Genomic DNA, 117,004 nt, shown 5'->3' with positions numbered 1-117,004 from the left:
ATTACCAGCTGAAAAACAAAAACTTAGATGCAGCAAAGATTTTATTTGGTCCCCTATGGACCATGGTATGGTTAACGGGTTTAAGACACTTGATTAAGTCCTTCTGTGAAGTTTGGTGTTGATGGTGAGTGTTGGGGTTCAGTGACAGATTTGTGCTTCTGATTCAAAGATTCTTTAACCGCTGTTTTATTTTACAGACAAATGAGATATTTTAAAGCTCTGTTAGTCAATGTTTTTTTTTTTTATGTGAACAATAATTCAAATATCTAATGTGAGGGGGGTACAAATAATCACCCAACTTTTTAAGTTCATGCAGCTTTTTAGCCAATTTTTGCTGACTGCTCACTGTGGTTCAGTTTCGCTTGTTTATTTAAACTTTCTGATGTTATTTACACTTTCATTATATTATGTTATATTTTTATTATCAGTCTTATGTTTTAAAAATACAATTATACCAAAATCATTTGATCCTGTTGTGGTGAGGTGTGCCAACCACCATCTACTGTTCAAAATACACTGACTATGGATACGTACATCAAAAAACAGAACCATCCCTTTGAGCTAAACACATAATTAGTGAAAACTACTTGTAAACTTTCCACAGACAGCCTTTAACCACCATCCCTCTATGGTGCTGAATCTAAAATGCTTCCTCACATTATGTCTTAGACAAACAAGATTATACAGAAGCTCATTTCTGCCAATAAAATAAAATAATAAGATGAAAACTCAGCCTTGAGTCAAAGTCAAAGTCAAAATGATGAGATAAAATACAAAAATGATGACAGAAAGTCAAATTGAACTCATTTTAACACACACTTGTTACACACCGGACCTTTAAGGGGCTCTTCTCAAACTTTAAACAGAGGTAGCTTTAGCACAAAGCTACATTGGTGGGTTTAAGGTCAGCGTATGCGTCATATGATGTCGTTTGTCTGACCAGGTCTGAAGGCAAAAGTGTTTATAGCTTTTCCAAATGCCACACTAGGCTGTCATAGGGGCAAAGATGTGATCGGAAATCGTACAAATGGGAATAACAATACACATTTTTTGGATGTATGTAGATAAAAGTGACTTTAGTTATGATAGGAATCCAAAAAGTTCAAACCTTGCTGACTTTAGTTGCTCTCTGACAATGAAAACATGGAGGTGATTGTGTTTCAGACAATGTGTGACAATCTGATAAGCATGCCATTAGTCTTTAGGCTCTGGATATTTTCAGATGTAGGAAAAGGCTGAATATTAAGAGATTGCTTGGTTGGTGATTATTTGTCATTTTGAACCATGACCTGAAGATGTAATGGTGATATTTTACACTGAATTAATGTATTCATGCATTCCCAAAGGGGATATAAAAATCATTCCCTCCATCTATTTCACACTTCTGAACAGAAACAGGTGTTGCTTGTTCCCAGTACTGGGCAAGGTACTCTGTGTGACTATTTCTCAAAACAGTTCCAAAATTAGAGCGGGAAAGGGGTTAAATATAGTTCATGTCATTTTATTTTGGATTTGATGACTCTGTTAAAGAGCACTTTTACTTCTGGGTTGTTAGAGTGGTGTACAGTTGCCCTGGCTGCTGAATACGACCTGAGAAGCAGTAGCTCTGCACATTAGAGCAGTAACAGGAGAACAGATAACTATCTAGATGACGCTACATGTGGAATGAGTGTTCTTGTATCGAGGTTTGGATTTTCAACATTTTGTATCCATTCCAAAACTGCTGCTTTTTTTTCCATTCTTCGCCTCGGGTTAATCATTAGTAAATACCTCAATTTGGTTGCAGAAAATGTCATAAAGAGTGAAACAGGTGGTTTAAAAGACAGCTGGCAAAATGAACCGTTGCTGACCTTTTAAACAGTGTAGTCACATGGTCAAAAGATGATCATCAGTTAATCCTCCCCAATTACTCTGATATGCCCCTTGGGTGCCAAAGGCAGCACGTACAGAGTAGATTCTGCTGCCGCACGCATTTTTTTGGACACAAGCAACTGAGGAAGCACGTGTCCAACAGTGAGAAGTTTCAAACAAGAGTCTGTGCAGGAGCGAGGGGCAAAAAAGCTGAGGGGTGGAGGGTGAAAGGAGGGACAGGGGGTCCTCACTGGCATATATCCCCTTCCCAGAGGCACTTTGCAGAGTGTTGGCCTGCAGCAATGCTGAAGCCATCTGTGGGTTCTCTCAGCAGAGGCCACGTAAAACAAGACGTGCTGTGGTTTGACCTTTCACAGTCCTAACTATAATATTATCATAAGATGAACGATCAGATTGCACTTTTCCCTGCGGTGGGATTCAATGTCCATATGAAAAGGCGATGAGTGAAATACTTGTGTGGCTATATGTTTTCCTGTTTTAGTGTGGTGAAATCATAGTCAGTGTTTCTGTAAAGACAAAACAGGATTTTCTCCAATTAAATGCCTTGTTGAGGTACCACCACCTACTTTTACATCAGACCTATTGGAAATGATTAAGAAATTATATGAATGATTAAAAAAATTGTATGCTTCTTAGCTTTTCTACCTTCTGCCAGTCCGAGTCTAATTCAGGGTATTTCCCCACAGGAAACCTCAAGCAACAGCGTAACCACAATGCTGGTGTAACAGACTAATGTATTTAGGAAGTGGCACCGCTACAAGTTAGCGCAGTGTCAGGGATTTGCTCAACTTTGTGGTTGAAATTACAGTGCAAATCTCTGAAGCATTTAATGCGCCCAGGGATAATATACAACTATCTGTCAATACTAAAGGCCGAGCAGCTGGCACTAATTGAGGGAAAAGAATTATGGTTAGTAGCTGGCACAGTGTACATCTCTGGCTTGGGGCAATACCCATTCCAATGGTGCCACAATGAGGCTTATGGGTAGTAAGATACTCTGGCTTTTGGACAGAAATCAAGTCAGGGAGTTAGATGTCACGCTGCAGGTCGAAGGCTGCTGTTGTTAATCCAGGAAAATGCAAACAATGCGAGAAATCAATTTACAAAACCAAAGCATTAAATATAGAATTAAAACAGTTGTAAAGAGTTTTACTGTGAAACTTTGCAAATATCAGGTAATTATGTGTCCTTTTTTTGGTTTCGTGTGGCCAGCCATTCTTGGTACTACACAAACATTTTGCTGCACATCATTGTTGATTTTTACTGACTGTCATGAGGCTGAAAGAAGAGTTATTTGTTTACTTGACAAATGGCATCAATTTACCATATTTGCACCACCTGTGTGTGACCAAAGCAGTCTTTTCTCAACATCTGCAACATCATTTCTGTCAAATTTGAGACATGCAAAACTCAGAGGGTAAAAGAAAAGCTTTAAGAGCTCTGTGGAAAGGTTTGGTTATTTCAATGCCATCACACTAAATTTACTCTAAGTATCAAACGTTAAAGTACTCATTGTGCAGTATAATGTTCCCTGTCAGTGTTTCACTATGATATACGATGTTTTTGGATTATTATTGCTGCAGTAATGTTTATGTTGCATTTTACTGCCGTAGTTGTTTAAGGTTGAGCTCATTTTAACGACTTTTATATACTGTCGGTTAGTTTAATCTACAGCAATGCATCATATTCTATAAGATCATCATATCCTGTGAGAACCACGTATCTCTAAAGAGTTCTCTTGAGCTCAGAAAAACAGCCTTTCAGCTTTGTGACGATGCATTTTCCAGCTAATCCAAGAGGATTTTATGATTATTTATTTATTGTAAGAAGTAGGAGAATTTTCTCAGCTCTTATAGGAACACTTGAGTTTATCACAAACATTCGCAAATCACTAAATCAGGTGCAGACTGGCCCGTACACAGGTTGTAGGATTGCACTGGGAAACAGAAAATATTCATTTTAATGAATTGCTTGGAGCAATTAGCCAATTATGAACAATTCATTTTAAAACTGAACAGACAGAAGGTATTTTTTAAAACATGGTGCCCCTACATGAACACAATATTATATGTTTAACTGGGGATACTTGCCCTGGTTGTCACTATCATTTTAATATAGGAGTGATAATTATTATTACAATGTACATTATTGTCACAATGGTACGTGAGTGATAGTAACATGATAATAGCAGTGTTTACCCTGTGTATATGTATTGTTTATTTTTCAATTGTTATTGCTACTTTTCTGTCTATGTCTTTGTTCTCTATGTTAATTCTGAAAAGAATCACCAAATTTGGAGATACATGGATTTTACTGGAGAGGAAGTTTATGAAAAATTCTGAAAAGTAACTAATATACCTGAATAAACAATTGCTGATGAATTAAAGTTGTCAGACAGATGCAGTGGAGTAAAAAAGTAGTGTTTGCCTCTGAGATGAGCTTACATATTTATAAGGTTCACAAAATGAGTCACATGCTTTATCAAAGAAAAAATAAATTTATTTTTATGTTTTGTTTGTATCTTACATTGAGAATAATCATCTGCATTACAATGAGACAGCTGTTCCACAGATATTGCACTGCTGTGATTCATTAAGGAGTCCTACAGCTCTAAGGGCCTCAGCAGAGCTGCAGCTTCCTGATCTGTGGAAGGGATGTCAGATAGGTGCTGGAGAAATGGCCGTCCATGGATGCAGGTATGACTTCCCTCACCAAACTGCTGCTCCATCCGGTGAAGGGTTTCCTCCACATCTTCCCTGGATAAATTTGAAGGCAACTGACGGGCAAGTCGCACCGCTTCACCCTGAGAGGGAAAAATCAGATTTATATTTAATTTAACAAAACAAACAAAAATCTACAGAATGCCATGCTTTAATTTCAATTCCTAGCATCTCTCACTTGTAGGTAGTTTGTGACTTTAAGTGGCCGGCACTCTTGCACGGTCCTAGCTTTTCTGTGAAGAACTGCAGTCAGGATCTCCCTGAGGTCCTCCACACCGAGGAAAGGCACGCAGTCTGCCATTGCTGTCACTTCCAGATGTCTCTCGGCTGACGGGAGGCCTGGCCAAAACAAGCAGAAAACAAGGATTAATATACTCCAGACGCTACTACTATCTCCAGGAAAGAATAATAAATAAATATTGTGGTTTACGGCTGGACTCATGACCAAGTCAAACAAGCGAAGGGCCAAATGGAGTGTTAAATGACTAATAGAAGCCCCAGCAGACTGGAAGGAAGTTGTCTTGTAGGGTGGAAGAATGATAGCTTCTCATTTCATGAGGAAATACTGCAAATCATGCACAATTTATATTTCTGATGAACCTGGAGAAGTAGAGACAGTTATAAAATTTCTTAAAAATGTATGTGGTGGTTGTGTTACCTGTGCAAGACTGCAAAGTCCAGTACATTTATAAAATATAACAAATGTCCTTATTGTAATAAAATCATATTCTTTTTTACATTTTATAATAGTATCTGCCGAATCACATTATACACAAGAAAATAAACAACTCACATTTTAAAATAATCCTAACGAAAGCAGAAGATATTCAGCAGAGATTGTGCAATGAAAACATCTTATATACGCCGCTACCTTCAGTCGCACGCACACCCACCGAGGCTGGCAGTGCCAAATGAAAATTCCTGGAATTTCTTAAAGGGCAACCATTCTCATCACCTGCACACTGGGGTACAAACCCACTGTGAGACCACTCTGTCGGGCAGAGAGCCAATGTCAACTGAGGTGAACTATTCCAGCAACAAAAACAACCAACACTCACAGGACACTGAATACTTTGAAAGCGAACGGAGGAATAATGTCACAATGATGATGAAGAAGCTGGCAGAAAAAAAAAAGTTTAATTGTGGGAGTCATTTTTACATTATGTTTATTTTACATTATGTTGACTTTATTTTTTTATGGTAAAACCACGAGCAAGTTAAACTACACTGATATATACTGTAATTGTCAATCTGTCAGTCTAGACTTATCAATATTAGCTATATATAACCACAGTCTCTTTGATCTCCCTAAAAGAAAATACACTTTATGAGAAAAGGTCATTTTTTTATACACAAAACACATTTTTGGATAAATTATTTGTATATCTTTAGTTTGCAGGAACCAAATTATTGGTTAATATGATTAATGTGTTAATTGTCAAATATGGGCTTATTTCAAAGATAACTTTACTTCTTGTACGTGTGTGAATAAAGGTGCTGTGTTCATTTACATATACTGTATTATTAAGTTGTCATAACATGTTGAAGTTATTATTAAACTTTTCATGATCCATCATGAAAGAAAAAACAATATATATTATATATATATAATATAGATATATTCTAATATATCAGTTCTCTTATGATTTACAGCTTCTCTATTTTATCATTCATTGTTTTTCATGACAAATTTGTTGAAGGAAGGAGAATATTTTGTCTTATCCACAACTAATCCGATACAAAGAAACTCCATCAGAAATAATTGCCTGTAATCCAGTTACTCGGGACTGTAAGTTTGACATTTCTGGTGAACTATGACATTAATGATGGCAAATGGCACCAACATTCGTTAAATAAAACTAAACAATCCATGAGACCTTTAAACAGCGTGACTCACAAAATAAGAAAGCTTCTTTTCTGATTGATTGGGTGTGTTGTAGACTTCTGTTGTAGTATTGTTCCTAACTGTTAGTAGTATTTTGTGATCAGGTTCAGAAGGAAAGTGCCAAATGGTTGGCAAATTTCATATATATATATATATATATATATATATATATAGATATAATCATATTAGACTGCCTCGTACAACAATGTTACGAAATCTTATTGACAATGTACCTGGAGTGAGTTGGATTTTAAACCCATTTGCCACAAGCCTGGGATCAGAGAAGAAGGCCCCTCCGTTTAGCTCAGGTCTTTGTTTCTCCATGTTGCACAAAGCCTCAGTATATTCAGCTCCCCCTAGACTTCTATAAAAGAGAGACAAGGAGGACGTTTAACATACAACAGTAGTGTATTTTCAGACATTACATAAGCATATGTATGTAAAGAAATTGGATGAGTGTGCAGTTTTCCACAAGGAAAACAACTGTCAGGGTTCACATTCTGCTGGTGAGAAGTGAGTGATACGTTACCCATCTGTTAACTGTATAGGGTTCTGCAGACTCACTGCTGGAAGTATATTATTCTCTAGAAGTCTCTTAAACAGCAAGGCTTCCTCCACTCGAAATGGGTTTAACAACATGAGCCTCTGACCACATAAAATGACCCAGGCGCTCTGAGAGGCCAGCCGGTTTACAAGACGGAGGCCCCGTGGCACTGCGCTGCTCTGGGATGAAAGGCGCTGAAGCTGCAGCCGAAGGGCAGCCACGCTGCAGGGGAGGGGCTGCGTGGGCTTCGGTGCAGGGCTCCTACTCTTCTTTTGGGGCTGTGCAGAGAAGAGCTCGTTCAGCAGCTTCTGGTTGGACAGCGGGGCCTTGCGTTTCTGGCCCTGTGCGTGGCCCCTTGGCGTGCTTATGCTCGTCTCTCTGGGGCCTTCAGCAGAGGCCAACTTGGTCCTTTGGTCGTGGTGTTCCAGGTGTTTTTTTGCCTTCTCCTCATACCTGCAGAGTTCAACCAAGTCTTTTAGACTTATAACAACAGTGATAATGCTCTGTTATCTGTTCCATCAAGTTGCCATCCCAGCATGCACTGATTTGGTGATTTGTAGGACAAGAAGGCTAAATTAAAGGGGCACTCCAACAGTTTCACACCTGAAGTTCAGTTTACTCGTCACGTTGATCGGTAAAGTTGATCCAATACCACATCATTTATTTTATATATATATATATATTTAACCCAGGATAGTGAAGTCATGACCCCCCCTCCTCTGACTCTGACAAAGGGTTCAATCTCAGCCAAGCCAACACGTACCGGATCGGTACTATCTTGTTAACACTATATCTAAAATGCGACGCCACAGCTTTTGGGCATGATGCCACTAGTTTTATTTTATTTGGCGGCAGCACTTTTACAGCACTTGTTTCCACCCAGAAGGGATGCGTGGTATGTATTCAAGATCTTCTTACACTTCTACACTCATAGTAGCCACTGAAAACTGTGAAACAACAGTATTATGTAACCTGTTGATAACTTCCATGTATGTTTTATTTCTTCTGTGTAGCACAGCTGCTAAGCTGCCATCTGTTGTTGTCTACTAAAAACACATAACGGTGTGATCTAAAATAAGAATTAAGATACTGAGCGCCACCTTATTCCCACTGTACATGCAGAGAACATGTTGAGAGTTTGATATATATATAGGGTGCTTTCCTCAGCAAAACAGTTATTTGCCGACTCATGTTTCCATAGATCTTCATGTGTTAAGCATTAGGGCTTACACTTCAGCACCCCATTATTCAAATAACCTGCTTCGTGAACTTGTGTAAGTGCAATTCCTAGAAGTGGTGTGCCACTTAACAGTGGCAGTGAAAGGAGCCAAGTCCTTGCCACATCTTATTTCATGTTTAAGACAGGCAGGATTCTAAACAGATGTCTTTTTCCATACACTCTTCCATACCTTATATAAGGCCCTGAGTACTGCTGATACACATTTTCCAACTTTGCAATTACTTTAAATTGGTATGCAGTAATCTAACATAATTGGGTTGAAGTGCCTTCAGCGCAGTATAATGGTGTTATTCCATGCTACTACCGGAGTAGCTCAGTGGAAGGAGATCAGTAGGTAGCACAGTTTGTACTTTCTATTACTGACGTGTCCATGTGCATCTGGATCATTTTAGAAGTTACTAATGACTGTGTGACAAGATAATTGGATTTGATACAATGAAACTGACCGAAAAAGTTAAGAGTTTCTCGTGGCCTGAGCATTGTGCTGTGGTACCTGAAGTTAGCACCATTTTATAAATGTTTTCTGCTCATCAGATATTAGACTTGAGTCAAAAGTAAATACACATCTTGAATGTGGCGAGTGATGCTCTATTTTTTTTTTCAATTGTTTGTTTGTTTTTCAAATGGCTGTCTTACATTCATTAATGTAAATCCTTTGACTCTGAGGGAACAGGGGTCACAACACAAACACTCATTACCTCCATGTGTTCTGCGCCAAGTCTGTTCTTGACTAGCCAACTATGTGTCACTGCTCATGCCACTTGTGGAGTAAGTGTAGGTGAGATTTTAAATGGACAAAGAGACTTGTGTGAACAGACAGAAACATTTAGAAAATAAATTCATGTTCGGATTTCTAATTAAAAATTAAAGGGAAGTATTGAGTTCATATTGGGTAATGTCTCTTAAATCTTGTCCTAGTGTCACTATAAATGCCAATGTTTAGGGACTGTTGGAAGTATTGGAAATAAGAGATCTCAGTGGGGTTTAATGTTGAATAAGTGTCAAGTGAGACGTGAGTTCTGTGGATAGATGGCATACTTTTTTTAAATACAGGACATTTCGCCATTAGTGATACCTGTTGTACTGCGGGAAAAGTAATCAACCCAAGTCCCTATTAGACACAGTTGTCTGGAAATTAGAAACACAGCTCATATCAACAAAATTTCCAGACTAGGCTTTTTTCACATGCGAATGACAGGTCAGACTTTCCCCCCTCTCTCTGCCTTGCAAATAACAAGAAATGGAAACAACTGCTTGGAAAGGTGAAGGTCTGGAAACTCACTTCTTACGGTCTTCCTCCCTCAGATTTTTCCACCTCTCGTGAACGGTGACGCTGATATCCTGCAGGCTGGCTGTGGGTTTCTCCCTGAGGACCTCCGCTCTGACCTCCTTCTCGAACAGGGCGGCAGGAGACAGCGGTGCCCTCATGGCGCGGTTGCTGATCAGGTCGAAGGCCGTCAGAGCGGCCCTCTTCTCCGTTATGGCGTTGAACATCTTTTTGTTTGAGCTGCTCGGACTCTTGATCTCAACTGAGTCAGACTGGTTGCTCTTTGAGGGTTGATGGATTTTGACGGGCTGCAGGGGTTCTCGTGATACGGGGTCGGTCAACGCTGTCCCGCGGCTCCAGTCCTCCGCTGATAACTGGTCTGGGTTTGTGTCTGCACCTGACACGGCATTGTCCTCGAGTCTCTCAGGAGACTTGCTTGCTGAACTTGTTTCTGCTGTCTGAGTGCAGCTCTGATCATCATAGAGAGAAAAGTTACACTCAAGGCCGCCTGGGATCTGGTTGACAATCCAGTCCTCTGCTATAGAGGATGAAGAGCTGTTGTTTGAGGTCGGGTCTAGTAATGCACCGGTGCTTATTGCTGTGTCACCATGTTTCTGTGCCTCTTTGAGGAAGTTACCATTGTAGTTGGTGAGACTGTCATCCCTCTCTAGACTTTGTTCTTTTTCCGGTGGTGAAGCATCAGTCTGCAAAGGACTAGACGTGGGACGAGACGAGGGAGATGTCTCATGGCCAAGCTCCTTCTCAGCTGGAGGGTCACCACTAGCTCGATAGCCATAGAGGGACACCAGAAATGCTTCTACTGCGGTCAGCACAGCCTCCTAAATTTCAGACAGAGCGCAGATTGTAAAAAAAAAAAAAACCTCTTACGCAGAATTTAATTTTCGCTCACATCTGGAAGGCTAGGGTTTTGGTTTATTCCTCCAATGTAGAGCATGGCTGAACATACACTACATATTCAACTGATTGTGACAATAACAACAATTTCATAGCTACCTTGTCATGAAGAAGAATCTGTGTCTTGTCCGGCGTCAGATTGACGTCGACTGAAGAGGGTGAAACTGTAACTTTAAGCATGAGGATGGGATAGCGGTTTCGGGATGGCTCATCCGGATACTGAGCAGTGTAGTGTTGACGCAACAACTGATGATCAATCCCACAAACCACCCAGGATAAAGTTTGCATGTAAACATGAAATAATAGAACGTTAATAGTTATTATTATTCATTGTATAAACTCTGATGTATTCAGTTATTCAAACTGACCTTACCTTCAAAATGTCTTTGTGGTGGACCGGCCGGTTGTTGACAAATATAAAGGTTTTGTCCGGGTTAGATGAGCTTGTAGAAGAGAAATCTGCACCAGGCTTTGGGAAAAAGCCCTCTAAAACAATCTGAATAAAATAAAAAATAATGATAATATTAATCATCCAACACAAGATAAGCACAAAGTAGGTGTCATACATTAACTTGCCGGAAAAAATACCATCAGAAAAATATCCCACTACACAACAATGGTTGTACTAAAGAGAAGAATTTGGCTGGGAGGCTTCTGAAACGAGACATTCATGCTTTTGCAAACATTTTTAAATTGACATGGTCAGCAGCTGGCTGGCGCAGGGGCGTAACAGTGTAACGACTAGCTTTGAAACATGGACATTACATAAACGCTACCATCATTACATTTTAAATTAGGATGGCACAGTTGATGCATTCCACTGACAGCACAGCTGCACAGCTGGGAAGGAAGCCATTAATTCTGCTTGTGCACAAGCAAACAAGCACCGGTCACAGCATACCGTGCATACACTGCCACAGCATAATGAGGAGTAAAGTTTACTCCACTCTTTTCATTAACTGCTCTACATTTTTGTCTAAATATCAAACTTCTTTTCACTGTAAAGTTGCAAACAATCATGAAAGACTTTGTTCAAAGAGTTCTCAACATGCAGGCTCCACTGTGAACATGCCCAACCAGCCAGTGTTATTAAATTGTGCATCATACATGATGACCTTTCCCCTAGAATCACGCCAGAGGCAGTTCTCATGAGCTAAAATTGATGACTCAACATATTGCACTTCATTATGAATGTGAGCTTGTAAGAAATTATGGAAAGCTATTAATGTTCTACAGATTGCAAGCGGAATAGCTATGCTTTTTTTCCACATGGCCTAGGGCTCATTATTAGCAGCAACGCACGCCAATGAAGTTAATAAATGAACTGCTGTTTCAGGTAGGGGCACATATGCTTCTCTCTATTTCTGCTCATTAGGGTCACTTTATGAGAGCACGAATGGCACCTCTGGCCCCAAAGGGCCGCAGCTATTTGTAGTCATGCTGCCAAAAACGAGTGTCACATTTTGTTCTGCAGAGGAATAGCTCGTACAACGCTCCCCGAGCGAGGCCCCGGTGAAATTGTCAACCTGGTTCCCTTGATCACTAAGCTTTGGTCTTGGGGACAAAGAGGAGAAAAGTTCTCTTTCATTGCTACAGGGAGTCAGAGGAAAAGGTGAAAGGTCGTTCTCATAACTGGGCACCAAAGTGCAGCAGCAAAATAACAACAACAAAGAGAAAAATGAGAGAGAAACGGGGTGAAAAGGGCTGCTCCATATCTGTCGGACTAGATTAGTTGGGAGCCTTGCAGCAGGTAAGAGCCACATGACACCTACCGTGACCAAGCAGAAAGTTACCGCTCGACAGTAATTCAATTACGATCAGCACAGCAAAGCTTAGCTAACAAAAAAAGCACTCACTCTTCATCAGGAAAGAACTCAAGAGAAAAGGGCAAGAGAGTAGTTGGCCAGCCACCAACTGACCACATTTGCTGGCTTCAGACCAGCCGTTCATGATGAGGTTATTAGCTCACGGTCGAGTATAACGTGCATGCTCTCATTTGCTCTGCAAAAAGTATCCATCTTAACTAGGCATTTAATGTAATATTGACAGTTCAAATTAGACTGTTATTTATTCTAAGTTATTCCAAACTTGCTTCTGAGTTCTTTCCTTTTCTATTATTACGTTTTTAGCACTAGCGTCATACAACAAACATTCCTGAAACAAGAACAGTTTTTACTATTATTTCAACCACACGTCACAAGATTTGATTTGATTTTTGCCTAAAAACAAGAGACTAAATGCCATTTTAAGACACACTTGTTGATGGACAATGAGCTTTATTATGAGGGCAAGTATGTGTCTTATGAAGCTGCCATAATGGCTCCACAATGAAGGGCAAAGGGGCATGGGAGCCACAGTATGAGAGCAAAGAGTGCAAGGTGTGTGCACGAGGTGGGAGGGTAGGCGCATAGCGTGGCTGTGCCAGCTCAGCCGTGCTATGTGCCTCTGACGCTCATCCATCAAAGAGCAATGCAATCCATGCAGTCGCTTCACATTCATCACTTGTTACAATGTTCAAAGGTGACTTTGGCAAGCTGAGCAATGATCCATGTGAAACAATAAAAAGAACGGTTGACCATGAAACCAGAAACCTATAAACGTGAGCCCTACATACTGTGATATTATACAACGTAGCTGGTTCATACAGCGTCATACAGAGTCATATTCAAGCACTTTTAAGGTACTTAAAGCGAACTTGAAGCCTTTATCATCAATGTGAATGTCTTGAATTTCCTTCGGGATAAATAAAGTACCTATCTATCTATCTATCTATCTATCTATCTATCTATCTATCTATCTATCTAATGAAACTGCAAAAAATAAAGTTTACAGAATTCAACATATCACTTTGTTTATTTTACCATGTGTTCATATTAGCTCTGATTGTCTGTTTTCCAGAGTAAGGGATCAACAGATGACTTTGGGCTATGAATGATAAGTGAACACACCAGGAGACAACATACACATAAAAACGATGAGATTGTTTCATTTCAACTATTAAAAGATTTTTGGTTTACATGAGTGATTGTGGAGATAAAACACAGAAGATTTTGTTGAAAATCAAGCTTTTTTCAAGGAGTTTACTCCAATTCAAGCATATTACTAACCTCGAAAACATTTAAAATTAAGCATTTTCTAAACCTTCAAGGCTTTGTACGAACCCTGTGAAAATGTTACATGATTTATTCACTAAAGCATAGACATGCATTTGTGCCAGCGGTAATTAATGGGTATTAAAACCTGAAGAAAACTGCGACAAACAAACAGAGGTGTCTAAAAGTCATGATTTTATAGAATTGCTCCATTTCTCTCTCATCTCTGCATTTTTCCCCTTAACTAACCTCTGGTTGCTCTTGGTGATGGAGGCAAGGGAGCAGGTTGGCAACGGCACTGAGCCCCAGCGTAGCAATGAGGGCACTTCTGTGATCGGCCACCTTGGCCTTCTGCCAAACCACCACCTGCAACAATATGACACCAGTCAACTTCCATGAGTCCACATCAGGCAAATCACACTGCATAAACACCTGTCAAGATAGCAACTGGGCCACGAAGGCGCCAATGTATCTGGAGTTCATACATTTTGTTTCCGTCAAGAGATTCAGACAGAGAGAGTTTTAATGTTCAAAACAGCTATAATTGTCTATGTCAAACTATAGGGCAGAGAACATAAAAGATACAGAAGAGTAGTTGGTGTGAAAATAAAAAATAACAGTAAAAAACGCTCTCTTAAATCAACAAGAACTGTAATGCTAAAGGCATTATTTCAAGTTCAAGCCTAGGATGCTACATGCAACAACTACGTATATAATATATTGCTGTGAAAGTAGTCTGAAAATAATATTAAATCTGAGCAACTCTGCATTTACAACACTGGCTATTAGTTTTTATTATGTTTTTGTCAACAAATTATGGTACATTTAAAGGACATTTAGCAACTTAAATCATGCTTATTTTCCTCATAATTAATTTAAATCATTTTTAGGATTATGTCAGATCAGAAAATATTTTGACACCTGCTTGTAGTTTGTGTCCACCAGTGAATATATATCTCCCGGGTGTTGATTTCTAAAAGCATGCACTCCGTTGCAGGGCATGTCTCAGCTATTAAATACGTAATTTGGAACATGTAAACGGATCACTCCTGTAAACAGTTCTTGAAGAAGCTGTGAAACACGACACAGGGCGAATAGCAGAGTTGGAGATAAAGGATAGGGGCAACTGAGTGCTGATTGTACAAAATGGGTTCACTACCCTCCCCTGACAACCTCAATTTCTATGAAAGTTATATGGTGGTCGTGTGGCCCCTCCGTGACCCACACCACCTATACACTCCTGTGTACAAACTGGCTGCAGCCTGAAACTGAATCTGGGGTTAAGTCCGCAGCTGTGTTCAGCAACTTACTCAGGCGTCATAATCAGCCAAATCAGAGTTCACAGTCAGCCATATTTGTGTTTGGGGCACCTGACAGTTAGCTGTGGTGGGAAAGGGCATAAGGGATGGAAATGTCTAATTGCTAAATAATTCCACTGCTGATTAATCTAATGTTATGTAATGGAACAATCCAAAATAACTGGCTTTTTTTTTTTTTTTATTGTGCACACCAGAAGTACGCAACCCTGTACAGCCCAGGGGACAGGTGATAAAATGTAAGAAAACTGGTCTAAAACCACAATTATTGTTATACTGAGTGTTTTATTCATACCAAAAACATGCAACCTCAATATAACTGTGAAGATAATTAATTGATTTTTAAGTAGATAAATGATGGGGAATCTTTTTTTAAAGTTGAGTCCATAAAATTGGACATTGTGGAATATGATGCATTGCTTTGGTATGTGTGTTGGTTATATTTAGTTGAGCTTCTATTGTCAAATACCTCACCCAACAATAAAGCAGTTATTTGACTGTTTCCATTTGCTAATGGGCATTAACACTCCTCGAGAGCAGTTTACGCATGTCCTTGCAGACGCTCTAAATGCAAACTGTCAAAACTGTTAAAAGAGTCACATTTTTTAACGATGGAAGGGAAAATAGTGACTATAATTACTAATAATTACCACTAATTATTTATTTGTGGAGTGAAGGTGACGGGTTGTAATGATACACAAGCATGACTGCAGACACGTGAAAGTGCTCTGCCACAAGTCAGACAATATATTTGTTTGTAGACAATATATTTTAGATTTAGTGTAATCTACTGTACACACTCTTTTTTTTCCCCTTCATTTTTCTAAAAGATGCTCGCTGAATCACAGTGTTTTCTTCACAGTATTTGTGTTTTTCCTCCAAATAGAGCTCTGTGTCCTTCTTTCTGCCAGACATTCACAGCTTACAGTGTTACTGCAGCAGGTACGCAGCCCTCTCCATCCCTTTACATTTATATAATATCATTACATGTTGATACACACTTCAATGTCACTGCAGCAATTAGCCCCCTTTATACATTATCCTAGAGGTTAACATACTTTATCCTTAAGTGCCCATAATAAATACTAGTGCAGAAATAATAAGTGGATTGATAAATCAGTCGATTTCTAACAACAATTTACAATTAATTAAGTCTTTAATCACATAAAAGTGCTAAACATTCTCTACTTCCAGCTTCTCCACTGTGAGGATTTGCTGCTTTCCTCCGTTTTATATCATCGTTACTTTAATATTTGGGTTTTGGAATATGAGTCGGACGGCTGTTTGTAGATGTCAGGTTGGGCTCTGGGACACAGGGATGGGGAACGATGACTAGAAACAATAATCAACAGACTGGACTAATCAGAAATGAAAGTAATTGTTAGTTGCAGCCATGAGAGTAAGAGTGTTGAAATCTTTAAAAGTGAATTCAAAACCTACCTCTTCAGCCTGACTATGAACTAAGAATGGTTGAGGAGACATTATTTACCTTATTTTATTCACTTATTTTATTTTATCAATTGTATTTGTTTTTATTTAGTTTTTTCTTCTTAAATCAGTTTTATCTAGTTTCTACTATAGCTTTTATTAAACACCACATATTTCCATTACTGTTAAATCATTTATTTTGTATTTATTGTTATGTTATTTTTAGGTTTGTATTGTATTTTTAAATGATCTTATCTAGTTTTTATTACTCTCTATTACAGTTCACACTCATTAAAATAAATGTTAAATTATAACTGTGTTCAGGTAAGGTTGTATGTCAGAGTTTAAAAGCTACATCAAATGTTTTTTAATTAGATTAAAAGTCTGATGAATGCCCACCTTCACAATTAGCTATTTTTAGTTCTGTGCATCCAAAAGCAACTCCATTAAAGTGACTAATGTGTGGATTTAAAGCTATTTCTTTCTTAAACACATGCACACTAATTAAAACAGTCCTCCAACTTCTGATTTATCCTCAGTAGCTACAGATACATTCTGTTGTATGCATGTGACATGTTTTTTAAAAAAAGTTAATGGACAGATTCACTAACCTGCACAGAAGCCTCCTTCTATCAGGTCAGTCAGTCTGTCCTTGCTTGGCTCGATAAAAGATTTAGTCTGTGTGTTTCTAAAAGTGCTTCTGCAAGCCAAAATGAATATTTTCCATCACACGTAACGATTTCATAACTCACTGAGTCACATTAGCACTGACAACAAAACAACAGGAGGCTGGAGACAATTACTGTCTTCAAGGAGGTGTTTGATTAATTATTTATCTGACAACCTCCTGAATATCCTTCTGTAACTTTCTGTTTAAGGCCTTTCTTATGTTTGACAGAAAATACTCTCTACTGTCAAACAAGGCTGTGCACACTTCATAGCCGTAAACTCAGGAGACGATACACTTTTACAATATTTCACAATATTAAATTAGTGAATTTAAACAGGTAAACTGGATGGATTAGTATGGCAGAGTGGGATTATCTAGACCTTCTGTATGTTTCCCTCCTTCCATTTGTCTTGTTGTTATTAATGTTTTTTCATTACTGATTGAATGGCTCCGTATAAGTGTTAAACTGAGTTGTATGTTCAGTAAAATTTTAAAACAAAAAAAGCAGTGCATTAAATGTCCAAATGTCTTGTTGTTTGTTATGCAACACTAATCTCTCTATGCAGACTATTTCATCTATATTTCATTTTCCTCCTCGTACTTGTCGTTGTCTTTATACATTATTCTGCTCTTGGAGGCAATTCTTTTAGAGAAAGTGCTATTAAAATAACATGTATTATTAGTAGTCACAGCAGTACCTCCTGATGTAGTAGGAGTAGTATTAAAATGTTGAGGACCAATAAATTCAAGTGTTCACTTTTCCCTTCTAAGATCTAAATCAAGTTCCTATGTGTGTATCCACTACTCTTACATAGTATGTAATCGTGCATGAGATCTCAGTGCTTTTGTTCATGTCAAATATTGTCAATTAGGGCTGCCACACATATAACACTATTCCACAGTTACATGGCATTTCAACAAAAGCTGAAGGTGATTTTGAGTCAGTGATGTAGGGACAGTCATTTGAAGGCTAATGAGGACACCTAGTGGCTGCTGTGTGCGGAGGATTTCATACTGCATGAGCTGGGATTTAAGTCACTTTCAATGGCTGTACCATTAAAACCTCAATGTTTTCCCACGAGTTCGGATCAGTTATAGGGAGGGTAAAAGTCATCAGGATTGTTTTTCTTTACCAAGTTAAATCTAAAAAGAGAAGAGGAGTTACTGACCTTATTGTGAATGAGCGTGAGCCTCAGGTCAGGTTTTATAATTGCGTAGGCCATCAGCAGGTCCTGCACTTTCTTTAGTTCCTCCTTGCACTTCTTGATAGAGGAATAGTACTGACGTCTCACTGGAAGATTCTTGAAAAGTTTCAGCACGCTCACTGTTGTGCCTGTCAAACACAAGGAGCAAAAGTGTTTGATGTAAAATGTACAAGGACTCAGGAAGACTAATAAACTAAAGGCTAAAGAGTACTAAAGAACAACAATGGTGGAAATATAGCACACATGAACATAGCAGCAGACAATATAGGTAATTTATACTGAAAAACAAGAGCAAAAAAGATAAAACAAACAAAGAGACAATCATGTAAACAGATGAGGAGCAAGGTAAGAGACATTAAAAAAGGGCAGAGATACAAATTAAAACCATTTTCTAGCCCCTCTATTCATTTTTTCCATAGATTTAAAGTAGTTGGCAAAGTTACATCCTTTCCACCTACAAGTATGTATGTAGTATTTACCCCAAATAATCACGAGATTAACAGTATGTGAAATGTTTGCATCCAAGTTGTCCATAAAATAAACTCATCAAGAATTTTTACTAAATCCCTTTAAAGACATGTTATTATTAGTTTATGTTTCAGGCCCAATTCTCTTACTGCCTTTTGGGATGTGACTCATTAAGCATGCATTGCATCTCTTTTCCCCTCATGACTACATTTTTTCCATTGAGCATCATATGTCTTTCAACTGTTTTTCCATTATATTAATCAACAGTATAATCCAATCCTGGAATAAATTAGTAACTTCATGTTCATAGAGCAGGAGATAATGTGACTGCTGGTGGAGCCAAACATTATGTAATGATCCAAACATGGCAATACATTTCCAGGTCAGCAGTATAAAACCTATAAACAGAGAGCCTGTTTACACCTGGCATTAAATTACCACTTGTGATAAGATCTCACTCCCACTCTATATGCAAATAAACATGCACATCATTCCCGTTTGCAAAGACGAAATATGTTTTTAACTGGTAGCAACAGTAGTAGCCAACACACCGGGACAAACAGAAAAGGGTTTTTTTTACACAGAAAGAAATAACTTAATGTATAAAGTCTGCCGAATTTATTAAAAAGGCCCAAATAATTAAGAACATTCATCAAAGTTTATAACATTGCTCCTGTTTCCATAGAAACCGTGCTGCTTATCTCAGCAGGTAAGAGAGGCCACATCATTTGAATTAAATTTAACCAAACAGACAGCGTGTTTCTGTTGAGGAGGAGTAGGCCTTCAATGTGTCCCAGGATGCATTAGCGCTCACGCCACAATGCATCTTGGTAGTTGTTTACACTTGTATTTAGAGCTACCCACTTGTGATGTTAGTACCAAGTGTAAACAAGCTCAGAGTGTTTGCAATGTCTTCTTGGTGCCTTACCTTGACCTAAGTGAGACGGCTTCTGAGAAACAATCGCCCCCGTGGCGTTAAGCGTGTACTGGGTGCTGATGTCATCCTCCTCTGTCTTGGTGATGACAGCCACCTAAAGGCAAACAGCACAACAAGACATCAGGTTGCCAACTATCCCAGTATATATATATAAATCAAACATCCTTGCTATGTAAAATATAAAAAATGTATGTATGAGTCATTGTTTTCTTTTTCATGAGCTGTGTTATCAGTTCAGTGCACGTATACAACTTATAGATCCACTTTTATAGCTTATTAACCAACAGTTTATAAATACTTCTCACCTCGGCGACGGCGCAGACGGAGCCCAGTGCCTCTCCCCGGAAGCCGTACGTCTCCAGACGCTCCAGGTCCTCGTGGCAACAGATCTTGGAGGTGAAATGTCTCACGGCCATCACGGAAGCATCTTCGGCTCGGATTCCACAGCCGTTGTCACGCACCTCTATCCGGTCCAAACCGTAGTTCTCCTGCAATGTGACATTCAATTACATACTGTGGACAGGAGCTGGAATCTAAACTAGTACTGTGAGTTGTGAAAGTTTAAATAGTGATTAAAGCACAGTTTTACCTGCATAAAAAATATAGTTTTTCTCTATGAATATCTTTAGAGCAATGTGTTGTTCATTTTACTAACTGCGTTACCCAGTACAACAACTTCTGCACAACTTCTTGTTACACTCTCGGTCAGTTTCAGTAAATCACTTGAAGCTTTGTATCATTACAATGTGGGTGGTATATGCAAAAGAACAATGTTTACTCTCCCTCTGTGTTGCGTGCACCCACTGATCCCTGCTCATTTGCCTCTCTTGATCCGACTGTCTGTGGAGGTGGGCAAATGAGAAGGGATCAGTGGGTGCACGCAACACAGAGGGAAGCTGAACATTGTTTATTTGCATATACTACCCATATTGTAATGGTACAAAGCTGATAACATCAAAGTTTCCCTTTACCAATAGTTATAATGTCCTGAGACGCACAAAAATAAGTGTATGCACCTTTCTGACTAAAGCCAACTAATGTTATCCATATTATTTTTAGCTGTATTTAAATAAACAAAGCAACAGATTAGTCCACTTATCATTCATCGTCATAATCAATCATATCTCTCGGACGCTGTACCAGTTTAATGTCAATGCTTGAAGCCCCAGCGTCCAGGGAATTCTCCATCAGTTCTTTCACAACGTTCACCACAGACGTGATGACCTGGGAGCTGGACAGCAGCCGCACCGTATCTGGAGGCAGCTGCTTCATGATTTAAGATACCTGTTGAGGAAAAAGTCTGGTTTTCAATTATGGCTGCAGGATATGGTAAAAAAAAATATCATATTGCGATTACTTTGACAGATATGATTCGTGATTAGTGTGGGAATTAACATTTTAGATTTTTTTTCTGATAAAACTATTAAATTATTGACCTTTTTGGAGGTCTGTACCAAACAAATATGTTTTCTGGAAATCCCTAGAGCAAGATTAGTAGGCCAGAGCATCTCTTCAGCACCACAGTAGTTTCATTTTCTCACACATTTTACTTTTATCATATAAAACTGCAGCTTCTATTATTATAAATGTCTTTATTATTACATAAGTGTGTCCTCAACAGCTTGTACAGAGGTGAGCTACATTACAAATACAGTTCAATGTCCATCTGCATTAACCCATTTGCGTCCAAATACTATATTTCATATGATAAGGAAAAATGCCATAACATTTGTTCTGGTTGGTCTAACGTCTTGAAACATGGTACCAGCATACTTTGGCAAATTATCTTACAGCACAACTTTGAATTTTTTAGATAACATAAAAAAATCACACTTTTATTAATGGTCAAAGTCGTAACTCTTAAACCTCAGATCTTATCTTTTTTAGAAATAAGAGCTTCCAGTTAACATGACGCATACAAACCAGTGTTAAGATTGTAAATGCAGCCCATTAAAGATTATTGATTATCAATTCACAACTGCAGTTAGTAAGAATAATGGTGTATTGTCTCCATAATGCAACCTGATTAAACCCCCACCTGTTTAGGTTATAGTAGATTTGCAGCCAGGTGTCAGCTCTCAGGACACAGTTTATTCAGAAACAACTTCACATAATAGAGAAACCTCATGTCAAAGCGAACACCTGAATAAAATAGTAAAAAAAAAAAAAAGGTGTTTTACAGTAAGTTACATTTACAAATGGGAGCTAACGCGTTAGCAGTTAGCTCCCAATAAAACCCCTAATTCCGTGTAAATTTACGCGCCGACGTTACAAACTCTCATTAATCTGAATATTAATGTTAATAAATACTCCAATAAGGTAGTTAAATACTGACTTTAACGGGTCCTTTTTGACAGCGGCTCCCAGTTAATCGCTCATAAACAACAGACACGAGTCTCACGGCGGAAACGAGCGGATTCCCGCCCCCTTTGCTACGCGTTGATTGGCTGGAAGTGACGTGAGGGCGGGGTCAGGAATAAAGCGCGGGGAAAACATCCACCCTGAGTTTCACCTGACAGGCACAACCGTTTTAACATGCTAGTTTAAAAACCCAGGCGTTTTGCCATAATTGTTAAACACAATAAACTAAAACTAAACTTAAACCACATGTAACGTAAATCTTAATACAACCACCTGTCGCGTAGAGCTTTTTTGAAGGCGCTACACGCAGCCTGACAAGTCAACAAGAGCGGATTAATTCCCCGCAAGGTGTTCGGCTTCTAACCACGTCTACTTCCGGTCGGCTCAGTCTACGACGTGCTGTCTGCGCTTGTGAGCCGCACACATCAACAAGGGGAGATAAAAAACATTTCTCTCCATAGCAGTTCGTTCCCTGAAATACCTCCACTGCTCGCTGCTACCTGTAAGTTCCCACCGCTGGGCTGTGTGTGTGTGCTCTCGCGTTGCTTATTGTTTACGTAACTAACGCGGACCAACTTGGTATCAGACTAGTGGACCAGGTTATGTGCTGGAAAACGAGGACATGTCCAAGTCGGGTGGTTTTTGGGGGGGGTGGTCTCATGTTTACACACCTACTTTTGCAAGACAGGACAGACATTAAAGAATAGATAACATCTGTTTACGTGAAGTCGCTAAGGAGTGCACTCAGTTTTAATTGCATGGTGTTGTTTATGTGAAACATGCAGTTTGCAAAAGTAATCAGCAAATAGACTAAGCCAGTAAACAGGTTTTATTTTGATTTGATTTTCAGTCAGATCTTGCGTAAAGGATTCTTTGTGGTTGTGTCATTCGTCCCTGTCGTTGCAGACACTCGCTTTGTAACAGTAATGGGTGTTATCAGACTCAATATATCTATCACTGCATGTGTAAACCTTGAATCTCTGTGTGTCGACTGAAAATGAGCTCCAGTATCCCAAATATATTGTGACTGTGGACTGTGCTTGTGTACTGTTGCACTGAGCCTTTCTGCTTTAAAGTCCTGGTGTGTGTATATATACTTTTTTTTTAAAGAAACAATTATAATTGTGTAGAGAATATAATGAACTGATGAATGTTGGCATGCACCAGGTATTGTTGAAACATGCTGAAGGAAGTAATTATTGCCCTTAAAGACTGCAACTTAAACCCTTTTCTTTAATCCAGTCTGGCACTTGAATGTGTGCCAGAGGGCAAAGTTCAATAAGATTGCACAAGGTGGTTTTTTTTTTTTTTTGTTGTTGTTGTTGAGGAGCAACGTGTTACATTGCTGCTTCTTTAAATAAAAAGTATACCAGATAGTAAGAATTGTAAATAACTTCTGGAGTCTTCTGCAGAGCGTAGCGTGTTTGCAGAGTAGATTTGACATGTTTATGGCTTCTTAAAGTGTTTCAGGATTCACAGTTCGCTTTTTATCATGTCAAAGTCCAGTTAATGGACATTGACACGACCATTGATCCGACTGTAGACGTTCCTGAGAAATGCCGGGGATGGTTTCAGAATAATAACAAAGACCATGGGAAAACTGGTAAAGATGCATTTAAATAAAATAGATTTTATCAAATAGATCAATGCTGAAAGTGTAGTTGTTTTTTAAATAATGAGGGACGTGTTGAGAGGAAAGAAAGGTGGAGAAATACAACTGTTGCACACAAGTGTTTATTGTATAGTGAATATATATATATATATATATGTGTGTATATATTTTCTGTTCACAGACCAGAATGAATGTGGGTGTGGCACACAGTGAGGTGAACCCAAATACTCGGGTCATGAACAGTCGAGGGATCTGGCTGACCTATGCACTTGGTGTTGGAATACTTCACATTGTGCTCTTGAGCATACCCTTCTTCAGCGTGCCAGTGGTGTGGACTCTAACTAATGTCATACACAACTTTGTAAGTTACATTTCGCACACTGTCACCGCGGCTCACCGGGCCAAACCAACAAAACTAGGCCGTTCACATCACTGCTAAAATCACTCTCGCGGAGCAGTTACTCATTTTGATTTAAGGGTGTTTTAGATGAACACTTAAGAGTGCCGCAAAGTTAGTTGTAGCCTCACAGGCCAAATGAATCTTGCATGCATGTGTAGCCAAACAGCCCCGGTGTCTGTTACCTTCTGCCTTGTGTGTGTGCTTGTTGAAGATTATGCTCTATTTTTGGGGAGGCTGTTCTAGCGTCTGTCGGCCTGAAAGCGTGACCCATTATGATCATTTCTCCTCCACACAAGGTCTGCAGGCAAAAAACTGACCTTTCATTGTTACACGGGCTGACCTCAAATCAAGAAACAAAGTCGACGTGTGTGTGTGTGACATCATCAAGTAGTGCGAGCCCGAAGCGGTTAACAGGGATTGTGTATCACAGCCAATACGGAAAGGCTATTAACAGTAACCGCTAAGGTCAACTATAGCCGATTGTTTTCCACACAATACAACAGCAGTGTGCTGATTATGGCCTTGGCCGTATGTCAGCGTTTTAGTTTTATGACTCTTGCCTCTGTAATGCAGGTTTTCCATTTAAAGCCGAATTCCTGTGTTTTGACATAGAGCCGTGTAATTGGAAACGAGTGTCATTCCCAAGATAGCAAGCGTAGCAATAAATCCTCATCGTCCCGTCCTTTTTTTTTCTTTTTTTCTTTTGGGCTTCTTGAATGTGTATTTGTGAAGCACCAGGCTGGAGTTGTTTCTGTTGGGATTCTTCTGTCTCTACTCGTTATGCCTTTACTGGACCTCAGTGTGTAACATTTAGGAGTATAATATTCATAGGTATGTTTCCATTAGTGTATAATTACCTGAATATAGGAATTGTTATGGTTTCTCTACGTTAGAAGGAGCTGTTTTTATCCATGTAGCCCACCATGTTGAACAGACAAACCAAGCACTGGCTGTAGACAGGGGCCTTGTACATTAGTAGTTTCCAGATTCCAGGGAATGCGACCCATGTAGATATAAACAGCTCCTTCTAAGGTAACGAAGCCATAACAATTCCTTTATTCAGGCAATTACACACTAACGAAAACATACCTATGAATGTTATATTCCATTTCTGCCAACAGATCTTTTTAAATGTTACACACTGGACCTTTAAACTCTGATATATAAGAACATTATTTAAAATCGACAGTGTTTTATGAATTGTGACACTATGTGTTTGGAGAAAACAAGATAAAAAGAGATGGGCCACTCCATTTTATCTGTCTGCTATGCTATTACCGCACTACCGGCTGTGTTTTTGTCCCTACAGGGAATGTATGTCTTTATGCATGCAGTGAAAGGCACACCTTTTGAGACCCCCGACCAAGGAAAAGCCAGACTTCTTACGCATTGGGAACAGCTTGACTACGGCGTGCAGTTCACTTCATCTAGAAAGTTTTTCACCATCTCCCCAATCATTCTGTATGTATTAGATATCATATGGTCTTTAGACTTTATAATTTAGATATACATAAAGAACAGTACTACTTTATATGGTTGTTAATATGTTGCGTTATCTCTTACTGCATATTCCTTGTGTTAGATTTTTTGATTTTATGGTTTATTTTTTTAATGAACCCGTCTGTTTTGCTCCACAGATACTTCCTGGCAAGTTTCTACACAAAGTATGACACGACACACTTCGTCATAAACACTGCCTCACTTTTGAGCGTCCTGATCCCCAAGCTGCCACAACTACACGGAGTCAGACTTTTTGGCATCAACAAGTATTAAGTTATCGTAAATGCTGTGCCTCATAGCAACAGAAGTTGATTCCTGTGTAGTCTTTACCGCCGATGTGTGTACTAAGTCGTACAGTATGTGTAAACGTCACTGTCGTCGTTTAGGTATCAGGTTTAAGATGAAATGTTAAAAAACAAACGGGAGTAGGTTTGTAGATGACAGGATGCCATATGCATTACTAACTTATGTGAATATTTAATAATGTATTTTTGGCCTGCGTAGACCTGGGCTGGCCCAGGCATCAGCGAGGCTTTTGGTTGAGTTTATTGTTTTTTTTCTGTCTTTGCTCTCAGTTCACATGGCAACACAAATTGTCAGTATGAGTCTGTTTCTAACAACAAAAGATGTCCCAAATGTATTTTTCAAAGATGTTTACTTCCTAAGGGTAGGAGCCTGTGGCTCGTTGTTTATTGGTACACTCTCATTTTGTAATGGGTGTCAAACTTATTCATGCTGAGTGACGAATGGAATCATATTCCTTATTTGCATGATTTCCTTGGTATGTGAATCATTTCTCATTTGTAACTCAATCAAAGTAGGGCAGGCTTTTTTCATTGTACAGTTTTTTTGTGAATGTTATGTCCTGTATGTTAAAGTAAAAAGTCCTGTATGTAGAAATGAGACAAATTATTGTTGTCTGGTTAAGTGTTTACTGAGGGAGGTCTACAGTGTCCGTGTGATAAACTTACATTCATGTAGCTGCTCTCTTTAGATTATGACTTTTTGCTCTCAATGCAGCTAGTCCTGCTTTGTTTGGCCATAGCTCATAGTACTCTTGAGAGTTCTTGTTCTTAATCTTATTAAAATGTTTGTGCCCTCACACTGCTCTGTCTCTCATTGCATGGTGCACTGCATGCTTATGGGATTTTGAGAATGTAATGAGACTTTTGGCTATTTTCCAAAAAGGAAATGTCAGTTCATTTGAGGAGTTACGGATGAATACAGAACTTTTTTTTTTTTCCCCTTTGATGTGAGCTGTTCATAAACTTTGGTATGGACAGTAGAAAGATAAACTTTTGACCTGAGAAGTAATCCTAGTTTATCAGGAAAGGCATTAACACCGACCTAACCTGGGTTCACAGTAAAATAGCTTTAATGATGGAGTATTATAACAGATTACACATAAATAACATTTATCTGAACCTAATTTATGTACTAAATAGTTTGAAAACAAATGACAAGTTGCTGGATTCTGTCAGATTCCATATAAAAGATCAAATCTTTAAGAAAACAAGGTCACACAATATCACTTAAGTCAATTGCAGAGGCTGTTCTGGACCTGGATTTCCAATCCACTGCAAATAAGGAAATCATGATATGTTGAACTTAAAGATCCCCTCCTCACATGTATTAAAACATGCAAACAATCTTGGAATAATAATGTGTGTCTGATATGTTTTTCTTCCTGCAAAACAGTTGAATTCCCACATTAAAATCCTTAAAAAGGCATCTACTCTGTTAACCTCATTAAAAATAATAATAATATCCATAATCTATGTTTTTTGCAGAAAAGAATTTGCAGATTTTGCTCATTTCTTTAGTTTTCCTGCTGGACACAAGATGTTTCCTGCTTCACTGTAAAGTCCATTCTCAGTGCACTGGTGGATCACACTGTATAAGTTTCATACTGGATCAGATTGACTTTCAAACTATTTGTGATGTCAAAAATAATACTTGTAGGCTCCGCCCCTTACAATCAGATCTTCAACTTTGTGCACTTTACAGCAGATGAATGTGAAAACATCCTTCTAGTGTCAAACTCTGTACATACATTATTAAATTATTTTTAAAAAATGATTTTTGACATCAACAAACACCACTGTATTTCTTAAGGTATGTTTAATATCCCCTGCAGGTTAATGCGACAAAACAATGTAAATATAACATTTTAGCTGGTAGGTTAATTGCTGTATTTTTACATTTTATTTAAAACATAAATGCTTCTTCCTATATCACAAATTATTATTTAATTTTTATTGTGCTAATGTTGTACCTTAAGTCTGGCTTCAGTGTCACTGACTTTCTCTTTAATGCCTGTAAGTCACAGTTTTAAGGTCACAGTCAAAAAACCTCAGTCTAAAGGAAAGTCAGCACTATAGTGGGAACCTAATTATTGGTTTTCATATACAAATACGCTCTCAATACAACACCACATGATTAAAAACTTTATTTAAAATAAATGCAAAAGTAAAACAGTGGATTGTTCCTGTGATAACATGAATTCAAAGAGTTTTCCAGCTGATGAATTAAAATACATTCGTTTATCTACTTTCCCTTTTTAACGTGCCCGTCCAAACTGTTAAGATCCTCACACTGCTTGCCCAAGACTCCTTTATAAACCTCAAAGCGATGGTTCAAATCTTTCTGCGAGTGGATTTTATATTTGGTCCCGAAGGCCCCGTCAGCAGAGGCGCTCCCATAGAAGACGCGACCTATCCGGGAGTGCACCAGCGCCATGGCACACATGACACAAGGTTCTCGGGTCACATAAAGGTCATACCCAGTGCATATGTACGGCTGAGAGCTGGCCTCTGCACCAGGAATCTTCTGAACAGGGTCTGAGGTTAGTGAAGTAAAGCTGCATGCTGGGTATCTGTCATAGGTGTAACATCCACCGCCCTGGCTCCGAGCCACAAGGTCAACGCAGACCATGACTGCGTGATGAAGGGGGTGATCGCCTCTGCAGTCATGGCCCACTGCAACGATCCTCTCCATCGCTGGGTCGACCATCACGGCCCCCACCGCCTCCATTCCCAACTCGTTCGCTGCTCTGGCAGCAGTCAAAGCAGAGGTCATGTACACGTGCATCCTGGCTTTCTGAGGCGCGCTGAAGAGTTCTCCTCTCAGGGCGACGGTCACCTGTTTGTCCTCGTGAAAGGAGGTCGGCCAGTGTTTGCTCGCCTGCTCAAACTGGGGTCGGGTCAATGGGGGACGGGCAGGGACCTTAACCACAAAAGGCTCACCCAATCCGTCTGATTTAACTCCATCTGAGGGGAGCAGAGAGTCGATGCTGACCACCTTCATGGCTGGCGCGTCACTGACCAGGCACACAAGGACTTCCAGAGGGTGAGGGCTGCCCTTCTCCTTGACCGCCCGCACCCTCTTCACATGCTGAAGGTCATTCAGCGGGTAGAGGCTGTTCAGCTCGCGGACCAGTCGAGATGTCTCCTTCTTGTTGACAATGGGTGCAGCATACGCCTCTACCAGCCCGACGTCTTGTGACTGCTCATCTGACAGTACAGGATAAGCAACCCAGGAGTCGGTGTCGCACTCCGATCCCTTCCAGCGTTTGGTCTGTGGCTCCATTGTTTTGGTGTTCTCCTGTGAAATAGGATTTCACACCAAAGTGAAACAAAGTCAGTGTACTTTCAGGACAGGACACAAGATGAAACAACACTTCAGACTGGTTGACAGAACAAAACCGCTTCAGCCAAGAAACAACACCACTGCATAACTTAAAAGAGTGAACTTATAATAAATCATATACTCTGGTTAATGAGTGACACACTGGATGTGCCATTTCATTCATTTTCAGTGTGGTGATGTTTGTCTGTGTTATTATTCAGCCATAAAATACAGTGCACTTAGTTATGTGTTATTCTTAATTTGTACAATTGGAAGTAACATCATTTTGTATCCATGCCAACTGAATCATGCTGATTTGAATTATATTTGCTTGCTTAGTGTGGAACTTTTTTAATATATAACCCTTAAAGATCCTCTCCAGACATGTATTAAGACATCATTAATATAGTCTGCTTGGAACAATAATGAGTGTCTGAAGTTTTCTCTGCAAAAAGGAAGTATAACTTTCACTTCACCTCATTAAAAATTCCAGAAACTATGAATATGCTAATTTAGTTCAGTTTTATGCCACAGGCATTTCAGTACTGCACTACTACACTTGTATATCAGTCAAGCCCTTATCAGTAGTCAAGTTAATCAATAAAGTAAATAATGCACACACAAACACAGCCAATAATGATTTTACATCTATTTTATGTATGCAGTGCTGAAACAAGAAGTTGATGAATCAACAAAAAATAATTCCAGGTTTAAGAGCTGAATAATTATTACATTCATCAACTAAAAATACCAAACATTTGGTGGTCACAGCTTCAGAGTTGCACATACACGCTTCGCTTTCTGATAATAAATTGAATGTTTGAAGACATTTAAAGACAGCATTTCTTCTGTTGTTATTTGATCCAAAGATATGTGCTACAGAGGTCCCATAATCCCTCATAATATTTAAAAAAAAATGAATCCATGATTTAAACAATTTCTAGTTGCAACCGTCAGATAGAAGTGGTCCATTACAGACATGTGAAACATAATTAATAAAGCAGCTTGGGAGGAGATTCCCAGTGGCAAAGACAGCCTGTAGTACGTCTCTTCATTTCCTCCCCAGTATAAGCTTCGTCTTCATAACTTTGGGCACATGTCTTATGGTCAGTGACACTCTGGTGCCTCGGGTCAGCGTCTCTCCTGGCAGGGCCCCGGCGGCCGACAGGTTCACCACCTTGTCCGTCAGCGTGTCCTGGGCGTGGGGCCGGATGCCGTGCAGGAGCCTCTGGTACATTTCGTCCTGCAGGATCAGAAGACTGCGCGGCTTCACCAGCAGGGAGAAGAGGAAGCGGTTCTCCTCTGTCTGCGGTGCGTCGTCCTCCAGGCTGCTGATGGGCCTGTAGAAGTCAAGGAGGGTGTGAGAGCCCAGGCTGATGGTGGTGACTGTAGGGTGGTACAGAGGGCCGTCTTCGTGAGGCATAATCCCCTCTCCTGGTTTGTACTCATTCACCAACACATGATTGGCAGTTCTCCCACTGAATGCACCCAGAGAGGATATTTTCTCGCAGTACGTCTGGAGCCAGTCGGGAATCTTTTCTGCCAGCATGCCTTTGGGATGCGGTAACCCTCCCCAGTTCTGCAGCCTTCTGCCTGACAGCTGAGTCCATTTAGTTTTTGGAGACCTGTTCACCTGCAGTTGAAGGTAGGACTCCTCGTCTTCAGATATGAAATCTGGGATGTAATACACCGTCGGTGGGGCATCGTTTACAACAAACTGCTTCAACTCCTCCAAAATACAAGCTGGATGCTCCATGCCTCCTTCAGAAAAGTCAACATGAGATGCTTGTTAAAACCTATGTTGATGTTGTGTGTTGATAGCATAAGCAACTTTTTTTTTTTTTTTTTTTTTTAAGCTTCCTCAAACCCTTTTACATACAGTCTACGCGTCAAACAGGTTATACTGTCCATTAAAAGTTCACTGACAGCTCTGAAACTGGTTCCTTCGTCTGACTGCAGCAGAAAAATCCCACAGCGTAAAGAGCACATGGAAGTGGACGTAACGGTGCCTTTATGGTTGTGGTAATTCGGAGCTTCGAAACGTCTCATCCAAACTACCATCGCCTGTTGATGCCGACACAAACAATAAAGATGCCAGTAAGTCACGTATTATCTCTATATAACACTGGACGTTTTTAATCACACACACACACACATACACAGCAACTCTGCCTTTCTCAACAATAACAAGCGTTATTCCTCTGCTGTTGTACAGTTTTGGCACAATTACGACATTGTTGGCACCCCTGAAGGCAGCACAGCTCCGCTACGCGCAAACGGCTACTTTAACATTCTGACCCAGCGCCATGTTTGTTTGTTTGTAACGCAACCGACACAACCGACACGGCGCCGCTATCAACAATAGTTTAACAATTAAGTGGCACAAAATGATCTTTACCTCTTTTAAAATTTAAAACGTAGAAGAGAATACCGTTAAAACACCCAGTTAACCGCTCGACTCCATGGTTTCCTGCTTGTGCAGCAGACTAACATGTCCCCCCACCCCCTAAAAGAAAACGTAATTTTGTGGACCCACATTTTTATTTTCTAAACGATTTTTTTCCAACTTATTTGCTTTTTAAAATTAAACGTTTGACAGGTATACTGTTAAGTGGATAGCATACGTTTTTCCTAATGTCTTTTAGGTACTTCATCTAATGTGACATATTTCCCGCTGCACGGGATTATTTACATGTGACACAGCGACACGGACACTCAATGGACTGGAGGTCATATTCGTCTTTACTTGGGCTCATTTAGCGAGTTTAAAATGAAATGGGAACTGAGTTGAGGTCGCCTTCAGTTAACAGACTGTTTAAACTCAAAGTATGTTTCCTACAAAAGTAAGAAATGTGCACAGGCTGTTAAAGTTTAGGCACACGGTGTCTCCTTCCGCTGGGAAAGCTTCGTGCTCCAGACTGGTTTTGGGCATCGAGACGAGCTGTGATGAAACTGGAGCTGCTGTGCTGGACGAGACAGGTGAAATCCTGGGAGAGGCTCTACATTCACAGAAAGAAGTACATCTGAGGTGGGTGTCAGAGCTGTTTCAGTACAGTGGCTGTAAGGCTTTTTTGTTCTGACTTAAAGTTCCTCTCTCTGTCTCTTTATTGCTGCAGGACCGGTGGCATCATCCCCACAGTGGCTCAACAGCTCCACAGGGAAAACATACAGCGTGTGGTCCAGGAGGCTTTGGAGAGGAGCAACGTGGAGCCGAGGCAGCTCTCGGCGGTGGCCACCACTGTGAAGCCGGGCTTGGGTTTGAGTTTGGGCATCGGCCTTGAGTTCAGTCAGAGGTTTGTGAGGCAGCACCACAAGCCCTTCATCCCCATCCACCACATGGAGGCCCACGCCCTGACCGTCAGGATGCTCCAGCCTGTCCCCTTCCCCTTCCTCGTCCTGCTCGTCTCTGGTGGTCACTCTCTCCTCGCTGTGGCTCGAGGAGTCGACGACTTCATGCTTTTGGGTCACACTCTGGATGAAGCTCCGGGGGATACACTGGATAAAGTAAGATCTTACCGCTCAGATGTGGCTGTTGTTGATTATAAACACAGTGTAATCATGTTCTTTCTTTTGGTTTTTTTGTGGATTCGCAGGTGGCCAGACGTCTGTCCCTCATAAAACACCCGCAGTGCTCCACACTGAGCGGAGGACAAGCTGTAGAGCTGCTGGCGAAGGATGGCGACAGGACGAGGTTCCCTTTCAGGACACCGATGGGACAAACGTATGACTGCTGCTTTTCTTTTGCTGGCATACGAAATCAAGTTACAACGACGATAATTAAAAAAGAGGTAGAGGAAGGTATGTGATCAGATTCTTCGACCTTTTTTCTACAGCATACAGATTTTATTAGTTTTATTCAATATACTTCTTGTTCCTCCGGTATTGTTAAAGTCTTTCTGTTAGATTCGTTAAGAGTTTTCCCTCCGTCTGTAGGTGTAGAACAGGGCACACTGTTATCATGTGTGAATGACATTGCAGCAGCTACACAGCACACGGTTGCCTCTCATCTTGCGAAGCGCACACATCGTGCCGTCATGTTCTGTAAGGCAAACGGCCTGCTGCCCTCAGACAATCCCACCTTGGTGAGTGCTTGTTTGTGTTTTATTGAATTCAGGACAATAAGTGCTTGCATGTAACTGCAGTGCCAGTTCCCGGCGCTGCAGTTATCGGTTGCTCACTGGAGAAAATGGGATTTTAACCATCTCAACTTCTTCCCTTTTCCTTAATTATAAGGTTGATTATTTAAACATTGACACTGTTACTGGCCTCAGATCTTATTATACTATACTATTCTTACATTAACATCTTCTTCCATCAGAAATACTGACAACTAACTCCTTTTTTGTGCTGTTCCATCCAGCGTCATCGACTGAATAAATAATTCAGAGTGCTTTTTAAAGGATAGGCTTAATGATATTAGAGTAACGTTTGCTAAAAACTACAGTGCCCTGCTGAGTTAAAGAAATTAAAGAGCCTTTTTTGACCATGCACATTGTTATATATAACACACAAAGTAAAATTATTGTTATTTGAAATTTGATTTTGTTATTCTATTACATATCTGTATATACATATATTTTACAGATGCTTTGTTTCCCCTGCCAGTAAAGTCCCACTGAATTGAATTGAATTGAATATTTAAGACCCATTTTTAATAAAAAGGGGTGTACACAATGTTGGTTTTGGAAATAACACCAGCCTGATCCTTTGACTCAGAGAACATTGTGAATATGGATTTAAAGATCTTCTCCTTGTCTTCAGGTGCTGTCTGGAGGAGTTGCAAGCAATCAGTATATACGCAAGGCTTTGACCATTATCACTGAGGCGACAGGACTACACCTGCTCTGTCCTCCGGCAAAATTCTGCACTGACAACGGAGTGATGATTGCATGGTGCGTATACTGACTCAGTAAAGGTTTGACGGTGAATGCAAATCAGATGATGTGCATTTATATATTTTTTTGCTTTTCAACCAGGAACGGCGTCGAGCGGCTGAGAGAAGGGAAAGGGATCCTGCCTCCAAACGTGGACGTCATCTATGAGCCAAAGTAAGTCAACACTGTAATAATTTTCTCAGCGCAGAGTGAATTCTTGTTTGATTTCTTTGTGCTGCTGCTTAAAATACATAAATGTTGTATTTCAGGGCACCGCTGGGAGTCGATATGACAGCTGAGGTGAAGGCAGCAGCCATCAAAGTGCCGTCAGTGAAGATAAAGATCCCCAACTGACCAAAGAAAGAGTTTTCCCCATGTTTAAATATATACTGTGTATATCTGCTATCAATGTATACACATATTAAACAGCTATTTATTAATAAAAGTGTTTTTTATACATCTCAGTTTTCTAAAATATCCTCTAAAAAAAAAAAATATCTGAAAATTAAAAATCCAAACAATTTAATTTTTTTTTATTTTTTGTGTTTGTAAAGAATGAGCTGAATATAGCTGCTTCATAAATTATAGGTGTCTGACAATTCTACAAAGGTTTGTTCTTCTGGTAAATTATCAGTCTTTGCTTCATGATAAGTTCTTAAATAATACAATTTTAAATTTAACCACATTGATGTGGAATAACGTGTAATATTTGAACATCTTTAGGGTTGAATCAACAACCTGAGGGTCATAAACAGCACGGAAGTGTTGCATTCCTATTTGACTGTATGTGTTACACAGCAAGCTGGTTTTTGTCACCTCAACGCTAATTTGAACCTATTTCCAAGAAGGAAACAAGTGTTTACTGGAGGACTCAATTTATTGCGCTTTATCTGCACATTAGAACAGACAAACATGACCTGCAGCTTCTTGCTGGAGTAAAAAATGGGACTGAACTTGAGTTGAAAACTTACTGAAGGTTATACAGCTTTTGATTTATCAAGTACACTTCATTAAATTCTGTCCAACGCCTGTACAGGGAGCGTAATCTATTGCTCATTGAGGTACACACAGAATTGGCTTAGCACTACCCTCTAGTGGTTGGTTTAGGTTTGTGCAGCTAAAGAGTGAGTACAAGTACAAATTTGAGGTACTTTAGTATTTCTATTTTTATGCAACTTTATACTTTATTCCACTACATTTGTTTGGTAGAATATGATGCATGGCTGGAGATCAGAGTACTTTAATTTATGATAGTCAATCTTTTCTGATAATTATAGATGGGTGGGTTTCAGAGGTGGGGGCCTGGGGTGGAACTGGCTATTTACCTAAACTTTATGTATTTATCTTTTGTTCTAAAACGTGTTACTGACCGAGATAACCATGTTTCTCATATTGTAATGTACATAGAATAATGGAATCGTACATTTTTAATTTGTTTGTTTTGATATCGGCATTATATATGAGCCATCAGTCGCTCTACTTTCTACATATCGGCAACAGAAATTGAAAAGTCGAACACTCCTGATAATACTTACATACTTTTTCTTAAGTAAGGTTTTGAATGCAGAACCTTTACAATGTGGTATTAGTACTTTTACTTAAGTAAAGGATCTGAATACTTTCACCACTGCACCTCAACACCCAGTGGACAAGAGTTCCTTTTATCAATGAAAATACAGAGAAAACAAACAAATGACATGTGACATTCAGTAGTTTTCCACACACACACACACACTATGGTTTATTTATTGTGTTACTGAATTCAACAACTGTTCAACTGGATACAATGATAATCATTAGTTTGACCACATAAAGATGTACAAAAGAACTTGTAAACATATCTGAAAAACAACAACACGCATCCATGTGCATTTTATCATCAATTATATTCAAACTTCTCCACAGAGAACAGACACATTTGGACATCCTAACTGAGGAAGAAAAGATGAGTCTTCGCAGTCACTTTCTTTAATTTAAATCTGACTCTATCTGTGAATCTGGTGTGATATTGCAGATTAGAGGGCAGGAAATTCACAGGGAGGCGGGACAATTAAAGCTCATTTTTCTTGTGTCTGTGGTTAAACTGGTTTTCTAAAATCTCACATGACAGTCATGTTACAGTTTCACTGATCCCACAACACTGTGCAATCTTGTGGGTTCTGCAAACTGAATCAATGTTCACAGACAGAAATAAAACATTTAAAATGCTCAGATTTAGTGGTATTTGCACAAAAGTCAAAGTTTTCACAGGTGTCGGAGATGTTCTTAAATTCATAGTTGAATTAAGAGGCTAGTTCGCCGGGTTGGAAAGATTTTGGGGACCTGTGTGTAACATTTAGGAGGATCTATTGGCAGAAACTGAATAAAATATTCATAAGTATGTTTTCATTAGTGTAAAATCACCCAAAAATAAGAATACATTTGTTTTTGTTACCTTAGAATTAGTTATTTTAATCTATAGGGGGAGCAGGTCTTTTTCTACGGAGTCCGTAGCCCAGAATAGACAAACCAAACCTTGGCTCTAGATAGGGCCATTCACGAGTTTTAAAGGTTGAGGCAAGGGGGTCGCAATCTGCAACTACACACACACTAGATGCCACTAAATCCTTCACACTGGTCCTTTAAAGGGAAAATCCGCCCTGACAATGTGGTATCTCATTGTGATATTCACTGCTTAGCAATAAAGACGGCAGGTTTTGGAGTCACTCAAAGATCCAAAACTTCTCTTTTTATTCGTGCCATTGAACTCATGCTGAAGAATTATACAGGGCAAAATCAACCACAGAAGAGGAACAGATACTCTTTTCTTACTTCTACAGTAGCGCAGGGGGTTTCAAAAGGCATTCTGGGAAACAGTAGGAAACCGCTAACTGAAGTAGAAGTGATGAGGCATGTTGAAGTAAAGTTGGTACAAAGCTAAAAAGGTAAAGTTTCATCACAAAATAAAACCCAGACTAAACTGAAAATCCTAATTTAACGTCTAACCGTGTGAGAACTCAGACAGTGGAGTTTTCCTTTTATGTATTCATGTTTTCTCTAATTGATCAAAGCACATAAAATGTAAAAAAAAAGAGCCACTACTTCTACCTCTAGAGCTCATCGTGTTCATAAATATTGTACTCCTTCGCGCTGATATGTCCGTCTTTGTCCTGGTCATTCTTGCGGAATATATCAGCCATGATCTTCTCATAGAAAGCTTCGTCACGTGGCTTCCCACCTTTTTCATACTCCAGTTTCAAGTATTCTTTTACCTGAAAATAAAGGCACAATTCATTATTTAATTATTTACTCGTGGTTTATTTGATAGGGACAGAAACAGTAAACACAAACAGGCTGAAAAGGGCTATCCAAAGAATTTATCATAGTGTTTGTTGGTTGAAGCTGCTCTGGTGGATCTGCGGCAGCTCTGCAGTCTCATTAATATTTGCAGAGAGTCTATTAAAACTTTTAAAGACAAGCTTTACATACTGAGCATCAATACAATTTGCAAAGCTTAAGATCTTGTATTTAACTAAAACGCAGAAATGATGGTACCTCATTTGCTTTTTGTCCAAGAGGCCAGATTGTAAAGACACTATGGATTAATTACAGACTGAGAAAGAAAATCATTGAATTTCCAAACACCAAGGCACAATCAAATGTCAAACAAAACACACTACACAGAATTAATAACATACATATATTGTACTTTTACGACACTTACATAATAAGCCATTGTTGTGCTCTACAAACTACGTGTCACATTGGTAATAAATAAATGGTATTGATAGCAGGTCATTCACTTCTTTCAAAGTGCTATCAACAATACAGATAACGTCATGACTAAGAACATTCTTTACATTTACGTTAATAAGTTAAATTGTAATCTCTAAAAACTGGTTTGCCTCATGGTCTGTATTATTTCTATTGTCCTTTACTGCTGTAAAGTTGCAAAGATATGCAGTTAATAAATGAAAGCTAAAGTGATTTATAGCCCGACGGCTTTATTGTACGATCAATGGATGTTTATGATGTGAGATAAAGCGGACACAAAGGGAACAAACTCACAAGCCTGTATCTGCCCCAAGGCCCCCGAACTCTAAGTATTAGCTGGGCAGTACAGAAATGCATTAATATTTGGGGAAATACACTACCTTACTTACTTTCCAAGACTTAAATGGTAAGATCGATACAACTCTCAGGGCTCTTTAGCTTCGCCTTCACATAAAGACTGGAAGCAGGGAGAAACAGCAAGTGTGGTTCTTTCCAAAGTTATAAAATATATATATATATATATTATATACATATAGATGTGTTTGACTTCCTAAATGAATGTGTTTAATCATACCGTGGCCTTTATTATCCTTGCAGGGACTGCACTGTAACTGTACACACTGCACAGGTACAGTAAGAGGTGTTAAATGAGGGCCTAGCAGCTCATTTATCCAACCATGGTTATTACCTCGGGACTTTTTCGGTTACGTTTGGGATAATAACCAGCTTGTAAATGATATTTACCTCATCCTTTGTGAGACTTTTGTCTTCATTCTGATCTATCTTTCTGAAAGCCTCCATGCTGCGTGGTCCCCTGGACACAGAGTAAACCTCCACCTCAAAGACCACCGTGGCATTGGGTGGCACTGGATCTATTTAATTAGGGAGAAATAACAACATATGAAGATTTGAAAAGACCACAAGCAATACAGTGCTGCAGGAGTGAGTCCTAAAACTGGAAATGAGCATTTTAAGCACTTCTGGTTCAAGTTAGATGCCTGAAATAAGTACTAAAGAGATTTTCGTGCTTTGTTCTACGTCATAAATACATCAATAAATACCCCACCTTTAAATTCTGAAGCTTTTATGTGTCTTTAAAAAAGGCGGTTGCTAACAAGTGGCTAATGAGACTACAGAGGTTGCGGGGGCCATCAAACATCTGCCCACCGAACACTTAAAGTTTGTGACGTGACCACAGAGTAGTTTGTAACTTTTCACTTCTGCCAATCACATTTACGCTACACAAATCAAAAGTGGTGTTCAACAATCCAAAAACTAAAGGGTAAAATCCTGCCGGCAAGGAACCAGAGCGATGCTAACCTCCGGTTCGGCCTACAAACACACGTCATCCCTGCAGCTCCTATTGTAAGGCAATAATACAATGAATCAAGATTTTAAAAGATCACAAGCTATTACAAAACCATAATCATGACTCTGTCTTTTATTAGGTGGCACTGTGAAGGAAGGATGCAAGTTGCATTTCAAGGAAAATATTGAGTTTATCTGTCGCAGTGATTCAGATACATTTTCAGACTTTGTGATGAATTGATCAAAACAGCTTCTACCTACATAAATAAATGAATCATAGGATAACAGAGTACCCATTTAAGTACCCATTTAAGAGGCATTAATCCAGCAAGAAAAGGAAAACTAATGCAACATGCAATTTAAGTTGTTAATTTTAAGTGTGTTAAAAGAACAGGAAAGATCAAGAACACAGAGGCTCCATTGTAGTTTTCACTCAGCAGCTCTCAGCTTCACATTTATTACATGTTACATGTAATTGTATCACAAACTGGTCCAGGGACAACAAAAACATGCACTCAGCAAAAGAGTGCCGGGCTACAGGCAGCACCACCATCAGATCATAACACTGTGACCACCAACATGAAGAGGTTTACAGGAAACAGTAGTTCAAGGTAAAAAGATGAATCAGCTGTTAGTTTTTGAAATGAAGCAGAGACCTTTAAACCTTTGTGCATGCTTACAGTACATGCCATGGGGAGGGGGATGAGTAGCAAACACTGCGAGGGATGTGATGCCTTTTCAATTAAAGCGCTGTAAAAGAAGACAAGACAGCGTGAACGCAGCTCTTCCACCAGATACAACAATATAGTCATCAGTTTAAAAGACTGTATAAGTTGGACTGATTGTTTTTTAACATATTCGTACAACTGCTGCACATTTTCATTGATTTTGTAAGTTCCACGTGGCTAAAAATAAGTAAATATATTTTTATAATATAATACCTACGATTGCGACACTGTTTTTAAAATGTATGTATTTAAAACAAACACAGGAGTAAGGTTGGGTCAATGATGCAAAGAAATGTTAACCAGTCCAGTAAACAGTTGTGTAATGTCTTCTGGGGGTGTGGAGGAGCTTTATAAAGTCTAAAAAATAACCTTATCTCGGCTCGGAGACAACAACAGTCTGTTCCATTTACTTACCTTTGCCTTTCTCTCCAAAGGCCAGCGAAGAGGGAACGGTTATTTTTCGTTTCTCTCCAGGACACATATCTTCCATCCCTATGTCGAGGCCCTTGATGACTTGTCCGACGCCCAGCACAAACCACTGAGGGTGCCCAGCTTTGTCCGACCGACTAAAACAGAAACAGTACACACAACAAGCCTGTCAATCAACTGTCAGGACTGCGGGGGTTCCTGTGTCTATGTTACTCTTTCAACCAGAAAGCCAGTTGTTAAAACTGTTTATGTCGGTCAATAAAGATGTAGCCTCATGTTATGAGTTTAATTATGACATCTGATCATTCATGGGCCATTCCACTGAATTACATGCATAAATATGCATGGAAACTTTTGTTTGATACATCATATTATTTAGCAAAGTGTCCTGTACTTTGTTCTAATTGCAATTTGAAGCCACATCATGGGAAACCTTAATAAAAACTACCTAGAATACTGAACTCTAACACTACACTTCAGCATGAAATGTGAATGACCAATAAAAAAAAATATATATATATATATATATTTTAATTACACATAACATTTGGCTTCCCCACCCCACCCTAATAATTTTCGTACAGTCCCTAAACACACCATTGATCCAGGTGAGGGCAGCTGAAGTTGGTCTAAAACCTGGATTTACTATACAATTCCCAATATTTAGCGTCCCTCCCTATTTAATAACAATCGTTATGGATGTCCCATTGGAATAAAAGAGCTGTGCAATGTTGCAACACACATAAAAAAATGAGATGTTACACAGCATGTAACCTGAAACCTCTTATGATCACTTCACAGTGATAATAATAGAGTAATACAGTGTCTTGCAGAAGTGCATGTAGACTTCCAAAGCATCAAACTGGCTTGTAAAGATAAAATCCATCAAATGCAGCTAAGTTCTTTAACCATGAGCCACCAACCTGCAGTAGAACTGAGATCCATCTTTGGCGAGGAACCCATCGTAGTGGACGTTCATCAGATCTCCTCTTTTGCTCTTTGGGCTGCACTCCTCGGGTCTGAACAGAACTTCAATCTTCACCTCGCCGTCCAGCTCGTCTGCTGCCGCCCGGACCGACCATGAACTGAGCTGAGCGGACACAAAGAGGCACAGTGTGCAGCTCACTAACCTCCACATCATGCCGCTGTGTATTCGTGGCAACTTCTGAACTCAGCGGAGGACGTGGAGAACTGCCTGCTGCTGACTTTTTGAAGGAGGGTTTGCTGCCCTGAGTTTGGACTGTCAGGGATTTCTGCTTCCTGGTGCGTTCAAATACCCCTTCTTGAACTATGAGTGACTCCAGCCCTGGCTCTGGTCCTCTTAACCCTCTCTCATTGGCCTGGAGAAGGTTGCTGGAGGCGGTGGGTAAACGCTGCCTGACAGACTGAACTAAGGGCTGTAATAACCCTGGCGCTTCAATTTCATTCCAGTGGTGGAATGTAACTAAGTACATTTACTCAGTTACTACAAGTTTGGGGTCCTGGTACTTTATTTGAGTACTTTAATCTCATACCTTCTTTATACTTACACTCCATTTACTCACCTACATTTATTTAAAAACTTTCATTACTTTACAAATTAAGATTTTTGCTCATAAAACCCGAAAAAGTACAAGTACAGCTGAAAGTATTAGTTTATTAATCAAGTAGTTGATTTACGGGAAATTAGCAATGAACACTTTAACTTGTAACAGAGTATTTCTACAGTGTGGTATTAGTACTTTTACTCAAGCATGATGCAATAATCTGAATACTTATAGATATCTAACAAAAGATGCATGAAAATGACAAATAATAAACAGTAAGTTGTATATAGCTGGTTTTAGTAGTTCCAGGATTGGAATCAGTGATAATACTTTAAATTACAGCTCAGTTGAATCAAGTTTATTCCATTTTATTTTATGTATGTATCGTATATATATATAATTCCTTTTTTATCTAAGTGTCTGTCATTGTATCGTACAGTATTTAATTGTATTTTGCTTATTCTTTTCAATGTTTTTACAATGTGGTATTAGTACTTTTACTTAAGTAACATTTTAAGTAACCTCCTGTTCCTGGTTGTGTGGCTTGTCTTGTTTTCTGTGCAGGTACTTTAAGAGGTTCGTGGCAGAGGGTCGTCAGGCCTGTGTGCCATGCTCCTTTAAAAACCCTCTGGGAGCTCGTACTCTCTCTCTCTCCTCCCTGAGACAACTAACTGGTTTTTGGGTTTGATGGTTTGATTGTGTTGGTGCATCTTATTACAACACAGCACTCACTTACACCACTGATCCTACTGATTTCACACACTACTGTTAGTTTAGTTTAAGGTTTTTTTCCCCTTAATAAATCATTTGTTAATTGGCTTTGTTGTGTGCGTCTTCCTCCTTTTTGTCAAGGTTTGTTACAAGTGGGGGCTCGCCTGGGATCAAATTTGGTTTGTTTGTGGCCATTATTTGGTACCCTGATTGATGTAGGGTATTTGTTTGCAAGTGCATTGGTTTTGGCTGAGGCGTGTGTTAAATTTGGCACATTCTTTGTTTGGGAGATGCATTTTTGGATAAGATTTGGTTGATTTGATTGTTGTGTCAGTCAGGGGGAGTTTTGTCCTGCATTCAGCAGGTGTTGCCATGAGTAGGCAGTTAGGAGCTATTAGAAGTGATTGTTTGGTCCTCTAGTGTGGTATGATTTGGCTTCTGTGGAGTTTTCCTTGTTCAGGTATTAGCAACACGGTCCATTTGGGCTTGTTGGGTTTGTAAAACAGGTTGGTAGTGATGCTAAAGTACGTGTTAAGATTTTGAGGGACACAGGAGCTGTCAACTCCTATACTTTGGAGTCTATTTTGCCGTTCTCTGAGAAGACTGATAGTGGGGATAAAACCCTTATGCGAGGGATGGGGTTGAACGTGTTGCCTGTCCCAGTGCATGGGATGAGTCTGGATTGTGAATTGGTGCAAGGTACCTGTTGCTGTGAGACCGGCATTACCTGTAGAGCGTTTCTTTCCCTTAATAAATAGTTTGTTAATTGGCTTTGTTGTTTGCATCTCTTTCCTCTTTGTCACGGCCGTATGGCCCGATTTGTGACAAATGCAAGACAATATCTTTACAGTGTGGTATTAGTACTTTTACTTAAGTAACATTTTATTTTTGGAACTTTTTATTTAAACATTTGAATCATTTTACATAACATTCTTTAAGTAACATCTTCAATGCAGGCCAGTATCTTTACAGTGTGGTATTAGTACTTTTACTTAAGTAACGTTATAAATGCAAGATAATATCTTTACAGTGTGGTATTAGTACTTTTACTTAAGTAAGGGACCTGAATACTTCCTCAAACACACTGGGCAATGTGACGTTTATAAACAGATGCTAGAAACGTCTGTGCCACCGGTTCAATCATCCTATACAGTTCAAGAAAAACCCATAACACGAGTTGACAGACACAAAGACACTCCAATCACTGCGCCGACAGCGTCACAAATGATCTCTGGAGGCGGACTTCGCCTCATTTCCACCAATAGGAGCGGCGGAGGCGTGAACTGCGCCTGTATTTATTTCAGGACGCCGGTGTCCGTGAGTCATCGCCTCTCAGACAGTCAACGTGGTTGGAGACGAGCCGTAACAACCCTCCTGCTGCTGCTGCTACCGGATCTATTTCGCACTACGACTTTTCTCTCCAACTGCCTGACAGGATTGAGATGTTACATTTTAGGTTTTCCACAGTGCTCAAGGAGTTGTTAGAAGCCACCCTCAAGCGTCCCTTGTCCGGCTCTAGACAGAAAACCTGGTTGCCGACCCGCCACTGCTGCTTCGGCACCGCCTCCCTTGATGCCCGAGCTCAACTGAAGGTCCTCCATGCCGCTGCGCACCGCCCGGCGTTGCGCACCGCGCCCTTCGCCGCTCCGTTCCGCTCCTACTGCGCGAAAACCGAAGGCGCAGTGGAGCTGGACGAACAACTGAAGAAAGATGGGGACAGCAGTGAGGCTGACAGCGACAAGTAGGTTTCCAGCACTTTTTTTTTTTTTCTTGCGGAAATAAACGGATGTGTGATGGTAGAGAGGCGTTTATGGCGAGTCATGACGCATACGTTAAAGGCGCAAGCGGATGTTCGCCAACCGGCCACAAACGTTGCGTTACAACCGCATTAAATATCGCTCACTTACATATTACCCTTTTGTTTTACATTTAAGATACAGCTATTCTGCTTTTAGAGTAAATAAACCCAGTTATCTGTGACTGTAACGGCCTGTTAACGGCAGCCATCAAACCATGTGTTCACACCGGGAGCAGCCTCCGGTGGCCTTGTGCCAAGCAGCTTTATAAATACGCCGCTTTTAAAATACCGACGCGGCAACTTAACCCGAAGTTAATTAGGATTTTTATTTGGCCTCGACCGGCTTGTGTTTAACGTTAGGTTGTCTGTGCCTGTGGAGATAACACGCAGCGTGGTGCGGCAGTTTGTGAAAGTGAAACAGCAGTGGAGGATAAAAACCTCCATATTTAAGATTTATTTTTTATTAAATTTACACTGTAGATGCAGACAATATGAGAAAGAACTGGCTCTAAACTCAGATTAAAACTATGACCTATAAAATGTCATATACTGGGACCAAACCTTTAATGATATTTGATTTTAATTAGTTTTTGGTTGGTAATAATAATGTAGTAACTGGAGATCAGTCTGTATGGCTTCCAGTGGTTTCTACTGTGACCTCCCACTCTAGTTCGGTCAGTATCTGCTACTGGTGGCATGTTTCCATATAGTTTTCCTAGTAAATTGCAAGCAAACTATTTGTCCATATCTACACTAATTATTATCCTAAAGAGACACTGCCACCTCTGTATGGTGCTGTGGACAAGAAGTCACCTACATGACTGCTCCATGTTTAAGATTGGACTATTTCAGTCACAGATGCATTTGTTAATACAGAGAAACACACGTATAAGAGGTTGAAGATAAACAAATGCACCTTTCAGAATATATATATACAAGACCTTTACCCGATTGGAAGTGATGATTCATCTCAGTCAAGGTCAAGCTGAAGGTGTTGGACATTGATTTAGAAATTTAAGTTAAAGGTTATGATGGTATTTGCAAAGCTGTACAGCTTGAAATACATTACATTAAACACATTTGTAGCACAAAGTCTACTACTGATTTTCAAGCCAGCCATCCATATAATTAAGTTATTATTACCGTACAGTAGACTGGCACCGCGCTTTATTCAGATTTATAGCAGAACTTCAGATCCAGCTCTGTTTAGTTTGCATTTTCAAATGATCCCATTGTTCAGTATTATGTCGTGCATGAAACTCTACAAGCGCTTTTTGGATTTAAATGATCCATATCTGCCATTTCACATCTCAAGTGGTATTACTTGCAGCCAGCTGGCTGTCTCTACACCGACTGCAGTCCATGTGTTCCCTTTTGAAGCCAAGCAGTTTTTATGAGCCTGCTCAGTGTAGCCAAAATGACTGGGATGTTTCGTGACCTAGAAATGAAGATACACGAGTACGCACACAAGTATGGGGCGTTGCCGTCGCTGAGATATGTATCGACGGTTTGCCGATGTAAATTCTCCTGAGTCTGCTCCGGAGTCCTCCCTGGGCCAGTAGCTTTCCAGTCTCTTATAACCCCTTTTTCCTCTGAAGGAACTTAATGAAACGTGACTTAACGTGTCGTTTTTGTTACAAGGTCTATCTTTTTGTTCCCACTGCTCTCCCCGTGCTTCCAAGTTCCTGGAAACTAAATTTCCACACTTCCCAAGAGGTGATACCAAGTTCCAGGTATTGCAAACTGTAACTTCCTACTACATCTGTTTTGACCAGGACAGTTTTAAATTAAAAGCAATGAGGAGTTGTTAGACAAACTAAGAAGCCCATGCCATCATTAGTATTTAGGGAGCTCAAAGAGTGAGCTGAATACCACTAAAAAGCAGAGGAAACATAAACAAAAGTTCCTAGAAAGGTTATAGGCGAAGCCCCAGGTTACAGGTTTGTTATTCTCTCGCAGCAGAAAATGGCTACGTAGGAATGCAGCTCCTGTCTTATCCTGCCGTGTAGCTGACGACATGTCACAGGGCCCCTGAATCATTGCATCGCCTGTGAGCGTCCGAATGTGTGTGCACATGCTCAGGATAACCCCAGTCCTTTGGAAACTTACTGTTGAGTCCTGTGATTCATATTTTATGGGTCAGCTGCACAAAAAGAGGCGTTGATGCACGTGATGTCGCGTTGACCACATCGCCGATGATGACTCACAAGATAGACCTGGGCAGGAAATGTGGTTTGTGACTGGCAATGAGAAAACAATCTCATCTCTACTCTGATAGCTTTATTTTGAAATTGAGCAAAATGCTTCCAGGTTTTTTTTGACACAGCAGGGTTTAGTTAAAGCTAGTAGTGAATTAAAGTGGAGCTGTTGCCCTGATATAACTGACAGGAAAATATTGATTGCTTTTACCTCCCAGACAAGGCCTCACAGACATGTTGTGCTGTAGGAGCATCACTGGCACACAGCCATCCACTGAGAGCAATTTATGGGATCAGTTACAGCTTCAGTGGGTGGAGGTAGATGGGATTAAGACGTCAAAAACTGACAAATGACTGTTGTGATACACATGACAGAAACAGAAAGTGAGAAACAGACTTGTTTTAAGCTCCAACATGCTGCATAGTGAAACTAAGCCTGGTGTTAAGTCACTAATGTGACACCGATAAGGATTTCCCCACACTCTCAGGCCAGATCATTGAATGTCACAGCCAGCTTTTTGTAGCATACGGTCTCCTTTTCACATCTTTTAACTATTGTAATCTTAGATTTTCTTGTGCCATGGATGGGAAATACGGTTATTTATGGTCTGATGCGTCACAAAAAATGACCTTTTAAGCACTTTTTAACTGAAAAGCCAGTGGAAGCGTGTTAAGATAGCCGGACATGTGAGATGAATTAAACAATAAATGTGCCGCATGACTAATAAAATACTGGCAATTAATCCTGCGCTGTAATCCCACAGATCCGTAGTTCCTACAGGGGTAAAAAAGAGATTTTAAAACAGCTCCGTCTTTATCTCGTATCCAGGAAGCTCTCAAAGTGTTCTGCTTACACCAATGAGCAGTCATCCAGCAGCAAATGGACTGAGAGCCATCTGGCTGTGCAAAAGTACAAATGTAGAGAAACAAGGTGTTTTTAGGTTGTATTCACACCTGAGCTGCTCGTGCAGTTTAAACAAACTGATGCGTTTGCTCATTCAGTTCATTTCACGTCTGCTGGTGTCAACTGAATATATCAAACAGACCGACCACAAAATGATGTGACCACTTGTTAATTCAGCCATCTGCTCCACTGGCCCGTCTGTCAGTATTTATGACAGATAAGTTCAGTTGCAGTTGGATAAAAGTGCTGGAACTCAAAGCCACAGCGACTCGTAGGAGCCAAAACTCGTATATTTAGCCTGTTCAGCCTCAGGTTATTGGCACATGGGGTGTGGTTTTAACTTGTTTACCTTTATGTTATGTTACAGTTTGAGTCTTTTTCTTTAATAAACTGTGTAAATCGCATTAATATGGATTTCTGTGTTGAACGTGTCACAAGAGCCTACTTTGCCTCTCAGCAGCTTTTTTTCATCGATAGTAGTCACTACGACACTTTTTTAGTTCCGCTCTCAATCCCGAATTTTGATATTTGATGTTAGCAATACTGATACTGCCGAATTATAAACAAATTACATCCCCCTGAACGTTGGCCTTACAAACATTACAAGCTGCTGTGTTGCTTTTTCTGTGTTTCGAGACTAAAATATCTCTGAACCAAGCACACGTTGAGTTAGCCAGTTGTTACCAGCTTACTCAGTCACACTCAATTCTCTCATGTTTCCTTCTGGAAATCTCTGTAGAACAGTTTAATTACTAATTAATTAATTTCTGCTAGAACATTTTGACTTTTGGCTCAAAATTGAATTATTACATCATTCATAAAACCACCAGACCATGGAATCTGGATCAGAGTCCCTAATCCGATACGTGAATCAGGTCGATACAGATACTGGACTAGATCTATCCCAACCATACTTTGAAGAGAAACTATTAAAACATATCGTTCTTACTTTTGATCTTTATTACAGATACTGTAACCTCGTCAAGTATTGTCATTATGTTTACGGTGTATTTATTCTTATTGACAAAGCTTTCATGGGATCATTGAGAACAATGTTTCTTGCTCTGTAGTCATTTATCTAGAGATAAAAAGCAGTAACACGATCCTTAAAGTGCCTCAGGGGACCTGCAGGAGACAGATTATAAAAAGAATATTCATAAATCGATGTAGTTGTGGTTGTTGCCGCAATATCCTGGCTGTTAGCCCATAGTATGAGTCAATCTGCAGAAACACTGGATCTCCCATCATGCAACTAACAGCAGCTTTTCTGTTAGACCTTCCTATGAAAATTGTGGCCATGTCTTTTGAAAACCACACCCCCACTATTTGTAACTTTTTTTTTAGGGGTTGTTTTTATATAAAAAATATGTAGTCTCCAAGCTAAGATACCACTGACGTCATGAACAAAGCTCCTCCAGAGCCTCAGAAGAACACTGTACGACTGTTTTCATAGGAGTTAAGACGCCTCGAAAAAGTTCATCAAGTGCCCCTTTATTTGGCCAAATACTTCCCACTTTGTCCTCGTGTTTTCTGCAGTCGCTGTACAAAGTGCTGTATGTTTGACAGCAGAACATGAACACTCTTCCCCTGCTACAGAAAGTGTGCTTGTGCTTAATGAGCTTTTCACAACCCTGAATAATTTCTGTCTAACTTCAACCTCAAACATTTTTTCATTTTAAGTATGGTAGCACAGGTAGTTTAATGGATGCTTAATTCAACTAATTTAATCCAACTCAGTCGTAAGCATGTCACTGTAGGGTGTATCATCCCGGCACAGCGCACCTGCACACTGGTTTGCTGGGTGCTTTGTGACTGCCGTTCACCTATTGACTGCTGGATGGAAGGGCTGTTGAAGTGGCAGATGTCAGGTCAATAACACTCCCTTTGAATTAGACATGCCTGACGGACAACATTTTAGTCGATCTCGGTTTGTTTGCACATTGTTCAAACGTGGTTACCTTGGCTGTATGTGGAGTGTTTACTCCGTGGAGAGAAGAGAATGTGCCAAAAAAGAGGAGAGATGAAGGGCTGCATGATCTTTAGAAATAAGGTATTGGTTCTTATCTGAAGGGAGTTACTGCTTGTTATCGAGAGAAAGAGACTTTGATTTGATTGGACAGTCTGAAAGGCGGGAAAGTTGGAAAAAAGTTGTCTGGCTTTGTTTGTTCAATGTCTACTAGTTACCCTCAACATGAGGTCACTACTGAAAATGCCCAATTTTCCATAAAGCTGCAGTTTTCCTGCTGCTTCTCCTTTTCACTGTGGCTTTAAAATTCGACCACAAGGGTGTGAAAATCCTGATTTAAAAAAAAAAAAAAAAAAAAGCTTCTATACTGAGCTGCGTTTGCTCCACTGCAGACCCCGCTGCTGTGTCATGACCAGCGTGTGAACAGGCGACAGTGTTGGCTTTATTAATCCAAGAGCCACAGAGGGCTGTGTCGGGCTAGAGACAAGAGAATTCCTGGAATTTAGGACTGGGTCTAACCCTGCTCCAGACACTACTGCCAAACCTACGAGTGAGCTGACGTGTAGTAGGGGGTGTTATCTTTACATAGTCATAATATTTCAGTACCTAACAGCATGCACTGATGGTGGTATTTGGTGTCAACTGTTTTTGAAGGATTTCTGAAAATGATCTGATGTTTTCTATACAATTCTGGATACTATTTCTATCCTTTTTTTTTATTGAAGGCCATTGCTTTAGAACTGTGTTTCCCGACATACTGTGTGGAGAGCAAGTGAACCACGTAGTGACATAAACAAATGAATAGAAGCAGTTTCTATTGGTTACCCTCACTGATGGTTTGTGAACAGGTGCTTTGGTTGAAGGAGAGATTTCTAGCTCTCTATCTCTGAGACATTTCAACATTTCTAGTTTAAGCATGCATCTGAGCACGAGCATGCAGTCCAAATAATGTCCAAACCACTTTGCCGCAGCAGATATGCGCTGACACTCCTCTCCTTGCCGGCGTTATGCAAAACACTACAGAACACCATGGAAATATTCAGCAGTGAAGTAAAGCTGTGAAACAGGCTGTGTTTTCTCTTTAGCCGTCATGCATACTGTATCCTGTTGACAGTTTGAATGTGGGACTGTCTGTATCACAGAGGTAAATGAGTTTGCTATTTGTAGCAACTTTACCCCATTTTCAAGTTCAGCTTCTCCTCCATAATCTTAATGCATAATGTTACCCATCAGGGATCACTGCCGTTCTCTAGTATTGTGCTTTCTGCATAATGAAGCCTTTGATCACTCTACTCTACAAACAGACACACACACCTCTGTGGCCAATGCTTCCACTTGGATTGCATATTTCCAGTGTGCGCCTTTCAAATCCCTCACTAATGTGTTAAGACTGCATCAACAGCTACAGATAAGCTCTGTTTGTTCTGGCAGGACAGGTGTGAATAGCCTTCAGTGCAGTCCTCAACCGTGCTGTCACTGCGCTCTATTTACTTCCATTTTTCTGCCTGTCCCATGTATTTAGCTCCAGGGTTGACAAGAATAAAGAGAGGGTTTTTTAGCAAAGTTTACTTTAAAGAGTACTTTAACGTGACTGTGTCTCATACATGTGTGTTTGTGTCTATCTACTACTTTCCACTGTAGGAGAAGAAATGCAGGCATTCTCCCGAGTTTGGAGGACTTGCTCTTCTACACAGTCGCAGAAGGTCAAGAGAAGATTCCTGCTCACAAATTTCTCACAGTAAGTCAGTAATGATAACATCAGGTTGTTTCTTCCACTTTTGATTGTTTTCTTTTTAAGTTGATCCTATCAAGAGGTGGTTCTAAATACTCTTTATTTCAGGCGCTTAAAGCCACTGGGCTTCGGACTGGAGATCCCAGACTGAAGGAATGCATGGAAACCCTCAAAGAAACTCTAAAGAACACAACAGATGGCGTTACACTGGACAGGCACCTCTTCAAGAAGTAAGGCTTGTCGTGTCATGTTTGTTTGGGTGTTTTATCTCCATCATATACACCCATGATAGTGGCTCTGTGAACTGTTTACTCTCTTCAGCCTTCAAACACCATTTTGATGACCATATTTTTTTAAAGGGCAAATTCAAACATACTTAATTGTTTAAATTTGCATTTTGGCAGCAGTTTTTGTGTGACTTTAATTCTATGCGTGAGATCCTTCTATATCCTTTTAAATATACTACACAGTTTGTTTTGAATTGGTTATGAAACAGTCTCAATTTAATACTGATGCCTCTATATGACCTACATGAACAAACACGACCATCAGTGAGAAGATTGTGTATTTCTGTGTAGTTATTAATGCCTGCCATTGGGTCACATTCCCATTGAAATCAGAAGAATAGGTGGCAGCTTTTGTCCACAATGATACTTCCTTATAGGGTGGATTTGGACCAAATCAGGCCGGGCGAAAAAAAAGTGACCTGCGGTGGAGAAGTTGAAAGACAATTTGCAAATTTTTAGGGAAACGCAACCGGGCGTTACTGCGGTGGCCAGTCCGGTAATCAGACTGGTCAAACTGCTTCACAGTCAGCCTGAAATATCACTGAAACAGACCAGATCATGGACCAAACTACGATACCCTCCCTGTTGTGTTTATTTCATACACCCACCTTCCACGTCTGTGTCTATGCTGCAAAATAGTGATACCAACAAGCCTCATTTGGTCTTTGTCTGTTTGGTTTTGTAGATTGGTAGCATCAGAATTATTGGTGACTTGCTAGAAATATTTCACGATTCAACTGTATGTTCAAAATTTCTAATACTGTAATGGTGTTAAGAGATAAGTGCTTTGAGTTGTAGTTGCTATAGTTCACTAACATGCTTTTGCTTTGTATCATACAGAAACCACCACTCTCAGTCTTAAAGGGAAATGTACTAGACAGGCTCAAAACATCACAACAGTTTATGTAATACTGGAGTGAGTCATAGTCGGGGGGGGGAGTAGCAACAGCCACTATAAATGGATGTCAGCGTAATTGCAAAATGCACTAAGATGTAGTTTTTGTAATAGCTAATAGATGTTTTCTCATAGAAAATTCTGGATTGCACTTATTAGGAAACCCGCAACTTCCGTCCTGTCTTAATATAAGTCAATAGATTTTTGTGTACAGGATGTTTAACTCATTATTAAGTTTCACTTCTACTTGTGTGTGCTTTGGTGGCAATCAGAAAAAAAATATTGTTGTATAAGTTACACATTAAGGCTTAAGGAGATATTTGTTTTGGAGTTTGTTGGTGTCACTCCATGGTGGTTGCCTCCCTCACCTTTTCTCAAATTAAACCTTTTTGTTTGCTCCACTAACCTTAAACTTGAGAACCGACACTTCTCTGAAACCCTCTGATAATGTCACATATACTACGTCGGTGTTGTTACTACAGTCTGTTGTTTGAAATTGATCATTCATCACTATATGGATTCATGTTGGATCACACTATATGGATGAAAAGCAGCTGATCAATATGTAACGATGAAGCTCCTTCATCAGCCACTTTTTATTAACATTCATAGAAGTTTGTCGGACATCAGGGTTGCAAACTTGGTTGACAAACTTTTCCTTCAATCGCATGCAGTCACAATATTTTAGCATGCTATTTGTGGTTTATTCATCAGGTGTGTCCAGAGCAACATTGTCCTGCTCACTCAGGCCTTCCGCAAGAAGTTCGTCATCCCAGACTTCCAGTCCTTCACCTCCCATATTGATGAGCTGTATGAGAGTGCCAAAAATCTCTCTGGAGGACAGGTGTGTCCTTAGATCCATGATTTTTTTTTCTTCCAGTGCATCGTCATAATGATTTAGCCCATACAGATTCATTACCATCAGTCTGTTCTAACACTCTAGTTTCTGTAAAATACTGGAGAGGAAAAAACCCACCCCAGAACACATTAAAAGAATTATACTGGTGTTTTTCAGCACACATTGGTGCAGGATTCTCTCTGGCAGCAGGTTTCTGTATGTCGTGTCACGTCATTTTAGGATCTAGCTACATAAATGCTCCGATATTTTAAAAGATAGAGCTGCAGAATCATGAATTCTGGGTACCTCCCACAGCGAAACTTAGCTGAAAAGCATCTGGTGACTTTGTGTGCAATGGAGGCGGCACATCGGTGGTCTACGCCCACCTGAGGCCAACAGAAGGGTTTGGAGTCACAGAAGAATGATCTCTTTTTAACTTGTCAAAGCAGGTGAAATTAGTAACCTTAATGATGGCTGTATTCCATTTAGGTGAGCTTGTCCCAGTGCTCTGGTATTCTACATGGCTTACTGCGACACTTAATGGAATGGAGCCATTGTTAATGTTATTGGTTTTCCTGCTTTGACAAGTCAAAATGTCTGCAATGAAAAGGGTCTATTGAGGGAGCATGAAGTTGACAAAATCAACATAAAGCTATGCATAGCACCTATTGTGTGATAAGCTATTGGTGAGTCTTAGACGCTACACAGCCCAAGACATGTGCATCATCCTTTCCCCCACATACATTAAACACTGAAGATTTAAAAAAATATGTTTTTATGTGTCAAAAATAACTGCTTAGTGTGCAGTGTGGACCTCCGCACAAGGTCCAAAGTGGAGAAGAAAAAGAATTGTGCAGGCCCAACACACGCACACACTGACTGGTGACAATGAATGAACAGTACTCACAGTAAATCCACACTCTCATTGTCTGTGGGAAGTGACTAATTCGCTTTACAAAGCATGCTGGGACACCTGGTGACGCAGACCAAGGTGGCAATGCGACGAGAGGACGTTAAAAAGTCACAAATATTCAAACGGCCGTCAATCGAGCTGTATGTACAACCAGGCGAGCCGTCTGTAAACTAATCAGCAGAGTATTTGGGCCTGCAACGATAGTGTGAAGGTACTGAAGGAAAGAAAAACATCTCTGGGGGGCGTAGAAAGGCATTCTGGAAAATGCGGGAAATAGCTTGCAGCAACAGTGAAAGTGGATAACGGCCAAAGTAAACAAACACTTTGTCCCAAAGTTAACTCCTGATTCCGAGGGTGGGTTTTTCCTCTCTGGTCCTCAGGTGAGGATTTGACCTCCTTGTCTTATTGTGTATTGTCAGCGGTGTTAACTTTCCATCGTAGCCTGAGCCTAGGCAGACGTCAGCGGTGTGTAAGGTGAACCGCTGCTGCGCCGACACTCTTTCAGCTGCCTTGCTTCTCTTTCAGGTTGCAGACTACATTCCTCAGCTCGCCAAGTTCAGCCCTGACCTGTGGGCCGTCTCTCTCTGCACAGTTGACGGACAGAGGTGAGACACAGCACATTACTTTTAATGCTTTAATGCTTTAATTTGTTTCTCAGTTAATATTATAAGGGCAGCTGTTCTCTGTGTGTGTGAGAGAGTCCAGCTTCCTGTCGGTTAAACAATTACTGGACGGCATCAAGTGAAGAATGATAACAAGCCACTTCTCTATTTAAATTCCAGTGTCAGGTGTTTATTAGTATTGGTGAACTGTTAAATAACCCCACCCCCACCCATGAGTGTGTAACACATGTTTAATCTGAACATGATGATTAAAGTCCTGGGGGTGGATAGAATAAAAGGAACTAATTAATAATGAAGTGTAATAAACTATTTGTGAACTTGCAGTGTTCACTATATGTTTCAAAGAAGTGTTGACTCCACTTTATGGCTGTATTTATTGCATTATAATGTACACTGTGTAGGCGATCCAAAGTGTGGCGTAATGATGTCAACAGGTGTTTTGATCAGCTTGTTCTCTGATAGGCCGCTGTAAAAGTCCAAGTGTGTGTATATTTGTTAAGATTGTGTAAGAGAGGAAGTCATAAAGATAACATGGCACTGAACAGATTGTGTGGTTCTGTTATTGCCACATGAAATTATTGTTTTCCCTGAGTGTTCAGGTTACAATAACAGAACCTGTTTCCCTCACGTATTGGTATCGATTATCATTTTGTTCTAGTTTTTCTCTGAATGTGTTGCTTCTAATCTCTGACATTGCAGCTGCTTTTTCCAGCTCTGATAACTTATCTTTTTTTTTTTTTTTTAGACACACAGTCGGAGACACAAAGGTCCCCTTCTGTCTGCAGTCCTGTGTCAAGCCTCTAAAGTATGCTGTTGCTGTTCATGACTACAGCACGGAGTATGTGCACAGTTTCATTGGGAAGGAGCCCAGTGGCCTGCGCTTTAATAAGCTCTTCCTGAATGACGATGGTGAGCCTTTTTTCTTTATTTCTTCCCTCACGTTCATGCAATATTCTTCTGCCTGTGGGTGTCTGATAAGCCCATCAGCCCATACACACCATGTTCCCTCCTCAAGATGTTGCAGTAGAGATCTGGTGCAAGCATGACAATGAAGAGTGTCCTGTGTGCAGTATGCATTATAATATATTCACATCCTCTGTGTGCAAACTGTAAGGGACAACCTACAATACCAGCCTCTGATTTAGTGCTTTAATGCTGTTTTTGTCTTGTAAACAATGGAGCATTTAGGTTAAAGGTAAATGCAAATCATAGAAAAACAAGTTTATGAAAGCTTTTAAAGGTTTTCCCCACTACATGTTTCACATATCTGCCATATCTCTGTAGATATTTCACTACATTCCCCCATGAACCCAAAGACACTAGGTGGGGCCGTCTGTTACTACCTACCCAGATAGTTATTTACCAGTGCTCGTCGACTGTCAAGCTTTAGCGTCCTGGGGAGAGAGTGAGAGCTGCGACTGAGCTGCCAAGTGAATGAGTCAGAGGCTGGCATCAGAGGATTTTAGTTTTTATTTTAACAGCGTTGTGAAAATAAACGCTGAGTTAAACTGAGCATGTGAGTGGCTACCAAACAACAGTGATGAAAGAAGTATTCAGATTCTTTTAAAGCAACATTAACACTGAAAGTATCAGTGTAGTCACTGTGCAGTAAAATGGTCCCTGTCAGTGTTTAAAGTTGAGCTCATTTAAACTACTTTGTATACTTTAGGGTAGTTTATTCTACAGCAATGCATCATATTCTATAAAATCATCATATGTTTGCAGCGTGGAGAACCACGTATCTCTAAAAAGTCCATAAGTTTTTATGAAAAACAGCCCAGTTCGCAGCTTAGTGACAACACGTTTTCCAGTGTGTAGGATTTAGTTGCATCTAGCAGTGTAGTTTCATATTGCAACTCAATTATTTCACCTTCCTCTCCAAGTGTGAGGGAGAGTCTACGATGGCCATGTAAAAACACTGACAGCCCTATCTAGTGTTTTAGTGATTATACACTAATGAAAATATTATATATAGATTCAATTTCTGCCAATAGATCCTCCTAAATGTTACACACTAGATCTTTTTTATAAAGTAAGAAAACCCAAGCCAACCTAACCCAAGGAACACTCTGCATCCTTCAGTTTATCAGATAAAATCACCAAATTTGGAGATAAATAGTTTTCACTGGACAGGAAGGGTATGAAAAATTGTAATCTGAAAAGAAGTAACTAAAACTGTCAGACAAATATAGTGGGACCAATACTTAAGTAAATATACTTTCACCCATGCCAAACATATGAATTATGCTGCAAAGGCCATTTCAATATGAAGATAAATCTCACATTAGTTACCGTAGTCACAGTTTAAGGAAATGCTTCAATCCTCAGTGGTACTTGTCGTCATATCCTGTGTTGGAAATGTTGCCTCTCGGCTGCCAGGATAGCCCCGTGTTTGTTGTGTAAGAGGATCACCAGTGAGGAAATGTAGGTGACGTAAGTTTAAATGAACTCCTTTAGACATCCGAGGGAGGAAGAGTTCCTCTCATCTGGTCGTTGAATTTGAGGAAGCTCACTTCACCCGGAGCAAGTTCTGAAAATGGAAAGCTATCTCCTGCTTCACCTCTCCTGTAGAAGTTACTGATTTCTTTAGATGAAAATAAATGTCTTTGGTTCAACAGTATTTGATTATTTTTGACTCAGTGCTGCGCAGACAACCATCCGCCCCCACACCTCCATTAAAAAAAAAGCCCTTTTGAAACATGATACTCCTGCCTGGCTTAAGTTATTTTACAAACCCCACCAGGATTTGCTTTGTAGTTACTGTATGTAGGTACAAAGTTAAGTTCAGTTCATAGAACATAGAGATACAATACGTTTCCACACAGACTCTTTCAGCCTGCCAAAATATACTCAGGAAAACAAAACTATACATTAAAGGCATTCTGCTTCTATTTTATTTATACTTATTTATCTTACTATTAACATTCTCTTTCTATTTTTATCTGTAGTATCTTGAGTCAGTGTGCGTTCTACCTGTATTAGATTGCCATTGTTTGATCTGTCTATATACAGAGCGCTAAGACGTCGAGATTGTGACTGAATGTTTACACTTTGATCCTCTGCATCAGGCCAACCGAGCTCTTGTTGTTTTGCAGATAAGCCTCACAACCCCATGGTGAACGCTGGCGCTATTGTGTGTACTTCACTGATAAAGGTAAAAGCAGTGTAACTTTTGTCTTTCTTCTATCTTCATGTTTGTTTTTATGTCCGGTCTGTGTCTCATTTCCACTGAAGCCTTAGCTAGAGAATACCTTATAAGGTGGGTATATCACTGAGCTGCTTTATCAAGCATATAAATTGAAGGTTAAAATAAATACTGGCAGCAGATAAGATTTGACTGTTTAACAATGACCTACGTTTGTTTGAACACAATCAGACCCAATCAAGAAGACTCCCAATAATGCAGTATTTTGCTGTTTTATCGCCTTTTTGTTATTCTCAGTAGATTATAAACTTCCGTGTGTGCTCAGATATTTACGACTCTTGACTCAGCTGGAATTGTTTCTAGGTCACTACCTGAGTCGGCCACTGCCGTGTGTCATGTTGTGGCGATTAAGACTTGCGCTAATCCTTCCTGAAGGCACTTAGGCGCCCTAGCACACACACTGTTACTGTCCCTGCTGAAAATAACCTGCTAGTCAAATGCAGGTGCGCAGAGAGAGAGACCAGCCACAGTCTGCTCATGAAGAGAGATAGGAAGTCCGATTGAAACCTCGCCCCCTCCATATCTCTTGGCACCAGAGTTTGGATTTGAATTCTAACTCAGGGTGAAGACAGATTGACAGCGAGTTGGCAGAAATACATCGCCCGTCATCCGTCAAGTCAAGCAAGCTGCAGCTCTCAGGTTCACTCATAACAGAGGAAAGAATAAACGTGGCTTAAATGCCAGGTTTGTCAGTAGGTTGTCACATTGGCAGTTTTATATTCTTAAGCTCATAACAGCTGCTAATGATCACTCTCAGGTTTAATGTTTAATTCTTTAACCCCACCAGCCTCTCTTCACATAATCAGTGCTGGCAGTGAATTATTAGCGCTCACACACATACGTACTCACATAAGAGCTGTCTGTAAAGACCTGCAGCTCTGTTGCTTCTTACATCTGCAAGACTGTATTGCAGTTTTCTTCTTGCTTTATTGAATTAGGGATTTTTTTCCTGTAACTTCTGGTATTTGTCTGTAACTTTTCCTGGAAATGACCTTAGGTTATGCCAAGCTTTTGTCCCAAGCTCTTAGACTTTGACCTGAATTGTATGACTAATGATGCGCGTCACCCTTGTGGCATTCTGATCGATGTTGTAAGAAATAATACGCGATCAAAGCTTGGAGGTGTGATTATTAGGTTTTTTTTTTTTACTTGAGAGGAAGCAATCCAAACAGAGTAATTAAACTATAGATGGTCCTAAAATAAAGCTCTATGTACGGTGCATGCTGAATCATGTGGCCTGTTTGATCATGATTTGATTTTGGAACTTTTGTACTTTTAAAGAAGTAGGCAACAACAGAGTGTTACACTTCTCAGGGTCTGGTACCTCCTGTGTTTTCAGTGTCCACATAAAATCACATACCCTTTTTTAAAATTGAGTTTTTTTTCACCTGTGCTTCTTGTGCATTACCATCCTGCAAATATAACCCTATTTAACTTCCGTATATTTTGCCTCATATTCTTGACCTGACGGTTTCTGTTGACAGGGAAATCACTCAGACACACACTGGCATTTATCTGATTTGTTCTGTCATTTTACCATGACAGAAAACTACCACAATGCACAAGCTTATGCAAGTAGATTTAAATAAGAGGAGCAGGTTTGGACTCTCTAAATCCCATATGTATAAATAGTGCCTTTTTACTGTGCATTTAAAACAAAGATGACACCACAGTTGACACAGTAAGCCATTAAACAGTGGTATGTGTTTGAAGTTGGTTACATTGAGTTAATTTTTAAGCAAAGCACTACTAATTACCTTTCTACAGTGCTGCTCGGCAACATTTATGCTTATGGGGCAATATTAATGAATAATCCATTATGCACTATGCAGGCGCCTAGACACAGTTTTCTATTTACATTTTTGGAACACATAAGAGAATATATTGGTAGCACTTTATTTAGGTAGTCTGCTTACAGATAGTTTAGAGTATTCCCCAACTGCTTATCAGCCGAGATTCAGCAACTATTGAATTAAACATCTACAGACAAATGATGACAAGTGATGTTTAAAGGCCAACTGTCACTTCTTTTTGTAATTTTATTACTGAGACATGTCGCTGTTTCTGTTACTGTCGTCACACAACTGCTCGACTTTAAAAACTCTAAAGGCACAAAATACTAAGTCCAGGATTTACAGTTTGTGACTTGCAGAGGAAGGAAGAATTTAGATTAAATTGTGTTAAATGGTAGAATAAACTAAGTCATCACAGAAAACGGGGAGCAAGTTGACTTTTTAAAAGAGTAGTTCAACATTTTGGGAAATGCACATTTGCTTTCTCTCGGAAAGTGAAAACAAGATTGTTATCAATCTCGAGTCGTGCCAGTGCGATAAAGATTCAAGATTTCAGTTAAAAAACCATAAGGAATTGTCAGGTGTCTCTCCAGTTTCCCCTCAGCTCTGTGTAGTATTTTAATGGTTTTTTTAGCTCATTGTTTAGATTTTTTTGGCAACGTTACTGTTGTGTTCACTGTCTCAGTAAGCCACAGTGGACTGCCGCCCAGCACCAAACAGCCCACAGATGAAAACAGCATCTAGCTGGTGAACATACTCACTGACGTCTCCACGAAGCAGCCCACGGTCACTGCGCTGTAGTTTGCCAAGAAATAGTTCCAACTCTCTCTAAAACCTCTAAAAATGATTGCTTTAACATTTCCATTTATGTACGGGTTACAGAAATGTAATACAGTGTGGTAATTAGTGAGCTTTAGTGTTTTTGAGCTAAGGAGAGCAGTTCTGTATGCACACATGTGATAAATATAGATCTTCTCATGGAAAGAAAATGCTGACTTTTTTCCTAAAATGTTAAACTAATTCTTAAACATTGCTGGCAGTGTGAGCAGATCTATACTGACATCATTCTGAATAATCTATTTCAGTAAATCTATATCTATAATACCACATAGTCCAGTGAGGTCCTTTTTTATATAATAGCTGTACTCCTTTGTTTGATTGATGTGCAGGTTACTCTTCCATCACACAGTAAACCTGTTAAACTGCCAGTCACACCCCAGAAATAATCACCTCACATTTGCAGACAATACTGTGTGTCCACATCCGCTCACCATTGTCATCAGTGTCTCAATGTGTTATTTTTTTTTCTATACTGAAGCACAAATGTGAACCTGTTGGTCAGGTTGCCCAGTTTGCTTTAACCTCGGTGGGGAAAGTATGGGATGGTTGCCGTGGCTGTTTGCCCCAAACTGTTGTTACATGGTGCTTGAAGGCTACATGTTGTTGCTGTTTTTGTATGTTGTTGCATATTTTCCAGACTTAGGAACTGTGGGAAATAATGACTGCTGCTGCAGGTCAAATGACGTTGGTAATTTTTTCTTCCTTTTCCATATCTATCTCCTCGCACTCTCCCAACCCCCCTGATCCCCCTCCCCCCCTTCTTTTTTCTCCTCCAATCAGCTCTGTAGAAACCCCATTTAGTGACTCTATAACACCTCCATCAGTGTCACCTATTTTTGCTTCTGCACAGTAAGGTGTAGAGATTTAAAATGTACATGAAGCATCAGCCTGTTTTTTAAATTTAAAGTTAAAAAAACATCTTTTCACACCATCCAAAATATGAATAATGTATAGTCTAATATAATGCTATAGCACTTTAAATGTGCATGCGTTTCCATGTTTCTTTTGCTGCGTTTTCTTTGTGGGGATGAGCAGCATCAATGAGCTTTATGACCTGATAAATAAATGTACACTGAGCTACAAGCTGTGGATTTTATTCCCAGAGGAAGACCATTCCTCCCTTATCTCCCTCTCCCCTCTGTTTTGGCTGACAGGCTCTTTGCACAGATGACACATGTTGACCTACAGTAGACACACATCCTCAAATGCATACGCACACACACACCTGCATTATGATAACCCATAATATAAACATTACCTCCATACACCCACATCTCTCTGCAGTTATACTTCATGTAGACTCACACACACAGTCAGGGCTGCTTCACATTGTGAAAAACTGTGCTTCTTTACCTTTTAGACTTAATATTTAATCCTTATTTGGAAATCAGTGAGATGTAAATGGTGAGACATGTTTCTGTTTAACTGGCTATGCTCTGGTAATGCACATGTCTACTAAATCTCCCTTTTCACTCAAAAAGACTTCCCTCTTTGTAACTTATCCGCAAGCCAATCTTATTAATATTTTTATCTACTTGTATAATTCTTGGCAAAGCTCATGTGATTTTTTTTTAATTATACATTTGTATTTGTAATGAATAAATCTATTCACATCTGCTAATTCTGTAGCATTATCATTTTTAGCATTATGTTTTATGATGCTGTGCTTGTCCTCTGCAACACCCCTCGCTGAAAGAACTGTACTAACTGCTTATTCTTTTGTTCTCTCCTCAGCAAGGTGCAGGCAACGCAGAAAAATTTGACTATGTAAGTATTGCAAGTCCGACCTGAGTCAGACATCGAAGTCAACAGTATTCAGAGTGTACTCATTACACAATGGGTTTTTGTGGATTCCTGTCTGTATTGTTGTTTTTTTGTTTTACAAAGTTTAGAAAGAGTGTAATAAAGTAATAAATGTGATTCTAAGTAAGTTTTGAGTATAAAGTGGATAAGTGACACAAGTATACTGAAAAAAACACTGGATTTTCAAGTATGCGGTTGATATACACTAGTTACTAGTTATATACTAGTGTCCCAGAATGCGCTATTCAAATAAAATTAAGTAGATGCTCACAGCTGCACATTAAAGCTTCTATAATCTATATTTCTTTAATATCCATGGAGAGATATCGCTTGCAGTGAACCTACAGAGAGCTCCCTTTGTAGCTTTATAATGACCTCTAGCTCATTGTTTAACTGTCAGGCTGCAACTTTACTGTTCTGGTTTATTGTCACCACCCTCATAGTGTTATCAGCTGCAGCAGGCAGCTGTTTTCAAAGAAAACGCTCTAAAGGCTCAGACACACCAAACCGACGTCAAAGAACTAGTGGCGACAGAAGTCGAATGTTGTCGCCTCACGTCACCTGTGTGTTCGCCAAAAGGTGACACTAGAACACGCCGCACTGACTACAGTGAACGGCCAAGAAGCATGTACTTTACGTGGTAATAACTATCCATACCAGCAGGTGGCGGTGGTCTGAATTCGTCATTTAAAAAATACCACTGGAAAACAAACAAAAGCAGCCCAATGGATGAAGGTTTTAATGGTTTCAGCAGCTGCTTCTAATAAAGAAATATGTGTATTTGAATAATCAGATGAGATGAAGTGAGAAAAATTAGACCATCCTTTCACGCATTCCTGAACGAAGTCGTTTGCTGCTTTGCTCGCTGATTCGCTTAAGCTTAACCGCCAATCAAAGGGATTTGTTTCAGCATCCACTGCTGATTCAACATGCTTAGTCGGTCAAAAAAGCCGCAGATGAGGGCTGACGAGGGCCAACAGTGTGCAACACACCGCTAAAAACTAAACTAAACACGCTCACTAATGACCGTGTGTCAGGGCCTTAAAAAAACAATTGTTCGCTACCTGTTCAGCATCGAACAGCAGACAGACACAGTTAGCGACTCACTAGTGAACGTAGTGGAGCTGCACTGATAGTATGAATCATAAAATGACTTTGATTTCTTGTATACTAACAGTAAATTTGGGATGATATGACAGTTAATGTATATGACGTACTGTTTACAGTTAGTATGTAGTCTGAAATTGGAACCATTGTGAATTTAGAAATTGAACCTCATACAATGAACTCAACACTGTTTTCCCTTCCAGGTCATGAACTTTCTGAAAAAGATGGCAGGAAACGAGTATGTGGGTTTCAGCAACGCCACGTAAGTCCATCTAAATCATGTTGTCAAAGTTTCTAGATCTCCTCTTTCACCACTCATAGCAGAAACGTACTCCATAGGGGTTCACCTTCAACCAGAAGTGCTAACAAAGCCTCTACCACACTATCTACTGGGTCATATAGATTACATATTCTTGCTTGAATACGAAGCACACTCATACCTTGTTCTTTAAAAGAAAGTCTTTAAAAAGTTGTTTTCCAGTCACTCTTTGTTAAATAAAACCAGGCTTTAATTACAGGCTTTAAGTGACTGTACATAGGAGAATGAAATATTGTTAATGAAGCTTGTATTGAAGCAAATTGGTCCACTTTGGACCTTTTATTACCCACAGCTGGAGGATCTGTTTTATTGATTAGGATGGGGATTGGACGTGGTATCTAAAGACTACTTGCATGATTCATGATGACACCACAGGCTAACAATGTTTCTGGAAAAAGACCCAAGCACTGGGGCTCACGTTGCAGCATCACCACATGATAGCATGAGAGCACTGGTTGTACTGTACACATGAGGGGGGGTGGGGTGACGAAATTCCAACACACAAGTGATAACACACATACACATACACACACACACACATACACACTCTCTCTCTCTCTCTTTCTCTCTCTCTCTCTCTGACACACAGTGTAAATATTTCCTTCCTCTGTGTAATGGGAGTGCTCTGCTCTTTGTGTGACAGATTCCAATCTGAGCGTGAGTCAGGCGACAGGAACTTTGCCATCGGCTACTACCTGAAAGAGAAAAAGGTTTGACATTGGATGAGTCATGGGGAACTGCTGACTTTATTATGTGTCTCTGTTAATGTTAAACTGCCCCACACAGCTGGAAAGTAACTGTGAGGATGAAGCTTAGACGTTTGTAAGAGGAGGAGCAAGTTACTGTTAAAGGGCCAATCAGAAAAAAACAGCATTTTTGTAATCCTCACTGGATTTATAATTTATTATAATTCCTAAGTCCCGCCCCCTTTTTGGTCTGTGCTCCAATAGCAGTTGAGGAAGCCTCAGTCAACTTTCTCCCTACTTAGATATGCTATGCACTGGGCTTGTTTAGGTCGCAAGCCGGCCCCTGGGGGGGAATATGGTGTGTAAAAAGGGGTGGGGCTTAGAAAGGGTTAGTTTACAGTGAACAAATCTATTTCTTTTCTTGAAATGCAGTAACATGAGAACATTTTAACTCTTTGTGTTTCTCTGCAGTGTTTCCCAGAGGGCACAGACATGACCTCTGTTCTGGACTTCTACTTTCAAGTGAGTGTAGCAGTTTTTGTTTTTCTTCCTGTATCAGTTTTCAACTCATCTGATGACAGAATATTGATTTCTACACTATTGATTTCATCCCTGAGTATCAGACATCCTGACCAGATCCAGTTTCTGCTCTTCTACCAATTTTTGCCACATATCCATTTCTTTCTGCTAATCTCCCTCTGATTTTCAGCATGTTTACGTCCCTGTATGCTTCAAATAGCTTCTACACCATGTACAGATGGGTGGTAAACTAAAGGAAAACCCAATATGAAGGGTGTTATTAAGGCGTTGATCCACCATGAGCCTTCAGAACAGCTCCAATACTCCTTATCATAGATCCGTAAAGTCTCTGAAACTCTACAGGAGGGATGAACACCATTCTTATTCTTCTTTTTATTGAGAGAATAGAGCAAATTTAAACAGTTTACATCTCAGTCTTACATTGGCAGTTTCATCATGTTTTTTTAAAGTAACTACAAATAGTAGAAATAACCTTGTATCACACAATACTTCTGTTCTCTTATCGCGCCATGACTCCATTCGGCAGGAGATGAAACAAGCGAGTGGAAGAAAACCGTGCTCGAGAAATGATACACATTCTGTTTTTGTGTCAACCTCCAGCTGTGCTCCATTGAGGTGACCTGCGAGAGCGCCAGCGTCATGGCAGCCACCCTGGCCAACGGCGGCATCTGCCCAATCACGGGTGAGCGCGTGCTGAGCCCCGAGGCGGTGAGGAACACATTGAGTCTGATGCACTCCTGCGGCATGTACGACTTCTCGGGACAGTTTGCTTTCCATGTAAGTAAAAGACTCCGATCATACGAGAGATCAATCTAGTTCTAGTCAACAACATGCACTGTAGCCACCCTCTTACAAGTAACCTCACTTGTGAATCAGAAAGTACACAGTCCCAACGACTACGGGGTTGCTGGCTTCATTCCAGATACAGGAATGACAGCTGCAAATTACTATAACTGCTGAATACAGAGAAGCCGTGCACAACACCTGTCATTAGTTTGAAATGAATCCATACAACATTCGAAGGACTTTATGCACACACTTAGCTAATTGTTGGTACAATTTGATCCTTGTCTTCTTGCTCTAATAAGTCTGTATAATACTGAAATAATTTTAAATATTGTTGAAAGATGTATCCACATTATAAAGCTGATGCAAGTCTTGATACGAGCATATAACTTTGCTGCTTGACTTGGAGGAGTAAGGATCGTTATTAGATCAACATTAGCCACAGGAGACATCCAAAATTTGCATCAATACTGGCCCACAGATGGTCGAGACAACTACATAATTAAGCATTTTAATAAGTATTCCTTATTTTATACACTATCCAACTTTATCATTCCTTCTCCATCCTAGGGGGAAAAAAATCAGCTAACAGAACACTACTGAATGATGCACATCAGAGAGGATTTAGACGTGGTTATACTCAGACTGAAAGATGATAATACTCTGTATACCTGCGTATAGCCAGCACTACACCACTGAGCATATATGCCTCAACACTATAAAGAGACAAACACCTAAGCTTCGGGATGGGATAGCTGTTACAGCACATCGTCTGCCTGAGCTGAGGTGTTTGTTATGATAGGACGTTTTAATGAGACACCTCTTAGTAAATGTAGAGAGAACGTGCAATGTGTGAAAATATCTTTTAGCATTTCAGTTTATCACGAAAAACCACTTTAGAAGTAGTCTAGTTTTTACAGCAACAAAGTGAAAGGCTCTTCTTTTGATCGTTCCTTTTTATTATATCCGTTATAGTTAATGTGGAGAAACAGTTTCCACATCTGAAGTGATGGAAAATAAAGCACTGCTAGAAAAATACTGACGTGTCCTTTTGCCTTCACTTTAACTGAATAATAAAAAAAAGAATGTAAATAATTCCTATTCCTACATTTTGTCACAGTGGACAAATCTGGTGAATTATTAAAGCCTGTCGACTTGTTCTTTGCTGACTTTCCGTTTTCAGCATTGTGTCGCTCCCATGCTGCTACTGTAGATACACACAGCTGGTCTTCTGTTATGTAACTGCTCTGTTGTCCCTGTTGTAGGTTGGTCTGCCAGCCAAATCTGGAGTAGCAGGGGGGATCCTGCTGGTTGTACCCAACGTGATGGGTATTATGTGCTGGTCACCTCCACTAGACAAGCTGGGCAACTCAGTCAGAGGAATACAGTTCTGCTTGGTACGTATTGTCCGGCACGCCTGCAGCGTGTACTTATACAAAGAATACAATTTAAAAAAGAGCTGTGTGTGACTGTATGCAGAGATGAGAAATGGCTTAGGATGAGGCGTTTTTGTACGCTAAAAGAGCGTTTTGGGCAGCTTGCATTTCAAATGACAGTCACTACACACACACACACACACACACACACACACACAGAGTCCAGGGCTGCATGATTATGGCCTAACTGATAATCACTATTATTTTGATCGATATTGAGATCATAATTATTCCACTATTTACAAAGCACTGGGGGTGGGGTGTGCGTAACATCTCGATCACCTGTTGTGGCTCGCTGTTAGTTTAGGGAGCGCTTGATTAGATATGCAGCAGAGTGTTCTACGAGCCTAGTACACATTTTAATTACGTTCATTTATCATGATTAATATTCGATTAATTGTGAAGCCCTCACCGATTTGGATCATTACTAGCAGTTTAACTAGTAATTAGTGGTTTATGCACTGCAACCCTGCTATAAAATCCCTCTGACAAAATCAACTGGGCCTGCTCAGCATTTATTTATACACCACAGAGCATGCAGTAGACCTGTGTGGAAGCATCTGCACTCCTTATGTTTCTCCACTCATTTATTTGGGGTTTTTCACCCGTTTTGTATAATCGTGTTACGAATCAAAAATCATATTTTTTTTCTTCAAGGAAATAATTGTTTTTGTGCACAAAGAATCACAAACAGAAAAGTACTACATGAAAACAGGTTAATAATTGGAAATTATGCAACAGTGTCCTTGAGGTTCAATTTGGCTGGCTTACTTTTTGAGTGACTCAACCTGTTAGATAAGAAAGTGACGGCTGATGAATGATTACCTGGAGGCCAGACCCAGATACAGAGCTCAGTAAACACTGCATGACAGGGCGCAACAATGCGCCTCTGTGCAAATCTGATCGGACTGTAAAAATGTATTTACCACTGAAATCATTGGCTTTTTGAATAGCGTAGAATAAAATGTATTTATCTTTCCTCTGTATTCTGTATTCTCTTTTCATTCCAGGACCTCGTGGAGCTTTTCAACTTCCACAACTACGACAACCTGAGGCACTTTGCCAAGAAGCACGACCCTCGCAGAGAAGGAGGGGACCAGCGGGTAAGGTCACTAAACATGATGTTGAGGAACAAACCATCAAAACCGGCACCCATATCCGTCATCCAACACACTGACACCAAACACCTTCTCTCCGAGAGTACGGGTGGCGCTGAGGCCACTGTAGTTCAGATTTAACAGCTGTTAGCGTTCTGCATCGGCTGTTCTGTAGCTGTTGGCTAATGTGTTGATCTGTATAACTCAAACACATGTGATTTGAGACAGGACGACCCCTGTCCCTGTTCTTTGTATGCGCTGTCTCTGTTTGCTGCGGGTGTTTTCAGGCATACTGAACGTTTCTTTCTAGTTTGCTCACTTTCAGTGAGTGAGTGCATGTTGTTCAGCTTTTCTGTGCTTTGGGTTATAGAACAATGAGCAGCTAAATGATCGAACATTTGTCATTACAGAAGCTGGCAATTTCTACCTCACAATGTCATTGCTGCGTCAACTAACCTTTAAAGAAGTATGACTGCTGATGAAAAACTAGAGCCAAATCAGTCTGCTCGATTATTTAATAACTATGTTGTAGGGATGGGAATCGAGAACCGGTTCCAAATTGTCCAGTCCACTGGAATCGTATCTTCTATTGATGCCGGCGTGTGTTTCTGATATTCCACACTGCGAATAAACAAACCATGATGGCAAACTTGTGCGTCTACGCTGCTGGAAACTACAGCCTGACCAATATGCGTTTTATGAGACCACTACCTATTTTACAGGGGAAAACCTCACCGATTATTAGCTGTCAGTATAGTGAATTTTTGATCTGAAATGACAATAGACTGAATATATAGGGTACATTGTCAACCACTTCTAGAAATTAACAGCTAAACATCAGTACTATAAAAACTATAAGCCTTTACCTATATATTGGTCGCGCTCTACTCGAAACGTCCAACACTAAGGTCTCATGGCGAAGAGGAGAAACAGTCCGAAGCGCAGCCTAAACTACTCTAACTCAGCTCTTTTTCTACACTGTGTAAAGAAAACTAAAAAAACCTTTTACAGGCGTTCTTTTTACCACACTAAAAAGTGATCCGGAATCAATGAAGAATCAAGCCGATAGGCGGAATCAATAATGGCATCGGTATAAATAAAATTGTATGAATTCCCATCCCTGATGTGAAAGCAAAGTTCTGAACCCTGTCCACTTTTATAAATAATTGAATGAACTGGTTTTTGCTCTGGTTTTTCTGGTTTTCTGTTTCAGCAAACCAGATACAACTTACAGACTACACATACTGTATAAACACACATACACAGAAGGAGCAAGACTAATTATAATTATTCGTGTCAATTAAAACAGCTGCACTCCTTCGGACCCATGGATTACGAGAGTCTCCAACAAGAGCTAGCTCTGAAAGCCCCTCTTTGGAAAAAGGTGTCCCCCACTGAGTCGCACCAGGACAGCTCCACCACTGTAGTCTATAGGATGGACAAAGTCGCCGAGTGAAATAACAAAAAAAACCCAAAAAAAACAAAGACAACCCCCCCCTTCCACACCCTCACCTCGACTGATCTCTCTCCCCTCCTCTCGCAACGCCACCATCTTTCCTCACCCTCGAATATTTATATATAAATTATGTAGAGGATTATTTATTGCTCATGAAGCGGATATGTGCGGACGAACTGGGAAGCTTCTTTTGTCTTTATTTGTGACAGGAAAAATGGGATCTGTTACTGCCTGCTTGTTGCCTTAGTGTGTGTGTGTGTGGGGGGGGGGGGGGCATCTGATGTACAGTGTACAGGTTGTTTCATCTCATTCTCTCAATGCAGTTCAAAAATGTAGGTTAAGGGTTGATTTTTAAAATGTAGTTTTATTTGAAGCAAAAAAAACCAAACCTGTATGTATGAGTGTGTTTGCATGAGTGGAGCTTGAGTACAGCCAGCTTTTAGACCAACGTTCATACTACTTTCTTCCTGTAGCTCACACTGAGGTCTAAAACTCTTGTGATATTAGCACTTAAATGCAGATGCTGGATGTACCGTAGCAGATGATGAAAATGGCGGTATAAAGGATTCTGGGATTATTTATGGGAAGTTTTTAGGGTAAAAGAAGAATATTGTTAACATATCCTGGGAATTCCTCGGGCTGGAGTGCAGCTGTGTTACGGCTAACATCAAGTTGTTTCACTCTGGATTCTGAATTGGTTTTAACATTGCAGGTATTTTGCGTTTCCAGTCTTACGCACTGGACCTTGATAAGGAAAAATCAACCCAAAAACTGAGTCCTTATTTGAGTCTCTCAGCCTTCTGGTTGGAACGCAGTCTAATAACCAAAGAGCTAATTACAAAAAGCCTCTGATCCGCTTTCGTTGTTTAATGTTTAAGAAGAACATTTCTCAGCACAAAGCATCTGTAACATTTTCTAAGTAAGTTCTGAAAGACATTATACTTGCCTACAGATGTCTAAAAGTAGAATAAATGCAGACATTTGTGAATTGAGATTAGTGGGAACCCCCCATTGGAGTCATTTGATATTCCAAAAAGGAGATTCTGACTTATACTGCACTTGGATGTGCTCTATTTCTAATAAGGAATATTAAATTGAATCACTTTGAAATAGAGCACTGTTTGTGCCTCCCTCTATTAACGTCTATTTTTATCTTTAAAAGGTAAAACAGACTCAAGATCGAGAAACACAGCTATTGCCATGTTTTAAAAAGAGAAACTGCAGTAAAAAAAGGGGGCTTCAAGTCGACTTTAACCTGTCAGCATTTGTGCCTGGGCCACAGTTGGGGCTGATTTTTCTGATAATGCGATGATGATTACGTAAAAAGGTTTGCTCAACCAAAAAGCTCAGGGGAGATGATTGAAACCACGAGCTGTTTTTCAAGGCTCCTCGTGGAGAATCGCTCTCTCTCGGTAGACTGGCTGCATCATTCTGAGCTGCTGTTGAGTTTAAACGGGGGGGAAAGTGTGTGTGTGTGTGTGTGTGTGTGTGTGTGTGTGTGTGTGTGTGTGTGCGGCTGGTTGTGCCATGTTTGTCAAGGTTAGACAGTAAACACAGTTTGACGTTGGTGTGTGTTCATTGCTGAAACCTTGACATTAAAGCCCCTCGTAGCCCGCATGAGTCTGACCAGTCCTCGCACAACCTTTTAACTTCTCTGCTGTGAACAGGTGACGACAGAGTTTATCTGCAGGGTTTAACTGGGCCGCATTCCAATACCATCACTGTGTTTACACTGCGCACACAAATATGTTTCTATTCAAACAGGGATGCCTTAGTCTAGAAATGAAGCTGCTTGTAGAGAAACCGTTCACCGTACGCTTTATTTTACAGCTTTAAGAGGAGAAAGTAACGGTGTCTGATCTGAAAATCATAAATGAAAGACCACACAGAGCAACAGGTAGAGCTGGGTGTTGAACCTGAATACTTTTGTGGTACTGCCTGTAATTTGTCAGTAGTATCAAAGTGCCAAAGGTTGGCATAAAATGTCCCCAAAGAAAAGCCCTAAAAAATAGTCCAAATATTGTTGGACTGAAGATCTAATGGGGTCAAAATGTTCCCTTTATTCAGACCAGTAAAGTTTTGGGAGCTTTGATCTTGGATGCAGATACTTTTCTGTTTTTCTTAAAGCCCCTGAAAACATCTGAAACCTTTCTCTGTAACATTAAATATCCATGACTAGGAATAAGCAACCGTTTGGACAAAAACATCCTTAGTCATTAAGACTTTAAATTAATCTTTTGTTAAACTTTGGTAGAAGATGTGTTAATGTAGGTTTTTAGGGCCTTTTAAATCTACATTTTGCCTATTTTTTTTTAGACTTGTTCTACATAGGCAAAGGTCTTGGACAGCATTTACATTTGACAGCTTTGTGAAATTAAAAAGGAAAAACATGTTTCAGAAACTAGAATACCCAGCTCTAGCAGCAGAGGAAGCTGAAGTTCCCATCTTCCAACAGTTTAATTTTTTAATTTTGGGGATATTAACCCTTTAGGAACCCTTTTAAAACTTTGAACTGCAATATCAAATAGATGTAGGGATGCACCAATACCAATGCCGATACTTGTTGCAGTCTGCATGGAGCACATCGGTATTTGCATGCAGTTTAGGTCAGTGCTGGATTTTGTTCTCCAATATCTAAGTTGGAAATAACCAACACAACATTTAACCAGCGCGATATTGACGAACACGTCAGATAAACATCAGCCACTGATATCGGTGAATACCATCTTATTTGCAAAATACGCCACCGTCAGTAAACAAGGCCAATATTGGCAGATACCGATAAATAGATGCATCCCTTAATAGATGTTAGGAAACTCAGTTTGATGCCTCCAGTCCGCCGATCCTCAAATGTTTTATCTGTATAGTAAAAAAAAAAAAGTGTGTTTCGAGTCTCAGCATGCAAACACACACAACATAAAACAGTATTGTTTGTAAAGATCTCAGTGTTACTCTTCTCGTCATATACATAATTTACTGTACTTCTGAATGTACATAGCGGCAGGTGTGTGTGTATATAGCTTTTAGCTGTGTGTCTGTACATGAGTGATAATCCTCAACAGCAGACCAGAATGTGTGTTGAATATACTCTTCAGACGTTCCGAATTTATATAATAATGTCTCCTCCAGGAAATAGAAATACTTGCACATGACTGTCATGTCAGCAGATGCCTTAGATGTCGCTCTACTGTGACTGTAGTGAGGGGGGAGTTGAATCTGTTTGTTGTTCAATCATTGTTAAAACTGTACAAGTGGTGTGAGGTGTTTGGCACTGGGTTTGACTTGAGCTCAACGTGATGGCTGCTGGAGTCAATGTTACCCTTACCCTATTACTTTGTCATGTTGTGTGAAGTTTTTTTTTTCTTTTGTGTTATTTTTTTTTTTATGTCACAGACTTCTGTTAGAGATTTCTTTTTTTTTATTTTCTGTTTTCATGTTTTTGCTCATTATTATGTGGAGGTACAAAGTATTCAAAAGCCTCTGTTGTCATTCGTGCTCCTTGGAAATGTTGGTTTCCCTCGGGTTGCTCCTACAGTGTTTTTTCTTCACTATGCACGAGTTGGGTCTGTTAGCTACTTTAAATGTTTTCATCCGTTGATCTTGATGCTTCCTGCTACAAGTTTGGTGCAGTGGGCCGAAGTCAGTATTAGTTGGACAGTACTTCTGTTATAATCCTTAAGATTGTCATCCTATCAAACCCAACTTTTGATAGCGATTACGGCTGGCATTTATTCTGTTATAACCATTAAATGTATTTAAACCCATTATTTGGCTCTCTATATAGCAGTTTGCATTGTTAGTGGCGGAGCCTTTAATGACTAGAATACTTACAACCATTTATAGATAGAAAGTTCAAATAAAGATGTCAAATTTCTATCATTTCCAGCTCCGAGCGAAACTCTGAAGGTGTTCCCACCAGTAACCACGGGTGGATTAAGGATTATAACTTTAAACGTACAAATACAGTATACCATGATGGTATATATGAGGCTGCACAGGTAGGGGATGGTCAGAAGCAGTGATGTACTCTTCATCATCTTCATGAAGATAAAGCCTGTTTCATTTTGCATTAAGTGTGTTTATGGAGGAAAAATCTCAGTTTCAGAGAGAAGCTCTTATTTCAGTATCTCATCTCAGGCTTCCGTGGTTCTTCCCAAAGAACGCAGAACTTTTAGTCCCAGGGACGGTACTTTTCAAGGAGCTGAAAGGTTCCTCAAACTCGACTGCGTTTCCGCCTCCACCGAGGATTAGGCAAATTAGTCCGCTGACGTAACCAGTCCAGGCAGATGCCCGTCCACTTAGAGCCGGGGTCTGCTCGAGGTTTCTTCCTCTTAAAGGAACTTTTTCCTCGCCTTTGTCGGACATTTTTTTCTCATGGTGGGAATTGTTGGATCTCTGTAAATAATTTTACGGTTCTAGACTGAAAAGTATCCTGATATAAGTTGTGTTATGACTTGGCGCTATACAACTAGAATTTAATTTAATTAATGTATGAAAAATCAACGGCTGTATTTACACTTTTACATCATTTTTGCGTGCGAATAAACAACAGAAACGATCAGTGCTTCAAGTAGGGACTTTTTGGGGGGTCAAATATTGTCCCCTGAACTTAATTTGGACCCTGGTCTCTGCGATGGAAGCATACTCTAAACGTTTCCAGTCACTGAGGAAAGTTCCTGCAGTGGAAACGCTGTTATAGTCTTAACCTCAGTCCTGATCTGTCTTTGAGTTTTGTCCGAACAGTCGGTCAGTCATGCGAAAGCGTTTTCTTTTCTCCCTCATTGACACAAAATTTAAAAATACAGTACCTGCATGCAAGACTGGACCAGACCAGCACTGACAAGAGACTGATTTAACCTCATTGTAACCAATCACGGTTGATTATCCGATCAGTTCCACGTTGCTTTGGTAAATCTGAATGATAAATAAACAAGCCTAACGTTGCTTTGTATGACTTTAAGTTTGTGATCAGCGACCCTTCTCTCACTCCTCAGTGTGATTATTACTCTGTACAATCAAACTCATGACAGAGGGGCTTTTGAATGCAGCTACCAGTATTTCCATGGAAATCATCAGATTTTTATGGTTCATATAATGTATCTTTGTTTTCTCATTCTTCCTCCTGCATGAATATTTTTGTATGATTTAATAAATGTGTTCAAAATCCCATGTAATCATTATGTTTTAAGTTCATTTGATTAGCTTCCACGTGTCTTTATATATGTTGATTTGTGTCTGCTTGGGACATGTAAATTGCATATAAATTTTAAAAAACTGTCTCGACCATTACAATTTGGTGATCTTGGAATTGTAAGGTTCTCTAATGTTTCGGCCTGATATTAGATATTTATTTATTTATTTATACGCAGTTTTACAAGCAGATCTTGTGAAGACTGATTGTTGAAAAAGATACTAAAAATGCAAATTTAAAAGCTAAAAAAACAAATAAAATTGCCCCAAACATACAGTAGATGAAGCCGTACATTTCCAAGCTCATGACTGTCAAACTTTTATATGTTTTGGTTTCTTTTCTCTGTCCACATGGTTGTAATTCTGTATGTAAAGTCTCCATAAACTTCATGAATTATCCTGTTGGCACTAAGACATGAACTTTTTCCTTCACTTTTCTGAGCGAATACTTCAGTTTCTGTGGCTTTGATGGACTCTCAGACATGACATTGAAAAGTGGTGTTTTTTTTAGACATTGGTGTCCCCTTGTATAAAATCTAATAAAACACTGTTATCATCTAATTTCTCTTAATTCTCATAACTGTTCTGTTTAGAGACGTAGTAAAAGGACCATTCCACTTGTTTCAGTATACTGCGTTCATCAAGCATCAGCATTGGTTTATTCTTGTGAGTTTGAACAAACTCAATCACAGAAAAATAGGGTTTTATCCTAGAATACATTGAAATAAAAGAGGGGGGAAAAGCACTATGAACTAAATCACCTGCCTACAAACTGCTGGCAACCGAAGTGTTACTTTGCTCTGTCATGTTATGTAACATGACCTGCCACTGCTGTCAGTGATCCATTTTTCCAGTTTTACAGCATTTTGCTGTTTCAACAAACAGATGTTTCCTTGCTGGCAGGTCAGCATCTGAATGTGTTTAAAGCTGAAGGTTTTGGTAGGTAAACATCAGCAGGCTCTGAGTTTGGTTGTGAAGTAATAATAGGGACAATAATGATAGAAATAACAATATTAATAATAGCACTTATTAAAACGAGTGTTATGAAGTGCTTTATATATAAAACAACAATAAATACACAGTAATGCATGAATAAACAGAAATAAGAAATAAAAAAGGAATAAAACTTAAAAACAATGATTAAAGACCATATATGAAACACCAAGGATAACATTTATATATCTGAATATAGATAAACCTAAAAATGAAAAGCTAAAATATAAAAGAAGTTTTCAAAACAGAAATGTGTCCTGAAATATTTAATTTTTACAGATTTTTATCATGAAGACAGATGGATGTCTAGCCTAAACTAATTATTTTTATTGTAGATGAGCCACACCCCCCTGAGAAACCTCACCACAGTTCACATGTTTTATGCCTTTAAAATCAAATTACTTTTATTTTTTATTTGAAAATAAAGCATTTAAAGAGGAATATTATAAAAAATACACAATAAATACCAAGTCAGCTCACAAAGGAATGGGAGTGTTTCAGTAGAGGGGGATATTGAGCAGCTTGGCTTTTAAAGGTGCAGCTCAGGCTCTGTAGCGTTTACTGACTGCTCAGAATACAAATACTGGCTGTTATTGGTGGCGGCAAACAGTCGGTGCAAATACTGAGAGTTTAAACGTAGTACAGTAACACAATAGAACAAGAATGAGCTTCACTTGCCTCATATGTTAAGACAGATTCAAGCAGTCTGAGCAGATTTGAAGCTAAAGTGTTCATGGGTGGCACTTTAGTTTCTTGAAACACAATTCCTGCCCCAAACAATAACAAAAGGTGAAGCCAAATCATCCACGGAGGTCTCACAGAGAGAAACAAACAGACTAAAGAGAACAGACTTCAGATTAAAACCAGGAAAAGTCAAAATTTCACCCTTAAAATCACTGTTTTCTCTGACGCTGTTGGACAGACACAGGACGTCACGGAGGGGCTGCGAGCCGGGATGCTGCGAACGTTAGCTCAGCTTGTTTCTCTGATAACGTAAGATCCAGACGTCCGATGACTAAAATCCTTCATCCGGTTTAAATATACAGTTAAAATCTAAACAGTGTATAAAAAAACGTGGCTTAAAAGTCAGTTTATCACAGCGTCTGGCAGACAACAACAGCACTGATGCATTACCTGAATAAAGTGACAGATTTCTCTGAGTTTGAACATTGTTGGAAACATTTGAGATAATGTAAGTACACAACTCAACAATATATATAACATAAGTCTAGTGTTTATAGATATTTGAATGTATAAAAGTTACAGATTATATCTTTAATACATTTCCTTTGGATATAAATCTAACATTTTACATAGGGGATATAATACTTTTTGTCTAAATTTGCCGCATTCTTGTTGTTTTATTTATTAGAAATTTAAGAAAATATTTTTTTCTCAGGGAAAGAAAAATACTGAACTAACCAAAATACAGAGAGATGGATGTGGTCTTGCTTTTGCTTCTGACGTTGTGTGTTTGTGTCACATGTTTTCACTGCCTGAATCTGTTATAAAGCAGCTGGAGTGAGGCTTTTATTTGGGTGAATGAGGCTCTATAATAGTCGTGTTCTTCTGTCTCAGTTTCTGCTCATTCACATCTTTACATCTTCTTTTGCAAGATTATTTGAGTAAGTGTTTTCCTTTGATGCTTTGTTCCAGCTTGGCTTTCGTTAGTTAGGTGTAACTAGTGAATTATGAATGTTTTAGTGGGTGTTACTTTTGCTGCATGAGCTTGGTTATCCTCTTTTTATGGAAGCCCATTTCTGCCAATGTGATGAAAAAAGAAACTACCAAGTAAATATAATGAGAAACTTTCTCAAAATAAGGAAACAGTATCTCAAAATAATGAGTACATTTCTTAAAATAATGACAATGATAATAATTAGTAGCTCAAATAATGAGAAAATGTCTAAATATTTTGACTTAGTATCATAAAATACCGTATTTTCCGGACTATAAGTCGCTCCGGAGTATAAGTATCAGTCAAAAAATGCCTCATGAAGAGGAAAAAAACATATATAAGTCACACCGGACTATAAGTCGCATCTATTTAGAAATGTATTTCACAAAATCAATGACCAAGAACAGACAGAGACTATGTAACTGGACACATAGAGGCCAAAAAGATTGAGAATTCTACCGGGAATGTTTACTGAAGACGAAGGAGTGAAATGAGGTGAGCTTGGCGATACGAAGGCGGACAATTTACAAAAGATTCACTGAACAAAAATGCTGATGTGGTACATGAGAATTTAGCTAAAAATGTGGAGAATGCAATGCAATCAAACATTTTGGACGATGTCTAGGCAAGAAGGTCCACCTGCAAAGTCATTTATATTCATCTCCTTTGCAACTACCAGGGCGTGGAGACGTAACTGCACCGTTGACGAGCCTCTCCCGGCAGCACGTTGTTCAAGCACCCATCTGTGGACTCGTTCCTCCAGCTCTGGCCATCTTGCTTTCAGCCCGCGATTAGCTTTCTTTGTTTCCTTCATTGCAGTAAGAGTAACCTCTGCTTTTCGCCAGTCCCTCAAAAGTTTCTCACTCACTCCAAACTTTCTTTCTGCTGCTCGATGACTGTTTTTGGCTGCATATTTTGCTAGCATCAGTTTATAATCTGCAGAGTATGACTTTCTTTTGGGGGGCATTTTGTTTGTGACTAGTCTTTCCATTCCAGTTGTCTTTAAGTTAATGTTTCAGTTAATTATTTCAAGCCTAGAGCGCCTTCTCGTGGCTGTGGACGGTAATGTTTAGGCTACTCCTCGTTTCATGTCGGAACTATTATTCAAAAACATGTTAAATTTCATATATAAGTCGCACCTGACTATAAGTCGCAGGACCAGCCAGAATATGAAAAAAAGGGCGACTTATAGTCCGGATAATACGTTAATGAAAAGATTTCTCATCATTTTGTCAAAATATTGAGAAAGCTTCTCGTTATTTGATATATTAATAATATTTTGAGATACTAAGTCATTTTTTTGTGGACATTTCTTATTATAATGATTTACAGAATCCTTTTTTTTTCGTCATATTGGCAGAAATGGGCTTCCATACCTTCTTGCAGTGGTGTGTGTGTATATAGGTACTGTACCTATTTGTGCTTACACACATGTGTACATGTAGAGAGTCAAACGTACATTTGATGTCCCCTTGCAAGTTTGAATCCAGATACTATAATTGTGCTTTTTAATATTAATTATACTTTACACAGTAATAGTGTAATATATTCTCCTGCATTGGTATTTCAATACAGATCCGTATTTATTCCATTTTTTTTCACATTTCCAATGTTTCTTTGTATGTTTTCAACTCCTGAAGTTTTGCTTATAGGAAATGATTCATTCCTGATTGATGGTAAGTCTTCACTGATGCAGGGATCTCTGTGTTCGTAACAGCTACAGTTACTGTATGTTGAATTAGTTTTATAACTCAGTATAGATGCAGCTGTTTGTCTGCAGCGGTCGTCAGCTGAGGTGAATTCTCTTTCATGAATGAATAAGTACATTTTCTTCAAAGTTTAAATTATCAATCAACTAATAAGTCTGGTGATATTCTGTGTTTTTCTGCTTACTAACTAACTAAGGATCAAGCAGTATGTTTTTTTAGGGCTGATACAGACACTGATTGTAGTAATCAAGGGAATCAATAACTGATATTTGCTGTAAAAAATAAAAAAACTAATCAGTGGTAGAGTGTAACTCAGTACATTCACTCAAGTACTGTATGTAAGTACAGTTTTGAGGTACTTTACTTGAGTTTTTTCATTTTCTGCTACTTTATACTTCCATTCCACTATATTTATTTAATAACTTAAGTTACTACATACTTTGCAGATTCAAATTATTAATACAAAATCAATTAAATAAGTGATGACAGATCATTATATATAATACTATTAATCAAAATCCACAAAGTTCAGGTATTGGAATTGGTATCAGGAAGGAAAAAATGGTATCAGAACATCACTAATTTATTTGATGAGCAAGGTATTGTGTGTGGATCCAAAATTGAGGTGACTACATGAGGCATTTTTATTCTGATTGGGCTTTTTTTTTTACAATTATTAGTGGAACTTTTCACCCAATGTGTATTAATCCGCAGCTGAAAATAGTTCCCAACAAATACATGACTTCCTCCTGTTTGAGTAACGTTTGCTAAACGTTTGCCTTTAAAAGCCTATAACTATAGAACAACACCAGATATGATATAATTATTAATGAATGAATCTGAAAGGAATTATAAAGAAGGAATGACTGAAACTGAATTCCCCTCAATGCTTCTAAGAAAATAAATCTGTAACAATAGTCCGATATGGAGTTTAATCCCAACTCTTCCCTCATGACAATAGTAGCTGTTACTGTTTATCATCGCTGATGGAGTGAAAACAGGATGAATGTGTGGTTTGTCTGTCTCTGTCCGCAGGTGAAGACCGTTATCAACCTGCTGTTTGCTGCCTACACAGGAGACGTCTCTGCCCTGAGGAGGTGCTCACACTTTTCTTACTAACTTATATATTGACCACCGTACATTCCTAACATGTAAACTGTGTGTAATTATTATTTCACTGATATTAATAATAAGCTTTATTTATAGAGGACCTTTCAAACAAAGTGCTTTACAATGAAACAGAACACATTTACAACAAAAAGCGAGTACACAAAGAGAGCAAAATGAACTAAAATGTCATAAAATCAATGATAAGCCCTTTAAAAATAGTGGGTTTCTAAACATTGTGTATCAGTCTGGACCATGAAGGATGCAACCGAGGATCTCGGGGAGCAGGAAGGGACATAGAGCACTAAAAGATCTTTGAATAATTTAGGGCTGAGCCTCTAAGGGCTTTTTAAGTTATAAATAAAATCTTCAATTCTAAAAGCCACTGTAAAGAAAGCCCATTTTGGATGAGCAGGAGACAGGACAGGGATTCTTTACTGATGCCGGACAGCAGGGAATTACAGTGATCTAACTGACTGGTTATGAAGGCATGAATAACTATTTCCAGATTCATTCAATAACAGAAAGATGGTTAAAATCCTCCCAAGAGTGGACGGTTTGCTTCCCCTCTCTTTGCACTTTGGTGCCCTCAAGTGGCAGCAAGAGGAAGCTGTAAAAAAAAAGTCTCATTAATAGAAGCAAACAAACTAAATATTTACCTATGTGTTGACATCGACATCCTTCCTCATAAAATATTTGCTATATATTATTTAAAATGTTTTAAATCCAATATTGTTCATGTTTATGAGCTGGCAGATTTCTTCTTTCCTGCATTTGTTGGCATGTTGTTGCGTTTCTCGGTGTGGGGAAGCATTGGCAGCAATGTGTATCATCCACAGTGAAGCTTTAAGAAGAAGTATGGTGATGATGATAAACTATGAATGGCATGCTATGGAAGTTTAAAATTTTATAAACAGCGTCTGTTTTGAGGAAAAAGTGCAACGCTTCAGTGTTTCAGTCTGATGAGCAACCTCAAACTGTTAAATTTGCTGATAAGACGTGTCATTTTTATAAAGAATTTAATAATTAAAGGTACATATTAAAGGTAATTACAGTCATTTTGTGTGTGTGTGTAGGTTTGCGCTGTCGTCCATGGACATGGAGCAGAGGGACTACGACTCGAGAACGGCCCTCCATGTGGCAGCGGCTGAAGGTAACGTGCAGCATTAAGTCAATCTATCAATCTGTATTGATATTGTAGTGGAGTATAAAATGTGTTGTATATACTATTATGTGGTAGGAATTGGTTCTTAGGCTCCTTCCTCCCTCAGCTGAAACCTGTGGAATCATCAATATAATAAAATATACTTAAATATTGGTCCTGTCTACATACTTTCTGCACTTTTGTGTGGGGCTGTTTTTTCATTATCTCCATATATTAGAAATGTTTTAATGTGACAAAAGAAATGCCCCCATAAACAAGAGTCTGACAATAGTGAGAGGATTTTACACCTCTCCAACCAATCAGATTCATATGTATGTATGTGTTTCTAACATCTGCTCTTCTTTCAGGACACACAGAGGTGGTGCGCTTCCTCCTGGAGGCCTGCAAGGTGAACCCAGTACCCAGAGACAGGTGAGTCCAGGCTCTAGTGTGTGTGGTCTTTCCTCATCATCTGTACGTCTTCAAACTTTTAATGTAGCAGAAAATATACATGGTGTGGCTCTCCACCTCATGACTTTCTCTTTAACTTGAGCAGTAAGTATGAATCAGTAGAAGCAGAAGGACTATAATGACAGTTTATAATGCGTATATTATATAATTGATTACAAATCTTATGCGTACACAAACATTTCTGCTGACCATTTTCAAAAGCAACATAACAACAATACAACTTTAGAGTTTTTTGCTTTGGAAAATGTGAAAATAAACTTACAGAACATTACTTTAAATTGTTATTCACAGGGATTATTCAGTCACCTTCATTTTTAAGACTAGTTTAACAACAGGGGACAGTTACAGTTACTGCAGTTATAAAAATAAGTGTCAGTTTGGTCATTTAAAAGCTGTGCAGCTTTCGCTCCAGCAATAAATCTTTTGGAAATCAATCCATTCACGGGACTGAATTTACTATGTTTGAAAACTTGGCAACTTGCCCTTTTGAAGCAAGTTTCAGTGAAGTAGTTTAAGGGAGAAAAATTAATCTTAAAGAATATGTAGAGAACTTACAAAGAGCTGATAAAAACTACCCAACATTGTACGCAAGTAGAGCTGAAACGATTAGTCGATTAATCAATTACAGTAGCTGATTGAAAGGAAATGAATCTGCAGTTATTTTGTTAATTGTTATGTCATACTGTAATAGTAGAAGATTTGCTGCTTTTCATTTGAATCATTTTGAGGTTTTTGAGGATTGTGTAGGCGTCACTTTGGTATAATTTCTCTCTCTTTTCACCAAACAATCAATTGATTAATGGAGAAAATAATCAGTAAATGAATCCACAATTAAAAGAATAGTAGTAGTAATAGTTGTACCATCCTGCTTTTACATTAGTAAGTAATAATAATGTAATGATATAATACAATACAACAGTCACAGGGGACATTTTCCTGATTATACCTACATGCTTTTAGTTAAGTAAACTTTTCCTTCCACCAGAGTATTTTAACAGTGTGCTATTGGTCCTTTTTAACTCAAGTATAGGATCTGAACTCTTCCTCCACCACTGGTTGTCTTTGTATAGATGGGGGAACACGCCGATGGAGGAAGCGGTACACTTCGGCCACCACGACGTCGTCACCATCCTGCAGCAGTACCACGACAAATACAGCCCGTCTCCTGCTGCTGTCGACACGGAGAGCGCTGAGAAGAACTTGGACAGCCTGCTGTAGACCTGCTGCACACGTCTAGAGAACAAGTTCCTACGCGGCGTTGTGCTTCTCTGGATTAACTTAAACGTGATGAATTAGTTATTTGCCTTTTGTTGCTTTAGTTGCTTTCTGGCTGTACATCTCAGCCTCGCCCGTCTCATGATGTAACGTGTCTTGTATGTGTGAGTGAGCACCTTATGAGCACTGTTAGAACAAATGATACAATATCTAGATATCCGTAAATGCAACGTTTACAGCGTACTACTCCATGTAATCTGTCAGTACTGTCATTCACGTTTGTGGTATCACAGGATTTAGATTGTATCAAAGTGTATTAGTTTAGTTACAGTACAGTTTCTATTGTACTATTCTCTACCTGGTAATATTTGGATTGTGTTAGTTTTGTGAGAAGTGAGGTGTGTGGAAATTATGGTATAGACTTTATAATGCGTGTCTGATCGTATGATATGTGTGTGTGTGTGGGCACACTGCGGTTGTGTGCCTGTCGGATCTCCATATTACCTGCATTGTTCTCGGGACTGAGTTCAATCGGCAGGTTTTTACGAAGCTTCAAATCTCTGAAGTTTGGTGAAAGAATGTACTCTGAATGTATTTTTCAGTGGCAATAGAAGCAGTGTGTATTTATTTCATAAAGAGACTTTTTAAAGTGTAAAATTCTTCTAAAGACGTTGAGACTGTGTAATTTGGGATGGAGTAAAGTTGGTGACTTTATTTTTGTTTTTTATTCAAAGTTACATTTTTCTGTGTGTGAGTACATACTGTATATAAAGATGGACGAGCAAGAACTCCAGAGAAACTGAGATTGATTTTTATTCTCCATGATGGAAGTTAGCTTCTACTTTATTCATGTGGGATAACAAACTACATCACTAAGACGTTAGTTCACCGAAAATAATGTATTTATCATGTATGTAACAGTTAGGGGACTTCGGTCAAGGCTAATTGCTTCACTTTGGGGAGCTGTCATGTCGTCCATTTTTATATACGGTCAGTGGTGAGAGTTTGTAAACTTGACAGAAGATTGTGGATTCTCCGTCCTTTCCTGTCAACAGTGTGAGCAAACAAATTCCTTTTTTCAAACGAAAAATAAGAATCTAATGAAGATTATATATTTTTGCAAATTGGTTTCATTACTTATAGACAATCACATTTTTTGGGTTTGCTGCACGGAACAACTTCAGCAACACAATTTATGAAACGTTTGACGATGACAGTAATTATTCTGAATTTCTTGCAGTGATTCTTACAGAACTGATGCTATTTCCCAATTCTCTGTCACATATTTTCAGTCCAAAAAGTCTATGAATTTAAGAATGTACCGAAATGTCCTCAATGATATGTAGTATGAGAAAGTATATAAATGTCAACATTGCATACCGTACAATAACTGTAACAGGCTTCAAGTCATGGTGGCGGTTTTTCATAGTCTCACTGTAGCAATATGTATTTCCTGAAAACTGGAATTTAAAATACTTTACACTATATTCACTTTAATATCTCAATAGTGATTCTTGGTGTTTGATCTCGGAAAATTACAAAGAAAGGAGCCGACGCAATACTGGTAGAAAAAAACATTCTGCACACTGTGGAGCCCCAGAAGGACGATCTGATGAGTCTAAAGTAAAGTTTAAAACATGCTGTACATGACTAATTGGTTACAATTAAATTACTTTACTTAAAGACAATGTAAAAAAAAGTCAGCTATTCAAAAAGTAGAAGTTAAAGAGTAATCAGATACCAATCTGTATTTTTTCATTTGATTTCTGTCTAATCTTTGATTAATTGAATAATTTGACCCATTTGGGGCTTTAACAGTTATTTAAAGTTGAGTGGGGAAAACATCTCTTTGGTTCAACAGGTAACAACTCACATATGAAATATGACGATGGATCCAAACTCAACACTGTTTTCGTCCTTTAAGGGTTCCCAAGACAAAAAAAAGTTGAATAGTGCTTTGTTTACGGGTGGTTAAATCTTTGGCAAAGTGTTAGCTTATCATATGTTTTTTTATTGGTAAAAGGTATAAAAAGTTACTAAAAATATCAGGAAAACTCATCTCTGATGTAATATTCACAAGAAATAATCTGCTCCAAATTCCTCGTTTTACACAAACCTCCTGCAGTTATTGTGTTCACTGTTTGGGTTCATTGTACAGTTTGTCAGTTGTTCTGTACCAATATTGTAATGCACTGAATATGATATTAAATATCCATAAAATATGTCACTTAGTCAGGGGTCGTCAGTTTACTTAATGATAGAAGAGGTTGGGATCGACTGGTATGTAAGAAAAACTGTGGAGGCAAACTAGTTTTTAAAAGCCCAATCTGTGTTTTTTTTTAAACATTAATATTCTGGGTACTTTAATGTACTGAATATATTTTTCATGCTTTTCATATTAAATAAAAATATAGGCTTGTTTTACTCCTGTGTATACATTCATCCGACTTGTATACAAAACAATATTGATGGAAACAAGCATGTAATGGTGTCAGAAGACAGTAATGTTGACAAATTGTGACTTCAGGCTACATTCTGGTATATTTTATCCACTGGTTATTTTAACAAAATATTCAAATTATTCAATTTACTCTTGTGGCACATATGTACTCAGTTATACTTCAGACTCATCAGGTAACCGATTAGTAACACACTTGCTTGTGGGACTCCACTTATTTAAGAGCTGAAAATATGGACAAGGACTACAATAATACAAAACTTGCAGTCAAGACATGAGACCTATGAATGTGTTTGTGCTCTTCTCTGTATAAACAAAGTTATTATTATATGTTGAGTACTGTATAATGCAGATGTAATGTCTCTTGGCACTGGAATGCGTTCAGATATGTTTATTTTAATAAACAAAAATAAAGAACATCTACAGTACAGTATTGCGCCCCCCCCCACACACACACACACACACACACACAGCAGCATAACTTCATCTTCCTTTCACATTCCTAAGAGGAAGTTCACTTTGAAAACAGTACAGTAGAAAAACATTTCAATTACATTTAGAAGAATCTTAAATTTACTGTAATTGTAATCATCAATAATCCTTTTTTTGTACATTAATATCCAGTATGATGCTTCATTTTCATAGAAACACCAGCACCACAAGAACACTGAATTAGGGATGTCCCGATCAAGTAATTTCATATCAAGTATTTTATATACACACAGAGAGAGTTGATGATCGCTGCACAGTGCATGAAAGCTTTATGAGTAAAAACAGAAACAACGATCGGATTGGGTCAGTAACTCTCAATATAGATCAGTATAAAAAAATGCCTAGATTGGATCGGGACATCCCGACTCTGAATCGGACAGCACATTTTTAGTATGAGCTACTATAATCAGCAAAGCTCTGAGATGATGTTCCGGGGCCAAAGAAATCAGGATAGAGTTCCTGAAGCAGTTGATCAAGGTCCATCTACAAAAAAACAAAAAGATTTTGTTTAAATTAACTGCAGATGAAAAGTCGTCTCATACAAACAAGGAAAATCAATCCAGCCGGCTATAGAACTAGTAGAACTAATTACTGTTGGCAGGGAGTATTTAGTTAAGTAATAATATTACTATTGTAATGAGTAATGAATAATTCATAACTAGCCCAACATTGCTCACTTTTGCCTCTTATGATACAAAGTTATATCAACACATAGACGTCTTTGATCGAACGTCAAAACTGGTATTTCTTCACATTCTGTTCATCATTTTTGTTGATTTTTTAACATTTTAAAACTGAAATACTTCACCTTTTAATGACTGCAGGGAAAGTAGAGGTAACATTTCAAACTCACACTTATTTCTGTGTCCATGTCCATGTCCATGTCCGTAAAGGGAATCTCCCTAGGTGGAGATGGAGGTGGCGTAGGAAAGCTGTAGAAAATGTTAGGGAACAGCTGTAGGTCAAAAATAAGTGATGCAAAGTGTTTATTCTGGATGTATTTTTCGTTTTAATTATTATCGTCTTACGTTGACACGGGAATGTTGGTCCTCTTGACGTACCCATCAATGATCTTCTGAGTTGCTGACAGTGCTGCAGGAACAGAGGGGATTAGAGGTCATTGCAGGGCTCATGTTTAATAAGGAATTGTACGCAGCTAAGGACATTACACTGACTTAAACAGGATAACCCAAGCCTCATTAAAACATTGGCTCAGCACATAATTGATGACACTTATGAATAAAGTGTTTTGGAATTAGAGCCCGGCTGATATAGGATTTTTTAGATGGATACCGATTGTAGAAACTGAAGTTCTGTCAGTTATTTATGTGACATTATGTGTATTATATATGCGACAGCGACATTACGTGAGTTCTTGTAGTAGCGTCCAAGAGCGGTGTCTTTGTGAATGTCTGGGTAAAGATAGCGCAGAGGATTCCCGGTCACGTTCGTCTCAGCTTTCAGACTGTAGAGGTTAATAATGTCTGGCAGACACATGCCAGACAGCTCAGGCTTGGTGTAGGGCTGCACTGCATGCACGTGGGTTTCTACAGGGGAACCACATACAGAAAGAAAAGTAAACACACAAAAGAAGACAAATCAGTGTATTAGATACAGTATACGGCGGCTGGCACGCCCCTGGTTTGGTAAAGCACACTGGAGTACCAGCACTGAAGCAATAAAACACGTGCATGCAAAAGAGTGTACACAATGTTTAGAATATTCTCACCACTTTATTTTGCTAAAATAAGTAAAATAGTAATTCTTTTAGCTGGTGTACCACTGCTTGATCTGCAGCAACTTACGTTAGCTCAGATCTAAAATGAACGTGTTAAAATACCAAAATCACACAAACAAACAAACAAACTGATTGAGGCAGTGGCGAACCAGAAACTCCTGTGTTCTGCAGCTTAGCTTTCATGTCTGCTTCTCCAAATCGAGGCCGTGCCAACCGACATCTATTGTAGGTAATAGACTGACTTTGGCCTCATACTACCTCATACTAACCCACTTAAACCCAATTATAACTTATTAGGCATGAGTAGTACCAGTAACAACCAGAAAACTTGATTGCTGTTACAATGTAGAAATACTGTTAGTGTTACTCAGTCCAGCTGCTATCTAAAAAGGTTTTCCACCAGATAGATGTCATCAGTCCCAATCATGTCGTTAAACCCAAGTTTTGAATTTTGTCCGACCTCAGAAGCATGTAGAGAAACGTACCACCGTTGGTGTGCTCCACCCAGCTGAAGGTGATGGCTCCGTCTTTGTTGGTCTCGCTAAAGCGGAGCAGAAAGGTCCCGGTCTGTTTTTCCTGCAACAAGGTCAGTGTTCTCTTCCTGCTCACGAACCCCATGATGCAACTGAAACCCACATGATGAGAGTTTAGTTAACTGGGAGGCACAGTGACTGAAATCTCCATCCTCATTCACAAGTAACAGAGGTGTCAAAGTTTTGAGTATCGCAATCAAAAGCAGGACAGACGATTCTCCCAGAACAGGATTAATCCTGCTGGTGGATTTTTGCAGGTGAGTTGTCATTATGAAGTACCCTTCAGCTCCACCTAGAGACTATTCTTTTGTTTTTGTGTTTGTTCTCAACTGGTGAAATTATCTCTTTATCAAGATCAAATCACAAATCGAGATTTGATAGTGAAACAACAGCATATATATTCAAGTTGTTGTTGTTAAATTGTGGATTTGGACACAAAATAATGATACTTAGAAGACTGTTTCGTTATGTTTCAGTGGTCTCATTTGCTGCTGACCACCATCTCGTTACTAATGTGATAATTATTGTGAGTGATTCAGTAAAACATTGCTGAGATGACTCAGGATTTGTCTTACCCGTCCCGCCAAAGATCCACCAGGTGTTTTTTGACCAAATCCAGGATTCCGTCAATCCAAATCCAGGCACCTTCGTTCTGTCCACACAGGAAGGCAAACAGAAGGACTGGTTACGGTCATTGACAGTACATAATTAGTGGGTCTTTCAAGTTCCTGTTCATGTAATAAATGATGGTCCCATTTAGAGTGAAACAGACAATAACGCAGGGTATGCTTTGGGTCGTGGCTAAATTGCGATTGACTCATTCTCAGTGAGTCCAGCTCAACACACAAAACTCAGTAAACTAGGCGGTGCTGATCAAATATGAATCAAGATTCATTCTCTGCATTGACTCTTTCTCCCTTAAAATCTTTTCAGGAACCTATTTTAGTGTTTCCTGCTACAGACTTGGAGTACTTCACCTCAGCTGGCTCAGAAAAACCGACATGCTGACAACCGTAATGCCGTCAAACGGTTCTCCACAAACCAATGAGTGATGTTACGATAGGTTCACGCTTGGTTTCAATGAATGCACACACACTTAAGTCCTAGAGGTTGTACCAATTGTGTAAACCAGTGGTTCCAAACCTTTTTCCTTAACCGATTTTTCATATTATATTCAAAACTGTACAATGAACCCAAATAGTGAACTCAATAACTGCAGGAGGTTTGTGTAAAACATGTTTAAGGAAGCTTTTGTACAATTCTCTTGTCTGTCTAGTCTGTCTTTTGTATTTTTAAAATAATTTTTAACTTGACAGAAGTGAACCAAATGCTGAGAAAGAAGAAGACCTCACAACCCTCCATGAAGCATTGGTGGCCCCTAGTGGGGGTCCCGACCCCCAGGTTGGGATCCACTGGCGTAAACTACAATAATAACAAGAATCTTCCTCAACACTCACCTTGGAGAACTTGCTCCAGTGCACGAGATCATCAGGACCATCTGTGAAGAAAAGTAGAGAAATTAACATCCAAGAATACAAGATGCTTAATTCAAGAACCATATTTAGTACAATATAAACTATACAACTATACAATATGTAATACACAAACTATACAAAAAGCTATTAATTAATTATTAATTTACTATATCAGTAGTATAGATAGCTGTTTGTCAAATTTAAGTCAATAAAAATAAGTGTTTACAGAGTGATAACAAGTGTTTTAGAGGCCGTTTTTCACAGATATAAATACAGGTGTCTTGACTTGCCTTGGGCACAAAAAACACAGTTTTAAAGGAATAGTTTGACATTTTACCAAATACACTTTCTTTCTGAGAGCTAGACGAGAAGATTGATACCACTCTCAGCACAGCAGGCGAGCTTAGCTTAGCATAAAGATTGGAAACAGCAAGCCTGGCTCTGTCCAACAGCAACAAAATCCACTAATTAACATGTTTAAACAAAAGTTTTCTCATCTAACTCTCAGCTCATTTTTTGATGCAGTATCTGTCATTAAAATGTAATGTAGAATCAATTTTAATCTTCTTCTGCAACAAGAGGTGAAGTCTTACAGAGCAAACTATCCCTAGAAAGCGACACCATTCAATTCTGTGGAAGAGGTGGTCAAACACTCACCCCCCACAATTTTGTCTCTCAGCATTGCGAGCTGATCTTCGTCGAGTCCTCGCTTTCCAACGGACAAAAACTGCCAGCTCAGAACCTGAGACAGCTGCTGCCAGGTGAGTGGTGGCGGGTCGGCAAACAACGACAGGTTCTACAGAACAAAGTTCGGACAAATGAGTCTAATGTGCATATTTACGACTGTTTTATGTCTCACCCTTCAACAGATCTTTACCCTCGGCTCGCTGGTGGACAGTGTGTTGTACCACATGACGGAGGCCCAGGCACTGAGGACCTGATTGGTACTGGAGATGACAATCACAGGCAGGGAGCTGGCCTGGACCGACACAGGAGGAAGAGGAGGAGATTGTTCAATAAACATTAAAATATTTGTCTGTCACTGACACAATTGCAGCTCTAATAGAGCTTTCTTGTCAACCGCTTACTGTTCAAGTTCAGTGGCAAAGAGCTCGCTGAAAGGGAAATGATCATTCACTCACCTCAAGGTTGCACTCCAGTCCAGCATGTTTAAACTCTGCCACAAACTTAATGATGTGGAGTTCCTCGGTGACGCCCAGACGAGTCTGATGAAGAAGATAGAAACATTGTTTTAGGGGGAAATGACTTGCATAAAAATAAATATAGTAGTGTACAGAAAGAAAAACGTAAAGGTCCAGTGTGTCCAACATTTAGGAGGATTAATTGGCAGAAATGGAATATAATATTTATGTTTTCATTAGTGTATAATCACCTGAAAATAAGATTTGCTGTGTTTTTGTTACCTCAGAATGAGCTGATATATATATATATATATAGAGAGAGAGGGTCCTCTTCTACGTTGAACCACTACAAACCAAACACTGGCTCTAGATAGGGTTTCCCAGCTACCAAAGTTTCTTCTACATGCTTGGAAGACTGTACTGTGGCTGTAATCTGCAACTTCACCACTAGAGGTCATTAAATCCTTTAAATGTATTTTATTAACTCTGAAGTAATCATACATTCTTGTACTGAAGCCTTTTCCCTCTAAAAGATGCCATCAAACATTGTAACTTCATCACCTTCACTACGTTAGATCCCTCAAAGCTTACAAAATGTTTTTATCTCATAACCACTTTTGAGGAAGGCAGAGATTTAAGTTTTAAAACATGGTATTATTTTTCAGTGATTTTAAATGTCGACAGCCAGCCGGTGGCGACCTGTGAATACAGTTAATATATCAGAATTTGAATGTCTCCTCATACCTCAGAGGATCCTTTGTATCTTCCTCTTTTTTCCTTTAGAAACTGAAAAAAAAAGCAGTCATTATATAGTCTACTATTCTGGTTTAGGGCATGTGATGTATGCATTGTATTACTGTTCATAAAATACAAAGCTATATGTTTGTTTAGTTACAGATGGACACAGATACAAAATGTGATTTATATTTTGCTTTAACATCAGTTTGCAGACTTTCATACCATGTGACCAAACTCTGCCACCAAGCCTCCATCCGGCGTGTCCACATCCAACACCTTACACTCCTCCCTGTTGAATTCAAAGTGACGGAACCTGCAGCAACATCAAACCAGAGTTTTTCTGTGTTCAAAGATGTATCAGCTGTGAGATGTATGAAAATGTAAGCAATGCATCAGTTTACTTTTTAGATTTTTCCAGTGGTTTTGATAACCTTTACTTACCCTTTAATTGTCTTGGCTTCTTGAACATCCCTTATTTTTTTTAGGAGAAACGAGACAAAGGAAGATTGATAAGGAAACAAAGAACAATAAAAAAAAGGAAGCTGGCTCATACCAAGGTTTTCTTTGACTTACTTGTCAAATACAGGTTTGACTTTCAGCAGGTCCTTGAATACTGGGAGGTTTGCTAAGAACCTGAGGAGAGAAGAAACACATACTGATAAATGATCCCAGATACAGATTTTTGATACAGAAGAAAATACATTAAACAGACGGTACAATTGCTGGAGAAACAGTTTTAACTGCTCCTTACTCAACCTAGAATGACCAAAAACTGAATATCTGCACAGGATTGAACTATAGTGAATATATAAATACTATAAATAACTGCATCCCTGGTTCCAGTCACTCCACAGTTTTTTATCCAACCTAGATGTATCAGCTCTGTTTGGGCAGATTTTTCCTTAATAGTCCTCAGAGCAACACTGTGTGCGGTGCAGCCTCACCTCACTGTCACCGAGAATCGCACCCTGGTCTTCAGCATCAGAGGTCGTTGTTGTAAACTCGACATGGCAGGTTGTTTTGCAACCACGAGAGCACTGCAAAGCAAGACCACAACAAAAAAACGGTGTGTATCAGTCTGCGTGTATGTACTGTATACAACACTGAAGAGTTATATGATGCCATGTCTCACTTTGCAACAAGTTTTCTGAGCAAGGACAGTGCAAATTTCTCAATTTCTGCCATGGGACCGGCGAGGTTGGAGTTATCAGTGCTGCTGTACTTTGTGTTCTGGTCTTGCAGTTTCTGCAGCTGTTCACGCACTCGTAGCAGCTCCTCCGCCACAGTCGTGAACCTGCGTGTGCAACATTAATAAGTTAATAAGTGTCACAGCCTCAGTGTGAAACATGAAAAGCCAAGGTAGCACCAGTAAGTCCTCACCACTTCTGGAGATGGTCCAGCGAGATGTCAACTGGACTTCCAATGCAGGCCATCTGCTGCCTGCGCTTCCACTCAGGCAACTCCACATCTGTGAGAGTTGCCACAATCTCCTCGGTCAGTTTTAAAATGTTCACTATCTGCTGCAGCAATATCTGTGTGACAAAAAACAAAACACAGCAAGTGTTTTAAAGTATGTGGGGAAGAAGTGTAATTAAGCTGCTGAACAACAACCTTACTGCTAATGTAGAGATTGCTGTGGCTTAGAATCATTACATCAAGAAAAGCACCCATGATTTAAACTATTTGTATACCATGGTCTGGGTGAATACTGAATACTGCTAGGTGTCCATTAATTTATATATAACATATATATAACTTATAGATATTTCATACTTCTATTCAAAACGGTACAATAAACCCAAACAGTGAACTCGGTAACTGCAGGAAGTTTGTGTAAAAACAAGCAATATGGGTGAATTTTGAGCAGATTATTTCCTATTTTTTAATTTCTTAATAGGCTTCTTTTTTTTTTTTTACAATTTCAGTGTTCTCTTGTTCTTGGCGCTTTACCGTTATTCTATTAGACAATTTACTTTACTTTCCATTTACTTTTCTTCACATAAGTGAACCAAATGCTGAGATATAGGCCTACTGTGTATATAAAAAAAATTTTGTCCACCCCTTAAAATCAAGGAGGTCTTGCGACCCCATGAAGCTTTGTCAACCCCTTGTGGGAGTCCCGACCCCCAGATTGGGAACCACTGAACTAAGGGGCTGTATAAAGGGCCCCAGTAAGATAAATATGGATGTTTTTGAGGACTGAATCATGAAAAGCAACTGTAGTGGAGTCTAGTGGAGTGCAGTACCTGCTTTGTTTGTGTGATAATGTTGGCCTGCTTAAGACATTTCTCTTTCACAACAGCCTGGGACTGAGCCAATCCAACATGCTCCTTCACTGTTAAGCACAAATATGACACATAATATGAGACATAAGTGAAGCATGTACTCGAAACAACCCCTATCACCTGTGTCTTTATGCCTCCCACCATACCTTGGATTTGCCAGGTCTCCTGTAGGAATTCTAGGTTTTCGTTCTGGTCCTCCAGTGACTTTATTTCCTTCTTTAAATCCTGCAATAGAGTTCACATATTAAGAAAAAGATACACTGTGTATTTCCCACGTTGGCTGTCAGGCAGGAATACAAACCAGCAAATAAGTGCGTAGTCAAAAACTACATTTACCGAAGTCCTCCTTTTCATTTCATTGACTTTGTTGTCCAACATTCTCCATTTTTGATCCAAGGCTGGATTGCCGCAACCCTGACAAAAACAAATACATTACTCTTATCTTTGTCTAAATGAGACAGAACAAGTAGAAAGACATCATACTCATCTGTGTAGCACTTGATCAAAGGGAAAGTTAAACTAAACAAAAGTGCTCAGGTCCCTGAGTCGTCTTGTTCAGTTTGAAGTTTACAGCTGATATCACCTTACCTGTGCTTCAGAAGCTGTAGCCAGGATTTTCTTCTCCTCCTTTAGGCATTTAGACAGGATTACGGCCAAGTATAGTGGCTGAGCTTGAAAGTGTTTCTAAGTGGAAAAAAACAATCACAAAAGTAATAAGAGGCTATAATTATTCATATTTAATAAAAAAAACAATTAAAATTAAATGTACTGTTCCTATAACAGCACATCTGCCCTACCATCAAGTAGTCTCTGATCCCTGGAAAATCAGGTCCCTGCAAAATGTTGTTCTCCTGGATAGAACGGTTCCACTGTTCTTCCAAATACTCGAGGAGTGCATTGAAACAAGTTCTTGCTTTATTTTCATCATCAGCTGCCGAATCCCTGACAAAGAGCAACAGGAGACTCACATTCAGTCAGGGATTGTGAATGTCTACGCAGGAATGAGGGCACAATCTGTATAAAATAATTCCATCAGCAGCTTTTCCTTTTAATTATTTATATAATTTTTAATGTATTTTTAATCATTTCGAGGTTTGGACAATTGCTGGACAGCATTTCTCAGTATTTTCTGAATTTGTACAAACCAACGATCAATTAATTGATAATACAAACAGCAGATTTAACGACATGGGAATGAGACGATGAGAAGTGAGTAGGGGAAATTAAGGTGGCCGCAAAACTCAAAACTTCAAAATGACTCCATGGAAGGCGAGTTGTAGCATCTGGAAGATAAAAAAGGCTAAGGTAACAAAGATTTGCCTTTAAACAACAACACTTTTTGTCATATTTGCTGAAACTTTCACTATATCCTGACAGTAGTATATGAAAACAACCAATCAGAGCAGAGTAAAGAGTTGTGTCTCATCCCCTGATGTCACAGATAATGTGACCAGAGTACGTTATTGTGGCACATTTTGAGGTAGTCGTAACAGTTTAGGCCTTTAGACTTTGTGAAGGACTCAATAAATGTATTTTATTCATACGCAACTCTCCAAACTCCCATATCATGTAAATACATTAAACATAAAAGGAAACTAAAGTTTCACAGTTCTTATGGTCTTATGCTATTAATAGTCTGCAATAGTCGCCTTCCACAGACTTATAGGTGGTTTCCCAGTCTTTGTTGTAGCTGCATTTCCTTTTGTTCGTGGTAGTTTCCATCATATTCCACCTAAATCTGCACAGGTTGAGAATTTGTGGTAACTCTATACAGATTTCCTTGTTAGCCGTAGCAAAGACATCAAACATCACAGCCCCATGATGGCAAACTTTCCCTGCTTCTTTCACTGCAGTGATTTGACGTTTGAAAACAAGAGCCAATCAAATCACAGCTTAGGCCCATGAAGTGGGACACTTGTCTCATGTACTACCGTTAGTAAACGTTCCCTATTGCAGCTTTAAGTGAAGGATTTGAACAACTTCCTCCACCACACCCTAATAATCAGAGGCCACATTCTATCTTAAAACAGTTTACTCCCAAGCCTCTCAATCTGTTTACGTAAGATCTATAAAACCTTCATAAATTGTATTGATACTAAACTGACTGTGAAGACTGTGGAGATATCACAATGTTTATCTTGTGTTTCTGTAGTTGTGTGTTTTTACTGACTCACGTTTTAATAGGCCGGTGTCATATTTCTTAAAGAGAGATTGTCATAGCCTTCTTTTAAACGTTTTGTTGATTAAAGTTAAGGTGAAAACAACCAACAAAGCTCTGATACCAAACTATCTACATACACATACAGTATACGCTGGTAGTCAGTCAGAGTTGAGGGTGCTGAGAGAAAATGTCTCTATATAATGACGGCATACTAAATGCTTAATGCACAACATTCATTGTTTTTGGATTAATTTGAATGGCAGGGACAATTTATAGCCTGTTTAAGAGTTATTAACAACATTTTACACACATTTTATGACATTTTAGCAGGAAAAAAAACAATAAAAAAACTATTTTCTTGGCACAAATAACAGTGTACATATAGAAAACCCCAGTATAAACGAGCAAGTCATATATATCTATAAACTAACAGGTTTCATTATGACAGATTTTGGTGGGTGCTGCAGCTCTACTTCCTGTGCCCATGGTATACCAACTGTATTTTGCGCCAGTGCCGAACCGCGTCTGCAGTGCGCACATGTCGGCCAGGACCCAGTTTTAGTTTCTTCTTTAGCTTTCAGTGGCAATAATAACAGCAATATCCACATTAAGAGATACGCACAATATCACTGCATTGCAGTAGTATTGCATCTGAGGACTGAGCTTTGTTTCATCATCTCACCATCTGACGTCGCTGAGCTCTACGCATGGGTGAGAGCGTGCGTAATTTATCCAAAAATCCCGACTTTTGCAGGAATTCGCCGCCATTTGGGCAACTGCATTAGTGCATAGCAACCTTTATAAATGCTGTCCTTGTGAAAGTCTGAATAGAGGTCTCTCTTACCAGTCCTGGCTCTCTATCACGACGCACAGATAGTGGCGGATCTCTCTGGGAAGTTTCCCCTCATACAGCTGGCTCACCCGGCTCTGGAGCTCTGAATCCAGCCTCAGCAGTTCCTGCCACTGGGCCATCTGCAAGAACAAGTGACCGGTCTGAAAAACTACATAACGCATAATACATCCGATCCTCCGGCATGGAGCAGTACAGCTGCTTGTGCGTCTTGAAAGGACAAAGTTCCCATAAAAAAAAAACACAATATAAGTGTTATTGTATTCTACATATTCCTACAGAAAACAAAAGGACTGAACCTACCATGTGGTTGTTATTGTTTGTAGTTGATCGATGAGGGAGCAGGATTATGTATGAAAGCAGTCAGACTGTCTGTGTGGGTCTGACAGGAGGAGGAAGGAAGGGTGTGTTATAGTCACCGGGCACTCCCACATACACACCACATGATTCTCGAGAAATGGGCTCCACAAACGGTGTCAAGTCACCCGGTGGTTGCCTAGTATGAGTTTCCGGTTGTTTAAAAAATAAACTAAACAAGATAAATCGTGTTTTTTTTATGTGAGAAGCTGTGTTGGTTTCATAAGACTCCGGACTCTTGTGTTCCGGGTTATATTGAACATAACCACCATAGAAGGATTTAAGAATAAGAAGAGCTGATGAGACATTATTGACCACCACTCTTTCTTAATATCTATATGTTTACATGTGTATATGTTTGTATTTTGCTTGTTTTTACTGTATTTTGTATCAATGGCATGAGCAGAGTGTGTGTGTGTGTGTGTGTGTGTGTGTGTGTGTGTGTGTGTACATACTGTTAATGTGCATGTTCTGTTAAAGTATCATAATAAAATGGTTTAACAAGCATAAGTGCTGCTTACACTTTAATGCATCAGTATTAATCTAATATGTATCAGTCACTGTTACTTTTACCTTTAATATTTCACTTCTGTACTTGAGGAGGACAGACTTTGAATAAAGGAGTGTTACTTTATTTACTTAAACAGCATTTGGCAGTTTTTACATTGTTGTATTGGTCACATTCAGGTCATAATGGTAATAATTTGTAGAGCCTGACTGATATATCCATCAGATATTGGCCTACAGCAGATATATCAGTATCGTATTGTCAACAATATTCTGGTATATAATGCAGAAAGAAGTGAATTTTCCCCCATCTAAAATCGGCACCGGTCTCAAAAATCCCATATTGGTGAACTCTGGCACACAGACTCCAAACTCATCATGGAAAAGTATAATTTAGTGATTTATTTGGTGGCACAGCACAGTATTTTAAAAGAAATACGAGTTACATGAGAAGTTTGCACTTCTACATTTTATCTCTGTTGCTTAATCCGACTATTTCCTGACTCGTATGTCCTCCTAAAGCTGAACTACCAACTGTTGACTTCTTCATTGTTTTTCTCCTTTAAATATGTGTTTGATGCATTTTTGTTTGAAGCCCCCCTCCCCACCGTGTATACACAGAGTGGTGTCAGAGGCCTTGTGAGGACCGGTGGGCCAATAGGTGCAGAACCCACTGGTTGCTGGCACTGAAATACATCTTATTGTCAGGTTCTGCACGCTGTCTGCCAAATGTATTAAAAGGGGCGGATAATAAATGATAAAATGCTATTTTAATAAACGGCATAGTGTACATTTGGAAAGTTATTCAAGGTTAGTGACTTGAGAACACATTAACACTTCCACCCACTCAGACTGAACTCTCCAGGAATCACATGATTCTCGATAAATACAGTAAGCACATGTATCAAGCAGGGAGCATTCAGCAGGCCTTTACTTCCGGCTGCTTCCAAAATAAAAGCTGTAGAGCTAAGCTTGAATGGTTTAATGTGTGATGATGTGGGTGAGTCATGCAACACAGATTGAATTGTGTAACCACCAACTTCAACTTCTTTTCCATTAAGACAAAAGAGACGTTGCTGTCACCGATGCGGAAATGAAGTAGCAATGTCAACACTGCAGTCTGTATGTTTAAATCGTTTTATATACAATACTGGCTTTACAGAACACCAGTCAGTTAAAATATAAGTAACTCAAAAGCAACTTTAAAAACATACAAATTCATTTTAGATCAATTCTGAATATATAAAACATAAAACAATGAACGGCTCGGGCAATGAATCTGGTATAACCACCCTTTAAACACAGCAGAATCTGTTTCCTTGTAATCAGGATGTAGAGAAGAAAGTGGCGTCGGGCCTGCGTGAAAATATGTTGCATGTATCATCTCGCTTTACTCCGAATATGGAGAGCTCATCTGTAAAACAAAAAGGAGAACAACGTGAGCAGCAGGCTTTTACTAATGCAGCAAAATATTAATACTAACATAACACTTCTAATATACTATTGTGCAGTTATTAATGCTAATGTGGTAACATAAGTGGTAATTTATGTCAACATAACTTACTCTTACTGTTGTTTTAATGTATTTATGTTCTCTGTTAATTTGTCTTCCAGCTCGGTGACTTTTGTTTTGTCCGACTGAATAAAGCAGTTCCATCTTAAAAATCAGCTGTTCTGTGGACGAATTACATCCCGGAGGAGCTAAAAATGGACTAAAATCCATCATGGTTAAGATATAGAGTAAAAAACAACTGAGATCTATGAAGTATATCATAGAAATGTGGCTTCAAACTGGATAAAACAGCTTCTGGCAGACAACAATACTGACAAATGTGCAAAAGGGATATGACACCATTGAGAGGTGACTGGTGAAACGCACCGCTACCTCAATAAAATGACAGATTTGTCAGGATTTACAACAAAAGTGGAATTTCACTGCTATTGGTACTACTCTACTACTAAATTTCTGGTATTGTGACACCAGAAATGGTGTGACAGTCCACCAAATAGTGTGTAATATGTGCAAACTCACGTTGTCGATGTCAAAGCAGAGCTGCTCGCTGAGCATGTCAAACTCTCCAGGAGTCATTGGTGGCTCAGGAGACTGACAAGAAGGTGATGCGCTGCTTGTATTATTGCTGGTGTAACAGAGAAAGGGGAGATAAGTATCGATGGGAATTCATATGTAAGTGTTATGTAGATATATGTCTGATGTCTCGTGTCACAATTCAATAATTAAATGTCAAAAAAGGCTTTAAAAATGCTTTAAATTTAAACTCACGGCAATTCTGAGATGGGAATCAGGGTAGATGCTATGTATGGATGGACTGGAAATGTAACAGCAACATGAGAGAAAAATTAGTGTCGATTCAGCACAAGCATTAAAAAACATGAACTCTAAATGAAGAAAAGGCTTTGCACTCTTGCCTTTGCTTGGCTGGCTGTTGTAAAGCCGCCCGAAGGCCTCATTTTTGGGGATGTCGGGGTAGAGGAACTTGAGCGGGTTCTCCGGGACGACCCCGTCTGAGATCACTTTGTAGTCTCGTATGATGTCGGCAAACGGGAGAGCGCTGAGCCGGTTTTTAGTGTAGGGCTCCACAGAGTTGAACTTCACCTCTCCTGTTGGTAAAAAAAAAAAACACTGTTAGAAAAGAAGAGCGTCACATCTAGTAAAGACAACAAGCCAGAGACTGACTGACTTATATCACAGACCCTGGATGAATAGTATGTAAAAAATACATGTTTATGAGCAAAATGTGTTGGGTTTTCCTAAAAAAATAATATTTAACTGGATAAAAGTATTAAAAAATGAGTGTTTTTTACCCTGTAATGCCAAAATATAATCACATATTTAGTCTAATTGAGTTAAGACCTTCTAGTACAGTATAATTCCAAAGAAAACAACATATTAATGTGCAGTAAAAACAAACCACGACTAAACTTAACGGTCCTGTTAAAGCCCCTTAACTGTCAAATAAACTATTTAAATGTTGGTGAACTAACATCTATGTAATTTAGTTAATTATCCCACATAAATAGGACAGAAGCTAAATTCAGTTACGGACATTAAAAATCAGTCGGTTTAGCAGAGGAGAAGTAACTGTCAGATTGTTTTTTGACTTTACATTAATTATCTTTTGCTTTAAAACACATAATATGAAGGAATTACATCCGATCTGTTAGTTTATGGACTCAATTTATCCCCTTTTTTCTCTCAACTTCCGCCCTTTCTGCTCTGTTCCTGCTCTCTGCCTTTGTAGGGCAGTGGTCTGGAGAGAGAGACCTCACCGTTGTCGTTGTGCTCCACCCAGGTGAACGTGATTCCTCCGAGGTGGCTCTCGCTGAAGCGTAGGAGGAAGGTGCCCGGCTCTCTGTCCTTCAGCAGGGTGCGCTCCATCTCTTTACTCACAAAGCCCATGATGTAGCTGCATGGATGGTGGAGGTAAAAGAGAGAAGAGCTTAATGTTGTTCCTGCTTCCTGCATTATCCTGACACACTGTTCAGTAACAACCATTGGCTAAGTCGTAAATTATGCACATCGGTTATTTGCTTGCAATTTGCATTAATCCTGTTAATTAAAAAGCAAATAAACTCTAAACCCCAGCGAGGATGGACATCATCTTTTTAACAGGAAGTAACAGATTTTTGGAACAGGTGGTCTTAACTTAGAGAATCTCAAGTGCCTGAGTGTGTATTAATTTCCTCAATACAAACTAATCTCCTCTGGAGATCATAATATCCTCAGAGGAGCAGTCTACTGAGGGTGAAACACAGAAAAGTGGTTTACTTCTCATTCCAGACTGGCAGCAAGTGCTTCTTGATGAGCTCCAGGATGGAGTCCAGCCACATCCAGAAACTGAAGGGCTTCCCTGGGATGTTCTCCTTGAAGAATGTATGACACATGGAAAACGTACAATGAGTGCTGAGTTTCGACATTTAAACATTACTTTACTAATATAAAGACATCCAGGATCAACAATACAGCAGAAGGCACCGAACGTGCTTTCTCATTGGCCACTAGATGGCACAACCACATCGGAGAAGATGAGACACTTACCTTGGAGAACTTCGACCACGACACTTGATAGTCATTGCAGGAAGCATGCTGACCTACAAACACAGTAAATAACATAAATGACTCAACCTACTCACCACCCAGTGGGTTTGTATTTCCAGTGAACAGCCTGTTGAAATGCCCCCTGAGTAATGTGCCAGACTCATGCTTTATCCTCATAAGTCAGTTCATAAATCAGTACTTTATTTTCACAGTAACAATAAAGATCACAAAATTAAGTCCCTATAATTTAAAGTAACAGCTGCTTAATCAAGAATGTTTTTAACTTACAAAACTGAGTTTGTGGTACTTGTGAGATAAATTAACCTATCAGGTTTTACAACCAACTGAATAACGCTCAGCCTTCCAAACGTGTAGCGGAAACTAGAGTGGACATGAATCAAGACCCAGTGTTTGTCTGTTCTGGGCTACTGTAGAAACATCCCAGTTCAACATGGTGGACCCGCTCCCTCTGTAGATAAAAAGGGCTCTTTCTAAGGGAACAAATACCTGTAATGCCACCTCAAACCTGCGTTTTCTTTTGTCACCATGCAGTGACTAAAGGACAAACATACCGAGGAGCTTTTCTCCCAGCATGGTGAGCTGCTCCTTGTTGAGGCCTCGACCTGCAAAGGTGGAGAACTGCCAGCTGAGGACCTCAGAGAGCTGGCTCCAGGTGGCCCGAGGTGGGTTCCCAAAGAACGCCAAGTTCTGTGTATTATAGGAAAGAAGAAGAAAATGATAAGGGGGAGGAAGAGAGGATGTGGAAGTGGTTTTTGAAAACATCTCTTCATGTAATGCAATACAATTGAACTGCACCACAAACTACATCCTCTAAAACGATTTGAATCAAATGCTCTCTTCATGAAGGTTGGATTTATTCCATTTTTAAACACATTTATAAATAAATAAAATTGCTTTTTGTCGCAGTGTGTTAGCTCACCCTCGGCTCATCAGTCAGAAGGTTATACCACATGACAGAGGCCCAGCCTCCAGGCAGCTGGCTCACATTGGAAATGACCACCAGAGGAAGAGAACACGTCTGGAAGAATTCACAAACACAATAAGTAAGTTGTGGCAACAACATCAGACACCCAAACATCAAATGAAATCAGCTTCTCACCTCTAGATCAATGGTGAGGCCCTGCACTGTGAAACAAGCCTCAAAACTGAGTGAGTGAAGTTCCTCCGTCACAGAGAGTAGACCCTGTAAAACACACACATTTAAAATTCAGGCACTGGTGATGACATAGTTGAAACATTTACTTATTTTTAATACATAATCAATCATTACAGTAGCATAGATGTGCAGCGTAGGTGTTAAGAGACCATTTTGCTGTGACATTAATCTGTATTTCTTACCTCATTTCCCTTTGTGCCGTTGATATATTTCTTCTCTTTCAGCTGCTGTAAGATACAATTTTTTTTAACTGGTTTATGAAACAGTCTCAGTTTAATATTGATGCCTCTCTGTGACCTACAGAAACACTCAAGACCATCAGAGGGAAGATTGGATATTTTGAGAAATCATTTATTTTAACTTATCTCACTAAAATACGAGCAATGGGGCTAAAATAGAGTTTCTAGATTATTAGATTATTTCCAGGATGTTTGGTCATTTTTATTGATTTCCAGGTGTTTCAATGACTGGAAAACTAGTGTTGGAATTTCCAGGTTTTCCAGGATTTGTGGGAACCCTTTTAATGCTTGCCACCGGGTCAGATTTGGTCAGATTCCCCTTGAAATCAATGAAACAATGTGGTAGAAATACTACCACAACCAACACAAAATGAAAGTTTCTTGTTGCCTGCTTTAAGTACAAATACCACAGTTTAAATTACTCTATTACATGTAAAAGTCATATGTTTAAAATACCACTTAAGTAAAAGTACATACAGGAATTAACATCAAAATATACTTTATATATATATATTTCTACCAAAAGTATGAGTCTTGATAATCTGAATGTGCAAAGTAACAAGTATATCAAATAAATGTAGTGGAGTGGAAGTATAAAGTAGCATAAAATACAAATATTCAAGTACTTTACTACTAATTGAGCCACTGCAGTTGGCTTGAATCCATAAGAGAAAACCAAAAACAGATGGAGAAATCTGACAAACTGGTTGATGTTTTATATCATGTCCAAATATAAAAGGAGCTGTATGTAGTGTATTGATACTGTATGACTTTTTCATTAAGTTATGGGGGGAAACAGCTTTCATGAAGCAGTGGAGGACTGGTTAAACATGAATAAAGTCGTCTTACCAGGTGTCTAAACTCCACTGAGAGGCAGCCGTTTGAGTAGTCCTCAATGTCCATAACTTTAGTGTTGTTGGTCAGGATGAAAAACTGACGACTTCTGAGGTAAAATAAAGAGGGTAAAACAAAGATACCTCATGGGTTTGTCAAATTTTATCTGTATCTATGCTGACTGCAACTGTAGCTGCTGTTAATTCTTCTGAAAGAGTTGTGTGTGTACGGTTTCAAAAACCTTCATGAACTATAAAGGAAATCTCATCTGAAAGCAGTGGCAGGCTGATTTAGAAGACAATATCTTAATCAAATTATAGAAAACACACTTTTAACTGTTTAATATAACACAGGCGTCATTGTACGCCACTGGTGAGGGGCAAGCTTGGTCTAAGTTCTCCTAAATGTAAAGAGATACAGACATTTTGGAGAGAAGTGAAGTGCTGGTTTTAACTGTTCTTTTATGCATACTTTCATCTATAATGAGTGTTTTATGTGTTGTTGATTTTGTTCTGCTTGGTTTTATTTGTCCTCGTCTTGTGAAGCACTTTGTTACAGTAGTTTTTACAGGTGCTATATAAATAAAGTTATTATTATTATTATTATTATTATTATTAACGTGACCTTTGCAGTCCTGCCTACTGTATAAAAATGTCTCTAAAGACATTTGTCTGTTGGCCACTGTCCCTCAAAGCTGCTACTTGCTGCTACACTGCTTTTACTAGAGCTAAAATTAAACACCAGTAGTACATCCTGTATTTAGGCTGTCTGTACTCACACTCTGCCAGGGGGGAGGTCCCTAGAGACACAAAAAAAAAAACACACATATATTTATATATAACAGTCAGACAAATGTATCTGAATAATTATGTAATAATGTAAGAGTAATGACTGTATGAATGTATATGAATAAAGCAGTGGTTCCCGACCTTTTTCTTGAATGAACCCCTTTTCTATCATTGAGTAAACCAAGTAAGTGACATTTTTTTATGGATATTTCAGATTATATTCAATGCATAACAATAACAACAGATGATAAACTGTACAATTAACCCAAATAGTGAATGCAATTACTCCAGGAAGTTTGCGTGAAACAAGTGATTCGGATTCATTTTGAGCAGATTCTGATGTGAATGTTACATCAGAAGTGAGTTTTTAGGAACTTTTTATACAATTCTGTCTATTTTTTAAAAATCACACATATTATAAGCAAACAATTTAATTTAGTTTTCTTCACTAAAATGAATGGAAAACCCCTTAAAAAAATCAAGAAAGGCCTCACGACCCCCCGGTGAAGCTTTGGCGACCCCCAGGTTGGGAACCACTTTATTTATTTATTTATTTATAAGTATTTAAACGTAAAAATCTCACTTGTCAAATGTTGTTTTCACTTTCAGCTGATAATCCACCTCTGGGAGTTTAACCAGGAGTCTGAGAGAAATCAGGAGGAGAAAAAATGCTTAACTGAATTCTTAAAAAAAAGTATGTCAGAAAGGCTTTATGTCACATAGTGTGTCAGGTAATGATACCTGACTTTGGTGGTGAACTGTACTCCGGTCTTGATGATGAGGGGTTTCTGCGGATGTGTGGGCATGCAGGGCTGCTTCTCCACCACAAATGAGCTGAGAACAAACCACACCTCATGATTTACGCAGTTTTCACCGTGTTTATTTCACTTCACAGCTCATGCCTGTAACAGGACATTCGAGCCAGCAGCTGGGTGTGTTTCTCCTTTATTTAACACTTTTTTTGTTTTACTTTATTGTGTAGTATTGTGTTATGTGTTGTCAGTGTTCAGGGGGAAGTTGTTCATTCTTCCACAGTCTGTAAAATAAAACTGTTTTGTTTCAAAATTCGACTAATTTATGTGTGTTGTTAATTGTCTACCGTATAGTAACAATATGAGGAGATAATAAGATAATTAAAATATATTTTGATACAATTTAACAATATAAATCAGTCACTGTTACTGTGCAGCAGCAATTACTGCAGTGATAATAAAAAGACATACATTTCTGACTCTAATCTCAGACAGGACATGAGTTTTTTCTCAGAAGTTTTCAACTTTAATCTCAAAGAATATGTGAGGTTCCTCTCTGAATACTACTACTATTCATCTTTTTTCACCTACAATTGCCCTCATACTGAATAACGTGTTCATTATTAAGAAAACTCATGACCTACTCTTTTTTAATTCCCAACCATTATACCTAATCACTTATAAATCCATATAAAAGTACATTAGTCATATTTTAAGCACCTAATTACTAAAAACAAGATGTAGGAACATTAAAAAGAGGATAACTACACCTGTATTTTGTTGCACTGTATCATACTTTTGGTTGTGTGTCATTGCTCTGTGTTGTGTTGTGTGGCGTTCAGGGTACCTCTTGATGAGGTGGTAGATGAGATACTTGACTCGCTCCTCCATCTGAGGTTTTTGCAGGGGGATTGGGTCACTTTCGTAGGTGACCTTCACAACCAGCTCCCCCAGTTTGTCCAGCTGACGCTTGATCTGGAAGAGACTCTGGGCTATCAGAGTGAACCTGAAAGAGGACAGGTGAGAGGAGGACAACACAGGACCTTTGAATATTGTGTTATTATGGGGCATCATTTGCAATAAAGTAGAGGTCTAGGTCTGGCACCGCAACTTCGTGCCTCTGGAAACGTTTAAACAAACTGTTTGTTTGATGTTTGAATGTTTTTAGGAACACATTGAACTGTTTCCATACGAGCCTCCATACTGGTCCGTTTTGAAATCCCGGAGCAGCAAGCGTTCGTCCAATCGGGTGCAGCCAAAAATGCTAAGATTTGCCAATTAAAACACAAAGTACAGCTTAGATGCGAAAGTATTTGGTTGTAAATCAAAGTAGTAGGCAAACTAAGTTTTTTACCTGATTATGGTCTTAGATAAAAACAAAGGTTTGGTAAAAAATTTAAGTCAATTAAGTCAAAAAAGTTCAGGGACCTCCAGAATTATTCACCCTAAGATGGACTAAATATAAAGGTAAATGATCCAGTTGTTGAAGAGACATTTCATTTAGAAGCACGGAAGTCACCTGTGGATCACTAAAGACATTGATGGGAGAGCCACCCAACAATACAGCCACACTGTCAGATAAAAGCCCCACCCTCAGTGAGCACTTTAGTGATTTCCTGCTGTTGTTTATACAAAAGCAACCACTTTACCACAATGTACAACTACTGAACTTACATAAGAGAAGAAAAATCCTCTCCCCAAACTTTGTAAATGTGACCAGTTTAAGGATGAGAAAGGGAGAAAGGTGTACAGGGCGCTCAGGATGAGGAAGTGATACACTTGAGTATGAACAGTGAACAGTATCCTTCCATGACAAATTAAAGGATGTTTCTTTTAAATAAGGTGACATTTCTTATTATTAATGAATCAGCTCATTCTGATCAAACGGTTTAAATTGGACATTTTTAGTCAGATTGATTCTTCTTGTTATGAGTGGAATAATTGTTATGGTAAATGCAGCTATTGAAGTTCAGCCCACACAGTCTTTGTTTTTAAGTTTTTTCCAGATTTTACTCATAAAGATAAATATAATCGTCCTCATTATTGGTATACCAACCTACGGTAACAGTTTAACGGCTCCTGTCACAGTGGAAATTAATATAACTGTTGGTTTATTTAATTAATTTAATTTTCCTTTTCTATGTGTGTAGCATGGAGGAACTTAATTCTCTTATATAACCTTGTGTTGTATAATGATTTCTCTGATTTCTTGAAATTACTAAATTGATTATTATTACTGATTATGGTGGTTATGGTAACAGAAAGCCTAGGTGACATTTACCAGGCAGGGAAGGTCTATTGAAAACATGCTCTTTGTCAGAATATAACAAAGGTCAGAACATCTCTGCTGCTTTGATTTTGACATGTATGTTACCTACATAAGTATATTTAATCATGTAACTTTACTAATGAAAGTAAGGCTGAAACTAACGATTATTGTCATGATCTCAAAGTCCAAGGTGAAGTCTTTAAATGTCTTGTCTAAACCCAAAAATATCCCATTTTAATATGATATAAAACAGAGAAAATCAGGAAATCTCCATATTTGAGGGGCTGAAAACAGCATTTTCTGCCTTTTATGCATGAAAAATGACTTTGGACTAATCATTGCAGCTCTACAAGTCATGATTTTTAATCATCATAAACTTTACCAGCTCTGCAGCTGGTCCAGACCGGTGAGCTGCGGACCACCGATGGCAGCGACCTGCTGCCTACGCTTCCAGTCCTGCAGCTCAGGGCTGAGCTGAGAGGTCATCAGGTCATCGATCTCCTTGACCACAACATCCATCTTTGACAGGATCTCCTAGGAGTAACAGAAAGAAAGCAAATCATACGATGAGTCTTTTATTTGTGAGCACTCGTGAGTATCTTTGTCTATCTATGGGCATCTATCTTTATATGTAATATGTCACATGTCAGAGCTTTGACATGACGATACAAGCGCATACCTTCCTTTTAAAGTCGAGCCTGTTGAGCATTTCCTGCAGTCTTGTCACTTCCTGTTTCATTAAGTCAGAGTTCCTATCTGTCGAGTCTGACACACACATACATAAAACCACAAACACAGAGTTTTGAGCGTACGTTTGTATGTTGCAGGCTGTGCAGAATTTTTTAACACTGTTTTAAATAACAACATGAGATTTTTTTTTTTCTTTCTCTTCACAAGGCTCACCTCGAGACTGTAGGGTTTTGTAGCGGAAATCAAAGTCATCCTGCATGTCCTCGATGTATTTCACCGCTTGGTCCATCAACTAGACACAGACACACGTAGTCATTTTTTTTTTATAAAGTTAATTTCAAAGGGATGACATGTATGTTTGATCGTGTGTGTGTTTCAGTTACCTGCACGCTGCCCCTGATGATCCCAACTCTGTTGTCCATGCTCTTCTGCCGCTCGAAGGCCACAGAATTCTGTAATGATTTCTCCAGTGGACCCTGTCGGACAAATATTGTTTTTAAATCACCTTTTTGAATTTTTCTTTTTCTTTCTTTTTTTTTTTGAATGATCCAGATAAAACATTGACTGTATTCTGATAGTATCCTTACCTCTACCATTCCACACTGTCTTTCAGAGGCTGTAACAGGCTTCGTTTTAAAGCTAGAGTGAAGATACTGGTATCATATGAAACTATATGACCTAACGCATCCATTGTTATCATTGTCATCATGGCATGCTTGCCTGTGTGGAAGGGGGCTAAATAACGCTCCAAAATTAGGGCTATTTTTTAGGGGATGGGAAATATAGCATGGCCACCTCTGACCTTTAAAGAAAACGGTTTCTATTGGTGACTACAAGTCTCCCTTTTGCAGAAACGCCCACTTTATGCCAATTTCATGCAGTTTCTGGGCAGAAAGCACACAGTTCTTTGCATGTGTGTCATTTTCTCCTAGTGTATTTGAATATTTCTGCATACTGGTTCCATACACAGTAAATGCATGAATTGGGACTGACTGGAAAGCTGAGACACATACTTCGTGCCACCCCTGCATCAGTCTCTCCCCTACCTTTACTGTCTCTCTCTATAATATCTTCCCATGCCACATTGTTTCTTGGGAATAAAGAGAAGTTTTGTTTGGGAATATGGGGGTGTGCATTATACAGCACTGTCTTCCTGGTAGCAGCTCTGATTTACCAGCAGCAGCAGCAGCAGCTGTTATTAAAGAACCAGAGGGACTTTCCCTCTGAGGGAGACAATGAGACTAACCTGTTCCTGCGTGCAGGCGCTGGAGAGGATACGGCGCTCTTCCCTGAGGCAGGTGGAGATCACCTTGGCCATAATGGCTGGGTTGCTTGCGTATTTCACCTGTGGAGAACATACACACACACACACACACACACACACACACACATAGAGAATATTCCAGGTTACAGATACACCCACGGTATCGGATTTCATTAATGTTTAATCAAGTGTAAAAAAGCCATAAAAGAACCAATGACGTGGTAAATTTCTAGTTCAGTTTCAACAGTGTCTGTTTATCTTTCCATCTATAGAAAAACAAAAACAAGCCTCTGATAAAGAGGAATCATTTTCACAGAGATTTGTCGTCACTGGGAGGTTTTTACTGGAAGGGCCTTCAACCAAGAAAGGAATGAGGTTCAACTGGACTTACTTGGAGTAAAACCAACAGCCAAGGACGTTATAGCCTCTAACCATAACGCTTCTTTCAATCTTGGAGAACTTTCAAAGGTGTGATCGTTATTTATAACAGAAACAAAACAAATAAGATTGATTTGAGTTCATTCCCGGAATGAATGACGGTTTACTTTTGGCTTTATAACACATCAGTGATTACATCTGGTTTTATTCATATGAAGTTTGATATTTTATGTTTGTAAGTTGGTGTCAGAGCGTCCCACCCTCGTTAATGATCATATAACTATCAGCCTAATAACCAATAACATTTTAACGACTCAATAATAATCGATGCTTGAGGCCACTTGTTTTTCAGAAAATGTCCAGATTTTTGTTAATGGAGAGGATCGTGGAGTAGAAGAGATACACCAGCAATGTAATGATGTACATCCATACTGCTGGGGGACTCAAACCTCAAACTAGGGTCCAACAGGGGTCCTTGAGCGGGTTGTGTGGGGTCCCCAGCAGCAGGAGGAATCTACATTTACAGTGTTATATGCCACTAAATGCTACACACTGGATCTTTAAACAAGACAGGCTAAGATATCTGGATTTTTAGGCCCTAGTATGGCTATGGATCCTACATTTCCCATAATGCAACCATAGCATCTTTTTATTGGACCCCCTGCTTGCCGTGTCAATACCACCAATAATCAATGACGGCAGAGGTCACTTGATAAGAAGAGAGCATCATTTGTTGTTTGGTGTTAAGTATGACGTTAATAATGGAGATATTGTCAGAATATTACACTTTCTTGCTGTCCTTGGTCCTCCTATAAGCTGCCAATACCAAGCCAGATCTGAGTGTGAGATGCATATATTTAAAATATATAAAATATGAAGCAGCCACAAACTTTCCCTCTGCTCAAGCATTGCATGGGATTTACACGAAGAGCTTCGGCGCTGCTTTGCTCATCAGCCCATTCAAAAGCCCACTTAGAAAAGTACAAAGAAATTCTGCTGTGGGAAGAGGAAACTTTTTCTCTCGCCTTCAAGTTTTCATGCATCAGCATCATTGCCAGGACGATGACTGAGGATGCATAAACAAACGCCTACACGCTCACTTTCATTACAGTAACCACTATAACATAAAGCATTGGAGGGTGGCAGTTTTGTTTTAAAGCTGCCTATCACAAGCTTGATTTCTACGTTTAGTTGATGTGTATTATTCATCAAAAACATATTCTTTGGGGTCTTATCTCTTCGTGCTTTTCTCTTGTCAGTTGAACCGACAGTTTGCTGCCATTTTCTCATGAAAATCAGCGATAGATCAAACGAAAATGTCAAATGTGTCACTTTCTCTGTACCAGAGGGGTTTTCCTTACAGAGAGACTGCTTGAATGTGGGTGATAGGACGTACACATGGAAGAGAGATTCTAACGCGGTTAAGGTTTGAATCTGTTATATGAATCGATGATACAAACCTTCACACACACACACATCACAACAACAACAACCCACAAACATGCTTGACTACCGCACAGGAGTGGTTGCTTCCTCTGACAAGTGTAGACTTTGACTCATGCGTACACACGTTCAGACACACAGGAAACAGCGGTATGGGCCTCACAGGGTTTGTTCTGCAAAGGTATATATGTTTTCTTGAATATACTGTGTGCTCTGACCTCAAAACAAGCATCCTGTACAGCATGATAACATGAAAGAAAGTGACGAGGGAAGTCTTTTCGGCCCTTGTAATGGCCTTTACTCTCGTCATTTGACATTTGAGACTCTGACCGGTATGACAAAGTAAAACAACACAAGAACAGAAACCTGTTACACTTTCAAACTAACTCCTAAACTGAGAGGACAGCCATTATATTTTACTTCCCTTTCACCTTCAGTACACATAAAACCACAAATGTACTTCTCCTTATTACTGTTACTGTTAATGAAAGGATCATCAGTCAGTGGTTAGATTTTAAGTCCACCATGTAGTGCGCAAGCTTTCTTTTAACTGGAAGCAAACAGCATTCATGACAAGTGTACAGCGATTTATGTAAAAACACGTTTAATCAGATTTGTTCCAGATAAAATGTTCTTGTTATAATGAGGAGATGACAGAGGGTTTGTCCAGCCTGAAGACACTGCAGTGCCTGAACTGGACCGAAAAAAGGTGCCAGTACCATAATTTAATACAATCCTAACCACAACAGAACCCTAAATCTTGTGGGGGTTTTTTTTTTATCCATTTTAACATTTTAGCATTAGCATTATGCTATGTGTTCACACAGAGATGCAGTTACGCTGGTGTTATTTTTTTTTTTGCCAGCCGTATTATTCCCCTACTCTGACGCCTACATGTATTTCTAAACCTAACCATCTCATGCATAAACCTAAGCAACCAAACCACCAATAAAGGCAACAAAAGCTGGCCAATCAGAGGCAGAGTATGGGGGCTGCAGCACCCACTAAAATCTGGCAGAATGAAAACCATTAGTATTTGTTACTGAGATTTGTGACAGGAAAGAGGTTTTTACTGTGTTGTTTTATCCGTTTTATCTCTCAGATTGACTTCCGGTGTCCCAAGTCTCCGCAGTATTAAGTGTTATGCAGGTGTTTAGAGGTGCGACCTGATTACTGTATGCTGACCTGTATTACTGTAATATAGGTCAGATTTCTATACAGGCATTTAATAAATAATGGAGAGAAATACATTCTTTCTTCTGTCTTTCCCCAAAGTATTGCAAACACCAGAGTGAAATCCTTAAGAATTGTTGTATTTTTATGCTCTTTTGCGCTGTTGCTCTGACACTTTTTGCCAGCCTCGACACTTGTTTTGCAAAAACTTGTTTCCTTCCTACTTCCTTTGTAATCATAAAAAAAAAAAAACATGTAAGCAAAATGATGCTGTACAGTCATAAAGTGATGCCACCTTTCTTTCGGCACATTCGAGTTGTTTATATCAGTTATATTGTAAATATGAGCCTGTCAGAGAAAAAGAGATGCTTCTCAGTGTTTTGAGGGTCAACGTGATGTTGAACATTGAAGACACAAGTGCACAAACACTGAGAATGTTCTTCACAGTGAAGTAGAGAGACTTCTTGTTTGGGTTTTTCTTTGCACATCAGATCAGATACTCATTATTGTTCCATATAAATCAGTTTTTATAAATCAGTGTGTTGGAAAACAGAAAATAAAGTGAAACTGGAGTGTGTTGTGAGTATGAGACACCGGTCATAATGAGCTGAAGGGGTTGGCGGAGGGTGACGCACCTGTAGCTGCTGTTGTATGATTTTCATGTTGTGTCTTTGTAGGAAGTTCTGCTCATGTGAGCGCACTCTATCCAGCTGAGACAGCAGGTTGGTGAACAGCACCGTCGCCATTGAATCATCGGTAGCTGCTGTGTCCCTGAAAAACAGACGAGGCACAAAACAAAAAGGCCATGAATAAGAATACGGCTGAAATAATGTACATAAAACCAAAAAGAGACGCCCAATAAAGTAGTTTCTGAACTGTGGGAGGGGCTTAAACTGGAAGTTGGCGGTAAATTAAAGCCAGAAATGTATTTGGGTTGATCAGAAGTTAATATATTTATTATCAAACCCTCAGAATTGAGCTTCAGAGCACTCGTTTGATACTAAAAAGAAATCCATTATCTGTTCCGGATACTTGTTTTAGCCGAGTACTGTGTAAAGATGTATAACTTCATTACCCAGGAACATGAGCGTTGCTATATTATATTTATTATAGATATTGTTGGTTGCTCTGTGACGATTTGTAATGAAGCCAGGTGTTTGGTGCAGATGTTTGCTAACGGTGTTATAAAGTTGGTATAAAAGTGTTTACGCATCCAGCCGACACAGAGCAACATAAGCATTCATTCATGTTCCTGGCCGCCTGATGAAGTCGAGTATTCACTCTTTGTTCTCCACCAACTCCTCTCTCCAGCTGCTAAATGCTCCAGATGTTCACCAGCTCCTCGCTAACCATGTTCTACAATGTGACCAGGTGGGTGATAGTGAGTTGTGGGATGTAAAACCAAAACAAGGAGCTGAGGGGAACTTTACAGTTGGGGGATAATTGTTTGTGGTTTTTGTTTCTGTGACCAACCTCTTTTTTTAACATTTCACTTTCACTATTGCCTTTGCAAAAGCATCAACGGGGGAAGACGCCAGTAGATCCTTAAACTTAAACATACAAGAAAGAGTTTTTAACTGGTTATGTAACAGTCTCAGTTTAATACTGGTGCCTCTTTATTACCTACATAAAGAAACAAAACCATCAGTGAGAAGACTGGATATATTACCTTAAAAAATGATTTAAACAAGGTGGTGGAAACACTACCGCTTTGTCGACGGGGGCCGCCAGAATCAACAAAAAAATCCTTTTAGCCGTTTTAATTAAAAGTACTAATACCACACTGTGAAAATACTCCACTACAAGTAAAAGTCCTGTATTCAAAACCCTACTTTAGTAAAGGTATGTGAGTATATTCAGCTAAAATTACTTCAAAAACTAAAGTAAGAAAAGTAAAAGTACTCCTTGTGCAGTAAAATGGTTTCTGTCAGTGTTTCACTATTACATGTGATGTTTTTGGATTAATATGACTGTTTAGTAGTTTAGTTTAATCTACAGCAATAGAGCAAGTTTTTTAAATAATGTAGCTTAAGAAGTAGGAGAGGAAGGGTATGAAAAAATTTTAATCTTAAAAGTAACTAAAGCTGTCAGATAAATGTAATGGAGTAAAAAAAAATGCAATATTTGCCTTTTAGATGAGGTGGAGTAGAAGTATAAAGGGGCATAAAATGGAAATATTCAAGTAAAGTACCTCGAATTTGTACATAAGTAGTACTTGAGTAAATGTAGTTACACTGAAAAACACCAACATACAGTAGAGCTTCATGGCAGACCATCATTTTAAGTTAAAAAGTCAATTTACCCTCAGTGCTTTTATTTATTTTGAGGGCTCTGTCTCCCTCCACTAATGCACTATAGAAGTAAACGAGGAAAATGTGCTTTTTTCTCTCTCCACCTATAATTTGGTAAAAGTTATCTTTTTTTTAAGCTTTCACACAGACACACACACACACACACACACATAAAAGCAGGACTCACCAATCCTGGGACTCGATCCAGCTGGCCAGACCCTGTCGGATGTCCATGGGGAAGTTATCATCATACAGATAGTCCACATGTTCCAGGAGTCTGATCTCCAGCTGCTGAATCTGCTTCCACTGGCTCATGATGCGCTTCAAGTACAAAAAAAACAACTTATTTTTATTCTATAATTTATAAAGTGTGTAATATTTAGTGTAATAGTTTGTTGTTTCAGTGCTTTTAATGTTACCTGTTGTCGTTTCTGCGCTGCTGCTGCTCCGTCAATCTCTCTCTCTCTCTCTCAAACCATGTGCACTTGTTTCCCTCTTTATGACTTTCGTTTCTAAGAGTCTGTGCAGGAAGCGACCTCGGTTATACTCTCTAGGGTTGTACTGTACGTCCTCAGTTTACCCGCCCAGCCAATCAATGCACACACACTCACACACACACACACACACACACACACACACACACACACACACACACACACACACACACACACACACACACACACAGGAATAACCTTTTACCGGTAATCACTAGAGAATTTTATAATATGGGAGAACATTTTCATTATAATCACGTGTTCAGCTTTTTTTCTTTTTTTTAAAATCAAACTGGTCGTCAAATGCAAACCTTTACATTATATAATGCCATTTGAAGATGATGTGTAGATTAATAATTAGATAATTGAAACCACAGAAATAGAAAGTACCACAGTGGAGTTATCAGATTTGTAAGGAGGAGGTTATTATTTTTTGTGTCATGTTGTGTTAAAATAATTGTAATTTGCTTTAATAGGCTTAAACAACAGCGTCAGAAATGTAGAAATATTTGTTTGTTTTTAAGGAATTAAAGCTATTTCTGAAGAAAAGAGTTCATTAGTTTGAATTATAATTACAAACTTTCTCATTATGACTTCTGCTGTCTTGAAATTATTACAAAAATCTCATAATAAAGAGATAATGTCCTTGTAACTATAGATTTTAGATTAAACAGCACCTGAAGCCGGAAGCTGTAGACATGTGACTGACTGACCTGCACTGATGTGGAAGAGCAGAATCAGAACTGGACTTAGAGATAATTATTTATTATTTGTGATTAAAGATGTTTTTAGCATTTCTCCAAACTTATTTAAAAAAAGAGTTAAGTTAAGACTTAAATGCAACTTCTTTATATGAATGTTTCCTCGGTTTTCTTCCACTAAAGCAAATTATTTCATAACATTATCGTCAAAACAGCTGATGATAAAAAACACACACTTTGGGGGATCATTAAGAATTATTTGGATGCATACTCGGTCTTATAAAGATCAATAAACTGAAATAAAAACAAAAATGGAAAAATTCTGAGCTATACGACATTATAATGTTTACATTTTTATAACGATATAAACTCTACTTCAAGAAAATGAGTCAATGGAACAAACTGGAATTACATCGGCTGCACTTATAATACTGTTTTGTTTCGTTAACAATATTATTTTACTTCTTTCATAAAGATATGTTGTCAGGTTGTAACATCGCTGAGGTTAAAATAATCATAAAAATGTTTAAATAGTCAATAATCAATCAATGTAACATTCACTGACCTACAAATGCTTTAACATGTACATATCATCCATCAT

At 39.1% G+C, this 117,004-nt stretch overlaps 9 protein-coding genes across 19 annotated transcripts; 3 read left to right on the top strand and 6 right to left on the bottom strand.

The window, feature by feature from the left end:
• Positions 1-4,349: 4,349 nt before the first annotated feature.
• pms1 (PMS1 homolog 1, mismatch repair system component) lies at positions 4,350-21,999 on the bottom strand. 3 transcript variants are annotated; one of them, XM_051403456.1, is made up of 14 exons: positions 21,895-21,992; positions 21,598-21,701; positions 20,700-20,843; positions 19,865-20,047; positions 19,551-19,653; positions 18,119-18,282; positions 13,785-13,901; positions 10,817-10,939; positions 10,543-10,689; positions 9,544-10,367; positions 7,007-7,474; positions 6,711-6,841; positions 4,771-4,931; positions 4,350-4,675 (listed from the first exon to the last, which is right to left on the bottom strand). In XM_051403456.1, exons 3-14 carry the CDS (start codon positions 20,829-20,831, stop codon positions 4,475-4,477), a joined length of 2,754 nt encoding a protein of 917 aa, XP_051259416.1. In that variant the 5' UTR covers positions 20,832-20,843; positions 21,598-21,701; positions 21,895-21,992; the 3' UTR covers positions 4,350-4,474. The 3 variants fall into 3 exon arrangements, with proteins under 3 accessions (XP_051259416.1, XP_051259417.1, XP_051259418.1); XM_051403457.1 differs by lacking the exon at positions 21,598-21,701 and having other exon boundaries at positions 21,895-21,999; XM_051403458.1 differs by lacking the exons at positions 21,598-21,701; positions 21,895-21,992 and adding an exon at positions 20,996-21,017.
• Positions 22,000-22,284: 285 nt separating this feature from the next.
• ormdl1 (ORMDL sphingolipid biosynthesis regulator 1) lies at positions 22,285-26,534 on the top strand. The gene is made up of 4 exons (XM_051403469.1): positions 22,285-22,422; positions 23,714-23,893; positions 25,242-25,393; positions 25,570-26,534. Exons 2-4 carry the CDS (start codon positions 23,720-23,722, stop codon positions 25,703-25,705), a joined length of 462 nt encoding a protein of 153 aa, XP_051259429.1. The 5' UTR covers positions 22,285-22,422; positions 23,714-23,719; the 3' UTR covers positions 25,706-26,534.
• Positions 26,535-27,866: 1,332 nt separating this feature from the next.
• adat3 (adenosine deaminase tRNA specific 3) lies at positions 27,867-31,557 on the bottom strand. 2 transcript variants are annotated; one of them, XM_051403463.1, is made up of 2 exons: positions 31,491-31,557; positions 27,867-29,035 (listed from the first exon to the last, which is right to left on the bottom strand). In XM_051403463.1, the coding sequence occupies exon 2, from the start codon at positions 29,018-29,020 to the stop codon at positions 27,980-27,982; it is 1,041 nt and encodes a 346-aa protein (XP_051259423.1). In that variant the 5' UTR covers positions 29,021-29,035; positions 31,491-31,557; the 3' UTR covers positions 27,867-27,979. The 2 variants fall into 2 exon arrangements, with proteins under 2 accessions (XP_051259423.1, XP_051259422.1); XM_051403462.1 differs by having other exon boundaries at positions 31,458-31,551.
• On the bottom strand, positions 29,694-31,557 carry alkbh6 (alkB homolog 6). Of its 4 annotated transcripts, none has more exons than XM_051403467.1 (2): positions 31,491-31,557; positions 29,694-30,820 (listed from the first exon to the last, which is right to left on the bottom strand). In XM_051403467.1, the coding sequence occupies exon 2, from the start codon at positions 30,813-30,815 to the stop codon at positions 30,111-30,113; it is 705 nt and encodes a 234-aa protein (XP_051259427.1). In that variant the 5' UTR covers positions 30,816-30,820; positions 31,491-31,557; the 3' UTR covers positions 29,694-30,110. The 4 variants fall into 4 exon arrangements, with proteins under 4 accessions (XP_051259427.1, XP_051259424.1, XP_051259426.1 ...); XM_051403464.1 differs by having other exon boundaries at positions 29,694-31,123; positions 31,458-31,539; XM_051403466.1 differs by having other exon boundaries at positions 31,458-31,533.
• On the top strand, positions 31,533-34,386 carry osgepl1 (O-sialoglycoprotein endopeptidase-like 1). Its single transcript, XM_051403459.1, has 7 exons — positions 31,533-32,087; positions 32,176-32,563; positions 32,653-32,857; positions 32,993-33,141; positions 33,821-33,951; positions 34,036-34,107; positions 34,203-34,386. The coding sequence occupies exons 1-7, from the start codon at positions 31,888-31,890 to the stop codon at positions 34,285-34,287; spliced, it is 1,230 nt and encodes a 409-aa protein (XP_051259419.1). The 5' UTR covers positions 31,533-31,887; the 3' UTR covers positions 34,288-34,386.
• Positions 34,387-35,643: 1,257 nt separating this feature from the next.
• fkbp7 (FKBP prolyl isomerase 7) lies at positions 35,644-41,346 on the bottom strand. Its single transcript, XM_051403468.1, has 4 exons — positions 41,075-41,346; positions 40,137-40,288; positions 38,431-38,558; positions 35,644-37,184 (listed from the first exon to the last, which is right to left on the bottom strand). The coding sequence occupies exons 1-4, from the start codon at positions 41,290-41,292 to the stop codon at positions 37,023-37,025; spliced, it is 660 nt and encodes a 219-aa protein (XP_051259428.1). The 5' UTR covers positions 41,293-41,346; the 3' UTR covers positions 35,644-37,022.
• A 2,363-nt stretch (positions 41,347-43,709) lies between these two features.
• glsb (glutaminase b) lies at positions 43,710-85,994 on the top strand. Of its 2 annotated transcripts, XM_051404888.1 has the most exons (18): positions 43,710-44,129; positions 50,896-50,992; positions 51,095-51,216; positions 52,883-53,012; positions 54,445-54,524; positions 55,288-55,451; positions 57,638-57,696; positions 62,115-62,147; positions 63,494-63,552; positions 64,253-64,319; positions 64,767-64,817; positions 65,436-65,612; positions 66,887-67,018; positions 68,068-68,160; positions 80,216-80,277; positions 81,364-81,440; positions 81,800-81,863; positions 82,973-85,994. In XM_051404888.1, the coding sequence occupies exons 1-18, from the start codon at positions 43,831-43,833 to the stop codon at positions 83,118-83,120; spliced, it is 1,914 nt and encodes a 637-aa protein (XP_051260848.1). In that variant the 5' UTR covers positions 43,710-43,830; the 3' UTR covers positions 83,121-85,994. The 2 variants fall into 2 exon arrangements, with proteins under 2 accessions (XP_051260848.1, XP_051260847.1); XM_051404887.1 differs by lacking the exons at positions 80,216-80,277; positions 81,364-81,440; positions 81,800-81,863; positions 82,973-85,994 and adding an exon at positions 69,464-75,361 and having other exon boundaries at positions 43,725-44,129.
• LOC127366128 (signal transducer and activator of transcription 1-alpha/beta) lies at positions 85,952-97,421 on the bottom strand. Its single transcript, XM_051404881.1, has 24 exons — positions 97,293-97,421; positions 96,984-97,111; positions 94,776-94,920; positions 94,567-94,662; positions 94,315-94,392; positions 94,125-94,203; positions 93,940-94,028; positions 93,074-93,225; positions 92,826-92,987; positions 92,638-92,730; positions 92,267-92,326; positions 92,135-92,164; positions 91,916-92,006; positions 91,700-91,741; positions 90,956-91,039; positions 90,691-90,792; positions 90,471-90,609; positions 89,796-89,836; positions 88,914-88,990; positions 88,291-88,430; positions 87,435-87,614; positions 87,096-87,159; positions 86,921-86,999; positions 85,952-86,550 (listed from the first exon to the last, which is right to left on the bottom strand). Exons 1-24 carry the CDS (start codon positions 97,293-97,295, stop codon positions 86,455-86,457), a joined length of 2,250 nt encoding a protein of 749 aa, XP_051260841.1. The 5' UTR covers positions 97,296-97,421; the 3' UTR covers positions 85,952-86,454.
• An 819-nt stretch (positions 97,422-98,240) lies between these two features.
• On the bottom strand, positions 98,241-115,795 carry stat4 (signal transducer and activator of transcription 4). 4 transcript variants are annotated; one of them, XM_051404882.1, is made up of 24 exons: positions 115,628-115,795; positions 115,396-115,529; positions 113,553-113,688; positions 109,906-110,004; positions 109,043-109,135; positions 108,873-108,951; positions 108,649-108,734; positions 108,352-108,503; positions 106,548-106,706; positions 105,690-105,782; positions 105,532-105,591; positions 104,939-104,959; positions 104,176-104,269; positions 103,270-103,314; positions 103,031-103,114; positions 102,851-102,949; positions 102,483-102,618; positions 101,911-101,963; positions 101,641-101,735; positions 101,142-101,278; positions 100,281-100,472; positions 100,135-100,180; positions 99,886-99,991; positions 98,241-99,267 (listed from the first exon to the last, which is right to left on the bottom strand). In XM_051404882.1, the coding sequence occupies exons 2-24, from the start codon at positions 115,521-115,523 to the stop codon at positions 99,244-99,246; spliced, it is 2,217 nt and encodes a 738-aa protein (XP_051260842.1). In that variant the 5' UTR covers positions 115,524-115,529; positions 115,628-115,795; the 3' UTR covers positions 98,241-99,243. The 4 variants fall into 4 exon arrangements, with proteins under 4 accessions (XP_051260842.1, XP_051260845.1, XP_051260843.1 ...); XM_051404885.1 differs by having other exon boundaries at positions 103,270-103,311; XM_051404883.1 differs by having other exon boundaries at positions 104,176-104,266.
• Positions 115,796-117,004: the final 1,209 nt, after the last annotated feature.

This window comes from Dicentrarchus labrax, unplaced genomic scaffold (assembly GCF_905237075.1).
Source record: "Dicentrarchus labrax unplaced genomic scaffold, dlabrax2021, whole genome shotgun sequence".
NCBI classification, from domain to species: domain Eukaryota; kingdom Metazoa; phylum Chordata; class Actinopteri; family Moronidae; genus Dicentrarchus; species Dicentrarchus labrax.
The sequence above is the reverse complement of the archived record's forward strand: the minus strand, read 5'-3'. Positions and strand labels throughout refer to the sequence as shown.

Coding starts and splice junctions, on each gene's coding strand:
- alkbh6 (XM_051403467.1), bottom strand. CDS start 30,815: ATGGAGCATCCAGCTTGTATTTTGGAGGAGTTGAAGCAGTTTGTTGTA.
- LOC127366128 (XM_051404881.1), bottom strand. Junction 92,731..92,825: donor CTCAGAAAACTTGTTGCAAA/GTGAGACATGGC, acceptor CTTGCTTTGCAG/TGCTCTCGTGGTTGCAAAAC. Junction 92,165..92,266: donor GTCAAACCTGTATTTGACAA/GTAAGTCAAAGA, acceptor AAAAAAAATAAG/GGATGTTCAAGAAGCCAAGA.
- ormdl1 (XM_051403469.1), top strand. CDS start 23,720: ATGAATGTGGGTGTGGCACACAGTGAGGTGAACCCAAATACTCGGGTC. Junction 23,894..25,241: donor CTAATGTCATACACAACTTT/GTAAGTTACATT, acceptor TTGTCCCTACAG/GGAATGTATGTCTTTATGCA. Junction 25,394..25,569: donor ACCATCTCCCCAATCATTCT/GTATGTATTAGA, acceptor TTTGCTCCACAG/ATACTTCCTGGCAAGTTTCT.
- fkbp7 (XM_051403468.1), bottom strand. CDS start 41,292: ATGATGTGGAGGTTAGTGAGCTGCACACTGTGCCTCTTTGTGTCCGCT. Junction 40,289..41,074: donor GGATCTCAGTTCTACTGCAG/GTTGGTGGCTCA, acceptor TTTCTGTTTTAG/TCGGTCGGACAAAGCTGGGC. Junction 37,185..38,430: donor AAAGTCTCACAAAGGATGAG/GTAAATATCATT, acceptor CTTTATTTTCAG/GTAAAAGAATACTTGAAACT.
- osgepl1 (XM_051403459.1), top strand. CDS start 31,888: ATGTTTCCTACAAAAGTAAGAAATGTGCACAGGCTGTTAAAGTTTAGG. Junction 33,142..33,820: donor CCTCAGACAATCCCACCTTG/GTGAGTGCTTGT, acceptor CCTTGTCTTCAG/GTGCTGTCTGGAGGAGTTGC. Junction 34,108..34,202: donor GACGTCATCTATGAGCCAAA/GTAAGTCAACAC, acceptor GTTGTATTTCAG/GGCACCGCTGGGAGTCGATA.
- pms1 (XM_051403457.1), bottom strand. CDS start 20,831: ATGAAGCAGCTGCCTCCAGATACGGTGCGGCTGCTGTCCAGCTCCCAG. Junction 4,932..6,710: donor TAAAATCCAACTCACTCCAG/GTACATTGTCAA, acceptor TGTTTTGGCCAG/GCCTCCCGTCAGCCGAGAGA. Junction 4,676..4,770: donor AAGTCACAAACTACCTACAA/GTGAGAGATGCT, acceptor TTTCCCTCTCAG/GGTGAAGCGGTGCGACTTGC.
- stat4 (XM_051404882.1), bottom strand. CDS start 115,523: ATGAGCCAGTGGAAGCAGATTCAGCAGCTGGAGATCAGACTCCTGGAA. Junction 105,783..106,547: donor ATCTACCACCTCATCAAGAG/GTACCCTGAACG, acceptor GTTTGTTCTCAG/CTCATTTGTGGTGGAGAAGC. Junction 103,115..103,269: donor ACGGCACAAAGGGAAATGAG/GTAAGAAATACA, acceptor TGTGTTTTACAG/GGTCTACTCTCTGTGACGGA.
- glsb (XM_051404888.1), top strand. CDS start 43,831: ATGTTACATTTTAGGTTTTCCACAGTGCTCAAGGAGTTGTTAGAAGCC. Junction 44,130..50,895: donor AGTGAGGCTGACAGCGACAA/GTAGGTTTCCAG, acceptor TTTCCACTGTAG/GAGAAGAAATGCAGGCATTC. Junction 65,613..66,886: donor CGGGACAGTTTGCTTTCCAT/GTAAGTAAAAGA, acceptor TCCCTGTTGTAG/GTTGGTCTGCCAGCCAAATC.
- adat3 (XM_051403463.1), bottom strand. CDS start 29,020: ATGGAGCCACAGACCAAACGCTGGAAGGGATCGGAGTGCGACACCGAC.